This window comes from Zonotrichia leucophrys, chromosome 7, assembly GCF_028769735.1.
Source record: "Zonotrichia leucophrys gambelii isolate GWCS_2022_RI chromosome 7, RI_Zleu_2.0, whole genome shotgun sequence".
Taxonomy (NCBI): domain Eukaryota; kingdom Metazoa; phylum Chordata; class Aves; order Passeriformes; family Passerellidae; genus Zonotrichia; species Zonotrichia leucophrys.
Window position 1 is genome coordinate 14,289,074 of NC_088177.1, and position 144,179 is coordinate 14,433,252.

The 144,179-nt window shown below is 39.1% G+C and overlaps 2 protein-coding genes and 2 long non-coding RNA genes across 9 annotated transcripts in view; 1 reads left to right on the top strand and 3 right to left on the bottom strand.

The window, feature by feature from the left end:
* Positions 1–7,527: 7,527 nt before the first annotated feature.
* Positions 7,528–70,603, bottom strand: CALCRL (calcitonin receptor like receptor). Of its 2 annotated transcripts, none has more exons than XM_064718597.1 (13): positions 70,268–70,603; positions 37,396–37,495; positions 36,262–36,406; positions 34,668–34,778; positions 33,639–33,751; positions 31,495–31,586; positions 26,417–26,543; positions 24,883–25,036; positions 23,615–23,675; positions 23,437–23,503; positions 17,784–18,002; positions 17,386–17,427; positions 7,528–11,587 (listed from the first exon to the last, which is right to left on the bottom strand). In XM_064718597.1, exons 2-13 carry the CDS (start codon positions 37,444–37,446, stop codon positions 11,366–11,368), a joined length of 1,404 nt encoding a protein of 467 aa, XP_064574667.1. In that variant the 5' UTR covers positions 37,447–37,495; positions 70,268–70,603; the 3' UTR covers positions 7,528–11,365. The 2 variants fall into 2 exon arrangements, with proteins under 2 accessions (XP_064574667.1, XP_064574668.1); XM_064718598.1 differs by lacking the exon at positions 70,268–70,603 and adding an exon at positions 59,534–59,556.
* A 4,818-nt stretch (positions 70,604–75,421) lies between these two features.
* On the bottom strand, positions 75,422–132,083 carry TFPI (tissue factor pathway inhibitor). Of its 5 annotated transcripts, none has more exons than XM_064718780.1 (10): positions 131,853–132,083; positions 131,612–131,689; positions 100,101–100,220; positions 92,594–92,794; positions 87,468–87,506; positions 83,973–84,161; positions 82,737–82,895; positions 82,168–82,260; positions 76,416–76,636; positions 75,422–76,099 (listed from the first exon to the last, which is right to left on the bottom strand). In XM_064718780.1, the coding sequence occupies exons 3-10, from the start codon at positions 100,213–100,215 to the stop codon at positions 76,082–76,084; spliced, it is 1,035 nt and encodes a 344-aa protein (XP_064574850.1). In that variant the 5' UTR covers positions 100,216–100,220; positions 131,612–131,689; positions 131,853–132,083; the 3' UTR covers positions 75,422–76,081. The 5 variants fall into 5 exon arrangements, with proteins under 5 accessions (XP_064574850.1, XP_064574849.1, XP_064574848.1 ...); XM_064718779.1 differs by having other exon boundaries at positions 131,612–131,724; XM_064718775.1 differs by having other exon boundaries at positions 75,428–76,099; positions 76,454–76,636; positions 131,612–131,724; positions 131,853–131,898.
* Positions 132,084–133,342: 1,259 nt separating this feature from the next.
* LOC135450514 (uncharacterized) lies at positions 133,343–135,506 on the top strand. Its single transcript, XR_010441084.1, has 3 exons — positions 133,343–133,558; positions 133,909–134,045; positions 134,170–135,506. It is a non-coding gene; the product is annotated as an uncharacterized LOC135450514 (long non-coding RNA).
* Positions 135,507–140,007: 4,501 nt separating this feature from the next.
* LOC135450515 (uncharacterized) overlaps positions 140,008–144,179 on the bottom strand; it is a 106,949-nt gene continuing 102,777 nt past the window's right edge. The window contains exon 3 of the long non-coding RNA XR_010441086.1: positions 140,008–140,100. This is a non-coding gene — a long non-coding RNA (uncharacterized LOC135450515). The remainder of the gene's footprint in view (positions 140,101–144,179) is intronic.

The following is a 144,179-nucleotide window of genomic DNA, read 5'->3' on the forward strand; positions in this document are numbered from 1 at the left end:
GGAAATGGAGTTTAGTCTGTAGCATTTGTTTTATTGGCAATATCTGTGCTTTTGTGCATTTGCAAAATACACATTCACCCACTCAGATTTTGAGCAGCACAGTTATTATAAGCTTCCTGTAGCACCTTTTTTTTTTTTCATTCTTTCAAGATATCTTCAGTGTCTTTGCCTAGAAAAATTATATTTGTGACTCTTTGCTGAATGGTGGGCCATACCAGATATGAAGGCATGTTGCAAGTGGACAAGAACAGTAATTTTTAACAGAAAATTATTAAGCAAGGACCTAATACTAGAAGATGCTGATTCAAAATATGCCCTGGCCTGCTGGAGAGCTTTGTTTGACTTCCCCATTTGCTACTGATAGGACAACTGTGCTTGGACATCTGCCAAGATGTAGATATTCCAGAAAAAAATACATCATGGTTTAAAATATTTTCTTCCAACAGAAATAAAGCAATTTAAGTAAAAAACCCCACAAACCTATTTTTATTCGGGAGGAAGAGTTTAAGAGTTTTCAATGGGAGTAGCTAGTCTGGAATAGCTATTGTGCTAAACTGCCAGGGGATGAAGGGAGCACTTGCTGATGGGTACTGCTACAGATTTAAATAAACCAAAACATTAAAAATTATATTAGCTGTTGAAAAGGACATCTTGGCTCTTAGAACACAGCCAAGATAGACTCAAAGGAGGCAAGATAGCTAAATAAACTAAATATTTCAACAATAAAAGAGCAGAATATGTTTGGCCCTGTTCAGATTCACAGGAGAGGTGAAGGTCTCAAGGAGCTCTTCTCTTGCAGATGTTCCTGTGTTGCTTACAAGAAAGAAGAGGATAATCCAGTGTCAGCTAAAAAAGGACCCCTGAACAAGTTTATTTCCAGGATGGCTGGGTGCTCAGAGACCTGCACTGAGCTGACAGGTAAAAATGGCTCTTGCCATGAGAGCTCAGCTCCTGCTCTCTGAGCTCTGGTAGGGCACATGCAGCTCTGCAAGCTCTGACCTCACAGCTCCTGGGGAGTGAAGTCTTCAGAGGCACTCACATTCATCTGCAAGTGAATAAACTCTGAGCCCCAGAGTGCTGTGATTTTACTGACACATCCTTGGAGAGGCTAAAATATTGTCATTTCCTATTAAGAAAGGGAGCTTGCAAAAATATAGTGACAATATTAAAGCAAATGGGGAGAAGCAAAATTCTTTTTTGCTGAATTTTCTGTCATCACTAAAATGAGAACATGTTGTTCTCACCATGCATTTGTTAGTGAGGGGATCTTCCTGTTCTCAATTTTTAAACAGTTATTTACACTTCACACAAGGAAAAGTCTGTTGGGACTTTCTCTGCATTCAAAAGAACATATTAGGTGATATTTCATGTATCTTTACTATGTCCTTTGAGCTTTCTTGTTTGAAAAATGGAGTATGAAAATGGTGATACAGAAATACCTGCCAGCATCCTCCTTTAAATTTAAACGGCTCTCTTATGCAAGGATGTGTAATTTTGGACCTGCAATTATCACACAGTGCAGATAATGCACTGGTCAAAATCACACTAGGTCTAGAAAAGGAGATTCACTGCAGTACCCTGATGATGATGATGGCAATGAGGCAGCAGTGATAAAAACCCTTTAATCTTAGCAACAATGGAACCCATTTTTGCCAGGTACCCCTCTGTTCTCTCCTATTGTGCCCTGAAGCCAGATGCACATGTAATGATTTCAGTACATCACATCTTTCAGTTCATTGTGGGCCTCAGAACATAACACAAAAGGCCAGGAAAAGGTAATAATTTCAGTGTCAGTTTTCTGAAGGCACCATTAACTTGATTCTTTCATTGTGTATTTTAATGTACTTCAGGGCATATTTTCTCCCTTTGTTGTAATTCACATTCTCCTGTAGATGCCAATTATTTGAGACTTGAAGAAAATTTTGATTCTCTAAGTGTTCCTTGGTAAACACACAGCATGTGCATCAGAGTGCACAGCTACCTTGCCCTTGATTAGAGGACACACCCCTATCAGGAGTTTTAAAATCTGATGTTTTTCTGCCTGTAGGTGATAATGCACTTTCAGAGGCTGCTTCAAATAAGTGCTGTAAAAGAAATGTATAGGACTTCAGCAAAGATAGCACAGAGGCCATGCAGGAGAGTTAGAATGAACAGAGAGTCAGCTGGTCAAATGTAAAATGAGTTGGAAAAGCCACAGATTCCAACTCATTTTGCATTTGACCAGCTGACTTCACACGTGGTTGTTAAAAAGAACAGTAAATTTCTTCTTCCCTGTGGTTGTTAAGGAGTTGGTGAATGGAACATGCCAGAAAGGTGTTCCATGGGCAGACTGCATGGATGCTGCTGGTTTGTGAAAATGACAACAGTGCTAGTTCAAGGAGTGGGTGGAAGCAAGCAGGGAAAACTTGCTTAAGTTTTATTTATTTAATGGTGCACACCCACCTGTATTTAACCCAAACTCACACTAGTCCTCTATAAGTTAGTTAGTTGCAGTTCAGAGGGAACCACTACTAAGCTAATCATTCTATAGATTGTTGCTTTCAGATGCAACCAAGGGAGACTTTATTAAGAAAGAATTTTCAACATTTAAAAATGTCATGGTTAGTTCAGGACTGTCAGGATGGTCTGGATGTCTTACCCAAACTGCTTCACTTCAGTCTATGGGAATTTTCCTATCTAGCCTAGACAAGAGAGATAGTATTTAATTCTACACTAAATACCTCTGACAGTGAGTATTGCGTTAACAGAAATAAGAATGATTTCTTTGTCTTGGTGTTCATTGTTGGGAACTGGGATGGATGGCTAAGGAATTCATCATGTAGAATCACTGTAGATAGGGCCAGATGATATCATGTTGAGCATAAAAGAAGGGAAATTAAAAAAAGAGAAGGCAAAAGAAATGTGTGAGGTTGCTCCTCCTTCCTTTCTGCTAAGTGGGTTGTGTCCACTGCTGCTAATTGAGGAAGCCCCAGGCTCCCTCTTAATTTTTTTTTTTTTTTTCTCTCATCAGCATGTCTGTGTTTGGAAAACCAGTGGGGAGTGTGCAAATAGATGGGTGTGAAATTTTTCTTTATTCTAAATTGCAATTAGGACAGAAGAAAGACTGTTTTTGGAATTCTTCAATCAGAGACAGTCCCTTTCTGTACAAGCATCTCTTTTATTCACTTTCTCTTTGGTTTGTGCTCTTTTTGGTTGGTTTGTTTGTTTTTGTAACACTGCTCTATAAGCTCTGCATACTGATGTTGTCTCTGGTCAGATCACAGAATGTTCTGAGCTGGAAGGGACCCACAAGGACTGTTGGGTCCAACTCCAAAGGGAGTGGTCTGTCCAGGGATTGAGCCCATGACCTTGGTGTTATTTGCTCTCAGTGTGCTCTCTATTTCAGTAATTCTATGCTTTATTTATTTTATGCTTCTGCTGGATTTGGAATGGGATAAATTCCTAGATTTGTCTGGCTTTTATTTTGCAGCCATCACTGCATTAGGAACTGTTGGGGATTCCTGCTCCCATCATTGTGTCAACAGCACTAAAAGGCACAAACAAGGAGTGACTGAGGAGAAAGTCAGAGATTCCACAGCTCAGCAGAGAGAGTCCAGCCAGAAGCCAGCTCTGTGCATTCTTCCTTGCAGGAAGGAGCAATGCCAGTTATTCCCAGTGCCAGAACAACTGTGCTTGGGAAATGAGAGAGGTAAAGGCTCTCTGGGGCTGCACTGCCTTCATCCCTGTGCCATGAAACTCAGGGAGTGCTGGTGTCTGCCCCCCTGCACTGCTCCTGCACAGCTGGCAAAGGATGCTGGGCTGGAGCAGTTTCCACCTCCAGTTTCCATCTTTGGGGATGGCTGGTGGAAAGCAAAGCATCTTGCAGAGCACAGATTACTGCTGGGGCCTGGCCTTTGGTGAATACTAAGAAATAGGAGGAAGATTTTATTGGAAATAATAAAAATCATGCCAGTGCTGGAGAAATATTGAGACCTGAGGTGATGGGACAGACAGTAAGGTGTAAAACTCAAAATATTTTGCTGGACTTTAAATAGGAAGTATATTTTACCACTTTGAATGCTTGTACTTTAAAAAAAAAAACCCACTTTACGTGGCTTAAAAGATAAAAATCTTTTTCCATTATATAATGAAAACATAATTATATAATGAAAACATAATTATAAGTAGTGCTGTTGTTGTCTGCAACAAAAACACATTTAGAGAGTTTTGCTACTAGCTTGTTTCTATTTTTGCTTTCAATATTTTCATTATTTCTGTGAAAGCTTCCTGATTGAACCTTCTTCTCTCAGAATTTTTTACACATGAATTGCAGATCATTCTAATAAGCTATTTAATTACAGCTAGAGAAGCCTATTTAGAGCACTCCTGACTGTTAGAAACAAGTCCATGTGGGGAAAAATAAGAGGTAATTAGCTGTACATGAAAAATAGTTGCTGTCATTTTCCACTGACAGAGGGAAAGGAAAACAATTTCTGCACCTCATAGCAAATGCACACTTGGACTGGAAAGGAGTGTTTGGCTCAGAGTCCATACCTTGAATTTATCTGAAATTTAACTATAGTTTTACTACAGATATTTGCTATGAAAATTTTGAAGGCCTTGATATTCTAACTTTCTAAATTCTTGTAGCAAGTCCATTATCATCTGGATAAGGAGCATCCCAGTTATATTAAATGGAGATGCTTTTTGTAAGAGGGTTGGGAATATGAAAAACAAGACACTGTCACTGCAGCGTGCTATAATGCATGGAATAGTATGAATAAATAATAAACTAGTAAAAATAAATAGTGAAAATTAAAATAAAAACAGTAAAATAGTATAAATAAATAAATGAATGAATGATAAACTTGAGGAATCTTCAGGTCATCTCAGACTGAGAGCTCTTGGTGTGAATTTTCTTGTTGCAGATCCTGAAGTATCTCTGGTGGCTGAATGCCTGCAGGCTCTGGAAGCAAACCCTGGAGTAAGGAAATTCTTACTGCAATCATCTGCCCGAACTGTGCCAGAAGGAGCCAGTGCTCAAGGACAGCTGCTGGAGTGCAGTTGGCATCCCAGGATGGGAGCTCCTGGTGAGGAACAGGAGCAGGTCAGGTGTGGGCCCTGCTCTGTGGCTGCAGATGTCTCCAGGACACCCTGCCAAATGCACTTTGGGGATCTCTACTAAATGTGCAGTATCTGGCTCCTGTTCTAGGTTAGCTAAGGAAAACTGGGTTTGTGAATTTGTGTTCCCAGCTCTTCTCTGCTGTTTCAGGTCTACATCCAGGGGAGTGTAAGGGACAAAGTCATTATAATTTCTCTAAGTCTATAAATATGTGGTTTGAAAAGTAGCAATGCTCTGCTTTGAAAACTTTTTATACCACATTTAAAAAAATAGGCACAGAACAGTTTGCCTTTTGTCCCCTTTGCTCTAATTCCCTCATATCTAGCAATGTTTTTTTATCATCATCATGTTTATTGTGTTAACTCTGTGATAGCTATTACTGTTTACTGCAATTTATTTTTGTGTAGCATCTAAATATTTTTCCCTACTAATTCAGTATTTTCTTAAATATTTATATGCAAAGATACTGGAGATACAGTGGGCTGTGACAAAATGGAACAGCTGTCTGTGGACTTCACTGTGTCAGACACCACCATTTTACAGTGATCCCTGTCCAATGGAGAACCTTTGGGAGGAGTTTCTCTGCTACAGGCCAATGTTTGTCACCTTTCATTTGCAAATATCAAGGTAAGGAACCAAGCAAATGCATGAATATTTGTGTTCAAGCCTGTTTTCTCCTTTGATAATTTGTGCTTGGCTTATGATTATGTGTTTGCTGTACAGCTCTGGGATTCCCTGCTGGACTCTGCCCCAAGCACTGGCCAGGGGCCCACTGGCTCCAAACCAGTTCTCTGCATAGAAAGGTTTGCTCCTGGCTCCTTCACAGGGAGAACTCAGTTTAGATTGCCTGAATCCACCAATAAAACTTGGATTCACCAGACAGCACCAGCACCTCTGGGCACTTTTTCCCTTGTGGCAATTTTTCATCTTGATACTGATTGCGAAATCTGAATTTCCAGGAAAGAACATTCATCTTAAATCAGGAATTAACAATAGTGTGCAAGCACTTTTCAGAAAACTGGCTTTAATTTTTTTTGTATTTGTAGTTAAGCTTCAAAGGAATTAGCAATAATCATATGATTTTTTCTCTTTGTAAGAGTTTTTATTTAGAGTGGTGAATCTTGTTGAGGGGTAAGAAAACTTTGAAGTAGTCATTACAAGTAGGGGCTGAAAATGTATTTAATATTTAGGGGACAATGATAAAACTGAGTTTAATTTAAAAAGAATCTTATATTTGCCTCAAATGAAGCGTGAACTCCATGTGGATAAATTTGAGTTGTTAATTTAGGGAGTATGGTTTAAAAGATGTTAAAGAGCTCCAGCTGTAGGGTGATTGATAGATAATTGTAATTATAAACAGGGGTCTGTCACTGCTGCACTTGCAGTCAGACTCACTTTGGACTGGATTTCTAGTCCAAAATGAATTTCGTATTTTCTTGGCACATGGATGTTCAGAGTCAGATAATTTTCAAAAGCTAAAACTTTGGTTTAGAACTGTGACTTTAATGGTGACTGCCACGACAAGGATGTGCAAGGTACACTACTGGAGTAACTGGAATATTTTCAAAGGCAGTAATCTTTGTATCTTGCAGAGAGTGGAACTGGATTCTGTGCCAATATTGATGGAATACTGGTAAGCTTGTTTCAATTATTGTGAGGCTACTTGTGTATAAGGACACTTAGTGTTTAAAAATTAGATAGAAAGTGTAAGGATCACATTTTAGCCTGAGGGGGTTAGGATGCTGGGTTTCATTTTGCTTTTTAATTGCTATTGGGAACCTGCATATACTGCATTGGAATATGCTACTGTAACTGTCACTTATGTTCCTACATTTATGTTTCTACTGCCATGTGAGTTACAATAAAATGCTGTAAGGAGCAGCTTTTGGATTTGGGGACTTGGATTTACTTCTTCTCTACAGTTAATTGCACAACAGTACACAATAATTGTTAAATGGACCAGTTTTAACTCTGTACCTACAGAGAATCAGCAAGGGGAAATACTGGTAAAGAACTGAGGGAACAGACATAACTTAGAGTCTGTATCAATTTCCACTGCCTGACATTTCCTCCCAGGAACTGGAGATCAAAAAAACCTACCTGCAGTTACAGGTTGCTGTTTACAAGTCGTGAAGAGAGGCAGGATATTGTGCATTTTTTGGATGGGTATTGGCACACTTTAAATAGGGATAACAGGCAGACAGCAGTATTAACACCCAGTATTTAAGATCCCCATGTGTTGTTAAATACTCCTTGGGGTTTTTATTTGAGCTCAGGTTTGCTTATCTACCTTCTCCTCAGCTGAGGGGATGAAGAAGACAGATACACCCAATTTAGTCTCTGCTGTTAGTTCCTGATGAAACAGACATTTTGGCTTAAGGTAAGTAAGTATTAACAACTTTTTATTAAAAGGTGGATTCAGAAGACAAGAAATAGGGATATTAAACTTTCAGGTAAATAATTTTATGTCCAGTCATCTTATATTATCTGTACAAACTTCCTCCAGAAATTCAGCACTCTAGTATTAAATATAAGCATTGAAAAACACCTAAAACCAGAATTATTGTTAGTAACTCCATGTAATTACTTTCTCCCTGGGTTAATATTTAACCAGCACAGAGTTAAGACATCTGTGAAAGCCAATTTAGATCAGCTTTGTTATATTACAGCACAAGAGAGATGAATAAATTGAGTAATATTTTATTGATCAGAAACAATACTTTTCTCAGCAATTAAAATGCATGATTCATATGAACAAGGTGAAAATGAAACAACCAAAAAAATAACTTCACATTTTTTCCATTTTCTTCTTAGTGTAAGCAATAAATACAATGCCATAGCTTCTATTAATCTTATTTACATAGTACAATAAATGAATGTTGCCTGGTTGCCAGCCCAAATGTTTCTTGACATCAAAAGGAGTACATGTTGCAGCATTTCTACAGCCAAATACTCTTGTAGATCACCACCATGAAAAACTGAATAACATAAATGCCAACATTAAAAAACCAACTGAGGGACCCTGCAATGCAGCCATTTATTAATTGAAGACAGTAGCATTAAAAATAGACATTTCTCTCATTGAATCATAACATGCTGGTGTTACAGATAAAAAATGTAAGACAACTATTGCTGTAGCCCCTGTAGATTGATACAATAAATCCTCCGTAAAAAAAAAAAAAAAAAAGAAACAGCAAATAACAAGTAATAAACAAGTAATAATCTGCATGTTCAAAGGAATCTCACAGCCCCACCAAAAGAGATTTTACTTCCATCCCAGAGAAGACAGCTATGGACTACAACATTCTGTAAAGTAGAGAGAGACATGAGAAATCAGCATAAAAATCTGATTTTAACTTACAGTGACAGAAAAACATTTTAAGAATCAGACTCTTCTCTTAGCTATGTAGAAACTGAAAAAAGGTGAGGTAGGAAGACAAAATAAGGAATTGGCATTTTGCAATGTAAATGAGAAAACAGATTATCTAGCCTCAGCAGGAGAGGGGAAATACAGCTCTGCTATCCATGTGACCCTTCACAGCCAGAAAGATTTTCTTGCACATCCAGCTGGCTGTGTTTCTTTTCCAAAGTGAAGATGGAGAGGTGCATGCCTAGAAGGAAGCTGTGATTGTCCACCTAGAATTAGGGTAATTTCCAAATAAAATCAATTTTCCCTCCTAAATTATAATTACACATTTCTTTAATAGAAATATATATTAAATGACAAAATCTGTAGCCTGTTAAATTTGAACTGTCTCTCTGAGATTGAAGCTTAATTAAAGTCTAATACTGTATCACACTCTAAACCAACATCTATGAGTTAATTACAGCAACAATCCACCAGATACCATGAAATAATTGTCTAATAATGTGCCATAAATGGTTTACAGCACATTTAAAAGGACAGACACCTGTCTGGGCTTTGAGTCTCAGTGGTACCTTCAGATTGTGCAAAGGGAACTCAAGACAGATTTATACCAGCTGATGATCTGGTCCCACAAATGTAAAGCTGCTACACTGGAGCAGGGATTCTCTGCACCACTGACATTTTCAGAACATGGCACAAATGTTAAGTAACACTACAAAGATCAGCAAGCAGAGTTGTAAATAACCTCTAGTCGTGTTGTAGTCATGTTGTAGCAGACATTGTTACTGTCACTCTTAACATTTAAGAGATTGTGACATCTGATTGCCGTATCTCACACTACTCTACACAATCCAACAGATTCTTCAAATCATCCCCATCAACTGACCAGACAGCCTTGCAGTAAAGTAGAAACCTTCATTTGTGCATCCTAGCTGAAATTCTATATTGTGAAACGATATCATTAATAAAACACTTCCTATGTTCAATCTTCACACAAAAGGACTGTAAAAAAAAACCTAAAAAAAGGTGCAAGTGGTAGGACCTTGCCATGTCCTCCTAATGTTTTCTTTGTCAGTACAAAGCATTAAACACTTTATGAAGTCACAAAGTAATAAACACTGAAAATTACCTAGACACTACTGAAGCATAGAGAAAAGTTACTGACAAAAATGTATAAATGTCAAAGTCAAGGTGGCTTGTATACAATAATTTTGTATGCAAAATTATTTCAAACTGGTCTCAGAAAGAACTGTCTTCCAAATTTTTGACTGGACTACATGCATCAGAAATATGCTCACTAGCAAAACAGTCTGTTACAGTTCCAGCATCTACTTTTTCTTCTGCCTGATTTTGGTTTTTCAAGTAGACTTATCTGCAAATGAAATGTATAAAATTTTTTCTTACATTTTTAATTTTCAGTGAACTCACCTCGTTTCATGCCCTCATTCTTGAGCATTTTTGTCATTTCACTTAACAAAACTACTATTCTTTTAAAGCATAAAGATTTAAGAAAAATATAAGTTTCTATAAAGATACATTTTCTCAAGACCTTCCTGACAACCTCCTAGTTTTCAGTGAGACCTTTATGCACCAGCAGAACCAAAGAAACAACATATACTGTTCTTAGCTAATTAACTGAGACAGAGTTTCAGATTCAACCAATCCAAAATAAAATTGAAATTCTCAATCCATAAACTTTTGAACCTTTGTAATACAAAACTTATACTGGATTTTCCAGATAATGAGAATAACTAACATTAGTTTGCTTGGTTGGTCTGAGTCTTATACTGGCTTTAAAGGTAGTATATAACCTTTGTTATGTGCACTGTGCTCAGTCTTGCACGCTCACCTCAGGCAGCAGAAACAGCCACAAAATTAACCAAAACTTTGCCCCAAGAATGAAGGAATAAGTTATCAGGCATATGGCCAGGGAAATACATAAAAGAAAAATCAGAACAATGCCACAAGGAATTCTGTTCATGATCTTCTCCAGTTGAGTAAATTCCTTAAGCACACAGTGAAGTTCCACCAGCTGCAGTCACTACGAGTGTCTGGAGGGACTTACAGTGACTCAGGTTACTCCTTGCTCTGGCAGTGAGGCCTCATCAGTCTTGTCTTTGTTAAATTCAGAAGAAACTTCCATACAATGCAGGAGAAGGAGACACTTCTGAATATCCTGAAATAGCTTCAATAAAATTGCTCAAATCTTGGTGCAAGATAATACATTGCAGTACAGAAGTACATGAAGGCTCACACTGGAAGTGGTGTCTCTGTGCTTGGTGTAAAACAGTGGGAAGAAAACAAACTGGCCAAACCAAAGCAAAACATCAATCTCTTTAACCAAAACAGCAGTATCTATCTTTGAATCTGTTACCTCAGACTACCTGTCAGGATTTTTGACAGCCAAATGAGTACTGGACCAAAAAAGAACCTGGAAAACTTGTTATTGCACCTACTTAAACCATTTTGCTTTGCTCTATTTTAGGTTGAATTAAGACAACAGAGTACGGTATTTACACTCTAATATTCTATAGGCAAAAGAAGTGGCTTCAACACAGCACAGTCTTATACAAACTTCCAAGAAAATAAGAAATCCTTCATTGATTCCCTTTGTACAAAAATTTGCCAACTTTGTCTACACAGTAGAAACTGAAGAGGCAAAGTTTGTATCCTTGTATAAATGCACATACATACATAGATATATATGCACAGATGTCCATACTGTATAGATACACAAACACAAACAGCAGTATATATGCACGTGTGTATACACACACACACATACACACGAGAAACGTGTTGATTTAGGAGAAGAACATACCCCAAGGTAGCTGAGATCTTCTGGCCATGAAGTCACTGGATCAGCTGTGGATTGGCACAAGGCATGGGGCAGCCCCTCAGCCATAGAGCTTCTCAGTCTTGAGGGCCACGCTGTCCATGTCGTGGTAGCCCTTGCCGTTGAGGTGCTCGCCGGCGCAGTCGTGGCCATAGCCGTAGCCCTGCACGTCGCTGATGGTGGACACAGTGTAGGAGGCCGTGCGCATGGCGTCCGAGTGGCTGAAACTGTGCTCAAACTGGATCTTGTACTGGTTCCAGTGCCTCCTCAGCACTGCCTGCACCTGTGCCCCCAGAGAAGGCAAAATGCATGTAAACCACAGCTCAGGGACTTTGTCTTTGTCTCTTCATTCTGTGTCTCAGCAAATGGGGCAGCACGGCTCAGAAATCCTGGGCAAGGATACCTACCTACAGGTATTTAGCCCTTGAGGCTAAACGTTCTGAATTCTGAATTGTTCACCACTTAGCATCATTTTTCAGCAAATTTGGTGTGAAGTAATGGCACTTTACAATTGTAGTGCACTAGCTGCTCAGGAAAAGCACAGGTTACAGGAGGAACAGCAGCCACGCAATTTTCTGCATCCTCCCCTGTGAACTGCCGTCCAGTGTAGGACAGATCAGAAACAGAGGTGAAAAAGCTAATTTCTGTTCATCCTTATTTTCAAAAGGCTACATCCTCAGCATTTGTAAATCCATTTACTCTCAAAAAACCATAATTTATTGTAATCATTACATGATTTTAGCACAAGTCATTACATGACTTTAGCTCAAGTCAGTCTTTCCAATTTCTGGCCATACCTTAAGCAAATGACAAGAAGGACAAATTCCTGAACTCCACATTTCTAGCAGAGTTAAAAATAAAGCTGATAAAATAGCTGAAGGCCCCACTGGTTTACATGTCTGCACTGAAAGGATGTGATGTTTGTCATGGCCTTCCTCCCCTCCAATATGGTTAAACACCTGTGCAGAGTGGAGCCATGAAGTGTCACATTCATGAAATTCCCACAGAATTAGTCTTTCAGGGCAGATGCCAAGTGGGGAATGCTAACAATGGTAATAGCTCCTGTTGTTGCTTTTCCAAACATTTTTCTACTTTAACAAAAACTGCCTACAGGTCATGAATATTTAATTTCCTTTTCATCCAAACCTTGTACAGAAAGCAGTCCTATCTGCTAACCAGTGAACAGTGACTGCCCCAGTTAATTGTTTATATTATGAGTAAATATTTTTAGGATTTTCCATATGTCTTCAGGGTTTATGTTTGCTTTCCATTTCCCTCAAACAATGGCTCCTTTTGTCTAATTTTACTCTGGCTTTAATAATGAAAAATAAAAATAAATACAAGAAAAGGGATGTAGTTTTTAGACTTCCTGCAGTCTGGTATCAGAAACCTCTGTTTAAAGAGGAACTTCGTATTTCTCAAATCCTTCACAAGGAAATGTTAGAGTGAGGAAAGAAGTATCAACCAATTAACATAGATTAGCATTTTAGGGCAAAGGAAGTGCTTTGCCCTAAAAGAAGAAGGAAGACTGTTCACAAAAACTATCTAATCCACTCTAAGCATCTAAACACAAATCTTCAAACACTGAGAAATCAATTATCTTAATAATTTTGAGTTTCAGAACTTACTGATTTTCATATAAAAATTGTGCACTTCTTCAGAGCCTAAAGGGTGAGTTCTTGATTCAGCATAGGAAGTTTTTGATTAATCATTATATGCATTGCATGGAACCATAGATAGAGCAAATACAGAACCTTAAGTCTTTGCACAATTTGAATCCATCTCCTGTAATCTATCATAAAGCCAAGACAACAAGCATATTCAAAATTCCAGCTTTTCCAAGAGGGAAGCTTGAAATTTAGTTTGGAATCAATCAATCTGTGTTCATCACTAAGCTATGTGATATTTGTTCTCCTTTCACAGTCAGTTATTTTAATAAGCTCAGAGTTTGAACGTAGACACACATGCAAAAAATTACACATTGAGCAATTTTCACTTTAGACAAGACAGGCTGGAGGTGGGGAAAATGCCAGCAACTGGAACTAAATGGCTTAACAAGGTCAAAGAAGTCTCTTGGCTGAGCTAGGAGATTAACTAGGCTTGCCAAATTACACACTCCACTCCTCTCCTCTCCCACACTTCTCCTGGTTCCTTCAGTAACAATTGTCCATCTTATTTTTGCTTGTTAAGAGCATTTGTTAACCAATCCTAAAGGATTCCATAGCTCCTGAGAGCCACCAACATCCCTGCAAGACAAGTGTCTTGGGGCTAGTGCCAGGGAAAAGCAGTCCAGCTGCTCTATGCCAGGGACAGAGCTATAAAAGGGTTTCCTGCATGGGCAAAGAGCATTTCCTCCCTGCCTCCCCAGTGCCCATCACACTCTCTCCATGCATTTCTGACTGAGCCACTATTCCTGGCCTTCTTCCCAAAGCCTCTCCATAACTGCTGAATCAGGACTGCACCCCTGTCCTGCTGTGTGTCTCTTCTTGGAGGGTTTTATACCCTTTCATCTGTTGTGAGTGGCTTTCAGTCTTCTCTAACCTCCCAATCATTTATAGAAAATGATCGAAAAAATCAATTACGCTCTGTTTAACAATGTGTGTCTGCCCACAAAGTGAGAACAGAACTTTCACCACTTTCTCCTCAGCTTTGAGCAGTGACATGGAGCTGTAAATTCAGCTCAGGAGGGGCAGAACTTGGTAAATTTGTTACAAGAAAGTATACTAAGGAAAGCATTGAATGAAAAAATATTATGATAATATAATTGTGTTTCTCAGTCATTAACAGAGACGCTGGTCCCAGCTGGGAGAATCTTTCATTCTTTCTCACCTTATAACTTAATAATGGCTGGATTTGATGAGTTTGCAGGAAGGACTCCTTCCAGTCAGCCCTATAACACTGGTAGCTTGATGTTGGATATCAGACAAATTAAACAGCTCAGTAGCCAGCCAGGAGGAAAAAACCAAAACAAAACAAACCACAAAACAGCCTCATCTATCTCATCTATTGTACAACAGATTGTATAACCTTGCAAACCTGAGACTGTGTGAGCAGTGAAATGAAGGGAAAAAAGCAAACAAACTCCACAAGGCTTACACAGATCATGTAGGTCATTACAGCACCTGCTATTAAAATTTCAACAGGAATCTTCCTACTGGTTTATCAGAGATCTGGGACAAGCTTCTGCTCTGAGCACAGCCTGTATGAGCCCAAAAGCCACTCCAGGCCATCGGAAGCTGGCAAACCTGATGTGCTGAGAGCATCTCACTCTGTGAGCAGACTGGCTGTGAGTGTCCTTGGGGAAGCCCTGCCACAGAGCATCCAAGCTGAAGGGCTCGCACATCCACCCTGGCTGGAGGAGCTCTGTGGCCAGCAGCTGCAGTGCCTGCAAAAACTGGATTTGACAGGCCATCCCTGGCTGCTCTGCTCAGCAAACTGGAGATGTTCCTTGGCTGCAGTCAGCAGCACATACCAGCTATTTTTCTTACACTTCTTAATTCATCTTCACTGAACTTCTATCTTAGCAGAGCACTTTCTTTCACTTCTTAGCCAGAAGTGTCTTGCTTGAACAGGATTTGGCTCCTGATATCTGGTACACACTAAAATGTACAGTAACAGGCTAAGATTTAGAAAGAAACTAGTGCTTTTAGCATTTTTAATTGCTAATACCCCCAGCCTGCAGCCTCACTTGCTGGGGCTGGAACCTTTTAGGAGACAAAGGAAAGACATTTTTTCTGTGCTGGGCATTTTTCCCTACCTACATTCTTCCCCTTAGCATTTCCTTACTGATACAGTTTTTTATAAAGCACTAAATCCTTTCTTGAGCAAGGTGTACAGAAAATAATTTTTAAAAAGCAAATAGTGGTCACTGAAGCACTGAACCCAAAAGTGGTTTAAAAAGGATAAATTTCCACTCTAGAGAGCAAATACAGACATGTATGTTTAATTAAGTCAAGGTCTATGGTCTAAAAATTGAACTCCTAAATTAATAAATGTTAAAATACCTACATCCTCCTTTAAATATTATTCTGCCAGTAGATATTCAAGCAGTGATTCACTTATTAGCAGGAGTTGTGGAAGAGCTCATCTTCTACCACTGATGAGCCCATGGTGAATTAAGGGCATAACTCAGGTTTGGTTTTCTTACACAGCAGAAAAGGATATGCTAAAAAATATGAGTTTGTAACAATGAAATATTAACAGCTACAGGAATAGATTCCAAAATCAATCATAATTTAAAATTAAAAACAGCCTTGGAAGAGGCACAAGGATGAAGACAGAACTGAGCAGTGGATAATATTTTTTCATAAAAACTGCAGAAATTTCACGGTTTTCCACCCCTCCTCCTTAATTTTCTGCTGGAGCACAAAAATTTGATTTTTTTCAAAATATCTGTTTTTAGAAGGCATTCTGAGCTATCCTATGGCATTGTGAAGGCATCCTGAGCTTTCTGCTCTGTAGAAGGGAAAGAGTGTCAATGAGTGAGATGTCAATGCAGAGTGAGGGCAAGTGATCAGATCCAATCCAGAACACTTAATGATGTTCTTGTTTGGAAGTATGTATGAGTAGAGACTTGAACCTACATCAACTCTATGGTAAAATAAGATCAAGGCCCCTACCCCAGACAAAGCCTTTCTTCATTTTTTTTGGCTCCTTGGCAAAAAATAAAATCAGTGAGACTCATGCATTTGGGTGGGGGGACACACAACAAAGACACACAAATAAACCTTCAAAACCCATAGTAGTTTTTCATTGCAATTCTGTCAGCTTTGGACTTGGGAAGAGAAGGAAGGCCAATCTACACTAGTCAATTCTAGCATTAGTGAAATATTTACCTTTGAGTAAAAATTACTCCCCAATAACACTATAGAAACACACTGACACAATTTTAGATAAAAAAACCCTATTCAGTCTGAGGAAAACATATGGTTACTCCCAACTTTCTGTTTACAGCCTACACTGTAACCACACTAAATGTAGAACAAATGAGCAAACAGATGTGTAGGAATAACTATAGCATTGTAATTGTTCCTCTGCCAAAAGTGCTGGCAAATTACCAGTTAGTTTTTTGGTGGGGGTAGTTCTGTTCATTCGTTTTGGGGTTGCTGGGATTTTTTTTTTGCAAGCAAGAGCAACATTAACAATTTCAGATATATTTTTTTAGCCTTCCTACTACTTTGATCTCTGACACTAAGCCTCTGAAAGTGTACTCTCTACAGCCTGGGGCACGAGTTTCCACATGAAAGTCACCCTGTGCACTCCAGGGATCTTGAGCTAGCCAAGATCACAGCAAAGCTTGTTAGCTTCAACAGGATCAATACCATCTATTGCTGACACCTGGCACAATCCTCTAATGTCAGAATGAGGTCTGTCCTTGGAACTGGCTGATCGCGGTGCCTTAAACATACACTTGTGACCCACACAAATTCCTGCCCTAAGTGCACCAAGCTGTTAAGGTCTGACTGTTGGAATGCTGCTTTTCACTTGTGCTAAAAAACACTTTTCCCAACCTCAGCCTAAAATTCTCCCAGGGAGCCTCATAAAACAGTCCCAGACTCATAGAAGGAGTTTGGTTGGAAGAGACCTTAGTGACCATCCAATTCCAGCCCCCTGCCATGGGGTACAGCCATAGCCCAGCCCAGCAACACCTGTGCAGTGTGGTCCTGTTCCTGCTCCAGAGGGACCAAGCAGTGATTCTCCAGGATAACATCTTGTACAGCTTCCAACACAGACAAAAAAACCTTCTGGGTGTTGAACTGCTTTTCAGTGTTATGAAATTTATCTGGACTTTATAGCAAAGTGACAACTCTCTTCAATTTCTTAATCAAGACAAATGTGTATAGCTCAGCACCCAAGAATCAGTCCTAACACACCTAATGGTGCCATGAATGATCCCACAGTCCTTTCCAAGCTCTGCTTTTGGCATCCTGATACTTTGTTTTCTTCTTTTAATTTAGACAAATTTAGACATAAAATTTAAAAAGAAGAAATTACTACCTCCTTAATTTATATGCTTTTGCTGAAACAAAAGCAAATAAAAGAGAAAAATTATTAAAGATATAGTAAAAGTTGTTACTCTACCTCGCCATTGAAGAAGCAGAAAATTGTAGCCACCAGTAGACCCTGTAAAATAAAACCAAAGATTCTGCTTTAATTCATATGCATATGGGCTATTTCAGGTAATTAAAGGTTTCTGATAAAATTCAGATATAGATAGCAGAGAAAATGCAGGACAAATCTAAACATGAAGAACAATTTCTAAAAACAGATCACTAAAAACATGGGGCCGTCTTTCTGCCATGACGTTTCCTTCCTTTGAAAACTGCAAGGCAAATCGATGAAAATCCAGTGTACTGAGAAATCAAAGACTACTGGATGAAATCTTTTAAAAACTGCAAAAACATGACCATATCTATTTTATTAGATTGCCGTGCCAGCTGCTCTGAGCTGAGGGAGGCAGGGCTGCGTGCTGTCCCCACCTGGTAGTGCATGAGGATGTGCATGACGTAGTCGTACACCTCCTCGGCGATCCTGCCCTCGGGCCGCCACGGGAACAGCACAAACTCGATGCCAAGGAGGGGGACAAGAATCAGGGTGGCCCTCACTGCCTTCATGTACAGGTTGGACTCGGCCTTGTGGGTGTCTTTCAGCTTGGTTATGAGAACACGAACGATGTTCAGCAAGAAGAAAAGGTTCACCTGTCAGAAAAGGAAATGACACTGAGAAAGAGGTCTGGAAAATAATCCCACACACTGACTTGTGAGACTGGAAACCAGACAACACAAACACACTGCTTGTATAATCACCCTGGCATTACACAAGAGATATCAGAGAAACATCTTTGAAAATACCTTAAAGCAACTGAGATGTGGCACTAACTTCCAGTATCCACACCCATTCCTCAAACTCTCTAAGCAAAGTACCTGCCAGTGCTAATAGCCCACACACCTTTCTCTCTGATGCCAGTAACAGTGCATGGGTAAAGGAGTGATTCTTTTCTAGCTGGTCAAGAGAGAGGAAGATGCTTTTCCCTCCTTGCATTTAAATATGGTTCTTCAAAGCCCTACTTTTTATTTTTCAAACATGAATTTGGTAAACTTAAAGAGAAGGTAAAATCAGAATAATAATAAAAAAATCACCAAAATGCTGCTACAAGGAGCTGTATATTCCTCTAGACAAACAGTAGATTTGGCACTCTAACAGTAGTCAATGGTTGGATCTTTTATTCTTTCAGCAGAGCTGCCCATGGGACAAGCACTGAGATGATGCTCTATGTCACTCCCTTGCACTACTGAACTTATTTATTTCCATAGTTACTAACGCTTTCTTTTGTTAGAAATCGTCTATCTCTGGTTTTTTTCCAGGTTTGACCAGGAAAGAATCCCAAACTGCCATTGTAAGCAAGCACAAAACTGATACACAGGTATGTGTATGGATACACACACACCGGAATGTGTATGGACACACACAAACCCTCCAGGGATGAGGAACCAGAGCCCCAGCAGCCCTGGGGATGATCCCAGCCCACCCTCACCTCCTGCGCAGCCCCTGGTGGGAGCTGCAGGCAGATGAGACCCTGGGAGCTCAGCCAGTCCCTGCCCTTGTCCCAGGCACAGACAGGACAGAGGTGCTCTGGGGAGCTGCTATGGAAGGGACAGAGGCTCTGCTCCTCTCTGCCTCCACACGACTGTCTGCCCTTGCCAACAGCTACAGACAAAAGGGGGGTAGGGGAAGAAGCTGGCAGACAGACAGAGAAATCCCTTCTAAAATACATCAGAATTTCTGGTCTAGGAGGAATTCTCTGTCTTGCTGTAGCACAAGTGCAAGCAGGGAAGGCATTTCAGACTGTGGCTGTCACGCTCCACAGCCCTGGCAAAATTCTTTCTGTCAGTTCAGGCTTTCAGGATAAATAGCTGTGCGCTATTATAGCAACATGGTCCTTTACAGATATGGGATGTTATTTATATTCTACTTACATGCTATTTAAATAACTCAAACAGGAAGCTGTTTTACATAGGAAACTACTGGATGAAGTTCTCCTGGAAGCCTCCAGCTACCTTTAAGCTTTGTTTAAACAGCCAAGGTCTTCTGACTCTTTCTCAAGGGATTTATTTGGATTTTATGCAGCCCACGATCCCTATCCAACTTCCTATAGTACGTGCAGACAATGAGTCCTTCCTCCATTTCTAAATTTAATCATTCTCAAATCTACTTGTTCAACATTAACACATCTCAAACACTGAGTTTTCTGTCCCCTCATGTTTTGGTAACGTGGCCAATTCCTGTAACACTGTCCTTAAGTGCTAGCTGAAGATGAAAGCTGCAGCAGCCAGGCATAATTTGCAGTACCCAATGAGGGGGTTCTTTTACAATATGCACAGATTTTTTTCCATTTGTTTCACCCACCAAAACCAAAATGCACAAAATTAAGCATGCAAAGAGTTTGCAAATAGCAAAAAGGGAGGAGGCAAAGCAGAGGGCAGAGCTGAGCAGAACAGGATGAGTGTCAGTACAAGTATATAGCACCAGTTTTTGATGAATATCTCTTCTGTCAGAAAATAAGAGTGAGATCGGGATGAACTGAATTTTTAATTAAAGTGATGAAAGCAGGTCCTGGTTTAAGTAAGGCGCTGAGTAGATTTTACATTTAAGCAAAAGTAGGGCAGTGGAACTCCTCGCATGCACATTATCATCAAATTGACTGTGATGGTTTGGAAAAGCCCAAAGGAGCTCTGTTGTGCTATCTGCACAATGAACACAGAGTGAAACAGCCTCACAGTGACCTGAAAATTGAACAAGGCAAGTGAGCAAAAATAGAAACAAAGGCAGAGAAGGCAATCCTAGACACAAAAATATGTGTTGGTGCCTATACTGGAAATTCAGGAGCATTTAGAGTCTGGCTTGAGAGTGGCAATGAACTGAAGCTGAGTTCCCAAGTCAATAGGGGCTGCAGTTTTTGAATTAAACTCTCCTCATGTCCCTGATATTTCTACTTTTCTCCATGCTGAGTTTGCACTAAGTAGTATAGTAATCCTTTTAGTTTAAATTCTGTTCAATTCTTCCTCAGTATGATATAAACAGACCATTCTCACTCAAGGCACTCAGGTATTTTTAGTTATGAGTTGGTAGCCACTTCCTGGCTTTTAGTACAGTTCTTCAGCTCCATTTCTTTGCCTGCTTGGACACAACTGAGCATTCAACTTCTAAACTCCTAAGCCTGGCACCAAGTTGAGCTTAAAGTCATTAAACACAAGGACATAAAAGACAGGGGAGCACCTGAGCTTCATTCTAGCACACCTTCACTCATAACTTGCATCTGTAGAGGTCTGCAACACCAACAAATAACATTATTGCAGGGAGAAAGGAACATGACTGTGACAATATCTATATAAAAAATGGCATAGCTAAGTAATCCAGTGGCACCCAAACAAAGAAAACCACAAGAGCACTGATACATCTGAAGTCTACATGAAATCATTACTGCTTTCACTGAAGTGCAAACCAATTCCTTTTCCCTCCCCCTCAATTTTGATCAATATTTGTCTAGTATGCAAACTAACGTCACCCTCTGCTGTCTCATTCCCACTCTGTTTCTTTAATTGTGAGTGCTTAGGCAGACAGTTGTAATTTAATGGTCAGTTGAAGACAATTCCAATCAAAGTGCAACCTATGTCTGCTCCTGTTTCTTTGGCAGAAGAACTGACCACAGTTACGTAACAACAGGGGCCATAAAAGCAGCGTTGTTTTTAACTTTATGTAATTGTAGGATTTTCAGTGGCGTACAAGAGTTAAATTCCCACTGGTTTCTGCCAATTCTCCCTGGCACCCACTTGACAGTCCCCTTCACGTTCTTTGAGATCTGCTCCTGCAAATAGAAACAGTGTCTTCCCCCTCGTTATCTAATTTGCAGTTTAATGTTGTTGCTTAAACGTCTACTAAAGCAGGTCATGCTTAGTAAAGTGTGGAAATTGTATCTGGCAAGCAAGCTGCTTAAGCAAATGAGGGTTCTGTTCACAAAGCCTAAACACATGCATTTAATCTAACATCTTTAGCCCTGCCTTGTCTTTTCTGAATTGAAACAAAAAAAAAATCTTTTTTCTGCCTCCAGAAAGGAAAACAATTCCTTTAAAGTATTTTCACACTACAGGCAAGATGTACAGTTTAATCTGTTATTCCTAGATGATTTTCAAATAAATTTATTCATTGTACTGAGGCAAGAAAAATACAAGAGAAACACTTTTAGTTTGGTCATGAAACATATATGAATATCAGGTGAACAAAGTTGTAAATTGCAAAGAGGATGGACAAAGACTCTTCCCAGACCAACCCCACAGAGATGATTATTATGCCTCCAGTAAAATCAAAGAACATTCTGAATGTGGCCTTGAATAGAAACAAGACTTGGTCATTTCGGACGGATCCAGAGCATTTGAATCCCACAGGAGTCTGGCCACTTGCAGTGTGATTTTGTGGAGGCCACTGCTTAGAAAAAAATGGCCTTACATCCTAAAATGAGGCCCCTTCATGGAAGATAGTACAGTCTTATAGCTTTTACACAATTTTTTACATTGATATTTAAAGCAAATTCTAATACAAATTATTGTTCTGCTTGAAAGAGTCTTACTTAAGTGATACATCTGTGAAGAGACACCAGAACAATGAAAGCAACAACCCACAAAAAAACCCCAATACTTTTCTGTCAAAACAGGGTTTCATCTTAAAGGATTTAGAACTGGGTTTAAGTTTACAGATTAGAGCACAGCAGATCCTTACATGAACAGATACAGCAGACCTTTCTGACAGGGCAAGAGATTACCAGCAATAATTCACATCCCAAGGGTCACAGCTCTCCATGACTTCATGGGCATTGCTCTGGCTGCCCACACACAGGGGCTCAGGTCTGTCATGGTATCACAGTCTTAAAAATTTAAGTTCACTAGTTAATTTCACTGTGAATGAAAAAGGGATTCACAAGAATCCCAGGATTTATGCAATGGTCTTCTGAAAGAATCCTCTATGCCCTGAATGCCCTCCACAGGTATTAACTAACAAGTTAGCAGAAGGGCAAAGTGTAGATCAAAAAGTGGAATTATTTCCATAAAGTTAGAAAGGAATTTCCACAGATGTTTTTATTCTTAATCAACTTCTTTTTGTGAACTGAAAAGTGGGGAGGAAAGTCAGCAGCCATGGACCCAACAATTTGGCCAGATCAGCCTGAGGATTCTGCTACAATAAAACAAATGACCGTCATACACAGTCAGGGGCTAATGACATATGGAATGCTTCTATGCTAATTATGTTAATTATGATAGTTGTTTAAGGGCACACCTATTTCTATTAGCAACAAGCTACTGCCTGAATTCTATAGGCTAAATCCAGTCCTAGTGCAACTGACCTCCAAGACTGATTTTTATGCAGCAATGTCCTCAGTTACTCACCCAGAATTTCATTTAGCAGTGAACACTGAATAGAGTTGGCACTGACTTGGGGTGTCAGACAGAACACTGTGCTCTAAGATTTCCTGAGCACTACGGAAACAGAAGAGCTGCAATACCCCAGTGGCCAAAGCAGAGAGTGCTAAATTAGCGTCAGAACAGGGCCAGTCACAGGTACTGGCAGAACCATTTGCAATGGTTCTCTCAATCACCTGCTGTGATTTCTCTCCATCCCATATTCCCACCCACAGCCAGTCCTGGCACCCAAACCCCCTCTCCCTGAACCCCAGACAGTCTGGTGGCTGCTTGGCCACAGCACAGCGACACAGTGAGGCTCCTAGCAGGGTCCACTTGGCAATTAGTCCGGCCAGGAGAGGCATTCTCAGCTCAAGGAAGGATTTTAAATTCCCCTCCAGTACTCCAGGTAAGGTTTAGTCCTTCTTTGTCTCTAACATTTGAGTGGAATAATAATCAACACTGCAAACCCTGAGTTTCTCCAAGGACCAGAAGCACAGATCCTTAATAAGGCCAAGACTTCTTGTACCTTGTGTGTCTGAGGCACCTGCTGGGTGAAGCAGCAGACTCACAAGTGTCACTGACTCTAAATGTCAGCTTAAGGCTCTTACCTTTGTAAGCTCATTAAGAGCAGCCAGAAAAAAAACCCAAGAAAACAAAATATTATTTGAAAAATGCTTACCAAGAGAGCTGCACAAATAGGGCCATGGATGATGTAAAGCAGATGAGTGTCAGAGCTGATCCAACAACTACAGAAAACAAACAGGAAAAGAAAAAAAAAAAGGTATTTATTAGCTTTGTTGGGTTTTTGACCTTCAAGAAAATATAAAAGTTTTTCAAAGCAAGCTGAAGCTACTTACTTGTCATTATAATATAAGCTTCTTGCAACAGCATGTATGCAGGCAGGGATCAGTGGAAAACCTGTGGAGAAAAGAAACCAGTATTTTCTTCATTAGTAAAACCTAGTTAATAACTAAGCAAACTTGCATATTTTGTAGGAATCTTCTGTATTTTCACCTCACCCAAACTATATACCTGCAGAGAAAATAAACTAACATGGACCAATTTAAACTTTCTTTCCTCAGAAAGAAATCTGAGGGCTGTGTGAAACCTTATTCCCACTGACTTGCCAAGAAATCCACAGCAACACACAGGAAAGGCAAATCAACTTTTTAGAATACAACAAGTGATCTTCATTAACAGAGGCTTTTCAGGCTGCAATCTGCAGTTACACCAAATAGGAAGGTAATATTAAAATGGTGGTTGCATGCATGAGCACAGCTTTAACAGTGTGGCCAGTGGAGAGCATGTTCTCACTGGTATGAGGACAAAGTATCAACACCTTGCTGTATTTAAAAAAAACAACTTTGAAATTAGACTCAGGAAATTAGGCCAAATGACAAACAAAAAATTGAAAAGAATAAGCAAATTAGTCATCTGGGGCCCTTGACCCTCTGGTGGTGCCTGATCTTCAGGAGCTGCTGAGCACCTGTGAGCTCCCAGCTGTGCCTGCAGTGGGGCAGTGACCCAGGCACCCACCACACTGGAGCTGGGTGTGCCAGGGCAGGGAGGCTGCAGAGCCTTCACTTTCACTTTGTGAACAAGCCCTTGTGCATTATCTGAGGTGAGTGGGCTTGGCTTGTTGGTTTTGATACTGACACTACTCGAGATGTCCAGTTACAGCTATTCTGTGTTTGCTTAGTGAACAATACAGGTCAAATGGAAGTGCTGGAAAAATAAATCCTCAGCCATCTCCAACTCAGTCCTGACCCTCCACCCTCGGCACGGCGAGACTTCTCTGAAAACAAACATTCACTCCTGAATAAACATCTTTGAGGTGAGGAACAATGAATAATTACTTCTTAAGGTCTTTTTTATATAGGAGACTATTTTCTCTATACAAAGGAGGAGTCACTTCCTGACTCCAGAGATGCATAATTTCTCTCTCTCAGCAGAGGTACACACAACTTCCTACATTAATATTTCTAAGCTTGTTAAAACACTCCAGACAAAGAACTGGGGTGTGCCATGGTCACTCAAAGCTACAGCTCAGAGAGGCAAAGGTAGGGGCGTTTGAAGGAGGAAGAGGCTGCATTGACCTGAAAATGCACAAGGTGAAAGCACATACCCCAGCCAAGAAGGTAATACCACATCAAGTGCTGCTTCTCAGCAAAAACAGCCACCACAATCAGTGTGTGCAGGTAAATGCCTTCACACAGCATCCAAAAGTAGTTGCAACCCATCAGGTACAGGTAGATGAACTGTGACACTTTGCAACTAACCTGCAGAAAAAAGAGCAGAGTATAACATAAATTTTTGATTTGCAGAAATCTCAGAGCTTTATTTGCAAAGTGGAAAAAAATATCACTGGAAGTAATGTTTATTCAGCTTTCCACTACAATTACATATTTATTTACTTTTTAAAATAGAATTTTCTTCCCATTACAATCCCCTAATTTGTGGTGACATAAAACTAATAACTGAGTCTGGATTTTTATTATTCAAACACGAGGACCCTGAGATCCTCCAGCGTGACAGAATGCTGCTATGATATTTTGCCTTATTGCAAACCTTACCACACTTAACCATTCCAAATCTTTAAATTATCTGATAATAACCCCACAAGAAATGTACTTTGATGTGGGTAACCCCCTCTCAGTTTTACCCATCACAACATATAACTACCTCAGAGAACAATTCATGTTTTTAAAACGCTTACAATACTTCCAGTTTTAACCTACTCATAACTGCACATAGGGACTGAGAGCTCACAGCAGGTTCTGGAGGAGCCTGGCATTAATTATTTGTATTTAGCTTCATTCAAAATATATTCTACAGTTCAAATGCTATAAATATAATTTATTGAGAAGTATGTGAGATTGTGAACAAGGAGCAACAGCTAACTTGCAGATTTGGTCACAATAAAACATTTTTTCCCCTCCTTCCAATATTGCTGCCTTCCAATATTGTTTGATTGTTCTATTTCTGCCACTTGGCTTAAAACAAACCAAAACCCAATACTGTTTTACCATTTTCTGCTACCTAACTCACTTGATGATGTTTATTAGCAGCTATCTCAGGTATGTTTTCCAGCACATTGATGACTGCTTCTACAGAAGAAAAGGAAATAATCTTTTTACTCAATTCAACTTCTGCAGTGTTTAACCTAACTTCAGAATTAAGATTTATCTTCCATGTCTAAAAAACAATAAAGCCAGAGCTAGGGATTTGTTTGTTTATGTACTTTATCTTTAGAATATTGTGTTGCAAAAATATAAATTTTTCTTAATTTAACTGAAGATGGCCATGCTAAAGCCATAAGAAATTAGAAGACAGATCCAAAATGTCTTGCAAAACCTTTTTTCCTGCCCTTCCTTGGTGAATTCAGCTGTCAGCCTCCCTGAACCTTATACTCACAATAAAGCACAGCCATCTAGAATAGATGCAGCTGTTTCAGGGCAAAAACCACTCTGTGGAGCTGGGAAGAGGCATCCAGTGAGCTCAGTCCCACTTTTCCTATTTCACAGCCTGGAGAGTGCAGCGTGCCAGGCACTGAGAGACATCTGCAGAGAGCATTCCATCAGCTGTGCACTCCCACCTCTGCTGCTGCACTCTGAGCCACTCACCTACAAACACACACACTCTGCCAGACTTTCACTTACTGGGTTGGTTGCAACTAATTCCTGGTTGTTGGCAACGGCCGTCAGTGAAATTATTGTTACAACAGAGTTGCAAACAAAAGAGAAAAACAGATTTTTATGCAGGGTAATCCTTTGGCAGCTCAAGCTCCTGGAAAAGAGAAACAAGAACAAATGAGTACATGGGAGGACAGCTATGTGTACTTGGGGACAACTCTGACATTTGTAAATGCTAGAGCTCTTGATTTTACTAACAAGTCCTACACCAACACTTTCTTCATGTCCAGAGCAAATTTAATACAGCAAACGGAAGAAAGAGAGTACATTAAATCCAATATGCTCATAGTTTCCAGCTAAAAATTATTTAAATGTTGATAATAATTTTCAGAAGATTTACTTTTCTTTTGGTTAGTACCTGAAGAATTTCCCAATTACCTATCACACCTGTGTTTGATGAAGCTGTCTTACCCTGTTTCCATTTACCCAAATCAGACCTTTCATATCCTTTTCTTCTCTTTTCTTCAGCCCAAAGCTAGAGAATTATCTAAATAAGCAAAGTAATGCAAATCTCCCCCTGACTTTTGTGTATAACTAAGTTATAAACAATTTATAGGACATAATTATAAAATCCCTAGAGAACTGCATTTAATTGTCTTAATTTCTAAAATTTGCTTTTAATCTTACAATAAAATTAAAGAGACAATATCTTTGGAAGATAAAACAAACAAACAAAAAAATCAAACAGAAATTCAACTATATCAAAAAATTTTGAACTTAGGTGCAGCAACTTTCTGTTTTTCTGCCATTCTAGAGGAAGCAGGAATAACTTAGTGTAACCAAGGAGGAGGGACTGCTTCTCATTCAAGTTTTTCAGTGAACTCCTGGGTTGCTTCAGAGACAGCACTGAGTTGCTGCAGAGTCCCCACACTTGCCTGTCCCCAGGTAATGGTCAGAGAGATGGAGTGCAGCTGACTGACCCTTGGGAATGATAACTGGGGGAGAAAATCCACCACTTATGGATCCACCACACATGCCACTGAGAGAAATCAGAAATACATTCAAAAGGGCAGCAGGGGACATGTCTAAACTGTCACCCAAGGGTAAAAAAAACTAAATCAAGTTTTCTGGCCTCTTCAAATAGCATGCCTGGAAGAAGAGATAAAGGAGGGAGATCGATGATTTGTTTTTAATTTGAGGGGATAGAAGGGACACCTTTATGTTTTTTCAAAGAAATGCAGATATGGAGGAGTAAAATGAAAACTGCTGACAGATGAAACAACAACCAAGGTGACCAAAGAAAAAAGAGGATAGCCCCATAAGCCTGGCCATAGGGCAGACCTTGGCTGCATCCTTGCAGCTCTCACAAGGGCAGGGCACCAAGCACCCACAGATCCCTGCACTGAGCTCACAGTACTCACTGCCCTGAGACAGTCCAAGCCCGTGGCACTAAAAACAGGGCAAGGAAAATGAAACCCCTCTAGAAACCAGCGATGCCATTTAACAGGGACCTACAGGAAGCTTTGGTTGCCACGTGTCATTTGGCTGAACAAAACACAAAAGTTTCAAGATTTGGAAAACAGGGTTGCATATGAGTTTGAAGAAAAAAATATATTCCATTAGGCTCTTTTAGACTTTGAGTCTTGTTTTAATGCCCTAAAAGGATAAAATTTAATTATTATAACATGCAGGGTCTTACACTCGTTGCTACGTTTTTTTTTCCCCCTGTATGTTTTACATATGAAAAGAGAGACAATGCTAGATTGCAGCGAAGGGCTTTGTGTAAACAAGTCCTGAACAGCTCTGGAATTCTGTCTGCTTATTGTTAAGACTCAAGGCTCAGGCGAGGAAGAGCACGTACAGCTGATGGGGCCATCGCTCCGGGTCATCCCGCAGCTGTTCCTGTTGAATATTCAAACACACCCATCCACACCCACCTCCACCCATGCATGAAAGGACTGAGAGGATCACCGGACAAGAAACAGAAAGCAAGACTGATGACATTTAAAAACTAAGACTGTTTTTGGTAATAAAAAGATTTTTCCTAAGCTTCCCCACCCTCTCTCTTCTGTTATCCTTCCTATAGTCCTTTATTCTCACTGTTTATCTTAATGACATAATATCCTTTAATCACTTAATTCTCATGTTTATGATCTAAGTAAATCTGAACGACCAACCCCTCAATTAAACCTCAAATAAAAAGAGACTTCCTACTATATTATTTATTTCCCTTCTTTTTTTTTTCTTTTTTTTTTTTTTGACTCCTGTATATCTTGGGAATCAGGGAACAATTAAATTCTCCAAAAGGAAAAAGGGTGACATTCTCAAAAGCCCCAAAGTGGGTTTGAGATCTAAGTTTTTTAGGTATTTCAATACTGCAAAACTCAACCAGTGAGATCCACATAAGCAGCTAGGGAAATGATCTGTAAAGATGACATTAACTGAGTGATTTAGGTAGCTCTGTCTCCATAACAATCCAATAATCAGCGCTTTGCCCACTCTCTCTTTCTTTAACACACTGCTGCTCTCCTGCGTGAATGCTGTCATGGGATTTGATGTGACACTTGATAAAAACTCCATTGTTTCAGGTAGGTTTGTGTGTTGGTTTTCTTGTCCGCTTAGATTTTTAGGTGGGGACACCTCTGAAACTGCAGCTCCCCTTTATCCTAAATCACTGCTTTTTAAAGTATTCTCTTGCCTCATTTTTCATTCAATTATTTTTAACATTTGCATCACATGCATGATCTCGAGTATGTTACAGAATGACAAAGCAGAGACACTGCAGGAAGTTACTTTTATGTCTTTTATGTCTCATAGATGAGTTTTCAGAGATGTTCAGAGTTCCAAGCTTATGACCCATCTCATTCTGTTAAACTAAGAACTCCAATGCACTTGGGGAACACAAGTCACAAGCTGGACAAGTATTTCCAAGGAGAAAATTTTATGAAGAAACATCAAAACCTAAAATGCAGAAAAAATTTAGTCCTAAAAAATAATTTGAACCCCAAACAATTGATATTTCCTTTGAGGAAAAGTTCCAAATTCCTAGCCAGATCTAAAGATATCCTAATGATCAGAAATCCAGAAAATGTTGTCTGGAAACTGTCAGTTGACTTACAGATTAAATGTTTTGGAAATGACAAATTCAAAGACACCCCCCACAATAGGAAAAAAAAAAGTCCACCTGTTAAAGCTATGAATAATTATCCAAGCCTTAGCTGATACATAATACATCCTGGTATTAATCTAGATCCTTAAATACCCTTCTGCTACTAAAAATACTTTAGAGGAACTGTACATCCCAAGAGAACAGCTTGCAGAGGACTTTCTTCAGCTTCCTTTGAATTTTGTAATTTCCTTTTATATCCAAACATAACCACAGTCTAGAAAATGTGGTTTGTGGGTCTGGATTCATTCCCTGTGGTTCTCTGAGGAAGGATGATCCTGCTCCCAGAGAAGAAAATCCCTGGATGGTGAGACAAACACGACACAGGATGGCAGCACAGCAGATCACCTGCTTTTGCAGTAAATGCCACAAGCAAAGATGAAATTACTTTGGTTTTCATATTATGGTATAGAAAAATCATGCTTGACTCTCTGTGAACTTATAAAATCATCTCCTACTCCAATTTCTTTTCTTTTCCCATGTGTTAAAGCATTTTTCCTGTCACATTAGAGATTTAGTCTGCTAAACTTTGTGACATTTATTGCAACAGTACTGTCCATTTTTATGCAAAATCAAAGTTCTTATGATGACTCAGAGTCATTTCACACATTGAGTTTGTGGAAGGAAAGTGAATTTGGAAAGAAGTGTTGTTTTTATAAATCATACAAAAGAAATTGATTGAAAACCAATTATATGTGTTCTCCTCATGAAATGAGATCAGAAAAAACTGAAATGCCATCTTGAATAGTGGATTTTCAAAGGAAAGGCTACAAAGTTGAAACCCTCCTGTTTGTGGGGGATTTGCAGGAATGCTGTGGAAGCCTGGGGAAATAATGCACAGCTAAAGTGGGAGTGCTGCTTTCAGACAGACTAAAAAGAACTTTTTTTCTTTTTAATCAGCTATCAGCTGCCTCCACCTAATCAAAGCCCACAGCATGGGAAGAGCAGCATCCACGAGCACTGGCAGTACCTGCTATTGCTATTTAAATGTCAGGAGGAAATGGAGGGAGGCAGCAGGGGCAGGAGCAGGGGAGTGTGAGGAGCAGATGTGCAGTGCCAAGGAGAAGGTGTTTATGAAATGATTAAAGCAGGCTGACAAGGGCAGCCTGCTCTGGCCACAGCAGCAGCTGGCACAGGGAACAACTCGTCTTTCTCAGCTCTGCCCATGTGGCAACACTCCTGGGTTCACCTTTCCACCAGGCCTCAGCAGCTTCTTAAAGGAAAAACAAAAGAAAACAAGTCTTTCATAGGGAAGAAATGAAAGTTCACCAAATATGAAGTAATAAGACTAATTTTAAAAGGCCTGTGTATTGTATTACGAGCTGTTGGGACAATGGTGACACTGCTCAAACTTCCTTTCAAGAAGGTGACAAAACTGTTAGCCAGCAGATGACAAGCCTGTCATACACAACACTGTGAATCAAAAAATGGGATTATTCTTACTATTTCCATTTCTACTGTAGCTCTCAGCCTTTCTTCCCTTACAGTTGCCATATTTTGTGAGTACCACTTTGGAATGTTACTGTACCTATCAAATGTCATCACTATTTTGGTTTCCACTTGCTCTTTAGTCCAGTTGATGCTTGGCATAACACAGAATCATAGAACATCCGGACTTGGAAGAGACCCACAAGGATCACTGCGTCCAGTTCCCAGTATCATACTGTCATTTATCACTAAAAAAATCTAGACATCACAAACCCAAAATGAACAAACCTTTTCCCATTTCCTATTTTCAATATATTCTACAGCTTTTTGATTTTAGATTTCTCAGAAAAGAAACCTGCATTTTTGCTACAACATAAGGTGGAATGGCAAACCTATATCCTGGCTTTCTTCACCTTTCTGTTCCATCTAATTTTATTTGGATGGCTGGTGTTCCAAAGCACTGAAACCAGGATTGTGGCAACCAATGATGGAGGATTTTAAATGTACTTACTTAAAATAAAAGAATATGCCAAGAGAAATCAGAAGTGATACAATTGAAAGTCCATGTCCAATGATGGCCAAGTAATACAAGTTCAGAGCAGTCTGCAAGACAAAAACAAAGCCAAATGATTCAGACAGAGCTACTGCTGATAAAGCACATATTTATACATCTCTTCTTGCAGTGAAAGTGATTTTAGTACTAATAAGGACAAAAAAAAAAAACGAAACAAAACCGTTTCAGGTAATGATGGAACAAGTCTTTTCTCAGCATGTTCAAAGTGAGCTATGATTATGGTACTGGAAATTCAGTTTTTATTGAGCATTTCAGGAAGGGCATGAAAAAAATTGACAATAACTCAAAAACAGTGAAGACTATTATGTTAAATAGTCATAATTATGTTTCAATATTATGTTATGTTAAATAAGCCTGCTACCAATTATGGAATTATGAAACTCTGGATAGGTAAAAAAGGTTAAAAAAAAGGGACTAGTGATTTAATATTTGGAATATGTTCATGTTATCATTCATTCTTGTAGCTAATAAATTAATTTACTAATAAGATTTATCAGAAAGTAGCAAACCTTTACTTTTAGTCATGGAATCTGTCTTGCAAAAAACCCTTACTGCACTAAATGTAAGGGTATAATTTGGCACATAAGGAAAGGAAGATTTTCAGGTTGAACTTTATACTCACACAATAAAGCACAACTATTTGGGTTCCATAGGGAGAGTTAGAGCACATCTAAATGCTCACATACTGCAAACTCTGTGCATCCCGTGAACTTATTATTCCAAGTTAGAACAGAGTAATTGTAGCTTGCTATACATACTGACTTTTGAGATTAAAAAAAATGATAAAACAATTACAGGTAAAGCTTTAAGTAGCTTGTAAGATGACACAAGGGTAACAATGTGCACTAGAAATTTTATAATTACAATTATTTTTTTTTAAATGAGATAGCTTCCTTTAAAAAAAAAAAAAAACAAACATCAATGCAATAGGTATGAATGGAATTTATTGTGAAATTCAGAAAGTGAACAATTTGTGAGTGAGAAAAATTGAGCATTACCCCAAAATGCTAAAATTTGAGATGTATAAATGACAACAGCCATTCTAGGACAGGTCCATATCCTATATCACCTACTCACTCAGTGGCCAACCTAGGCAGAGGGGCATTTTAAGGATTTAGAACACTTTAGAACAGGCACAAGAGCAGGGAGCTCTGCTGAGGGCAGTAAAAATGAGAATTAACAAAGCACAAGAGCCCCAGTTACTGCGCAGTGTCCCACCCACCTTCCAGGCACAGTGAGGAGATCATGCTGCTGAGCAAAACAACTCACAACTGCAGCAAGGCTGTCCTTGGAGCTGTTATTCCATACAGTGCAATATTCAGATTTGTGACACAGTTGAAATATGCTGGCAAAACAGCCTGAGGGGAACCACCTCACTATTCATAAAGAGGGATTGTCATAGATCTGCTCCTTTCTGAATAATATCCTCCATTCCCAGCACAATATTAGCAAGAATCAATGAATTATGGCAATTCTGCTAATAAAATTAAACTGCCATTACCAAAATCAAAGTCTTACAATTTGAGAAAAAGCAATAATAAATCCTCTGTAACCATCTTCTGCCCAATATGGTTTTTAGGGAAGTACCCTAAGGCATTCAAGAGCAATGGTGCAGGCAGTTAGAAACTATTACAGGTCAGATTTCTTGACACAGTCTGCTACTACTGAGCCCTTTAACATGAGGTCCAAATTAACTTATAGCCTGTCCTGGTCTGTGGTTTGTATTCCTGGTTCTGGGGAATTTACAGTTTCAATCTACTGCTTTTTCCCATGACAGAATGTTTCATAAACATAAGGAGTATTAGTGGACACAGAGTTGGGGAGCAGGGCAAAATGTGAAGTTTTGCCCATTGTATTCTCACATTTCACAAAGTAACTCTAAGAGGTCATTTAGAAATTTTGTTTTTGTTTTTCTAAATCCTTTAATGGATGGGCATGTTCAAGACAAACTGAAGTCTATAAAAAGAGCATCCATACACAGACCCACATAATTACAGAGCCTACTTTTTATATATAGAAAGTTGTAAAGATTCTCAGGTCAGTTTCTTGACGAGGGTACCGCGCACTCATTCCTCTCCTACCTTCACTTTTTCATGAGTATAGCTATTGCACTGGGTGTAGTTTGTCCAGGTCCTGTTGCTTTCTGGGTGTCTGAACCAATTCCCGTTTGGATCACAGATCTTCGTAACTTTTTCTGCAATCAAAGTTGACGGAACGAAAAACAAAAGAAGAAAAGTGAAAGAAAAACACAACAGTCAGCACTGAAATTCTCTTTCCTGATGCCAAGCATTTAATAAAGATTGGCAAACACATGACAGCTTTATTAATATGACTAGAGAGACTTTGCTTGTTACTACAAATTCTGAGAAACTTGAGGCCGTTGCTTTTGCTTGGCAAGGGCGAGCGATGATGTGATTCTCCTTAAGAAAACAAATAGATTTTCCCTCTCCAATCCATTAAGTATCAAAATACATTGAACTAACTGTTAGAGAACTACCATATGAAGTGACAAGAATATTTAAACGGCTTGCTTAACATCCAAGATGGAAACTGAATTAACTGACATCCTACCACTATAAATTAGTATTAGACAGGCAGGAAAACATAAATAGCAAAACTGCTCAAAGAAGCAAACTGGAAAATTGCTGGAAACACAATGATTTCTATCATCAAACAGGCATGAAAAGACCCCGGGAAATACAAAGAAATCCATGACATTTTCCACATGCTCACAAAGCTTAGCCCATAGAAACAGGAAATTATTCAAAGTGGGAGAAACTCTTTGTTAACTTCAACTGTTAAACTGAGGTAAAGGAGTAAGTCATATTTCTTCTTGTCTGTCAGAAATGCTTATCTCTAAGAAGAAAAAAGTGTGATCTAACTTCAATTCCTACTGCTAATCTACAGAACCCCTCAGGGACACAGCTCAGGAAAGAAAATAACTAACTTGTCAGTTTTCGATGAGATAAAAGGAAAATGCAAATAACAAATTTAGAGTTTCTGAAATCTTGGAGCACTAACGACTTGAGCGAGGCAAACAAGAGACAGCAAGCCCCCAGACTCTGATTTCAGTGAGAAATACATTGATGTAGAAGCCCATGCACTCATACCTGATGGGTTGAAATCCTGAAAGTAGTCAGGACAGCGCTGCACCGACACGGTTCCGGCAGCAACGTCACTCCAGCACAACCAGCCATCCCAGGTCCTGTTGCAGTAAGGACCTGCAAACAGACAGAGACTGGCAATAAAATAACTCTTGATTCAGAATGGTCTTTCAAAGGTAAGGTGTAGGACTGGGTAAGCTAGGTTTGCAGCAATGGGGGAAAAAAGAGAAAAGATTTGGCAGTGGTTGATTAAAACTTCACTTAACAGAGATAGCAGTTCCTTATACATACATTTCTTTGAACACATTTCAAAATCTTCTCTCCTTCGCTTTGAAATGGCTTACATCTACATCTGGCAAACCTCAGATCTAGAACATGGTGGGCAAAACCCCCTAAACTGATTGATACTCAATAATGTACCAAGAGCCTCACTCTTTCAAAGACTGCTTTACTGGATTTATTTCTATTTTGGATGTGCACCAAGCCTGTACATGTGTTTGCTTGTTCATAGAAAGCACAGAAGCCAGGAGAAAGGCTGGCTGGGAGGCAGCCCCAGCTGCTCTGCCTCAGGCTGGGCTGAGCCTGCAGCAGCCACTGTGGACAAACACTTCCATTAGTGCCCCAGGAGCAGGGAATGCAGTGTCCCTCAAGAGCCTGTTCCAATGCCTCATTGCTCACACACATTTCAACATCTAAATAAACCTCCTTGAGAACGAGCTGGCATTTTACAAACAGCTTCCCTCCCAAAAGTCAATGACATAGTCATTCTGTGTGCCTCCCTACAAATTTCAAGATGTTATTATTTATGAAGAGCTTCAGTTTTCTTTTAAAGGCTGATTAACGTCCCCATCTCAAAGGCTGCAGCTCTCAAATGTCCTGTCATTCCTCCTCATGTGAAGATTTTCCAAATTGTGCAGATCATTCTGAAGCTGTGAGGCCCCTTATGCTGTGGGCATGAACTTACACTGCCATGTCTGTATCCAGTCCTGACCTCCAGGCACTCAGCTCCTCGAAAGAATCATTTCAGAGGTGAAAAACCTCTTTGTAGAAGAACACAATTTCACCTTGCCTTGCCTCAAAAGCCACTCAGCATTTCCAGAAGCTTCCAAATGAATACAGCAACAGGTGTGGTGGCTGAGGTCAGCTCTGAGTGACTTATCAGGAAAAGCAGTAATGAGACCAGCACAACCCTCAGAGCAGGGAAACGGTGTGGAGCAAGATACTTAAAATTTTTAAAGGCAGATGTGACCAGGCAGACAGAGATATAAAAAGAGCATGAAATGAAATGAAATAAGGTGGTAAGATTAATTAGTCATGATTTTTTTAATGTAGATATCTACTTAAATTAACATTTTCTTATTTCATCAGAAAGAAAAGCTTTGTATTGCATCTGAAGTGGTGCTATGGGTAGATAGCATAACATATTACTTCATGCATCCCAAAGTGATGTTTATAAAAAAATTGGGAAAATAATGTTACAACCTAAAAAAAAAGAATTGCTAACAAGATAAGAAATTAATATAACTACAGGATCCTGAATTACTGTAATAATATCTGTTGACAACTTATTAGTAAAACCTCATGAGAAAGCAATCTCTACCTTCTTTCTTGTGAATAGGGTCTTGCATGATCTTCTGGTAGCATTCATACTGTGCTGTCATGATTTTATTCCTTGTAACACTCAGCTGGGCAAAGTCCATTGAGGAGTTCTGCTGTCCCTCGGCTGGAGAAGCAGTGGCAAAGAACTAAGAGGAAAAACACTTATTTTACCAAATCACAAGTACAAGCTCCAACATACACTTTTTCAACATCTATCTTTTCAAATATTGTATATTAAATATTATTTTACTGAAAGAGAGTGATCTTTCAGTCTTATTACTAACAATATGATTTTATGTTTTTTCTGGTAATTCTTACTACTGAATCTTGATAAACATCTCCTGCATGAGCATAGGGTAGGAACAATTGGCAAGATTTGTGAATAGGAATGGCAACGTGCATAGAAAGCACTGAGACAGTCAGAAGCATATGAACAGCTTTAGTAAAACCCAGTGAAATATATCTAAATTTAATCTAAAAGACATTTCAGTCAAGCCCAAATGATCCTTTACAAAAAAAGACCTTCCATATATTTTTTGCACTGAAGCATTTAGCTTGTTCAGAGCTGTTTGATCTCTCTGTAGTCAGGTGAACCATAAAGTTAGCCCTCAGAATAGAGAATGTTATTCAAAAGACAAGACATCCACTTTGATAGTTATTAAAATTAAAATAAAAAAATCTTTAAAAAGTTAATCTTGATCATAACTTGACCTTTTAAGTGCATTTTTAATAGTAATTAAATATTTTATGGGAAGTTACTAAGCCTCATAGAAAAACAAAGCTGCAGACTGAAATACAGTACCACTGTTGTACAAGGGATGAAATTACAATTTCTGAATCTCAGTTTTCTCCTCCTCCTCTTCTTGGAGTCTGCAGGATACTGCCTCTGTGTAAGTTGTCCACTGCTACTGTTCTGAGCCAGCAGAGAATATGCTGGATTCAGCACAGGTAAAAACTACATCTGTTCCTTTGCCAAAGGAATTTAACAGATAACAGAAGATAAAGATCCTGTTGTGCAGGAGCTACATCTGAACACAGGATTAGCTCTTTCTGTGCTTCCATATTAATAATTTCTATGATACCCTCTACAGGGTTGTTAAAGCTGGAAGGGATTTTAAAAATTCATAAGACTTACCACAGTAACCAATGAGAAGAGCAGCAAAAATGTGATCCAGATTTTTGTCATTTTTAGATCTGGTGCAGTCAATCTTATGTTATAGCTGAATGAACTCAAACTGCAGTAGGAGAAAAAAAAAAAGGAAAGAAATTTAGGAATTAATGAAAGCCAACACTGATAAAAGAGTTTTACATTTTATTTCTGAACAAGAACAGATTGATGGAGGTGCTCTCCATTTCTATTCATGCACAGTGATGCCATGTGAAAAACACAGGGATGCACCAAAACAAGGCACTCAGTTCCTCAGTGCCTCAACCAACACTTTGGGGGTTTTGTGCCCTGCTACCAACCCCAGAGCAAACAGCCCCAGACACAAATTGCACTCTGGCCATCTCTGCCTTTGGGAGCCCACCGCAAACTGCAGGTCAGTTCCCTCAAATACACTCGGACTTTCAAGCACACACATTTGTTTCCCATTTTCTTCAGAGCTCCTGATATTTAATTTTGCCATTTCTGGAAAAACTGATCTAGTGAGAAGTCACTTCATCCTGAACTTTCAGCCTTGCAAGGATGATAGCAGCAATGCAAGAATTCATTGTGAGCTGTAAAATAGTTTCTGTATCTGCAGAAGATGTAGTTTATCTGTCATTGGAAGAAAACACAAATATCCAAGCCAGGTATGACCACCCTACACTGCAGACTCCTCTTGGAATTGATTCTTGAAGTGAAAATTTCACCCAAAGCATCAAATATACACAATTATTTATGAAGCACATAGACCATCTACTCAGTGTAACCCTGCCATGACTACTGCCTCAAGAGGAAGGGAAATGTCAAGGAGTTTTGCCTTTTAATATTTCAGTGTCCTTGTCTTTTAATATTTCAGTGTCCTGAAGTATCCTGAGAAGATCACAAAGCTGAGCCTTGAACTGAGAAAAGGCCTCTTCTGATTGCATTGTGGCAAAAGAGCTCTGCACACTCAGTTTAGTTATTATGACTACACCACATTTCAAAACTCCAAGTATCTCACTGCAGCAGCATTAATGAAGCTATTCTCAGCTGAAATAAAAGCAGTAGCTGAGAATAAGCATGTGCATGAGCTTAGCTCCCTGGTACAGATGAATTCACTCCAGCTCTCAGGATGTGATTTAAGACCCAATCCTTGCACACCCAAAGCCCTCACCCAGCCCAGAGAGCCCAGAGCATCCAGAGGGCAGAGGGTGCTGTGCCACACACAAACCTGCACCCTGGCCAAGCCACATCCCCCTCACAGCACCCCTGCTCTGGCTCTGCAAGTTTTCCCTTCCAGCAGTGATGTGCTGTGAGAGAATGGGGGAGGACAAACAATTGGCTGTGCACTGGCAGGCAGAGATTATGGCACAAAAAGCTCATTTCACCCCTGTCCCAGTCACAAAAAGCAAACATTCAACATCAAATTGTTCTGCTTTTATGCTGGCACTGGGTCCTCTTGATACAACTAGAGTACAATACACAGCTTCTTGCAGGACATACAAACTACTAAATATGAAATCACTGCTGTTTATTGCACAGCCTGCTGCAAAGACAAGAAATATCTTGAAATGTAAAATCAGCTATGCCTGTTTAACCCAGACTGAAGTTGTATCCATAATCTTCCTTCTATTTTTACCAGTGGCATGCAATCCTGGAACACTGCTGCAAATTGCACAGGTGAGGCTCTGAAATTCAAATCTGAAGGATCTTAAAACACTTAGAGGAAGACCAATTAGCATGTATGAAATATATCCTTGGTTTGAGCTACTAATTGCCTGGAAAATCCACATGATAAGAACTAAAGTGAATAGATAATTTTAAAGACCTTGATCTGCTAGCTAAAGAATAAATTTAAATATCTTTGTGCAATGACTGAGACTTCACTAAAACCAGGTATCTAAAATATATCTAAATTAACAGAAGGGCAATATGAGCTCAATTCTGCATGAAAACTGGGGGCAAGTGTGATTAATTCAAACTTATCACATGTTTTATTAATTTACAGCTGTGTCTGTTTTCCTAGGGGAAAAACCCTGACCTTCTAAGGAAACTGGAATTAATAACTTACTGTAAAGTAATTCACCAATATTTTCTCTCCCAAATATGACAAAGCACATCTGTGCAGGGTTAACCCACAAAATGATGCACACAGGACAAGCCAAGAGATGAACCACAAGTAGAAAATAGCAACAATAATTTAGTGTATGTTTGTCTATACATGTATAGAAAAACAAGAGTTCAAAATAATTTTCTGTACAATAGTTCCAAAAATCATTATGCTAAAACAAATGCTGGATGAAAAATTTAAGATGCATGTTTGTATATTGCTCTCACTTAGCCTTGCTTATTTTAATTTATCTAGAAGATACAACATCATATAAACAAAGGCAGAAATTATCTGCTTTGATTCAGAGTCCAAGTTTATTTCTGTTTCACAATATCAAAAGTCATCTCCTAGCTCAGTTCCTTTAATGGTCCCAGTCTTTTCATACCTAGTAGTTCTGTAGACACTTCCCATCAACTGCTCCAGTATCTGCTGCTAAATTATTAACTCTTCCCAGGAGATGTCAAGTCAAGCCTATAATGCACTCTGTGCTTTCCACTCATTTCTCTCCGTTGCTAACATATAGAGAGAAAAAAAATCTTCAACCACTGCCCTGTTCTAGACATCACTACTTATGGACTGAATTACAGAATGCAGGATGAAGGTCATTCAGATGCCTGTTTGAACTGCAGGAAAGCATTTCTTGCATCACTACGTGAATTCATTCACTCAACATTTATTCCAGTTAGTCTGAACAAGACCTTTCCAAGGAAAATTAAGAACTTTCTTAGGGATGGACAGCAATATATTCCATCGACTGAGGCAGCAAGCCAGTGCTGCTAAGAAAGTCAGGCTGATTTATTAATCATCTGCTCTGATGAGACACAAACCAAAACTAATTCTCTGGAAGTTCTTTCCCTCTCAGAGCTGGGAGGTATTAGGCACACCAGAAATTGATAGTGAAAAGAGACCATTCTTAGGTTTCCTCACATAATGGTGCTTCCCAAGTTGTTCTGCTGTTGTAAATCTGACAAGTCCATCATGGGGCAGAGAAAAGAACTGTATTGGACTGAGATTAACCTGAGTGTCTTGCATGAATCCCTTGACTCCACTCAGTGACAGTGGGAATCTGCACAAAAGCCAGTAGGGTTGGGATTTACAAGGCAGGCATTGACTGAAACTGAGTCTGGCAGACCTCTGGCTGAAGTATTTTCCCACTAAAAGGCACCATCAGAGAGAAAAGAATGGGGAATTGTAATGGTAAATCAGATCTTTCAGATCTTTGAAATATCATTTTTATTTCTGGTGCATGTTTGTGCATTTAGTGAAGACTGGGATAACTTAAAGCAAAACAACAACAAAAAAGGAGCTGCCTGTAATGATACTGCCAAGGCCTAGGCTGTGTTTGTCACTGATAGCAGTGACACCTACTGCAGAATGAGGAATTAAAAAGGAACTGCAAGCTGGACTTAGCCAAAATAGTCACTGGTATAGCTTTAACAGATGTTCCCATTTCTCTTCCTCCTGCTTTCTCTACAGAGCCATCCTGCCTCATCAGCTCTTTCTACTTTTAACTTTTCCCCGTCCTCCCAGGAATAAGTGGCACCCTTGCTGAGCTCCAGACATTTCCCCTTTCAACCATACAGTAAAAGGGTTAAAAAAAGCAGTCATTAAAAAGAAAAATAATCATTTTTTTGAACTTGAAAACCACATTTTGTAAAAAACAAAAAACACAGGCAGTTTCCACCCCAAGCAGTTCTCAAATCTGACTTCAAGGGAGAATGCAACTCAGTGAGAGTGGGACAGGAGGGAGAGGCTACTTATGGCACTGCAGGCCCATCCAAAAATGCCCAAACATTTTTCACTAATTGGTAATCTTTAATGTGCCCAGAAACCAACAATATAACCATTCCCAAAGACAACAAAGAGAAAACCACAAAACTTGTGCAGTGTAAATTATTTATTTTGCAGTGTGTTGCAACCCTGTAACACTGGACTTGAACATGTTTGCATACAGATATATAACCTTCATCTGAAAGTGGGGTCAGCATGGGTATTTTCTTGGCACTTTGCTACTTCTGGTTCCTTTTGGAGGGAGGCATACAACTTGAAGTATTTAAAACCTCAGGCAGTGTTTGGTTGTTTCAGCCCAACATAAAGGCAAAAACAAGTTGGAAAACACTTTTCAAAGTGTCCCTAATTTGAATTTCTGTTCAAACTGTACTGGCAATAAAAAACTCCCCCAAACCAACAAAATTAGTAGCCTCAAATGGAATTCCAGATAGATCCTCCACATTTTCCCTCACACAAACTTTCTGGGAAATACTTCTCTGACTAAAAGGGCTTCACAAGCGGGCAGCACCAGCCAAGCAGTAACACACACCAGATCCACTGAGTCCTCGACATGGGCTGCAAAATCTCCACGCTTACATTACACAACAATGCAAGGCAGATTGGAAATCTTCCTATTTGGGTAATCTGCCTTTTTTCTGAGGGAATCACATCTGCCAGGATTTGAACAAACTGCTGAATGGTATCCCATAATTGCTCACAGCTGTATGTGTGGGAAATACTCCATTCTCCTGATAATTATGGAGCTTTAAAGTAAAGGTAAATAAAATACAACATTCTCCCTCATAAAACACAAACATTCTCTCTCTACCTTTCTTTCCTGGAGCTTCCCCTAGGAAGAAGTTGTGGCACAACAGCATTTACTGTTTCTTGGGGATTAAAAGAAATAAAGAGACACAGAGGCATATCCCAATTTATCCCTGAGTTATTCTGCAGCACCTTCCCTGTGCAGGTGGCATTTTAGCTCAGCAGGAGAAAGTCCTCACCGTTTAACTCCTGGGCCATGTGCTGGGCTCATGGTACAGGTCTGTCAAGAAGGAAATTTTGGACTGGCACACTGAGATGTTCCACAGCTTGCATTCTCTTTATTAGCACACTTTTTGCTTTTGCATCACTCTGGCTGCGTGTCAGAGGCCTCACAGAGATTGCAGAACCATCTGCATATGAGATTACACAGATTAAATTACTCCTGGGTGCTTCTTCCCATGAATAGCTTTTGGCAGCCATTCAGATACGTTTTGTCACCTGCACCCAACAGAAATTACTAGCAGTAATTGGCAACACTCATGGCCAGTTCCAATAACACCTAAAGTGCAAGAACCTATGACAGTGATAGTGGTGCTAGTTTTCCTCTATCTTCTGGCACTTCTTTTGAGCAGTTCACAGGTGAGGATGACACTGCAAGTTATTCTGAGGAGGTCCAGTTAAAATCCAAACCAACCAAAAAAACCTGAGCAAAAAGTGCCACCACAACAAAGCTCTCCAAATAAGATTTTGGAGGGGGGAATGTCTACAAGGTTCTTTCCCGGGCATATTCTGCAACTTCTGCCCCTGGTCAACACTACTCCTCTCCACACAGCAGACTGAAGAGCAGATTTTTTGTGGTTTTATCCATCACACCAATTTTGGCTCTTTAAAACAGGATTTCCACTGATAAAAACAGTAAGAGTATTTCCTCCTCGATTTTACACTGAAAAGTCTTCTCTTGGCCCTTGTGCTTTCCATTCCACCCCTATAAATTATGAAGGCTCTGTCTCTCCTTGTCCAAAGTTATGAACTTCCTACTGACTTTAGGACACATGAATCCAGGAGTAGAGATGGTACACTTCCACATGGAAGAATGGCCAGGACTCACTGAGGGTCACAGTTACAAGCCAGCAGGGTATCTAATCCTGCCAAAGAGATGCAGCATAGGAATTTTAAAAATATTGATGCAAAGTAAATTTATTTGTGTCTCTTGAGAAACTAGTTGTTAAAGGAAGGCAAGAGAGGTTCTGGAAAAATAAAATCTTTACCAAGAGACTGCTGGGGCTTTCCTGTCAAGATATGTAACTGTGATTTCCAAGAGTTTATAGCTCTTAATGCCTCCAGTTTGCAGTGCTATTTGACTACTATTGTGTAAGCACACAGTTATCCTTATTTTACAAGCTTAACCCTTTCTACCCCATAGCCCTAACCCAGCTGTATCTTGTGCTTAAAATCCATCAGCACAGCCACACACATGCTGCCAGGCAGAACTCACCATGTTGACTTCAGAGCTCTGGGAGCCACAGCACTGAAATTCCAGAGCAATCACTCAAACACAAAGCAACTTTAAAGGGAGGCTGCTCTGCTGAATGAAGTTATCTGTAAAAATCCACTACCAAACATCCCAGAAACAGCTATTAACAGAAAGGAAGGTGCTGGCAGAATAGTGAATGATCAAATTATAATAGCTGATGGATCAAGGTGATTTAGTTTCGGCACATCTCTTTTAAAACTTTTTAAAACTGTATTATATTTCTGTTACAGTAATTTTAAAAATGGGTTTGAAATATATCCAAGTAAACTTCCCTGAAATTTTACTTCTTCCAAAACCACTGCTGTGATGTGGCATGGATCTTCCAATTGACATGCTATTTTAAATAAAAGGGAATAGCTCATTAGTTCTTTTCCATGGATTTCATGCCATTAACAAGCTGGAGAGCTCCCACATTGTTACTAGGTATATAAGTGTAGTTATCTAGATACATTTATATGTATGGTACTCTTAGCCATAGGATTTAATTTTAGGTAGTCCTGGCAGCAGCAGAGAGATGCACTCCATGAGCCTCATGGTCCACTTCAACACCAGAAATCCTACAATATGTGTGAAAAACACAGTATAGTCCTCCAAGGAAAATCTCTCCCCCTTCAAGCAAAATTACTTCTGTTTTGAATTAAAGCAAAGGCAGTATGAATTTATGAATTGATCAGACAGACCTTAGGGCTTGTGGAACAGCCCTGGTTGAGATGCTGCAGTGGGTTTTTCCCCAGCCACTGCTGTTTAAGAGCTGCAGAGCCTGCTGCTGCTCTGTGTGCCCCTTTCAGGCAGTGCCTTTTTTATCTGAATGACTCTGCTTGATGCTGTTTACCAAGTAATGACCCAAAAGGGATCCAAAGGTTCCTTTGTGAAAATGTTTACGACATGAAGGAATTTTCTCAACTGGCTGAGTTCTAAAAGTTTTTTTGTTATTTCTTCATTGACACATGCTAATTTTACAAGAACAGTATTGCCACAGTTCAAAGACTTTTCTCAAGGTCAGAACAAGGCAATGGGAAAATGGGCTAAGCAAAATGTACCAGGACTTTTGTTTTTTTCTGTTTGCCACTCAGGCTTTTTCTCATTGGCCCCAGCCCAGTTTGGCAGCTGAGCACATCCTATGAAACTCACAGGTTTTACACCAGTTTCCTTTGGATACGCATTTAGAATCTAAATGTGAATTCAGAAAATTTAGAATTTAGAAGTGTGAATATTTATGCACAAATATATTATCACTCAGTTCTAAGTAAAGCGATAAAGTTTCAAAATACAATTTTTAAATTAAATATTTAATTTTTAGGTGGACTGTGGCACAGCAGCAGCTCAGAGCAGGATGGGGAGGGAGCAGGTGGCCAGGAAAGGGAACTGCTTTTGCCAGGATAAACAAAGTGCTGGTGCAGCCAATGCATCAGAACCGGTGTCCAGCTTTGGGTTCACCTTTGGTCAATGACTTGACCAGAACTGAGGAACAAAATTTAGCAATAAACTCTTCATGGAAATGTCAGAAGCACTATAGTCTTCTAATTTTGTCTTGCGCTTCTTTCTTTTACTTAAAAATCCCAAACAACAACAACCAAATAAAACCCCAAAACGCAGGACAGAGAACTAAAATATCCCCAAGGCAGCTTTCCCTGGCAATGATTTTATTTTGGCTAAGGATGAAATTTCAGATGAAAAGTTCATGCCAAATATTTAAATTTTCTCTTGTTAGATATTTCTGATGCATTTACTAGTCCAAAAAACTTCAGGTAAATTTAAGGCAACTTTAGAAAAATTCAGTTTGGTGTACTTATTTAAAACTAAATAAACCACCAGTTACTTCAAAGCCTTTACCAGGTCAAGCTAAGTCACCACAGTTCAGAACATTTCCTCTTATATTTAAAATTTCACATGCCAGAAGTCAAAAGTGCAAGCTCTGGAATATTTCACCCTTTGAATATTAGACAATACATGTTACACTGTGCTAAATTATCAAAACTTCTAATCCACCCTGTAGAAAAGCCAAGAACAAGCAGCAGCCAAAACCAAACTTTGGAGTTCTAGTGGAGAGCAGCTTGCCTCCTTTGCTTTAATTAGATACAGATATTCCCCATCTTTCCTATGTCTTCGCATCACTAAAATGGCAATTTAAAAGCAAATGGTTTAAGCTGGGCTCACACAGGCTGTAAAGGAGGCTGTGAGACTCCAGAAAGTTAAACCAGAGGTAGTAAATCTGAGCAGTATGGAAGGAAATAAGGAAATTACCTTCTGTATCCTTTTCTATGCCCGCATATTGGTATATGCACCTGCTGAAGTCCACACAGAGGAGGGCAAAGGCTTGGAAATTACCTCTAAGGGCAGAAATGATGGATGCACATCCCCAAAGGGCAGGCTAAGAACACAACAACAATAACAAAGCTTTTCTCTTTACATTTAGAACCAGAGCCTTCTTTTTTATCATATATACAGGGAGATATTGCTCTTTCTCCTCACAGACTAACTGCAGAAAATCATGTTCAGGCAGCCATAAAGTAGGCAGTGAGGGAAGGTTTTCCCATCCTCTGCCCACATTTCCTTCTGAGATATTGCTAAAGCAAATGGCACTTTGGATTAACATTATTTTCTGTCAATCTGAGTTAACATTAGCTTTGCCAAACTGACAAAAGCATTACCCATGGTTGTTTCTAAGTATTCTAAATGGGAATAACCTTCAGCTCCATCCACACCCACAGGAATATCAACTTAAGCAAAACTCTGACATGGGCAAAGCATCTGGGAGAAAGAAACACTTTGCTAGAGATGTTGTCAGTTTAAAAGTCAATTACAGGATCAAGGCAATTAACTAACCAGCTTAACAAAATTAGATCCATAAAACAGATGCAAACTGCTACCCTGTGGCTGCAGTAACCCCTCTGAGTATTCCTCATCTTGATCTGGACACAGAGGGCAAAAAATAACTGGCACCAGTATAAATAAACTTGAGAGTCTCAGCTTGTTTTGCTACATACAATGCCCCAAAGGGCATTTATGACTGTTTGGACAGGCAATGCCATTTTCAACCACCTACAACATGTCTGAGTGTTGATCTTTATGAACTATCATTGTCAATGTGCACTTACTTTTAAAAGAGTAATTTCTTTTTTGCCTGAGCTCAGTCTTTTAGTCTAAGTAGAAATCTATAGAACTAAGTAGAAATCTTTAGCATTAACTGAAATAATATATTTCTATATCTTTTCTGAAATAGCACTTAGGCAAAATTTCTTCCACCTGAAATTGCGTATAATTCTTACCTGAAAATAGGAAGCTAAGCCTTTCCTAATTTTCAAATTTTTCCAGCAATTGCATCTTGAAGCCTTAATTCACATTTTGAAATACTAAAGGGCAGCCATGCTGAAAACTGGACAAGCACAAGTCTATCTACTTCAGTTGACACCCTGTTCCATTTTCATGCTGTGAACAGAGAAGGGATTCTGTGCCACTGAAACCTTCCTGCTTGCAGAGCTCCTGCTGCAGTGAAAAGTTTGAACTAGCAGTGGCTGGGGGAGCTGAAAATGTGTCTGGCACAGTCTGACAGCCAAAGAAACACATCTGGGGGTCAGCAGGGCCCTCCCTGCCATGCCTGGAGCCAGGGCAGTGCCACATCCCTCGCTTGTGCAGGCTCTGTGTGCCTGGCTCTCAGGCACATCCCGTCTGCATCCCACACCATCACAGAAATCCCTGCGCTCCCTGCCAGGCAGAGCTCCACTGACAGTGCCAGCTGCAATCTGTAGGAAGCAGTGTGAATGTTTCCATGAATTCAGTTGGAGATCATATGCTCAGGGTGTGGCCGTGGGAAAGACCAGTGTATCTTACACACGGTCCCTGAAGTGCAATTAGTGTTCCTTTAATTGCAAACAGACTTTTCCATATCCTTTTGCAGCATTCCGCCCTCTCTTACCTGAATGAAAACCAAAATAAAATGCTGTGGATGTTAAAAATGGTACATAAATCAGACACAAAAAAACTCTGCCTTGATAAACTGGAGTCTCACTTGGACAAGAATATCAAATGTAATAAAACATTACAAGTTTATAACAGTTTGTAATAAAACATTACTATTATAGCTACAGCAGAGGAATGTGCATCAAGCACAGTTATTCTGGTCATGAATTGCATACAAATTTTATTTGCACATAAATATTTACATTTAAGGACATTTTCTCCCCTCCAGATGTAATAATAACAATAATATAAAAGGCAGGAAATGTAATGGAAAAATCTCAGTTTTGAGCTTGTCAAAATTGCAAGCAAATGAAAATTTTCCCTGCAAGCATGGAAAATATTATATGGCTTTTAATAGGTGCCCATATTTTCTGCATAATCACATCCTGCATTTATTTTCCTTGAGAAAAATAAACCTCACAGAAGCCTCAGACTGATTTCACACTCCAGAAAAAAAAATCCTTGGCAGAAACAAAGTGCATGGAATTTGATGGGAAGCTTTTATAAGGATGTCTACCCAAATTAAGTTAAAAAAGAATCATTTGAGTCTGTACTTGAACAGAGCAGATCCTGCCATTTTTAAGTCAGTGTCTCAGATATCAGTGCTGAACTCTCAGGCATTAATTTGGCTTTGATGTACAGCTGGGACATCAAACTTGCAGGCATTACTTCCCTCAGACTGAGGTACCAAAATCACTGAGAAATGCACTTGGCATACATTTTTAATTTTTTTCCTGTATTCTTTAACATAATAAGACACCTCAAAGGCTCATCCATTTAATGCACCTGCAGAAACTCCAGACTTGCACCCCTCAAGTGCGACCCTCTCAAAGCTGTATTTGTGCATCCTGTCCCACAGAGCATGTGAAAATTCAAATTCATCTTGCTGAGAAATTCTGCTCACAGCTGCTTGCTTGGCAGAGATCTGACTGGGGAGGGCAGGGACAGAGGGAGGGAGGAGGCAGAGACAATTTTCCAAGCAATGGGGAAAAACAGTGCAGAACTTTCATCATCAATGGCCTTGACACTGCTGGAGCCAACGGAAACATCGCCCGAGCAAGGGAACCATTCACAAATAAAACATCTCCTGCATTTATTTCTATCATGGCAGCTTATGCCAAGCTTCCTTTGGTGAAATCCAGATTTCTCCTGCATTGGCTTCCTCCTGCTGTTGATAGAGCAGGATATTTGCTGAAACAGGCACGTGATGAATGAGATATTCTGAATTAATCAGCATTTATGCTGGAGAGAGAATGGTGTTCTCTTCTGAAGCTCTAAGAACAACTGGCTGTGTTTTTCCAAAGGAGATTACAGACATAGGATTTCTGTACTGAATTCTAAGTGTATTCGAAGTCTTGCTGGCAGGTGAATTCCATACCAGGTACATCTCTTACTGACCCTGTCAGTGATTTTATGGAAGCAAAAATGCCTGGCAATTGATACAGGCCTACACCACAAGAAGAATATTTCATATTAATGTTAACAAGGTTAACATTTCATGAGGTAACTTCTCATTGCCGTAGTTCTTCCAGGATTCCAAAAGAAATAGAAATTTGCAGGAATAAAGCCTGGTTGGTTTCCTCCACAACCAGTAAATACATTTCCCTTTCTCAAGAGGGAATTAGAAAACAAGTACTGCACAAGTCTATTTGGTTAACACTCAGTGATGAGTGTAGGGTACAGAAATCACGAAATCATTTTTATTCTTGCTGTTCCCTTGTGATATCCCAAGCCTTTACTGACTCTGCAGTGCCAAACACTCCCTGAATATCACTCCGAAACTAGTGGCATTTTACTGATGCCATTAGTTATTCCAGATATCATATAAATGTTTTATAGAGCAGGAAGAAAAGTACTTTTAGCCTTGTCTAAGCCAAGAATGGATTAGATAAAAACCCTGATCAAGAAGGACGCTGAAAACTTTATGTGTATTTGGGTTTTCTACTCTAAAAGACATAATTTCCCAAATATTAATTCAGTAAGAGGCTACCAAAATATTAATTCAGTAAGAGATATCAGAAAGCAGCATTTGCAACCACCAGAATAAGTAAAATCCACACTCATGGCCACCAGACAACTTCTATCTTTGTAATCATTGCTGATCCTCAGGCTGCTTCATTACTTCACAAAGCTTTGGAGAACAGAAGGAGATTTTTGATGAGTGTTTTTAAGGAACAGAAAAATTTAAATCTGGAGTGGCCATCACCCAGAGATCTGAACTCTGAACCCCACTTGGCTGGTGATCTCTGAGGGTCAGATATTACATGAAATATGAGATCTGTTGGGAATCAGACTACCAAACTGATAGGGAAGTTCAGGCTAATCCAAATGCAGGAGCCAAGTCAGCTACTGAAAATACATAATGCTACCAATGTAGAATCATTACCCTGTGAAGAAAATGGCTTCAATACTAGCAAGAAAATAATAAAAAATAGCCCTTCAATGCTGTTTCTCCTGTAAGGTCAAAGAGAAGCACCAAAAAAGAATATAAAAGAAAGACAAGAACAGGAGAATTAAAAAAAATTATCCTAAATCAAAGAGCTGAGAGTCAGTTGATATATTCAGTAAGGGCTCTGTGAAAGAACTCTTAAGGCATGTGTGGCACTTACAGACGTATCTGTTGTGGGTGGCATTTTAACCAGCTTCATGTCTGACAGTCTGTGGAATATAAATAAATTTCAGCTTCTAATACAGACATAATTTTCATTCTCTGTAGGAGTGAATACCAGTATGAAGTACAGTGTGTTTAGGATCAGTCCACTTGGATTTACAGTTTTTGAGAAGAACTGACAGTTGTGAAGGCCATAAGTAATAAAACTTTTAATGTGCTGGAGGGAAAAAAAAAGACAAAAAGAAAGGAATTTAAGCGATTTGCCCACCATCACTTTGCACATTGTGTCACAGCTGAGGTTTAAATATTCAGCAATTAGCAATGGATTTATCATTCATTTCTGTTGGGATAGTCATCAGAAGGACTGCAAATAGAGAATAAAATTCCTTGGGTTAAGAGACAACCCAGAGAAATGAAGAGTCAGGAAAATATAAAACAATTTTTCTGCTAATAAATTACCAGTCATTTATCATCTACACCAGTTTTTCACCTGGAGTTGTGAAGTACTGCCTCTGAGAACCAAACTGATACAGCTTCCCATCATGTTCCACCTGCAATTCCAACTCCCAGCTGGAAGCTGGGGATTGCCTACTTGGTGTAATGAAACTCCAGCACCACCTCCCACTGAGTAACAGTCCCCTGCAATAGACAGGATTTGATAAAGGTGGCTGGAATGTCTGATTCTGGTCATCTGTTATCAGCCACATCTGATTGTCCTGATTCCTTCATTACTCCCATAAAACCTAAGAGGGATTGGAAATCTCTTTACACATAACCACAAAGCAATCACAGCTCTGAAGCAGGCCATCCTGACAGGGGACAAGAATGTTAAGGAAGGACAGGAACCATGAGAAAATTGCTTGTCAGAGAATGTATTCCTAGACAAAATTGTGAAAAACACTACAATGTAAGATAGAATACAACTCACCTTAAAATAGCATGTGTAATGTTAGTGCTATTTATCCATTTAACACCACAGACATTCAAAATCCAGCACCTGATAATTACCATTATTGAGGATCAATTTAAAAATCTGCAGACATCAGAGTCAAGCCTTCACTTAGATTTCAAAACACTCAAACTAAAAGTGATTTTGAACAACTCTACATCCGTTTAGTTGGGGCAATTTATACACAGTGTTCAAAGTACACCAAGGAATTCTCAAATCCCTGCACTCCAAACAAAACAAAGGAACTGAATGGGTGTCAACTTCAGAAGCTAACTTGAGCTTTTTAAGTCCCAGCACCACCAACTATTTTGCTCTCCAAAAAATACCCCAGAGACACCTACAACACATGCTGCTGCAGTGGAAATGGACCTGCCCAGCTAATCAGGATCATCTTTTCATTTTTTAATTGACCTTTTACAATAGCAAAAGGTGATCCACACACGCAAATATTGCAGAGAGCACAAAACCATTAGAGATAAACCTCTGTCTCTCATTTTTCTTGCTCAAATCTGCAGGTGGGGTGTTTGAGACCAAAAGATTCTCTAGTACAGCTTCTATTTACACCATGGTTGCACTCAGTTGTGGCTGCACACATTTGCCAGTGCTGCTCCTCACCTGTGTGGGTCAGGAGACAGATCAAGACCAAAGGTTTAATTCCCTGCCTGTAACAGAGCTCCCTGTGCCCTCTGAGATGCCCTGAGGGTGTCAGAGACACTGGCTAAACCTGGCCCTGATGGATCTGCTGAGATCCTGATGGACTGAGCCAGGCCTGGTGGGCTTCCCAGGAAGCAGCAGGTGCCTGAGTGCTGGGTCATCCCATCCCACCCAAACATGCAACACTACAAACCCTTCCCCTACAAACAGCTGAGCTGAAGGAACAGGAATAATAATAATAATTTTTGAAAAAAGAGCCCCTCCTAACCAAACCCATTCCAAAAAAAAAAATCAAATTTAAGATTTGATAAAGAATTAAAACAATTCACTGCACACTGCATGTTTGCATTCTGTTCGGTTTCACTGAAGTCACTGAGTCATTCCATGCCCAGAGCAGAACCAAACAAGTCAGAACCAAAAGTCCTGAGGAAAGGGGGTCACACACACTGGGCCACCTCCAAGTGCTGCAAATAAAGGGCACCTTGCTAAGTACAACTCTTAGAGAAACCCCAGCAAGAGCCAGGAGAGCAGGAGGAATTTTTTTGCTGATCTCCCACCACAGAGCTGACAGCTCACCTCAGCAGGGCTGCCAGCATCTGGAACACAACTGGAGCAGTTTTGCAGTGACTGCAGAGCCCCAGCCCCAGGACAGATGAGCACTGGGGCCTGCCCTTGCTCTGTCCTGTTTACACAGCCCCTTTCTGCAGGAAACAGCTCCTCCCAGGTTGGAGGGACCAAAAGAGTCAAGTGATCTTGAGAGGAGGTGGAGGAAAGGGTGGTATTCCTTCCCACCAAAGATCATTTTTTACTTAAATATCATTCTCTGTTGAGCTCAGACTCTTGTTTCTGAGACCGTAATTGACACTGATGGGCTTTGCCAAGCAGCCCTAAAAACAGCAGCTCTGAAGGTATAACCTTACAAAAACAGTATCCTTCTCTGCTTCCCAAGGGAGCTCAAAGAAATGTATCTTTGTAGAGACAATATTTGGCAAAGAGATTGATATACTCAAGGGGAAATGCTATTCTGCACTGAAATAAGACCAAGCTGTAAATCCAAATAGTCCCTTGAAAAATTAGTAAGTGCTCTCAAGTGTTTCACCACATCTGGAAGAGCTGAAAAACTCAAACAGAACATGCACCAAAAATAAATAAATAGATAAATAAATAAAGTGGATCCAAATTGCTCTGTGAGGTCTAAGTTTTGCTCAAGGTCTCTTCCATGGTGAGTGTTCAGCTGGAAGTTAAGGGCCCAGGAGATTTTTGTGAAAGCAGAAAGGGATATCCTGAGTTACAGGCACCAGCCTAACAATGCAGCTTCCAACAGCCAGGACTGTGTGGATTGTGTCAGGAGCTTCCCTCATTACTGCCCTGTGTGCCCATGGAGTCTTCTTATAATTACACTTTTGCTATCAAAACTGTTCTATTTATGGAAGATTACTACACTTTAAGTAATAGGTTCCTACTCTATAAAAATCAAACGATGACTTTTAATTACTTCTTATTTCTCAATATACTCAGGTAGTGAGCTTTGAAAGGTACACTGTGTAATTCTAATATATTTAGTGGGAAAAACCATTTTCACAATTTGCACAATTTAGGCTGTGGAAAGTCTATTTCTAACTTCACTCTCATTTGTATTTGACCTCTGACTAGTGTAACTTGAAATTTTCTTTATGACAGTCTGTTCTAGGCTTCGAGGCAAAAAAAAAATAAAAATTCTAAACCCAAAACAAAACAAGACAAAAACCTCACCCAGTTTGTATTAAACTCAGACCTATGCATGTCCTGCTGTTTTCTACTATGAAACAGCTGAAATGCATTTCTCTCTGCAACATCCCCTGTCCTGCAGGACTGTGACAGAGTGGAGATGATCACCGTGGGACTGCACTGGTTTCCTGGCAGAGGAGGTTATGACGTACTTGCTGCTCCATCCTAAGGTTTGTCAGCATTCCTTGTCCCAGCTGGATCTGCACCCCAGAGGGACAACTGAGGAATTACTGCAGTGTCTGAGCTGTGGGTTTCAAAATTAGCTGCATTTATGTCCAAGGGATGAAATGCTTCAGTAACTTCTGCGTTATTGCACGTTACTTCCTATTTGTATTGAAGCTCATAAAAGTAAGAAAGCAGAACTGCCTAAATTATAAAGCTCTAAAATTTATGAAGGCAAATCTTTACACTCTTAAGACAAAGACACGTATGGAAGACATTTATGTCCCACACAACAGTTAAAGAGCTACTAACTCTTTAAAACTGTGAAATTCTCCAAGTTCTCTCATTTTTGGTACACCTGGCAGTTAATATGAATTAAAGTCTTTTAATGTCTTTTAATATAGCTGCAGAGACAGACTTGTTGAGACAACTACAAATGTGAGTCTTCACACAGATTTATCATTCTCCCTGGGCTATTCTCACAGCTTGATGGCACACTGGGAACTGACTGCCCCATGCCATTTCTGCAGGGTTACTCCCCTGAAGTGCCTTGTGGTTCGTCAGCCCTCCCTGCCCAGAAGAAACCTGGGTGTGATCCTGGCTCTTCCCTGATAACCTTCTTCATTGCAGAAACTGTGATTTTATTTAATTTATTCTTTCCATACTTCATTGGCCTTTGCACTATCATGAGGCAAAACACAGTCACTGAAATGTAACTAACTTATTGAAGGCATCAAAAATTATTAAAATGCACAATGCTTGATGCTGACATTATTATTCCAATTCCTTGTGGATGAAGGAAGAAGCAAAATTTGAGTAGGAGGAGTGTATTGATCCTGCCCTCAATAACCCAGATGTTCAGAGTGTCTTTGTGCACAGCTCCTCACCATTCCTGAAGAAGTGAAGCTGTACCCTTAGCCAATGCTTAGGGGGCAAATCAGAATTTTGTCACTCTGACAAAATTTTGTCACTTTGACAAAATCTGACTCTGTTTGAGCCACAAGTTTAGTAAAACAAGAAAGAAAGTTAGGGAGTTGTTGTTGATCAAAGCTCCAAACAAAACACAAGCATGCCTTCCTTTCTGTGCTAATTCTAGGAGAAGAAGGAAGTCAACACAATTAATGTTGGATAACTATAAAAATACTGTGTTACTTTATATAGTGCAGCATATAGCTTTCATAAACACTGAAGATGTTACATTCAACTCCTTTCAGTCAAGTCTGGATAATATTATATACTATCTTGTTAGCTAAATGTGTAGTTCGATTAAAGATATGTGAGTCTCAAAGTACTACATAGTTCCCAAGGCCATTAGGGAGAAATTGTTTTTTCTGTAAACAAGTAATTGAAAAATAAATTCAGTTTCTTAAGATGCCATATACATTTTTTTTTTCCATTTCAGGAAGCACCATGCACAGGGTATATACAGAAATCAAAAGGAGGATATGAAAGCTCACTGGTCTATATGTGATTCAAGATGGGAAATCCTATGTCCCGAGAAAAAAGGTTCCAGTTAAATTACACCTGTGAAACAACACTAAGTATTCTAAAATAAATGAAAAGCATGAATTGCATTATAAAATTATAATATCCTGACCTCTGAAATATTCTGATCCCTGAAAACAACATGTCACTGCTAACAAATCAAAAACATCTGTTTCCACAACATTAATTGGTCTTAAGAGCAATTTGTTGTGGAGACAAATTCTGAAAAACTTAAGAATAAAAAAAATCATCAGGATGGGACAGAAGGTAACAGCGGGGAAAAGATTCCAGTATCTGGAAACAAACTGGCACATTTTTTTCAGCTCATTGGAAACCTGGTGCATTTGTCAGTTTTACGACATTCTCCAGCTGCAAGGTACAAGTATTCACAGGACATGGTATGAACATAGAGTATGATCATATACAGACCCCTTGGAACCACTCAAGCCTGAAAATTTCTGGCTCTTATGTTATAAAAGTTACCTAATAACCACTTAAAATTTGTAAAAGCTAAACTAACTCAGTTATGTGCAATAGCCAGGAGCCAACTCACAAATTAGGAGCAAAGGAAAACAAAATCAAGTTCATCAGCAAATACAACCACCTTTGACTTGAGACCAGATTATTAGTAGCTAGTCCTCTCTGACCTGACTTATTTTGGAGACACGTGGTTTCCATGTGTTGTTTCTACTGTTGCAGATCTGCAGACTGGGACATAAAAATTCAGTACAGATTTATAGTAGGTGGGGTGAGATGGTGCTGAGGGCTGGTGCCCAAAGGCTGGGAATGGATGGACAAATTCAGCTCCTCAAAAAAGAAGCTGCTATCAAATAAATATCTGCATAAACCAAGTAGCCTTCTGTATATTTAATGTTTTTCCAAGCCCCATCATATTATGAACAGAGTGCACAGAGGCACAATAATTTATCTAATAAGAGCAATTTGAAACTAAGCTTATGAATGTTTGCTGAATTAAGGATGATAAGAAGATGCTAGTGCAGGTCTCAGTGCGAAAACACTTATCAGTTTACCAAGAGCTGGATTTTCTCCCTCAGAAGTGAATTTATGAATATATCGTATTGTTAACATTTTGTCATGAGCCATGCAACAGCATGCAGGAGCTAGAAAACTACATTTTTCCCCAGAAAAACACCTGTAAGTAAATAATGATGAATTCTAAAAGAGCACCCTAAACCATTCTGCAGCCACAAGTTATGCTGACCAATGCTTTCCCCTCCTCACATTCATCACATAGACAAAGGTTTCCTCCTAAAAGGCTAATTAATTTAAATTTATCAGATTATCAAACTTTATGTAAGGGTAATATGGATGCTAATAAATAAATACAATTTAAACCACACATATCTTATTAGTTTACCTATTACAGACCACAGGAACCATAAATAGGAGTCACTACTGGAAAACATCCATTTGTCCACACAGGTAATGTGTGGCAAATGTGTTTTTCTTTGACTGATTATGTTTACTGATTCCTATCAGTGAAAAATGACAAACATTTCCAGTGAGCTCAATCCCACTTCCCTGAGAAGAAAACAAAAACAAGGAGCAGCACCAGCTGCTTGGCAGGGCTGTGCTGGAATGATAACATGGTCTCAGGGCGCTCTTGCTCAGGCCATGGAATTAATTACTGGTGAGTAATTAACTCAGCCACAGCACTGACAGTTGCTTCACCTTGCCCAGCAAACAGCCTGCTTTGCTCATGCTGCTCTCTGCCTCCACACAGAGACTCCCAGAATTAGCTCTGCATGCACTGCACATCTCGAGCAGTATTAGAACTAAGGAGTGGATCCTGACAAACTATGAAATATGTACGTCTAGAAAGGATTGGTGGACCAGGAAAATCTGACTTACCACTAGCATAAATCTCTGTGCTATATCTACCTGAAACTAAGCAATAAACCCAATTTTATCTAATAATATCCACCCATTAATTCGAGTGAATCTTCATTAGCGATCCAGTTCTAATTAGAAAATTAGTATGAACCATTCTATAGTTCATTCTGCAAAACTTTCATCACCCTCCAATTTAACAGACTTTTGTTCATACGATTACACTTGTTTATAAGAGAATGGAAAATGATAAATCTAAATTTAAAAAAAAAACCAAAAACATTAACATCAGAAGGGGACAAAAAATTACACAAAAGTCCTTTTAGACAAAGTGACAAAGGAAGAATAGCAATCAAAAAAAAAAAAAAAAATTCAACCCAAAAGCCAAAAAAGAAAACCAACGAAACCACACACCCAACAAAGCCACACCACATCAAAGAAAGTCAACCACAAGCTCCGCTGTAACTGTGTGATTGTGTAGATTTCTACACTTCCTTGGATAATGTTCCAGATTTGTTGGAAATCTGGATAGGACTCTCATGAGAACAGGCTTTCTGATGATATTTTAGATACTCCCAGGTTATGAGGCTGCCAGAAGAAACCCAAGAGCAGCCTTTTTCCATAGTAGTTTTGTACTTGGATTCCAACTGCGGCAAAAGAGGAGGAACTGCAGAGATGTGTAAACTTAGACAGGGATCGGTCACAAAACTTTCCATTTTCCTGACCAGGGCACAATATGGTACAGCCTGGATTTTAGGGAAGATGCAAGAGAAGTCTGATTTAATTCAACTCACTTCAGCCATTTCCAGTTTTGGAAAAAGCTTTAATTGGAGCTACTTAAAACAAATGCCTGACAGGAGTCACAGCACTATTCAGTTTGTTACCAAATGGTTTTCTAATGAAGAGCAAGGATTCCTGTGCTGAGCACTGTGCTGTGAGCTGAACAGGAAGGATTCCTGCAGCTTACAGATATGGCTGGTAAATAAAACAGGATGTTGCAAAGGTTACCTTCCTCACACAAAACAAGGGAAATATTGAAGCAGTTGGAAGACTGAGAAAAGGGATCTTCCATCAGAACAACAATAACATGCTCACTACATTTTGGAGGGGGGGAAAAAGCCATGTAACAACTGATTTTCTGTTACTCCTTAATGCAGGCAACAAAACTAGAGGCAGTTTCATTCCTGAAAGCAATGACATAACCACAGCTTCCACACATGTATCTTGCACTTCTTTGCAAGAGACGCAGCTTAGAAAGAGGTGTTGTGAAAACCATGCTTTCATGCAGTCAAGGCAAAATAAGCTAAAAAGTCTTCTGGGAGAGGAGATTCCTAGCTCAAACACCTTTTGTGTTATTGACATAGGTTTGCCTTTATGCTTTGTTTTATTACAACATATACACTCTGGTTTTATGGGGAGAGAACAGGAAGTTCCTCCAGAGGGTTGCAGAAAAGTGGAAATCCTTTATCTAGACATTTGTGGAAACAGCTTTGGAAATGCAGCTTTGGAAAGCCCAAGACTTGGAGCATAGGGAAAGGCATGAAGACACATTTGGTTATTACACAGAGATTGTGGCAGATGAAGAGTCAATAGATCTGAGGAACACAAAGCAGAATGAAAATAATTACTTCCATCTCTTGGGGCATTTACCTTTTCAGCTGGGAATAAAGGTCTAGATAATCTAAATTCCCAGGAGCAGCACTGGTTTGTCTTTGAAAGCTCAGGTTCTGCAAAGTGGGGCAGCAAGGGCAGCTGAATCTCTTCAAACAGAGAAGTTGCCAGATAAGTTGGTGCCCTTCCTGTTGAGCCAAAAGGGCTCCAAACACACAGAATCCATATGACCCATGACATCATCAAACACTGGAAGCTGTTAACCAAATGCCCAGTGCCAGGAAACAACCATCTGTCTGTGACAAACTGAGTTCTTCCCTCTCTCTGGGACTGTAACTAATTTATTTTCTATCAAAGTTTGCTTACAACCTTTCTCTCTCTTCTCTCATCAAAAGAAGCATTTTCAGCAGGCACTTGCAGATTTCCCCTCTGGAAACCCCAAAGAAATTGGTTTTAACCTGCTTTGTGGTTACCTTACTGGAATGATATTTACCAAAAAAACTAGTGCTCTTTGAACTGGTCACTCTCTAGGAAAATTGATGTATAAAATCATCACCTGTAATCCTTTTGTCATGCTCAATGCTCTGAGTATTTGAAAGTTTGCTTAAAAAAGTTACCAGTGGATTCTGGAAATCCACATGTATTGTGGATTTGCAGCTTGGAGCTTTTGAAGTTCAATAAAACTGCTTGCCTTCATCCACATAAGATCATGTGGTGTTTTAGGAGGAACATCTTAACTATTTTTCTGCAGTTAATTGAGACAGAAATACTGTTGATTGGCATTAATTAGTTTCTTTAGTTTATTTTTACACTAAGCAGTGCACATGGCCCTTCCTATACCAAGTGATACATCTTTTTTTTTTTAAATAGATATAACTAACATTAGTAAATAACTACTGAGCATCCTCTGTATCTCACCTTTCAATAGTAGGAGTGCTGTGCACCCAATGTACAAGAAATTTTCAGCATCGCATACTTACTCTTCAATATTTCCTGCTCATCCCTAGTTTTTCCCTCTGCATTTTTAACTGCTCATAAAGGGTTTGCAAACCTTTGTGTGGCATTCACATGCTCTGAACACGACACCTTCGCCCAGGGCTTTTTCTCCTGGGAAGCTGAAACACAGTGAGAGGTCTCAGAGAAAAAGGAAAACAATTCTTATCTCATTTGCTTCTCCTGTGTTTTGCTCATGCCGAATGTGTTTGGAGATTGTTTACCCAAAGGTGATTGCCTGATTGGACTCTGGTGTGAGTTGTTTTGGCTCATTGGCCAATTGGGGCCAAGCTGTGTCGGGACTCTGGAAAAAGTCACCAGTTCTCAATTATTATCTTTTTAGCATTCAGTAAGTATCTTTTCTGTATTCTAGAGTATAATATAGTATAGTATAGAATAGCATAGTATAGAATTCTTTAATATAATATAGTATAATAAAGTAATAAATTAGCCTTCTGAGAACATCGAATCAGATGCATCATTCCCCCTGCCATCAGGGTTGCCTGCATTTACAATACCTTTGGCCTTGCTTTGTGCTTTGGGCATCATCCACACAGTCTCACTAAGATGTGGACTTTGTCAGCGTGCTCCTTGTAACCTGAAGGATTCTCCAGGATTGAAGACTCAAAAGGAGCCAGAGAGCTGAGGAAAAACGACTGGTCTCTAATGAGCCATTTGTCAAAGTGGACAAAAGCTGTAGAGCTTACAAAAGCTTTCAAGGAGCAGCTCTATTTCCAGTGTCCCCCGCTGTCACCTCGTGTCCGTGGACATGTCCCCTGTTCCCTGCAGGAAGGTGCCTGCCGTGGCCCGCTCGCGTGCAGAGGCGCAGCCACAGCCACGCCGAGGGATCCTCGGCTGCCAGACTTCCCCTCTCGGCCCTGCTAACCTCAGCCCTGACCTGCAGTACCCTCAGTTTTCCATTCCTCAGCCTCTCTTACGCAAATATAGCCCAGGATTCCAAATTGGGCTGTGTTTATTCCAGGAACACAAAGACAACCGTTTTCACAGCTAAGAAAGTGACACGTCTTGATAAAAAATTGAGACTTTTCATACAATGCTGAAAACAAATGCAGTTTTCATCAGCATCCCAAATCCCTGTGGACTGGTTTCTAGTCTATTTTTCTAATTCCTGGATCTCTATGCCAAATTCATGTCTTCCCAAGTTCGTCTGAATCCCCTCTTCCTTGAGCTCCTTATTTCACATTAGCTGGAAACCTTCTCCAATGTTTCCAACTGTGCCCATTAGCAGGTGTCTTTCAGGCAGAAAGTTAATTCAACTGCCCACAGAAACAGCCCACAATCATTGCTTCAACTAGGTGCTATTTTCCATCTTTGCCTTTTAAATAAAACTGAACTGATTTGGTTTCCAAGTGCTGCAAACCACGGAAAATATACCAGATGTCAAAAAGCACCGCTGCAAATAAGCTGCTTTCTTTACAAAATTCAAAAGCAACATGTTTTTCTTTTAAATGATCTACCTAAGTTTTCCAGTACAACAGCCCCCTCACAAGATTTTGTGATTTCATTTTGCTATATATCTAAGGCTAATTTTTCAGTTTGATGGTGAAAAACTTCCTTTTTTTCCTTCCTTTTTCACTGATGATAAATAAATACCCCATACTTTAAAAATCCATACATTTATCACAAATATTGAAAAGCAGCTTTCCACACAGCTATTAGAAAAAAACTTCATTTCATCAAATTGACCTTTGCTAGAAAATGAGCAGTTCATAGCTTTACCACACCAATTAATAACAGGGTGCTGACAAATAAAACAAGCTGGTAAATATGAATCTTGTTCATAACAAGATTGCACAAGAAAATATACTGCAATGACCCTGTCTGAACATCCTGTAATAGCCCATTGTTCCTCTCTATTACTGTCATTCAGCAGATTTTTTCAATAGCGGATGCGTGGCAGCGCAGGAACCAAGGCAACGTGGGACTGCACGTGCACCAATCCTGCCCATCCTGGAGGTGAGGAGGCAGCCCTGGCACTCCTGAGCTGCTCACTGCGTGTGGAGATCTGCACAACAACTCCACATCACTGCAGAACTCGAATGAGACAAATAAAAATATTCAGCTCGAAGTGCCTAAGTGGTTTGTGAACTGAGGAGAGAGCAGAATCCTTTTACCTGTCAAGGGTAAATGACAGGAACAACAGGAATGAATAGTGGAAAAATCATAAATTCTGAGAGATCGTGGACTCATTTAGACAATACATGGTGGAAGAAACAGGAGGTGTCCTGTTCCATAGATGAAGAGGAAAGGTAGTAATAAAGATCTTCCAAGTGTGACAGCTGGGTATCTCACCTGCTCTCTGTGTATCTCAGGAAAGATAACTGAGCACTGCAGTTACTGACACCTTAACTAGACCACGAACTGAAACCCAGCATCTGGTTCTGCAGTCTAATTAAAACACTGAATAGACAACTGATTTCATAACCATTCTGTGAATTCATGTCACAGACAAGCAGTGGTTTCTCACCAGTTACAGGAATTCTGCTGTTTATCAAATTCTGACTGGCCACAGGACACTTGAGTGAGCCCTGTCTCTGCAGTGAGAGTCATGCTAAAGGCAACATCATTCCATTTACTGATTTCTTCAGTTCACTTTTCTAAGGGAACAACATTTTAGGGTTCAGACTTTTTTTTTCCTTTGTACATTTTTTATTCCTTCCATCACTTTGTCTTCCTTGCTACCAGGCTTCATTGTTTTACTGTTAACTAGTACTCAAGGAAGGAGGAGTTGGACAATGTCCTGCTTAAAATCTGTGAATATTTAGAAATATAAAAGCTCAGAATTCTATGAAACACAAGGAATAAAGAAATTGTAAAAATAAAACAAAACAAACCAAACCTCTGGCTTAACAATTTCCACATTCCTGTGTGGTGTAAAGCTATTTTTGAACACTTTGGTTTGGCACACGTGCATTCCCCGAGGAAGCTGAGTTATCACCCATAACTCTGTCATGCCAGTTTGTCCTCATTGGACAATATAAACTTCTCTTTCCTTGCCTAAGCTGACTAAGAAAGGGTTTTGGTCCCTAAAATCTGCTTTGAACCAGAGCTCTTTTGGTGCTGTGCACCCTGGAGGTGGCAGCAGCCCCTGCCATGCTCCGGTGCCCCAGTGCCCCCACAAAGACAGCACAAGTACTCTGCCAGCCTTCCAACAAACCCTGAATTACTGCCATGTCCTTCACTGGTCTGTAATGTGACTCTAGGAAAAGCTTAGCATGTCAGCAGACTATTTTATATCCCTGCAGCCCTAAATAAAAAGTGTCCAGTTAAACTACATTGTCTGAATTCTCCCCCTGGATTGCACGCACAGTTTTCAGAAGACGGATCTTCTGTAAAGAAAGAGTTCTACTTGTGCAAGCTCTCCTGAAATAACTGAGGGAGAAAAGGGAGAAGAACACCCAGGCCCAGCAGCTATCCCAGCTGATCATGCTGAAAGGTTAAAAACATCTGAGTGATTTTCCTAGCTATTTTCTAAATGCTGACATAGCACATCCAGCACACAGGGTTGGGGGAACAAAAGGCTCTGAAAGGACCATGCTGGGACTTCCATCATCAACCCAATAATGACACTTTAAAGAGTTGAAGATGGACCAAGATCACCTCCTTTAGTCAGAAATTAAGAATTTCCAGAATGAGAAACTAAAAATACATTCAAATGAATACGACTGTACTCCAGACAGAACTGTTTGAGCTTCCAATTGTAACCACTACTCTTGTTTTAGATAAAACCTACACTGTGATAGCAAATAAATATGAAACAAAAATCTGTTTTCACTAGTGTATAATCTGTGGCAATGTTAACTGCACCTAAGACATAACACACAGAAAATTACATCTGATATAATCTTTCACACCTTCCTTAGGGAAAAACGATGGAAGGTGACATCCTTGGGCTCTCTAGGACAAGGAGAAGACTACAATAGAAGAGTTTAACTTGATGGGAATTTGCATATTGCTTTCTAAAGTTCTTCTTTTCTAGGACTATAATTTCCCATTTGTTTTCAGCAGAAAGGCTTTCATTTCCTGACACACACAGACAATTAACAGATTAAAACCATTTTTTTAAATCCCTCTTTACCCACTTCTTCTAAAACTGGAGAGGAAAAAGAAACAAAAATCCACCAAAAAACCAAACCAAAACAAAGGAAAAACACAAACCCTCCCCCGCAAGCCCCACACTGGGCTGGCACGAACATAACCACAAGAAAGGCAGCAGCTCAGCTCAGTGTTTAAGTGCCTCCTTAGCATGTGCTTTTTTCCCAGCTGCTGCCAGCCACACACAAACCCGGCGCAGCCCCGGTGGCCCTCCGTGCATTTTAATGCAATGAACAACACATTTAATAAAGAATGAAGAATGTGCAGTGGTAGCCACGCAGAGAGGGCTTGAACAGCGCTCAGGAAAGAGCCTTAATTTGGCGTTCCTGAGCTTGCTGGAGCTTTTTGCCCAGAACACAGTGAGTCAATGCTGAAGAGGTTCCCCATGGCGATGTTACGGTACAAGGAAGATGGCTCTGAAGTTCAACAGGGTCATTTATGGAAAGGGCTCCCACCCCCACCTTCCCCTTCCAAGAAACTGGACGTGTGAAGACAGACATTTCTTTGAGAGGAAGGATAAGGCAGAGGTTAATTTCATCTGCATGAGGCAGCATAGGATAAGCTGTTGGAAATACTGTCAAGCCACGCTCTTAATGCCTGGCAAAGTGACTCACTCAGAGTCATCACAGGAAAGGAAGTTGAATAGAATCAAAAACGGAACAGGATGGGGGCTTAAACAGGAGAAAGAAGTGAGAGAAAGGAAACTGGATTGTTTAAAGTAGGCTGAGGTTACAAGTTCTAGCATGAGATTATTTTTAAAATACACATATAAAAGACAGATCTGTAAAAATATATATGCCTATATAAAACTACATAAATGTATGCATGTATTGGTAAAAAAAGCTTCTTTCCACTTAAAGAGAGACCTGTATTTGTGGATTGCCTTCCAAAAATGCCTGCTGAGGTACTTGTTTCTGTTTAAGGTGAAATTAAAATGGTCTGGGAAATAAACAACAATCCCCTCTAGAAACCCACACATTTTTAAGGATCACATTCCTGTTCCACACAAGATGAAACTCTCAGAATATGGAGCTCCACACTCACATAAAAATCCACCACAATACGACATCACTACATCATTCCCTAAAGAAACACTAAGCAATAAATACAAGGCAATAAACTAATCTTTTTTCCCTACACCAAAAAATTCAACATTGACTTTTACTTGAAACTCTGTGACACAGGGCAAAGTTTCTCTTCTCCAAACTTTTTTACTGGGAGAGTTTGGATTATCAGCCACCTTACATATCAATTTCAGGTAAGTCAAACACAAACAGTGTGCAGACTGTCTCACAATGTAAATCACTTGCAGAAGCACCTCCTTGACTTCATCACAGCTGAAAACACATCACTAATGCAAGAGAATGTTCACCAACAAAAAGAGCAATTTTGGTCCCCAAAGAAGATGATAAAAACATTTTTTTAATATCATCAGGGCAATATTGAACTGAGTCACAGCTCTTTATGTTTCAGCCACATCACCTGTGGGTACAAGTTCTGTCTGTCCTTTTTCATGTTCACAGAAAGATGAATACACCCATTAAATCATATAACTCAAAAAAACCAAATTTCACACTTAAGGAGGCATGCCTAGTCAAAAAATTGTTCTGGAAAAACATATTAGAATAAATATTTCTAAATTCTTAAAAATATTATCTCTGTTTGTGTAATATTTCTTATTTAATCCCCAGAGTGACACCTGCTGGATTTCACTAACTGAAACTAAAGGGCAGATATTGCCATTATACAGAATATCTCAGGATAATAACAGCAAAAACGTGCCATTTTAGTAATAAAAGGCTGTGGAGTAGAATACTTTCCCTCCATTTAGGGTACTAAATAAACACATGGATGCAACCACAGAAAAAGGAAGTAGAGTGTCTAAAAGTCTTACTCATTTCTGAAAAGTAAGTCTTTAAACTTCTATCTAGGAAGGATTCTAGGACATAACACTTGGTGACAAATTATATTAACTTCTGAAAATACTGATATGGAAAAAATCCTTTTAAATACTAGCACAAATTATTTTGGGTATAACAAAAACATTCTCAGTACATCCTTTGTTTTACTTTAATGAAACTCTAAAACTCTACCAGAATTGCCAATATTGGGATAACATAAAATTTATGAAAATTAATTGGCAAGATTTTACCAGTGTAATGGGGGTGGAAAAAAGAAAGGAGAAAATCTAAATGGTAATTCAAACAGTGATGCTTTGAGCCCATCCACACATTCAAGACAGTGCAGTTTTCAAGCTGGGAATATCAAAGAATAGGTGGAAAAGATGATGCAGTTTTTAGGAACCTAAGATATTCAGGCTAAACATTCAGTAAACAGTGTGTGTGTTAGGTGTAGGTGCTTTCAACACAGTAATCAAAAGAAAAAAAAAATTACTAATTTCTTTGGTTGGCTCTCTGTTCATGGTATTACGGGGGAAGTCAGACTGGTATGAGCTTCATTAAACAAATTCATCACCAATTTTTGGGGGGATATTTTTCCAAATGTAGCCTGTATGTCCCAGACATAAAACCAAAAAAGCAACATTGTTTTATTTTCTAAAATCCAGTCAGAATGGTCAGCTACAACTTAAAAATGGCCAAAACTGCCAGAAGAGGCTTGAGTGTCACTTAGGATATACTAAAATGCAACAGCCTCAGACAAACATGCAAATTTACCACAAGAGTCTGATTTCTTTTCTTGAAGGAAGAACATGGCTTTTCTCAAGGAAAGTCTTTTCTGATGCATTAGAACGAGTTAAGTGCATTTTAAATGCATGTTTCCAAAGAAAAGCAACTTGAAATAGATGACTTTAGGACAGCATATACTGCAGAAATGATTGAAAGTGTTTGCACAGAGCTAGGGCAGAAAAAGGATGACTTTGCTGGGAAAATGTAAACAGTATAAACAAACTTGGGAGACTGAAGCATGAGAGACAACTGTTAAAACTTTAAAAATGTGAAAGTTTAGCCTTTCAGCTCTGCCCAGATTCTAAAATAGAACAAAAAGTGTAGCTAAAGAGAACTGGTCTCATGGAACCCAATTTCATAAGATCTTCTATTTTACCACACTGGCTTGTGGAATTCTCCATTAAGGCAACAGGTAAGAAAAAGGCTGTTTTCTGCTGCTCTTTGTGAAAGTTTTTTACACTGAAAACATCAGAACTGCCAACGTGAATACAAAAAGTAAAAACAACAGGTTGTGTCCACATACAGAAAGCGTTCTCTGTTTTGTTCCAAACATTAGATGTATGCAAGTCAGAATATTAGCACGTGTGATTCTCAGTTCTCCAAACAAAGGATAAGGTCCAGAGTTAATTTCCTTTGAAAGTTTCTTTGTAAATTTAGGTTCTCTCTTTTATTGCTACATTGCAATACTAGAAGTCAGCTTGAAATGGACCTGCATGCATTGTATGTACAAATAATATACCAAATATGTTATTATATGTCTAATACACATAAACACATATAAAACCACACTTATTTTACTGCCTAAAAGTTATTTGTTAGCCAGCTCACATCTGTTTTGATGGTAGCAGCGTTAATTCCTTCCTTGACACAGCAGCACCGAGGATATAGTTAATTCCAGAGCTCTGACAATTTGCTACACCAAACACTAAAAATACTTCCCAGGGCCAGAGCAGTTCCACGAGCAAGTGAAGGCTGTTTTCAATAAGTTCTCAATAAGCTTGGCTGAGGAAACTGCCGCACATGGACACAGTGACAGAGCTCTGCAGAGCAGAGGTGGCCGGGGCACCGAGGTGAGGTAAATGCTGTGTGTGTGTGCCACTGGGGTGCAGCTGGGCAGCAGCACTGAAGGGATTTTGGTACCAAGTCAAGAACATCGTAAACATGTTGGCAACAGATGGGAACAGCTTCTAAAGGAGAAATCCTGCTTTGTTTTCCTAACTGTGGACTTGGACTTTCCTCAATGGCTTTAATAGATAGCTTATGCCCAACATTTACTACAGAAGGGACTAGATACACTTCTTTTAAATGTCACTGAATACATGTTATTATTAAAAACATAGCAGTATAAAACATATAATTTCTTCCAAATGACCATGGTCCCATTTTAATTGAATGACTGCCTCGCTTCATGGACTTCTGTGGGTCCAACCCTATCCAGCTCCTGCACAAGCCAGCAATGTTACTGGAGAAAGATGACTGCCTCAAATGCACAGAATAGAGCAGCAAGTTAGAAATTAAATGGGTGTCAAAGGAAATCTTTTAGTGCGCTTTCTCCCCTCAGTTTTGTTCTTAATTCCATCCTGGTCTATAATCTGAACAGCAATTCTGAGATAGCCCATGGAACAAACCTGTATAAGTACCTTTACTGACCCAGGTAAGGCATTGGTCACCCAGTGAGACACAGGCAGATCTGTTTTTCAAATGATCACAGGCATCATCTGTTTTTCAGATCATATTTTTCAACAGAAGTACTCAAAAATTACACAAAGTACCAAAAAAACCCGCTGCCAACAGACAGCAGAATGTGCGTGCCTGGATGGATGACCATCTATGTATAATTCCTTCAAAAGAAAAATACCCACGTTTAGGAATGTCGTGCCCTTTGACAGTCGGTGGAAAAGTTCCCACTGGCTCTCAGTGGGCCAGGATTTCAACAGTTGCGCTCCAGCAAGAAAAGCCTATTCAAAGGGACAAGTGCTCCATCTCTTAGCACGGAGAAAGACCCCAACTGATCAGAAACTCAGGGTGCAGTAACATTTGAAGTTGAAAGAACACACATAATGCAATTATTGAACATGCAATCTATCTCAGATAGCCAGGTACTTCATTTTGTTCAGTGAAAAGTTCAGTCACACTGTTTTATATCAATGCCCTGCCTGTCTCTGCTTTAACCTGCAAACAATGTAGATTCTGCCATCCAGCCTGCAAACACGCACATGTCTGCCACATCCTCTGTGGGCACACACACCTCAACCTACACCAGCTGCTTGTGAAGAACAACAAATAAGAATCTAAATCATTTAGCGGGTGTACTTCTAAACACAGTTGTTCCCACTGCACTGATCATTAAAACAACATAAGCACCTTTTATGTGAAGTGCCATCTCCATTGACTTAGTGTCACCAAGTGCATTTTGCCAAAACTTTTGATTTGATTTCCAAAGTTGGATAAAGACTTTGGGATTGCTCCTATATGCAGTGAAATAGTGAGAGTTTAAGCAAACTAGAGAAAAAAACACCATGATAATACAAATTATTATTCTTAATTAAAAATTTCAGGCAGTACCACAGCGTGTGTACTTTAAAACACATCTGTTTTCAGATCTGGTCTTATATTGATCGAGAATGCCTCCCTCCAATGCAGTGAGCAAGAGGAGCTCAGATTCAGAGCACATCCCTGAACAGGTTTCAGCTGTTAGAAGCATTATTAGTGCAAGGGAATGACAAGATCCCCAGCAGGCACAGTTAGACTGGGAAAACTGCATTGGCACAGTTGTAAGAGCAGCAAAGTCCATCCCCAAGGTACCTGACATAAGTTCATTAAGGCAAAGAGAAAAAAAAAAAACAACTCAGTTATTTTTATAATTATTTCATTCTTTTCCCTTATGAACTGCATGGATAACTGAAGGACTCATTGTAGATCAAATCCAGGTGTGAATTATAGCCGAACAAGATTTATTTTCCTGGTTCTATGGCTCCACTGCTTACACACACGAGCAAATGACTAGAATTGGCAATCTCAGCACTGCAACCGCGTTTGTAAAACCAGAGGGTATCACATCTGTTTTGGAAAGCTTGAGGAGCGGCGAGGCTTTAAACTGCCTATCAAGTGAAGGCACGGAATCACACACTTGTCACCGTTCAGTGGTTTCTCGAGGAAAGGAAAAGTGGGCAATCAGCTGTCAATAAATCAGCTCGGTGCTCGCGGTTAAAAACCTCAAACAGCAACACACCGGCACGCGTACAGGCTTCAGAGCAGCCCAACTTTTCCTCAAGCAAGCAGAAAGCCCAAACAAAACGGTAGCTTTATCTTTTAAGTTGTGTAATTACAACACAAAACCTAATTATGAAACAACCGAAGTACGACCTCTTTCTGGTACTGTAAGTTTAGAGAAATACTCAGAGTAAGCAAATCTACACCACTTTATCACCTAATTCAGCTTCTATTGAAAGAGCTGCAGTTGTACTGAATTAGTCTTAAGGACCCTTTCCAAGCCAATGAGCCTCTAATTCTCTCCAGACGCAAAGACAGAAATTTGGTTAGTTAATATTAGAGGCTTCAGGCAGAATGCTTACAGCGCTGCTTTGGGCATTCTATCTATCTATCTATCTATCTATCTATCTATCTATCTATCTATCTATTCATAGAGGATAACAAAACCAGTCATAAAATCAACTCAACACCTCGCTCGCTAAAAATAAAGGAAGGTTTTCCCCGCAGCCCGTGTCGGCGCGGATTCCGCATCCCACGCCGAGGCTGAACCCAGATCACACAGACACACACACACAGAGACACGCGTGGCTCCCGCTGCGCTCGGGCGGCACCGAGGGTGAAGAAACAATGAAACTGCACTTACCAGCCGGGCTCCTGCTGCCAGAGCGCTTCCAGATACAGCTGTGTGGAGCTGTCTCAGATAAAGCTGAGCGGAGCTGTCTCAGTGTGCGGATCTGTCTCAGATAAAGCTGAGCGGAGCTCTCTCAGTGTGCGGAGCTGTCTCAGATAAAGCTGAGCGGAGCTCTCTCAGTGTGCGGAGCTGTCTCAGACAAAGCTCTCCCAGTGCCCTCCTATCCAGCGGAGAGCGAGCCCGGTGCGTGTATTCCCGAGCGGGGCTGGGTCCGTCCGTCCCGGCGGAGCTGCGGGAGCGCCGGGAGCGTGTCCGAGGGCAGCGCGGAGCGGCGGCGGCAGCAGCCCAACATCAGAGCTTCCTGTTACATCACCGACCCCGCCTGCGGCCGCCCCGAGTTGCTGTTCTCTCCGAATGGCATGTCCCGGGGAAGCCGGGCTCCCGTGGCATCCCGGCCCCGGCGCTGCCATCTGCTCCCGCCCGCTGCCCGCACCTGGCCCGGAGCGGCTCCGCTAGCAGAACGCTCACTGCTCTGCTGGTGAGGAGGAGACCACGGGACCTGTCCTTTCGCGTATCGAGCCACTGAGATTTGTCCTCCTCCTCCAGCTAGACCCGTAGAAACAGATTAGTTTGGACCTTTATTCAAAGGGCACTCGAGAGCTGCATTCCTCCTCAGTGAGACTGACCTGACCCAGCTCCTCTGCCAGCGGCTGCATGACACCCCATACCCTAAGGGCTGAACAACTCTGCACAGAAATACCTTTATTCCTCAGATGTAAAGCAGCTGCAAAGGTCAGATTCAAATTTTCACTTACAAGCAGGTCCATAATTTACAGTGCCATTATTTTTTTCTTGGGTACAAAACAATGTATTAAAGAAATAAGTCTTTGAAGTATCAAGAGTAGGGGAAAAAAGCAGCAGGAACATTGTTACTACTGATCTGGAAACTGCCATGAGAGAGGATAAAACAAAATGAATAGCAGTCTTTCTACAAGAAGGACTTTCTTTCTTGAAAGAATATTCAAAGAATATTGTACCAGATACTAAAAATGTTTTTATACAATCAATTCCCAGTACTATGGACCAAATCTGTGCCCTCTAAACCAATAACGAGTTACTGTATGCACAGGACAACACTATGCTGAACAAACGGGGGGTTCATGGAGCATCAAACTCAAATTATATGAACACCTGTAACACCAGTACTCCCTTAGGGCACCCCACAAGAGCCTCCCAAAAGTCACATTGTGACAAGGATCTATCAAAATGATACCACTGAATTTGCTCATAAAACAACAAAATATTCTGCTTGTTTCTTGCCACCTGTCACTTATCCACTTTCTTTTTTTTTCTTTCCAACAGAATCATTTGTGGAACATGCTATAAACTGAATGAAGGAATTTTCCTGGGCATTGAAAACCTTTTCCTCAGAAAGGAAAACAGCAAGAAACACAAAGTTAAGGGGGACATCTCCATAAAATAAACAAAAAACTTCAAACAAAACCCAGCCCCAATGCAGGGTCAGGAAAAATTGGAAGAGGGAAAAGAGGGCCAGAATTACTTTAAATCCAAATGGCCCCTAGACAATACAGTTTCTGACATCCCACTCCAGCGTTACCAAAAAAGCAGGCTTGGATACTCATTTAGTGCTTCTAGCATCTCTCATCAAAAGGAGAATGTTTGAGTTCTATAATCAGTGAAGAACTAAGGACTGGCACTCCAAACCTCTAGGCAATGTAAGCATCTATAAACTGGGGATTAGCTGTGATTATGAACAGTGATGGAAATTAACTTCTCTAAATGAGTGGTGTCATCTCAGGTACAGGAACTCCAGCAGGAGTGATCCTGGTACCATTGCTTTAGACAAATTTGGTCTAGGTTGTAGATTGCAACAAGGTACATTACACACTCTAGCTTAGAGAGTAATCCATGTATCCCAGCCAAGCTGACAGCTCCAAGACAGGCACCTGAATTAGCTAGACATACATTACACAGGCCATGTTTGATTTGGCTGGTCAGTCAGTGGAGTTTTGTGTGAGCATTTCTGTTTGTGGATTTTTTTTTCACTTGGTTGCTTGCTCAGGGAGGTTTTGGAGTTTATTTTTGCAACGTTGTACATTCTACTGATTTAGATAACATTAAAATTTACCTACTCATACTCTACAGATACCTGAGACCCCTCAGCTGGTGCAGTTTGCCCTTCTGAGTGCAGTGCCTCCCCTGCATCTCCCCGTCCCCTGGCTGCGAGGAACATAAATCATGCTCTACAGGCTACCCTGCTTGCTGACAGCGAAGGAGGGAGCAGTTCAAATATGCAAAACCACCTGCACTGGGACCAAAGGAAGGCTCAAAAGCGAGAAAATAGAGTAAATCCAGGGAATTCCCCCTTTTCCATCAGAGCCGGCCCGCCCGGCGCTCGCCGCGCCGCCAGCGCCCTCTCGCGGCCGCCCGCGGCATAAACGCAGGCGCGGTAGCGGCGCACGAGGATTTATCCCCTTAATTAATTCAGGAATTAATTAATGCAGGAATTAATTAATTCAGAAATTAATTACCCTGTGTGAACATCCCTAACCACACGCTTACAACTCTGCTTTTACCTGAACCTCGCTCTTTCTTTGGAGAAACATTGAAACAACTGGTTAGGAAACATAACCCTTAGGTCCCCTTTGCTAAGTTTCAGAAGGTAGAAGCTGGAAAGATGAAGACTTGCTCAAAATGTAAACAAAAAACTATCAGCTTTGAGATAATAAGTGGATTGGAGTTGCAGGGAGAAATGCTGGCTCAAGTGAGGCAGGAGGTAGAAAATAAAATGAAGCAGGAGGTAGAAAATAAAAAGGAGAGAAAGGAGGGCATACCAGTAAAAATGTGAGGAAAAAAAGAATGAAGAAAAGTACTCTAAATTATTTCTCAAAGATATTTTGTTTTACCATTTGTGTGGATTAAGGGCACACACTAAGTTATTGCAGGTCAGATTATGTATGGAAACTCAACAAAACCTCTGTGAAACTGCTTCAGCTTGTTGGCTGTTTTCAGACAGCTTGGGAGAAATTTCACAGCACTCTGCATTTCCCCTCCAAAGCAACTGGAGAAAATTCTGGCACCTGGTCCATACCTTTTCTTGTGTTGTGCCTCAGTTCTGCCCCTGCTCATCCTTTAGCTGTCTTTGGGAAATTTGTGGATCCTTTTCTCTTAGTCTTGGATTTGATAGTTCTGCAGCTATGGGAGGTACAGGAGCAAAAGGAAGTGAATGAAGCAAAAGGGCACAAAAGAAACTTCTTGTTATGTTGAAGATCATATCACACTGCAGTTTGGACTTTTTATGGGAAAAAATAGCTCTATGTCCTGTAGAGCTTAACAAAACCAGAAACAGCTGGATGGCTGGTGTGGTGGCCAAACTGAGTGCACACACAGCTGAGAGCAGCCTGCACTCTCTGATCAAATCCTGATTATAATCAGGTTTCTACAGTCTGTGACACTGCAGCCTTGATTCTCATTGCACTAAGCAACAAGCCTGACAGATGAATCACTGTAAAATGTTTTCTTAGTCAGTTGAAACAGAGCAACTCTTGAGATGCTAGCAGTACAAATTCCCTTCTGTCTCAACAGTGACACAACAGAGACCTCACTGGAGCCCTTAATTGCTGTTATTACAGAGTGTACTACAGCAGCACAAGAAGTTTCTTCAGTGCAGTGTGAGTGGGGTAGGAGAGGATGGGAGAGTACCTGTCAGTCCTGTCCTAGCTACAGCAGCCCTGGAGGAGCCTCACAGTCCTGGAGCAACTGATCCCTCTCAGGGAGGAGACCCTGTCAGTTGGCAGTAGAGCTCAGCAAGAAGGAAACATAAAATGGAGAGCAGCCACACAGCCAGGGTTCTGCTGGGACAGAAAGGATGATTTTTTCCCTAATCCTTTTTTACCATGTGGGTTTTGTAGGTGTTGAGTCCAGGCAGCCAGGGACAAGTTGCCGGAATGAGAGGGAACCTGGAGCAGAGACACTGTCATGAAATGACACAGGAATCACAAGACAATCTGCACACAAATCCATCTTTTCTCTCCTATCCCTCTATATGTATTGTCTCATTTCAAAACATTGTTTAAGAAAGTTCATCATTCTAGTTTGTAATCTCATCAACCTCACAAAGCTTACAAATCCTTATCAATGTTCTTGGTGGGATGGCTTAATGATTTCCATTGTCTTTTATGTGAAATCCCTAAATGTTTTAGTTTAATGCAGTCACTTCAGCTCTGCCTCCCTTTGAGGTACATCATGTAATCTAGAAATTATGTAAGTTGTAATACTGGCATCCCATGGGAAATGTTACAGCTAAAGATATTGTACTGGCTTGACCATGAGATGCAGACAAGGGGAGGTGCAGACATTTGTGCCCTCACCTGCATCCCTGGCCAGGCAGACACAAGCAGGGTAACCATGGCATGAGGGCAAATCCTGACCCAAATGTGCCTAAATCCACTGTCCCTGGGGAGGCCACACGACCTGCTGTGCTCAGGCAGGTGCCATGGGACGAGTGGAGAGGTCTGGGAGCAGTTTAATCCATGGGTTCTCCACTTATCTGCAGGGAGGGATTCCAGCTGCTCTGACCGCTTCCCCTACTGCTCTGCTCCTGTGCAGGGCACCCACACCTGCACACTCCACTCCTGGTGCAGGAAGGGCAGCGAAACCTGGAGAGAAAGGGCAGAGTCAGGAACCAGAACAGGAAGACAGCAAATTGAAACTGAAACCAGGGGACAAAATGTGCCAAATTAATTCTGTGGAGTTTATATGTTCCCTGGCAGAACTGCACTTTATTTATGGGGTTATTGTAGTGGTAGTCTGTGGTGCTCATACATTTTACATGACAAGGCTCTACAAATTGCTCTCTGCTGTGCACTCCTGTTCCTTGAGAATCTTTCAAATCAGAATTAATGCATCCTAGATTGAAAGAGCCATGAAAGGACTTAAGCACCAGGAAAGAGATTTGGAAAAAATTTCAGTAGAAAAAAATCTGATTTTACTTATCCCCTCCGGTCTAGTATTTAGAATGCAAAATTTTTTAACAATTTCAGCAGTAAAGCTTAGCCATGAGTCTGGATCAGTAACAAGGATTAAAAATCAATGATCACAACACATACAATTTTAAATCTTTCAAAAAATTTGCCACTCTGTTTTACACCTTTACAGCTTTAACACTCCCTTTATGGATTTTCATGGGTTTATTCTGATTTCATATCCATTTTACAGTACTGTAATTATATGGACTTCAATGGAGTTAAATCTAGGCCTGCACAACCTAAAATAAATCTGGTTAAAACAAAAATCCAGTACCTATTTCCTTTTTTATAGCAGTACACTTATCTTTTAATCAATGATTGAAACAATCATGCTTGACTAGTGATTATTCTTTCACAAATATTGTGCTTTCTTTAGTACAAAAATAGAATTCAAAAAGAGTAAGGTAAGAAATTAAATCTGAATTTTCTTTTCAGTTTAACCATTCAATGCCACCGTTTATTGTCCTGCTGCAGCTCTGACAATTATATACAAGCAAACAGCAATTTTAAAACCTTTAGCAAAGAAAGAGGTAATGTTTATTAACATAGTTGAGGAATACATAAAAAAATATAAGCAGCTTAGTAATATATAATCAAAATAATCAGTAAATATATTTTAATGGTGTACACTGAAGGTTTTCATTCACAGGTGAAGAGCAGTTTACATCACATTTCCATAAAAATCAAAGTTGCATTGCTTCAGGCATGATTTCCAGGTCCAGGGCCTTTACTGGCTGTTTCTTTCTTTTTTTCTTGATTCTTATTAATCTTCTTTCACCTATTTTCTTATTGAATCCTAAAGGTAAAATTAACAAAGTAACATTAGAAGACATCCAAGATTATCAGAAATAAGAGACAAGGCTTGTTTCAATTAATCTTAAAAAAACAAAAGAACATTGTCTTACCTAAAATCTTCATACGCCTGACCAATGCCAAGTTGTGCTATTGCTGTTCCTTTACACTGCACTTACTGTCCCTCCTTCTCTCTCTAGCTCTGTACCTCTCCTGATTTACATCCTCACTTTGCTGAGACTTCCAGCTGTTACATTTGATCAGTCCAATCCTCGCTACCAAAAGTGGCAAGAGAACGTTTTGACCCGCGCAGTATTTACCTCTGAGCCATTGCCGGGGGCAGTAGCACTTCCCATACCTTTCCTGCAGATCCTCAGACACGACTTCCTGGAGACGAAATTATTCTCATTCCCACCACAGCCGCTGTAGCTGAATGGGCGACACCTTCCAGTGGAGAAGTTGTAGAAAAATCTCAATTCTTTGGCTCTGCAAAGTCCTCTGTCCATGGGGGTCATGCACAAGGAAGGGATAGCAGGGGGTTCTGGAAGTACCAAGAAAAACAAGGTGAGACAACACTGCAGTGTTTCAGTTTTATGCCAATATTATTTGAAATTTTTGCTGGCAAATTTAATTCTGCTCTCCTGAAAATCCAAGATACTTGGCATAAGCATCTTTTATGGTCACAAAAAAAAAATAAAAAATAGCACAGTAAAATGCCATCCTGTCTTTGGATTACCAGCAGGAGCTTACCTGAAAGCTATACCTTTACTTGTGTTGTTAGTGATAAAATTGCCATTTCTGCTATAGGAGAGATTGAGGCATTTCAAGTGAAGCATTTGTAGAAAGTGACGTGAAATAAATTAAATGTGGACAGCTTTAAAAATGTGATAAATATTTCCAATAATGAATGGAGCAAATCACTGTTAGACATTCTGAAATCAAGGAGAAGGTAAAAGTACCCAGCATTTCCAATGTAAGACTTAATTCCTCAGTACTGAGTTTGTTGAATACTAAAGAAAACTTGACCTAAGTACCAGGGTCTGTCAGCAGCCATTGAGCAGCTACAAAACACTAGCTTGCAACTTGCAGAATAAAAAAAGCACTGAATGTGAAGAGCAAGTGCACAAATGAATGGAGATGCTGGTGTGTTAGTGCTGCTGGCAGGATTTTACCATTCCAAGGAGACGCTGCTGGTTTGCTCCTTCAGGGGGGCTGCAAGTGAGAACTGAAACACTGGAGGATGAACCTGAGGTAGCCAAAAGACCTGGGCACTGGAACAAGTTCAAGAAGCAAATCCATGCCAGAATTCCCAAACCTGGAAGAGCTCCATCATCTATCACCCCAGAGCAACTAGTAAACAAAATAGAAACTGGTAAAATTGCTGCACAGGCTGCAAGAAGCTGAATGGGAGCCATTATGGGAGCAGTTAGGTGGAACCCAAAAGAGCACCATTTTTCCTCAGGAAACAGCAGTACTGGGCGCATAAATTCAATAAATGAATGCATAAATGCAAATGTGAAGCTGCTCAGATGGAACTCTTGAAGATACCAAGCCACACAGAAGGAGTTCAGTGGAAAAACAAAGCTAAAATTTGAGGAAATCATTTGGGTTACTGCAAAGCTGAAGACATCCTGTGGTCACAAAAGTGAGAAGCAGATGAGCTGCTGAAAGCAAGAAGTTATGCATTAAAACCTGGACCAAGCAGGAGGCTGAAAAATATTCAAAAAGTCCATGCTGTGTCTTAGGTGTCTGACATATGGTACAGCTGCTAAAAAAAACGGTTTATCTGAAATGTAAAATAGCTGAACAGTTGTGGTGAAAAAGTATGAAAAATGGCTGGGAAATAGAATGGCGTGTTAGCAACCTCATACTATTTAAAAAAAAATTCTGAAAATTAGAAACTGAGTAATGAGTTGCTTTTTTGATATAGACTAAGTTAGTTTCAAGTTATAAAATGAGAACCTCAACTTCTTTTCATAATTGGAAGATCAAATTTCACTCTGGGTCCAGAGTACAAGTCCACAATGCGATAAAATCTATATTAAACCTACTGGTTTTTTTATAATGAAGATGGTAGTTAAATTAACTAAAGCAATGCTTTTGACACTGCTCTGAGAACTCTTGAGCCTGGAACTAACTTCATCTCTCTCTCTAGCTGAAGAGGAGGGTAGTTCCCAAAGCATATGTTCAGCATGGCTTGCCTATTTAAACCTGCTAATTTCTGAGCCTACAAAGAACAGAGCAGAAAGGCTTGCCAGTGAGCAAAGGGCCAGACAGCACAGGCTTGTTAATTACAACAGAGAATTCAAATACACACTTTGTAATGCAAATTACTTATCTGTTGTGTAGAATTCTCCAGGGAGTCCACAGTCCCCTCAGGAAGGAGTTCCCAACAATGACTGCAAGATTTGGGGGAACCATGGAGCCAGTGATGAGGTAAACAAGGACTGCCTGTGTATGCACAGTGCACCAGAGAGCCAGGTGCTATTCAGAATCCCTCTCGTATTATTCCCAAAAATTATGTTATTCCTTGCCCCTATCAGTCAGATAAATGCCTAAAATAACAAACACTGTTCCTTGTTTATCTTCAAAACACCTGCATGTTCTTCACTCACAGAAGCAACCAGCCCATGAAGAAAAACCTTAATTTTGCCACCTAGAGCCATTTTTTCCCCAAAAACCCAGTATTTTAAAATAAAAACTAAGTAACTTATCATAACTTCCTCTATCACGAAGATCATAAAATTTATCCTGAATTTTTTTGAATGTATTGATTACTAAAATACTTGACTTCAGGTAAGCAAAGAAGAAAACATTCCCTGTGTCATGCCCAGTGTGTCTATTGGCAGGACAATGTGAAAGCCTGTAAGGCAGTGTGTAAACAGTGTCACCAGGACATTACAGCAGGTGAGATGTCTCTGTTCACCTCCAGTTCCTCAAGCTGTATTTATGGATGTGATGGAACAGAAAATTGAGCTGTTATGTCTATTCTTGAGTTTCTCTCCCAAATGTTTCTAATTTACAACCTTTTTTTTCTGAGAGTTGCTGAAAAGTTTTCTCTCCTGCTTCTTTTATGAAGAAAAAAAGAAAATAAAAGAAGCAGAAGTCCCACAAGCCACAAAACCACATAAAAAAGAAGAGGTACACATTGTATGGTTTAAGATTCAGTTCCTATAATACAGCCCTTTCCTGAATGCCATCCCCCTGAGGTACAAACAGATGACATGATCATAATCTCTGAAAAATCAAATATTAATCAATCTCAGAATCTCTGAAAAATGCACATCTAGATAAAGACTCACAATTATCAGAAAGAACCCCAACCCCAGGCTTTGCAGGGCTTGTGTGACAATGGGCTGCTAATAATGATTGACACTAGAAAACAAGTTTGAAATTATCTTGGGAGGAAAGGAAATGCAGTGAGCACTATTCCTCCCCAGACACAAGTGTGTGACATTCATGAAGCTTCAGGTTTATTGCCAGATTTTCAATATGTGCAGACTTCAGCTCCTCATTTCTGGTTGCAGCAAAGCGAAAATAAAAGAATCTTCAAGTGGACAGGCTATTACAAAAATAATGAGTCAGCTGCACTTGAGTGCAGTAGTAATCCACAGGTATAAATTGGTGCAGATCCATTAAAGCAAATAGAACTGTGCCAATTTATATCAGCAGAAGATGACCCTGACTCTGTACTCACAGGACCTGCATCCTTGTGCTATTCCAAATTCACTGAGCTGAAAGTTGACTTTTGATCCTGTCTCCCACTCAAATCTCCCAAATCAAATGTAGGTATAGTGCTTGCAATTTTCTACCATAGATCACATAAAATGAGAGCTTTGATTCTTAGCCTCACTCTCTCTTAGTTTGCACAGAGTAAAAGTTATTATAGATGTTTCAGCAGAGGGAGACCAGAACTATTTTCAATCTCTGCAGAAAGTTCATTACTGAGAGTGCTAGAAACTTTATGTCTATATCCATGGTTTGCTTTATTTGGCCATTTATTTATAGAACAGTTTATTCTTCTGAAAATCAACAACTATATTGTAAATCTAAAAACCTGATATTGTTACAGAGTTACACATACCAGAAATTTTTTTTTCTTAAAATCAAGATATCAAGATGAAATAGCTTGTCAATTGTAAGGTGAGGTATTCTATAAGACACAACTCCTTTTAATTTTTTTAAGCGCAAATTAACTAAATTACATTTAATTTTTTAATGTTTTTTGAAAAAGATATTTAGCCAGGCCAATCTACATAGCAAATAGATATTGCAATGGCAGATCAATTTGCCTATGCTTGAGGAGATGGACATCATCCACTCCATCCCAAATAGTTCACCCAAATTCCTGTCCCTCACAGAACGCTACAGACAGTCACCCTACACGTTTGTGTGACCTGTCTCTGCCCTGGAGCTTCACTTTATAGCTGCACCTCCAGACAGAGCAGCAATGGAGACAATGTTCTCCGGGTCTCTGTGGAGAAATCAGCTGTCAGCTTTGGCCTTCCCCTCTAGTGGGATTGCCAAAATCACCTCATTTCAGCCCATTCCAGCAGCCTGAAGGGTACAAGCTGATAAACAGAGCAGGAGCAGGAGGCTGCATGAGGCAGATAAGAGCAAGACAAAGGTCACACAATTAGGAAGAACCTGTTGGATCTTTAGACTTTCCACTGAAATTCCCTGGTCCTTCCACAGCTGTGCTTCTCACCCAACCCATCTGCTACACTGACTCTGTTCCATCAATCTTCAGTTCTCTTTCTTTTACTCTCAAAGTCTGCTGTGCAGGAAAATTCCCTGTTGCTGACACAACCAAAACCCCTTCCATTTCCTCTGAGAAAACAGTGAAGCGTGCTCCTTTCCTGGTATAGGTTAGCTCTTTGGAGGATTATTCATACTATGACTAAAAACTTTCAGGGAATGTGTTTTCCCCTTAATGCCCCTAGACTTACTACCAGACCTGATGTAATTCACAATTTTCAGTAAAATAGGCTGCCAAAAGCTTTACTGTTTTATATTCATTCATTTAAATTACAGAGTTCATGGATGCTTGGCACGTGGCAAACAACACAACTGTACAGAAACTTTCATCAAACCAGCAGTGCTTATAGATTACAGTGCAGGCAAAAATCAGAGTACAGCACACACTCATGCTTTATTGGACACTCCATTCTAAGCAAAGAGCACAGGAATGCCACCTACACACCTGTTACCTTGCAGAACATATAAAATGCAAAAACCTTAGCGAGTCTCTATGTCATCACTCAGTCCTCAAAAGTGCAAGCAAGTGCAAAAGCAAAAAACCAACATAAATACTTGGTGAGAATGCTCAGGCTCTTTCCAACTGTTGGTTGCTTCCTCTTGCACAACTGTGGATCATAAAAATGACACACTTCAAATTCAATCACCCTGTACAGTGTGAGCAAGCAGCAGCCACCTACAGTGGACAGTGTCCAGCTGCTGATACTGTCAAAGCTTATCCCTCCTCAGTAAAAGGGAATCCAGAGTCCCATCTGCATTATAATACATAGTGCAAAAATACCTTGGAGAGACATTTTAAATTAATGAAATTAAAATTAATTACATTAATTAAAGCATTTTAAACTAATTCATACTCATTGTGGTTATACTCAATCCAAAAGTGAGGTTAATGTAGTCACAGTGGAAATAAAAACATTTTGGTATTAAATATATTATACTATGCTATGTTCTAAAATCCAAATGTCCTTCTTTAATGGATGAAAGGAATTTAAATCACTTGCCTATTAGATTCTCACAAAAATATTGATTTAGACTGAAAGAATAATGCATCAATGCTTTTGCTCTTTGTATTAATCAGGCCTTTAGGAAGTGCACACTTTTTAAAGAGAGTGGTCAGTCTTCCACTCATTGATCTTTCATAAATGTCACTAAGTTGCGACATATTCTTTTGCTTTGGCTTTCTCTGCTTATCAAATCCTTTGGCAAAGATCAAAACCCATTCTTTAGTCTCAGGAATGTTATAAAATGGGTTGAAATGGAAATGCAATCCATATAAAAGACTGAGAGCTAAGAACTGCAAAAGCTAATTCTTACCAAAAAAAATGGGGAACTGGTTGGGCTCCTCCTTTGGGGAACTGCTGTTCAGGGTGTTGGACTCCTCATTTGGAGCAGCTGGCAGTGAATTACCTAAAAGAAAAAAATAGAGACCGTGGGTGTGAAAGAGTCAAGGGTGGGATATGCAGACACATCCAAGCTCTGGCAATCAGCTGTGATTGGTACCTGCTGGCCCTGCTCAAACCCACTGCTGATGCCAGTTGCCAAGCAACATCTCTAAGGCCCAAAGGCTCAGGAAACTCAGGCTGCTGAAACAACTCTGCAACGAGTTCCTTTTTCTTCCTTAATTTTACTGACGTAAAATTTAGATTGCACACAGCTTGGTAAGGTTATTTTTATATTGCCAGCAGACAGTCTAACCTTTGCAATTGTAATCCTTTTGCAAAATAAGTACTGCTGGCAAGAAAGTGGCTCTGAACTACTTTTAATGTTAATGACTTCCCTGTGCTCAGATATTTCCAGTGACATACAAATAAATAGGGAAAAATCAGTGGACAAACCGAGGAGCATCAAAGGCTTGGTTATAAACAGCAAAAACAAATTCTTACCAAAAATCCCAGGAGACTGGCTGGGTGCTTCTGCTGGGGAACTGCTGTTCACAGTGCTGGGATGCTCTGATGCTGGGGAACTGCTGTTCACAGTGCTGGGATGCTCTGATGGTGGGGAACTGCTGTTCACAGGGCTGGGATGCTCTTCAGCTGTAACAGCTGGCAATGAATTTGTTAAATTAAAAAAAATAGCGAAAATTGCTAAGAAAAGACAAACAAAAATTGATAACGATTCAATAGATCAAAAAATAAAAAGCTTTAATCTGTTTAGACCATGGCAACCCTCTCTTCTTGGATGTTAATGCACATTTACATGAGGTTGTCATTTTAGACTAACATCATGAAAAAGAATATTCTGCAGCTTTTAGTCTATAAGGTAAAAGTGGAATCACAGCCCAGGAAGAAATGCTTCAGCAAAAGTAGGGAAAATCCACATGGCTCTATATTTATAATTAAAAAAAAAATCTTTAGAAAGAAGCATAGTGGGTCTTTTCTACTCTAAGTGTGAATAAGCTCGAGTTCCCCTTGCCAAAATGACAGCTTATGAAACAGTGCTGGAAGAAGGCCCACTAGAGACAAGCAAGATAAAAAGATCTGGAGGCTCTTGGTGGGAAAATGTATTCACATTATGAATAAAATGAGGCACTTGGTGAAGGGAGAGGAGCTCTGCAGGTCACTGTATGTCCTGATGTAGAACAATTCATTGGAATGAGCAGGACAAGGAAGCAAATGACTGATCTGTGGTCAGTCTGAGTGGCTTTGGTAGCCTAAGCTGCACAGCCAAGTCACTCCCAAGGGACACACAGGTGTTACAGGAATCTCTGGCGGGAAGCTAGCAATACACAGTGAGTTAAAAATTCCTCTGTGGGCACCTCTTGTCATTACAAGACTTGGTTTGAAAGTAGTATATGCAGACCTATGGGTTAAAAACATACACAAGTGTTTAATGGTATTATACAGCCCAAAAAATGGCAGATTTTAGGTTAGCCGTCATGAGAAAAGTAAAAATGTAGGAGTCATGTAACATTCCTTAAATAGTACCCATGAATCTTTTACTCCATACTTTACATTTTGGTACTTTCATTTAAAAATATGTATAATTACTGTAAATTTCATATACAAATTACTGCCACCTCAGGGCACCCTAAATTGCCTTTTTTCCATGCAAAATACCTTCAAACCACAGCATTTTTTATACAAGAGTAAAACGAAGAGTGATTAAAAACATCAACTCACAGTTGTCTTGGCAGGTATTCTGGCACTCCTCCAGACTCCTGAAGTTGTTCTGGTTTCCTAGACACCCACCATACTTGAATTTCTCACACAATTTTGTCTCTTTGTTGTAGAAGTACCTGGTAAAATACCCTCGGCAGACCCCGGGCTCTTGGGCGTGGAAGCAGAAGTCAGGCTGTCCTAGAAACAGTGCTAAATGATGAACAGGGGGAGAGAATAAAAGAACTAAAATGCATCCCCAGACAACAGCAGATCTGCAGGAAGTTTACAAAATAAACCTGTGACTTTGGGCTAAAGGCCAACTATAAAATAACTATTGTTTTTTTGTTTGTTTTGTTCTAGATTTAATTATAATAATATTTAGTTGAATAATTATATGAATAAACTGTTAAACGCACTAAATGTTATAATAATTAGCAAATACAATTATAAATATAATTATTAAATATAACTATTAAATATATTGTATCTTAATATATTATTTAATTATGGAAATTATTTAATTAATTTTATTCTATATTTATTTATATTTACATTGGAACCTTATAGGGGTATTTATTGCTCTGTTCAAGTAACCACTAAACTACATATTGAAAAATGTCAACTAATGAGTCCTTTAAAATTCGAAAACGTTGATGTTCTGAGTTGAAAATGAGTTTTTATTCTGATTTTAAAGAAGACCTGAACCTCAGGGATTGCTTGCACCTAAGTACACATCCTTGTTATTTATGTTTCCCTCAATGTTAGCACAAAGCAATGCTTAAATAGAAGAAAAAAGGAAGGAGTTCTAATATAGAACAGAAAAAATATCTAGCAGAGAGTGCAGTTTGTCTGGGGCAGTTTATCCTTGCAAAAGGATACTGGAAACAGGGAGACAGAGCAGCTATCCTACAATATTTCAGTCCCAGCTCGGAGTTTGCAATCAGTAACTACAATATCAACCAAGGAAAAGTTAACAAATAAACATTGCATAATTTGACTGAATATCACAGCATGATATCACATCCTTTGGCAGGGAAGAAAAACACACAGACATATGACAATCCCCAAAAGTCAACTCCTCACCATATTCAGTTTTTTCTTCAAATAGTATGCTTAAAATCATGGTAACAATACAGAAATATATGCAAAGGAATTCTCAGATTCTTGATAATAGTTTTTTTGAAATATGATTCTTGTCTGAGCTCACTTGCTGAGAAAAGTCTACTTAACCATCATATAAGAAAATCCTAGCAGGTGTAACATACAAAGGCCTTCCTTAGCTGTGAAAATGCACATATGCAAATATTGAGACTAAAATGGTGTGCAGCCAGCTGTCATTAAAAAATATATATATATATACATGTATATATATATACACGTATATATATATATATATAACAATAACTTTGAAATTCCTAGCATTTTAGAAGTATGTTATCAACTTGCAAAGAAGTTAATCCTATAACACCTATTTTAGGTAGGCACATATTCAAATTCATTGCTAGAACAAGATGATTATTAAAGGCTACTGATGCACATGTGCAATTTATACAAAATATTATAATAGCTCATAACGAGTGTTGTTCTAAGAATTAATTGGCAATGTATTGCACTTCCATTTTTTTAATACTTCACGAACAGCAAAAAATAATTTTCAGAGATCACATGCAAAATTAAATCACTAAAATATTCTTGAATAAAGCAACCAAATCAACTGTTTTTAGCATTCCTGAATGGCTTAATTTTGATTCTTCCTTACAAATGTCATGCTCTGCCAGTGACTGTAATCCACAGTTCAGGTGCTTCACCTCTCTCACTACACAGAGGCAGCACCTGTTGATGTGCACAGATTCAGAAAGCTAAGCCCACAGAGAAATAAATTTGAGAAATATGTGCAAAGCACATGCTGTGCTTTCAGCTGGAAACACAGGTGAGGCAGGAGCCCAGACAGGGAGCAGCACCAGGAGTATCTGTTCCATCTCCTAGGAGCTCACAGAAAACAGGAGCTGCAGAAAAAATTCTCTCATCCAAAATTGCACAATACTGTGAAATAACACAAAGGGATTATTAGATAGATATCAACTGAAAAAGGAAGGCAGGTAAAAATAAGGGTGTGCAAAGTAAGCTACAGGACTATGACAGCTTCTTAAAAACAGATGTATTTTATTTAGAATAGCCTTATATTATAATGGTTCTTGCAGGTTCTTGCAAATGAAATTAAGTCCAAATTAGATGAGCTCATAGCTAACTTTTATAGCCACTTTTGAAGAGAGAGTTCAGGAAGGCAATACAATCCTAACCACACAAACCAGTACTGTACTTCTAAATGCCACATCTTTCTCTAAAGGCTCAATATTCAAAACTTCATTAGTGGAAGCAATGGTACATGTGCAATAATGCTGATGATAGCCATGGGCTGAATTTTACAGGATGTGTTCTGGTTTGTCATTAAAAGCAGGGAATTAGGGTCAGCCCTTACAGGAAGTAGTGCCAAAGTCTGCAGCATGTGTGGAAAATCAACCTTAGTAGCTTCCACATATAATCATGACTTTTTGTAACACATTAAGAATAGAAAAGACAGGAAAACAGGAAAAGAAAAACATTATCTCATATGAAAATATTTCAAATACCATTCTGTAAAGATAGGTGATTTGATTATAGTCTATTTCAAAATGTAAATGCAAATGTTTGTGTTTCTGCAAGTTGATAAGTGCACACCCATTCAGGGATGAAGGAGAGAAAGCAGAAAAAGAGGAGCTGACTTGTGAAAAAGAGGAGAAAGCAGAAAAAGAGGAGCTGACTGTGTTTGTGGAGCTCTGGCTGCCCACAGTGGTGAGTCTCCAGTGGGCAAAGGGGAAGGGTATAGTAAGTTTTCACAAGCTCTACTCTGAGTGTTAAAGTGAATTATTCTTGTTAGGAACATCAGTTTTCTCAACAGACCAACGGTGTTCCAGTAAGGGACTCCCAATTCTTTAACACTGGCTATTTTGGAAGTCTGGAGTATCAGGAATTTAAAGTTCTGTCAAAAGTCTGTCCCTTCAGGAATGGATAACTTGCTCCCCTGTTTGATTTGCAATTAGGACATCTGCCCTAACCTCTGGTAGCTCCTCCACAGACAACGCTTAAAGAGTTCTGTTTCAGAGATTTTTTCCCTACTTTTAGAAAAGTAAAAAGGGATTAGTACAAAGCATTTGGCTTGTTCTCAAAATACATGATAAGAGCTCCCCATCGTGGCTAATTATACCATGCTTGAACCTCTGCTGAGTTCCTCTTTTTACAGAAAAAAAGAGAAATTATGTATTTATTTTGTGGAGAAGAGATTGCAGCTACCATCTTCAGTGACCACAACTGTCCTCAAATTCTTTGATAAAGACAGAAGATTTGGCTTAACTCATTTTAAACTGACATTGCTGTTTTTGTTAGAAGATAAATTATGTATTGTTCTGGGCTAACAAAAGAAGAAAATACACTCCTTATTGTGTAGATAACCTTAAATTATGATGTAAATATAATTACCTTTCTTATTTTTTGCTAATGCCATCTTCTGAGGAAATTCTGCAAGAAAAATAAAAATAAAAGTATTTAGCAAACGCAGACCTGTTAAGTCACACTTGTGATACCAGTGCGTTTAGAAGTGACAGTGAGCAGTGAGAAGCAAGAAAAGAGAATTTCTTCCTTTTCTTCTTTATTTGGGAAGTAGCACTAAAGCTCATTGTGGAGAACTGAAGTATTATTTCCCTTGTATAGGAAGATCTGCTGTTGTCAGCATAGCAAGTACTGAAATCAAATTATACCAATTTAGAATTGAATAGGGAAATTACCCTTCTTGCTACTGCACCCCGGATCCTGCATCATGCAATCTCACTCCTCAAAAGAGGAATAATTAGCAGACTAAGAACTTGACTGCTGTAGCTACTAATACTGCTCATACTGTGGAGCTGGCTGAGGGAGACAGCAGGACTTCCCTCATCCTACCCAATTCCCTTTGCTCTGCCATCTAGGGCCTGAGTGAAGATTTCCTCATGCAGTTAATGATATTAATTAACTGCAACTGGCCAAGTATTTCCAGGTATCCCAGGAGGCTGGAGAGGAAAACTTTGTGTGCGTGGTTCTCTCCATGCACAATCTGCAGCAAAGTTGTTATTGTCATTTTTAATGTAGGAGTCTGGGTTTTATTGTATCAGCTTGAGAAACTGGGTATCTTAATTCAACCCCAAATTCCTTTTTAGAGATGGAAAACAAACCTGTTCCTTGTAGGAGACTGTCTAATCATAAAACTGAGAAAGGCCGACAATATTTTGACAGCTGAGAGAAAGGTGGCCAGCAGCTTCTGGACTCTGCCTTAGTCACCTTATTTGCATTGCTTCATGATTCTTGTTTTGTACTTTACTGCCCTTTTGGATCATAATTCTACCCTAGTTTTCTCTGGAAACATGCTGATGTTATATTTTCAAAGCAGATCTATTGGGTAGAAATTCTGTCATGACACATTTTTCCTTCCACCTCTGGGACAATGCAGCTGTTACCCTTTAAAAAATATTAAAGGCATGGCACGCACTTCAGAGTGATGCAGCATTTCTTTGAACAGGTTTCCAGCTTTTCCTATTAGGAGGAGGCTTGGCCCTCAGCATTTAAACCCATGACCTAAACACGGACACGCACGTCAGGCTGTTCAACTAATCTCACTCAGCTGTCCCCTTCGGGGCAAAATCAGCAATCATACTTTGGCATGTGATCTCCACTCTTCTGGCAGAGAAAAGGAAAATTTCATTGTGAGTTTATACAGGCCTAGAATATCTTAATCCTGGTACCATGTCAACAGGGTTTTTGCTTCTGGTTTCAGTCAAAAATCCAAATCCACGTCTGAGTTGTTTCTTTTCTGTAAACAAAGTGTATTTCTTAGTAGATCCACTATAAATAATGGACATTAGAATTGCCATCATGACCAGAACCATTTATCAGAGCAGGTATTTTCATAGTAGCAAGCTTAAGTAGCCTAAAATTTATGTTCACTGCCTTGAAAATTAAGGTCTTTGTGCGAGTGATGACATTTGAGATTATACTCATATCCAGTAAACGATGACACCCAAAGGCAAATTCCCCTTAGAAAGTACTTTTTCATTCCCTGAAGTTATAAGCACTGGGCACAAGAAACAAAAAATACAGCTCATTTCTAGGAAGCCTGATTCAGAAGTACTCATCTTGAATCTGAGCATTGTCTTGGAGAGCCTTAGAGTGGCCAGCCTGCAGCTGGGCTCTCTCAACTCTGCTGTACTGACATCAATCAGTTCTGCCTGGTGGCTTATTGATTCCAAATACTTAATAAGTTATCCTGATCTGGTTTGTCCTTCATGTTGGCTCATTTACTCTTGCAGTTGTGCTCAATAGTGAAAAATCAAAAACTTTGACTGATCGCATTATTTATTGTGAATTTTTGCATATATTAGATAGCTGCCCTTGAGCTTATTTTTATCAATACTGTTCTCATTTCTACAGTCACTAAATAGTCATCTCCTACAGTAATAAATACTGGAAATGTAAGTAAGATGAATACAACTATATACTACAATACTGCGCAGACTGAGTTAGAGTTAATAAAAATTCACAGAATTATACAGAGTTTTGCTGTATTATGTTAGCAAAAGGGAATAATTTAAGGGTTTACTTTGCTTTATGCCTGATGGTCTGCAGCACACTGTATGTAACACTAAATCATTTTATCTGCTCTTATCCACTCAAAGAATACAGAGATCATGAGCCTTTGTTTTTCTTTTTCCTCCACGCAGATCCAGCTCTTGGAGAGTCTTGGCTCACTGTTAGTCTTACACAGAAAAATGTATGGGCTGAGTACCAAGATGCAGACACTAAGCCAGTTCTCATTTTAAATAACTTTCAGTTTTATACTATAGAGTTATGCCAAAATATGCCAGTACAGGATTTGGTCTACAAGATCTTTTCCAGATCCAACATGTGTGTCAGAATCAAAGTAACACTAGGTCCCTTCCAACTCAACTTATTCTCTGAAAACAGCAGCATCAGATGGAAGAAATAATGTGATAAATCTTCACTCATGACACCTGATTATGGCTTTTGGACACTTAATTCCAAATTCTGCATCTATCAGCCCAGCCTTTTCCCTTTTATTCCTCTGTCCTAGCCTTTAAGCTGAAATTGAGGACAAACACTCCAAATTTTCTGTGACAGGAAGTGCCAAGTTTTGGAAGAGATTCTGGCAGGTGCAAATAACCCCACTGCAAGCATGGTAAAGATGCTGTGGGTCCTGCTGAAAGCCCAAACCAAACCCTAGCTGGAAACCACCAAGAGCCAGCCTGGTGTCAGAAAAAGAGGAGCTAATTCACATCCTAGACTCCAGGCCCTCCTGAAACTGAGTGCTATTCAAGGAAATAATAATTTTCAATTTTTTATCATGAAAGACTTTACTCTTTTAACTTGGTGGAGTCATAACTAGAAACAGATTCATGATCTGTAATGAATTCCTTCTTTCTTCGATTTTCTGCCCAGAAACGAGATCTGCTCCCATACAATAGTCTGTAAGGAAGATGTTAAAACCTATGATTTGAATTCTATCTTACTCTGGTATTTTTTTAAACTAAGGTATGATGAATCAAAGGCACAAATAGTATAGCTTGGGGAAGGAACAGTGTTGTAAACAGCTTTTATTCTTGCCAATTGCTAAAATACCAAATACAGATAACTGAGCACCAAAATAGTAATCTACACTTCTGGAAGTATCTGAGACTTCAACATGAAAAGAAATTCATTAGGTTCTTTCCCTTTCCAGCCACTTCAGGAAGATTTTGCTTAAGATCTGTTTCAGATCAAAGTAGGACAGAGGTTCTTGAATTTTGTATGTGCTTGCATGTAGGGCAAAATGTTTTTCATGTCAACCCTTTTTCTTCTTTTTTTTTTTTTTTTTTGCATTTGAAATGCTAGGTTATGTTATTTAGTATTTAAAGAATTGTGATTTCTACATACCTCTTTCTTGATGGGATGCCATTCTAATAATTAATATTATTTTAATATCATCACCACTGTGTTTACCCAGGTATTGCACCTGAAAACAGAGCAAGGCTATGACTGATCCTTGCCACTTCTTCCCTGGAGCACCTCTGGTCTCTGAGGCTTATTAGTAGGATCTGTCCAGAAACCATCAAAAGGTAAGTTTCAAATTAATCCTTAGAGTAAAATGCACTGGAAAATTGTCATCCCCTTAAAAAATGGAGTAAAATTTTTGACTTTGACCTGTTCTTAGTGAAACTCTGTAGTGTTTTGGGTTTTTTTTCCCATTCTGATAGAGAGAGCTTTATAAGCATACGGTTATTTAAAAGCAAACTTAACTAAACAGAAATTATGGTGGCACCAGCAGATCAGGAAAATAGATCTGAAAGGTAAATAATATCTTGAGCTAATACGTGGTGAGTAAATAAAATGTGTGAAGTCTCCTCTTGGGAAAGACCAAAGGCATCGAGGCCAGGGATGCTTTCAAGGTATATGGAAATGGCTTACTAACATTTGTAGATTGATAAAATTAGAGGCATTAAAACTAACAAACACTCTTGAAATACTACTTTGGGTAACGTGCAACCAGCTCCAGCCATTATTGTAACATTGCAGTGGGAGACAGATACTTTGAGATTTCTAGATAAATTTAGCAACAAGATGCAGAGTAATCTTGATCAGGAAATACAGATGTGTTAAAAACAATTTAAAGCCTGACCTAAACACTATGTAGACATAAATTTTGGAAGGGATGGAAAAAATAGGTAAGAGACATTTACATTTGTTGCCAGACAAAACCTGAAGCTATAAATTACTTTGTCATATATGCAGTCAGCTTTGGTCAGAAAACCCAAATAGGAGCTTCTGAAATAAATTTTTTAATCCAAAATTTCTCAGAAGTATTTTTTGTAACCCATAAGAACTTGCTGTGCTTGCAAGTGGCCCTATGCTAATCCTAGAACATACAAGTCTTCTAATTTTTATCCACTTGTGTGAGGAATGTGTCCAGTGCTGAAAACCTTAATTACAAGGATGAATTTTAATAGCAAAACCAGCATTCACAATACCCTTGGTGCACATTGTGCTGTGTATAATATGTTAGATCTCATTTTCTTTTTTCCAATGACTAAATGAGGAAGTTTCAATAAAACAAAGCTGAAAAATAGCCATAACAGGCATTTTTAATGAGAATTATCTTCTACTGTAGCAGTAATTATTCTGAAGCAGAGAAGATGGCCAAAATTTTGGACAACTTCTATCAGCTTCTCAAGGACAAACCTGGATTAGATATTCCAAAAGCTATAAAGAACATCTTTGTTACCCACCAGCTTAGCCCTGCTTCAGAATCAATTTCACTTAAGAACTCATCCAAAACAGGCCTCTAGCTAGAAAATAAGATTCCTTGCCTTGGTGCCTCAATTCCACAGGTACACTGCAAAACCTACCTGTCTTTCCACACCACATAAAATAATTCAGATGATTACAACCTACTTGGGAACATAATTAGAGGAATCGTATTTCTGTCATAATAGGAACTGAATAGGGTTTCTACTCCCCAAATTCAAGAGAAATAACAGCTGGAAATGAAGGCTTGGTAGGAGGGTGAGAGAATGGGTACTGGCCTTTTGGCACACACTTCTCCTGGCACTCCTCCAGCGTCAGGAAGTTGTTCTCATTGCCATGGCATCCACCATACTCAAACACCTCGCACTTGCGGCTCCTGATGCTGAAGAAATAGCGGATGTGGATGGCTTTGCACGGGCCCTCGTCTGCTTTCATGGCACAGAAGGAGTGCACCAGCTTCAGTGGAGGCAAACCAGCACCTGGAGCATGGGGGAGAAGCAGAATATCTGAGTTAGTTTGCTGCACACTGCAGGGTGTAACTCCCAGATGAGGCTGCTTATGTGTTCTGCTAGAGAGGCACTGCACAACATCTGCCTGCAGAGCTCCCAGCACACTGAACAGATGTCAAAAGAAAAACATCATCTGCATTGGAACACAGATTCCTTTTGATCAATTCAAACGTGTGGCTTCAGTTTTCCACCAAAACAGCTCACAGTATAAACTTCAACTCCTCATCACAAACCTTTAAACAGTCATGGAGCGTGGCTGAGTCACAGGAGCTGGGGTGCAGTGCTGAATAACAAAAAGACACAAAGACCACCAGGGCAGAAAGGTTTCGTTGGGCTCTCTTCCATGCACTGCTCCCAGAAAAGTTGGCTTGTAAGGTTTGCCAGGGAGCAGTGTGGGATGGCCAGAGGCCTGCAGAGGGCATCCCTCTCCTGTCAGATGGCACTTCTCTGGGACACAAACCCTGCTGGCGCCACTGACAGGCACCAGACTTCTTTTCCTTTCATCCCACCGTTCTTGCATCACAGCTTTCAACAGCAAACTAGAAAGTCAAGGCAAAACAAAGCTGAACGTTTTCAAATTGTGCCATTTCTGTCTTTCAATATCTACTAGGTCAGGGAGTCTTCCATATAAATTTTCATAGGCATTGTGAAGAACACTACCAAAGTTTCACCCTGTCAATGTCTATAAGGAAATTCTGACCAACAATCCAGTTCCTGATACCATTCCCTTACAAATATATGGTTTACTACATTTTTCTGTTTTGCTTTTCCAAGACAGTATTATATCCTAGAGGGTTTTGAAAGCTCTACAGAGCTTTGTGGGCTTGCCATAGGAGCCAGAAGAACAGACCTAAGGTTCTTCATTCATTTTCCTCCAGCTGATGTCTCAGAACATATATGCAAACATATCTATCTGTGCTCTTTGCAGTGACCCAGGAAGGAGACAAAAAAAAGGAAGAGGAGAAGAGTTTACATGATCATGTAAGAAGAGTTTACATGTTTACATGTAATCATTACAGATTCCTACTTTTACTATTTTAGCTTTCCAGTTTTAACTAACGGAATCCACAAAAATCAGTCTTCATGACATGGTTAAAAGGGAACTTGTGTACTTACCACCCACCTGCTCTGTGGATAACTAATTTTAGCCAATTAGACAAACTTTGAATTAAAATCAAAGAACTGAGATAAATCCTCATAAGTACTGAGGTCCACAGAAGTTTACTAGTTTTATTCCATTTGAGCCACTTATGACTATTAAACCTCAGAAAAGAAACAAATTTCCACACTAAAATCTTTTAAACAAAAGTATATATGTCCTTGAAACACAAAGAACCTCTATTACACAATAACTACCAACAGAACAATCAGAGCACACAATCAGGTCTTCCAAAAGTGGACCATTTGATGTTAAAATACATATAAAAAAGACTAATTAAAAATTCTATTTAAATATTCAGTCCCCAAAATAGTTTGTGATTTATGCCATATTGGTGAAAACACATTTTCGGAATTTGAAGCTGGGTATATATATTTGAAAATATTATTGAAGACCATACAATAGGAAATATTGATGAAATAAAATTAATAATTATAAGAGATGTTAGATTTGGTAAACTTGCTGTCAAGCTCAGCTTGCCAAACAAGATTTCAGAATTCATTAGCTGAGTCTTCCTGAGCTCACAAAGATTTGGTATTTAGAAGTCACGATAAATGCCAAATTGGACTTCAAAGGTTCTAAAGTTCTCCAAAAGGCATGGGAATCCTTTGGAAGGGGCTTAAAAAGGCTCAACTTAAAAAGCTGAGAGAATACTGCATTGCAAAATGAAATTTTGGATTTCCCCTGCTCAGTACCAGGGAAAAAATGCCTTCAAAACACCAAAGTTTTCAGTAAGTTATGAACTCACTTCTGAAATGTTAAATCAAACACTCAGAGCTCCACAGAAACCAATCCAGCTCAGATGTGGTGGGGGTGAGGGCTGGCAGCTGGTTTATGAACACATCATTTTCTTGGCACCCAGAAATGAGATCCCCTCTGTGACCTCTGCCAGTGACCCAGTTCAGTCTACAAGAGGTTGTGAAAACTGTCCAGGTTTCCTAACCGCCGAAATTTCAGACACACAGTTATGTCAGCTCGTTTTCTTGCTGCATTGCACCACCCCAGTGTGGTGGGCTGTCCAAACAAAAACAGCATGCAGGCATTGTTGCAAAACTACACCAAGAGGATGAACAAATGGCTTAGCAGAGTTCATCCTGGGAACTTCCTGCTCTCCACTCCTAGCCTGCTTCCCACCAGACCCACGGAACAAAATCATTGTTTTGGTTACCTCCTAAGGCCTTTCCCCTGCAGTCACAGGGATGCTGCTAACCACTGTCAGATGTCCTGACATCTGCTGAGAACATAATGACTAACTGTGTCACACTTCTTGGCAATCACTCAGGTTCCTAGGAATGCTAGAAAGCTGCCATAGTTTGAGTAAAATCTGTACCCTGTCAAAGCCCCAGGGGCCAAACCCTCCAAGTCCAAACAGTAACCAAGTGACTCTGAAGAAAGAGCTCTCCAAGGGATTGGTCGGAACTGAATCATTCTTCTGTCTGGAAACAGTGAAAGAATTCTTCCCCATTATTTTACACCTGGGAGCACTTAACTCACACAGATGATATAAAATTAGCTTTCCTTCTCAGATTAGAGCAGCAGATGAGAAGGCAAGCGGGAGTATTTGCCCACAGACACATATCTGCCTGTACTTGTTTCATTTGTGGAATATACCTTGACAAAATTAATTCTTAGTATAAGGACTCATCCTCTGCTCTTGAACACTGGGAAAAACTGTTATTACATTTTAGGTGTTAAAGGCATAGGATATGACATTTAGTGAAGATGTCTGTCAGGAAAGTCAGTGAAAATTCCTCAGCAGAAACAGAGGAAGATAACACTTGAATGAATGTTAATGGAATTTCTCATCCAAGTAAAGTAAAATTCTGAGCAATCTGAAGCAGTCAGCTCCAGGATTTCACTACTCTCCTTGTATGACAGCCCTTTTTTTGGTAATATACTGCCTGAATTTTCTTTATTATATACTAAATATTCTTTACTTCATGAATAGGCAAAATAATTTAAAATCACATATACACACATGGTGAATCAGTTTTGATTTTCCAAGTCACCATTTTTGTCTTGCAATTCAAGTGTGCTGCAGGAGAGAAGGTTGTTTCCTATACTCTCAACCTTGATTTTGGGCTCTCCGAGTTCAGTTGCTTCCCTGGCTGCTTGAAGCCTTGGTGGTGCAGCAGCTGCCCTGCACTCCCAGCACCAGCTCAGTAGCCCAAACCTCTGCCTATTCTCTTTTTATTGGAAGATTTTATCTCCTCTTAATTATCTCCATGCTAAATAAACTCCTTTCTTCTCATCTTTTTGTTGGCCTTGCTTTCTAATCCTCTCATAACTCTTATTTGGATGATTCCTATTGGTCTGGATTCCTGGTAAAATGTGCTGCTGAGAGTTGAATATAATCCCCTACCTGACACATTACTAGTGGCAAATAGAGTGGAATAATTATCCTTTGGTTTTTTCCTTAATCCAACACAAAATCCCTTGCCTTTTGACATTGACTTTAATACTAATCACTTTAACATTGATTTCATAATGCCATGTAACTTCCATTCACTTTCCAGCAAATAGAGCTTCAACATTAATATTCCATCTTGTATTTATGACTGCATGAATTCTCCTTCTTAAGTATAGCACATTGCATGTGTCATTTTACAAAATTAATTTAAGCCCCCATGTTAGATCTAGTTCTGTTGGATATTTATTAGTCATCTAATTTAGGCACCTGGTCCAGATACATTAAGAATTCCTGTATAATTGTAGGACTGTACTAGCTAGAGCAAGACATTTTGTTAGAAATACACTAAATAATGATTACAGCTGATATTCACTGTCACACAAGTTATTATTTCCCATACTAAAACTGGAAAAAACCCAGCAAAATCTCCTCTCCCTTTTCTTGAACCTTTTAATGTAATGGCGCCCTTACATGAGCTGCGTGAGCCCTAAACACCCATTGCTCTGTGTAACAGTCCCTGCACTCCCCAGTCTGTGTTAAGACCCAAAGTAATGCCCATGAAATGGCTGACAATGAGAATGAGCTCCTTGCAGGTATTTTTGGTCACTCCTTTCTTCCTCCAGTCCTTCATCCTTCCTGCTTTTTGCAGCTGTCAAACAAGATGGGGCCAGGACTGTTCCTGTACAGCACAGCCGTTCTCACCTTTGTTGTCGCTCTCATGACAATTTTTGCCACTCAAGGGGACACCACTCTCATTTCAGTGCAGTTTGGACTCCACTCTCATTTCAGTGCAGCCATTTCACTGAGAGAGCTCCAAAAAGCTGCAGGCAGTCCTGATGCTCACCTGAGCACAGGTGATCCAGGCAAGGCTCTGTTATCACTTCACTAGAAAGCAGGGCAGTGCTACAAGAGCAGTAGTGAATGATGCCTCTAATCCTCTTACATTAGTACAGTGAAAACAATACCTTTCCTCTGGATGTAGGCATAACAAAAGGCTCTAATTTGGCTTTCAGACTCTTGTGGATGATCTGCATGGCTGCTTGATAAAAATACTTCCCTGTAATTAGGAAAATGAACTGATTTCCATACTGCACCTGAAGCACAATAAATATGAAAGGTAAGCATTATGGAGGAGCTGCTTTTCAGAACAGAGAGATATGAATTGGGAGAATAAAGATCACAAGTATTTATGAATTTTTACGTAAAAATACTTTGTTTTAGTTTGCTTAGGTTATGTGTTCTTAACTTTGTAAGAATTTCCATGGTTATCCTTAATTATAAAGATATGCTGTCATCTTTCCAGCCTTCCTTGGCAATGTCTCCCTTTGATAAGTGGTATCAATACCAAGCACCTTGTCACTAATGAATAGCTGTTTCTTTTCTCTCCATCTTTGTCAGTTGACAGCTTCCCACCCACACACTGTTCAGTGCTCTTCCTACCCTGTGTTTCCTACATTTTTTTATAGGCAGGCACATTTATTCTTGTCATGCCTTCACGTATGAATAAAAAGCACATTCAATTTGTGAGTCATTTTCTTCAGGCTTTGGAACATCCACTACAGTGCTGCCTACCACATAAGGGATTGATGAACAATATGCATAACCTGGTTATTTTTATACCTTTCATTTTTGTTATTACACTTATCTATTGATGGAAAAAATGACAGATTTTGCTGGAAGAGAACAAATTAAAAATATTTTCATTACATTGGGCTTGACCCTGCAATCTTGATTATTACTGCAATTAAAATAGACAAAAGCCCACTTCTTAAATTCACAAAGCACATATAGTCAATGTGATCCAAAAGTATGACATTAAAAATAATGGATGCACAGAATTAATTTTATCCTTTAATAGCTGAAATTTATGGAATGCTGGGATAAAATGTCATTGCTTTATAATCATCTAACATCAAAAACAAATGTTATCAATGATATTGCAGCCCACAAAATTTCGACATGTAACATCCGAGTCCAGAAGTTAATCTTGAGAAACCACAAATAAAATTTTAATTAACAACAATCTAAATATTTAGTGAAAACAGTACAGCAAAAGCTTTTTTATTATAAACACTACAACTGAGTCCTCAGTAGTCACAAAAACAGGATCCTAGTTTAATATCTAAGCCTCACATCTGATGGGTTTTTACTTCAGAATTAAAGCCAGAAGTCCAGAATTGTTTCTCTTGCTAAATCAGTTAGTGGTCACATAATCCTAAGTAACCAGTTGCAAAATAACCATTGAAAAAATAATCCCCAGTAAAATGACTATTTAATTTCCTTGAGATTATTTACTTATTTTCTTTTATAAACAAAGAAAATAGAGAAAAAAAATTAAACCATCAGATTTCTTGTTATGGTGACAAAATGTGCAAGCTGGTTTGGCCTTCACGACCTGCAAGCTTGGCTAAGAATTTATACATCACTAAGAGTTGTGGAGCAAAGATAAATGTGGCTTTGCCCTCAAACAAAAAGGGCATTTTTGTGCTTCAGAGTTTAAAAGAAACAAGTTTGTTCTGCATGAACCAGTCTTTACTACTCAGCCATTCTAGTCATACACTTCACCTGGAACAGCAAATACATTAAATTGTAGTGACTAATTGTGACACGGTCCTATCTTAAGTATAGCCATGACTGTGCACAACTACTATTTCTGGCTCAAAGAACACTGCTGCAAAAGTCTGATAGAGAGAAATAATCTGGATGGAAATAGGACAAAAAATAGAAAAAAAGGTTCCCCTTAGCTTCGCTTTCATTTGCGCTTCAAAATCAGACTTATCAAACAAAAGCATCCACTCCAGAGTCTTCTGCAGCTTAGGGAAGTGATCACAGTTTCAAGTCACTTCCTCAAAGGAAAAAGGAATATTTTAGTGTGGCCCCAGCAGAGTATGTTTCCCTCATCTTTCTCAGAATTGTTTGGGAACAAATTGAAATACCCTTCGCAATGATATCCAGTCTAGAATTCTGAGAGATCTTAATTTCAGTGAAGTAAACAATGATCTTACCATGGTGAAAAATCAAGAACCTCCCCATTTCTAACAGTCACACTGGTTTTCTAACAAAAATTTTTGACTGGTGAGTTTTCAGTCATTGAATTGTAGAATATCCAGAGCTGGAAGAGATTAACAACGATCAAGTCCAACTCCTTTATTTATTCAGTGATATCAAATCCCTTGGGCAATACAAAGACCTTCAGTTAAGGCCCCAAAAAACTACCAGGACAGTAATTGTATAATCTTTCAATCCAACTTTGCAAATTAACTGTGACTCAAGAATCTGTGCATGGAACAGAGCAACATCAATCTACAGTGGTATTAATCATATTTTTGCTTTTTCTATGTGAGGAAATAAAGCCTGAGTAACCAGCTCTGTTTCCTTGCCTGAACGTTGAACTTTTCCATGCTGCTAAAGCAGAGCTTTAAAGGAATCATCTTGACATCTAACCCAGTGTTTGATTAGGATTAGATGTTGCAAATAGCTTGGTAAACAGAAGCCCCAGCAGAAGGCAATTTTGCTAAAGCTTAATAGATAATTATAAGCATCCCTCCTAGTTATACACCATTTTTAGCTGAGTCCCAATTTCTAAAGTTTCCCACAAAAGTTCTAAAGTACAGAATTACATCTGTAGTGCACTTTAACATAGTGGGCATTGTTTGAGTGTTTGGGTTTTGTTGGTTGAGTTTTAGGTGTTTTCTAGGATCTCTTACCCACAACATGCTCTTCTTTGCTGCCACCCAGCTCAGCAGTTGTGTGCCCGGCGATACAGAAGAGCAGCAAGATCAAGGGTGAAGGTGAGGAACGTCCCTTCTTTCTCCCCTTCATTTCTCCTGTGTAACATAAAAGTGAGAATTGACAAATTCAGTCAGATTCCTTGAGCATTCTGCAAAAGTTAGTAGCAGGGCAGTGCAGAGCCCTGTGGGCAGACACACAAACTGGGAGCTTTGGAGACAATGTGAGCTCTTTTAGGATAAGCTTCTTGTAAGCACAATGAAACGCAAGACAAGGATTGCAAGTCTCCTGTCCCAGCTCCAGTCCAGGTTAGAGGCACTGCTACTGCTTTCAATCTAAGCCCCAGCTGAAATCACCTCCTGGAGCACATCATGACAGAAAATGTAACACTTGGTACTTTTAATGTCCTGGCCATTAATTACACAATGTAGTATTGCTTGCCAACTCAAATCATTCCAAGTTTTACTCCATCTGCAGAACCTAGATTTATTACCACAACATTTTCAAACAAATGTTTAATCATTTTATAATTAGCAAGCTCCCAAATTACTACATACCATTTCAGAGGAATCAGTGAACTTTTTGCAGTACAGGCTTCAGCGCCTTCAGCAGGATTTTCTATCTTGTGCATCTCTTTAATACTGAGAACCTCACCTCTGAACTCAAGTTCAGAGCTATTATTTTTCACTTTCGAGTAGTGCAATCATTGACAGATGAAAAACACTTTTATTCCATGGCAGCTGGCATGTTCAGGTTGCTAAAGATGAGGCTATGCACGCACACATGAAATTAACTTCAGAAAACTTTTGCTTTAACTTTTTTAGAAATTTTTATTTTCCAACTAATTAAAAGTTCCTTAAGGATCTCTGGATTTTATCAGAGAATAGACCCAATATCTTTGTTACCAACAGATTAATTCCCTATTCATAACCCCTAGTTCCCTACCCTCTTCTCCTAAAGTAAAATACATTTTTTTGTTATGTTAATTAATATTAAGTAAATAAAACTTAAAATCTAAGGGCTAGGAAGTTCCCAACCTTCAGACACTCTTTGGTCTTGAGTGTTTTTGTTTACATGCCTGTGAAGACAGCATGCTCTTCACCAAATCAGGGCCACAATTCTCATTTCTCTCTAGAAAACTTACCAATTTTTCCCTCTTGCACACTCAGTGTTTTCCCAGCTTGCAGCATATCATAAAAAGGAAATTAATTCTTAAAAACAACTCTTGGTGAAATCATGAGCAGCACTATTTAGGTAATTTTTAAATTTGACAATGCCCTTTAGAAGGCTTCAGTATATAATGTAGGGAAAACTACTGAGGGTTCTTCCTTTTTTTTAATGGAACAAAAGTTTTGGTTTTAAAGGAATTTCTTTTTTAGCCAGAAAATATGACCATGGTAAATTCATCATAAATTCATCATCATTTGTTTGGCATTCCTGCCAAAACAAACAAAAAATTGCATGTCTTTGATTCCTTCTAGACCCAATTATTAAGCCTAACTTCTACTGGAACAAATAAAAGGCTTTATCCACATACAGTTTGGCAAAACATTTTGCAAACTAATACAGATCTCATTTTGTGGTTTTAATCATGATTTTAAAATCTTTCCTCAAATACTATTCTTTAACTCTGCAAACAGAATTGGAAATTATTGCTTTCTAGCAGAGATGGAACAACTTCTCTTGGATTAGAAACCAATTCACAAGTTTTGAAATATCCCTAAATGGAAAAAATGAGCAAGAGCTAGCGTATTTTTCAAAGAAATAGAAATAGCATCCTTTATCATAATTCTAACTGGAACTCCAGTTTTACAATCCCTTATATACAGTTTTTAAATACAAAATAGACAATAACTCTGTACATGGTAACCTGAAGTAGTCCAAGACAGTCTTTGTGATTTAAGAGACGTCTGATTTGTGATGTTAGTTTGACATCAGCTGAAATTAAAATAAACCCACAACTAATGAAGATGATATGGAGAGAAACATTAAGTAAAAAAACTCAAAGAACTGCACAGACAATTATCATTACAATATAAAATATTTGGTGATCATTTGACATTGTCTAGGCTCACTAAAAGCGAAAATACCATCAAATATTCAGATTGGATACTTAGATATAAAGCAATAACTTTCCAACTGCCTGGTTCCAGTGAAGTCACTGGAATAAAAAATTACAAAATACATTTGTAGTTTTTGAATTACATGGGAAAGAGAAATTTCTAGCAAATTGTTTTCCTTAGAAGTAATCATTGGCCCACTTGTGGCTCTTCATAAAGGAAGTTGCTAATTATCCACATGGATTAATTCCATGTTTGTCCCTGAGCCCTCATTTTCCATGTTTGAGTTTTTCCAAACATGCCATCAAAACTCTCACTAGTTCAGCAAAAATCTGTTTGAATTTGGGTTTTTATCACTTAAGCTGAAGCTTTGGTTCCTTCTTCCAGGAATCCACAGAGTACAGATTTAGATTGCAAAATGTAGTAATTGGTTTTTAGTGAGTTATCCCATATTCTCAAAAGCTTTTCCCCAAGCAGAACACAGGCAATCAGGCAGAAATGGAAATCCTTAATAAGTTCCTATTTTCTTTTCCATTTGGAAATAGAATTGTGTGTATTGTGAGCTACCAAACAGCACTGTCACTGTGTTTATGAGGACAAATTAATGCATTTTTACAGAGAACAAAACCCTTCCCAGGGTACAGTATTTCTATTCTTCCACTCAACTCCTACATTTCCCTTAAAAGGAAGGGTCAAAAGTGTGTCAGAAGTGGGGCATCCCCGTGCTTGGGCCAGTTCCCAACAGGAACCATGCAGGCTGTGCAGCAGCATATCTGCCTTGCTGCACGGCCTCCTGAGCAAACACAACCTCCTCCATCTTCCTGCTGCCCTTCCCAGGAGGTCACACAGTCCCACAACATTGGGTCAGCTTTGGGGGGAGGTGGGATGAGTGGGGCGAAGGTTTTGGTCATAAAATCCTTAAATCCTTCCGTAGTCTAATTATTTCTTATTATTCCTGAAGGAAGAATAAAATCCCAGATCAAAGCGTACTTGGCACTGGATTTTCAATTAAAACCCAAACCCTCTAGAAAAAGTCCAGGTTTTCTGACTGGATGTTCAGCTGCCCAGTAACAGAACTTTAAAGCTGTAAGCCTCTTATGATACTGGTATAATTTTTTTTTCTTTTTGCACTCTGATTTTTTTGTTGTATTTGTATGGAGTGAAAAATTCAAAATACTTAAACTATGATATTTGGCTCAGTAAAATGTCAAATGCACACAATGGTGAAAAACTGTGTGTAATGAGAAAAATAGGAAATGTTTCAATTTTAAACAGGTCATGTTTAACTGTCTGATTATTTCAGCCACATTCTGAAAACTTCTGAGAGTAAATAAAGCCTTTTCCTTCAGAAAGATTCTAGCTTAGGACAGCCAGGTATCAGTCCAGCATTAATATTCTACATCATCATGTCATTAGTGTATATTTCATACAGACAATTCCTTAGGAACTGGCATTCTACTGCTCCAAAACTCCCCTATTTTTTAATGAGCCATTTTATAACAGACGACAAGAATTTTACTTGACAAAGGAGATCAAAGGTCTGTGGATAATAATTGGCACTGATTTATATACTGATTTAATTAAATGCTTTCATTTAGTGCCATTAGCTTCCTTCAGGCTGAAATACAGGTACCCAAGGCAGACCACAACCAATCAAGGAAGCTCCCACTAACAGATCCTCACTGCCTGGCCTTTTAGCCAAGAGCTTTTCCTCCTGACACCGAAAATAAAAATAGAAGGAAGACCTCAAGATGTTTTTTGCCAAAACCAGAAAAGTATAAACTCAGTGTCTTCAGTGTCTTGTCCATTGCAGCGACAGGACTTTTTCTCTTTTTTTTTTTAACCTAGCAGTCTCTTCAACACCAATGTTTCTAGTTCCCTGAATGTTTAGTCACAAACTTTTTTTTTTTTTTTTTTCCCCGTATGGCATTTATCTCTAACACGCTAACTGGAAAAAGAAAAATAAAACTAGCATTTCCCACAGTAGCCGAAAAAAGACATCCTTAGAAAAAGGCCTAAAGTGACATTGCAGTGATGGTAAAAGTGACTCATTCACACTGACAGCCCAGGAAACAAAAACACACACTCACATAAAAAGGCAGAGGTTGTAATTAAGTAGAGGAATTAATAGCAGAAGGTAGGATGTGCATGGCCAGAGGTCCATTTTAGCACAGCCTAAAATGAAGGATTAAAAGGCCTAACTAGACAGGATTATAGCACTTCTGATATAAAAGCAGACCTTTTCAGTTCACTGCAGTTCAGAGGGATTGTCTTTGCCCTGTGATTTCTTGCTCTGCCTCCTAGGACCCGTGTGACACAGCTTTCATTAGTCTTATCTGCAGCATTGTCTCCCAGCTGGCAGAGTCAGTGTTCCCTTTAAAATTATTTAATTACACATGCTGGTCTGGAGCTGTTTTCTCATTCCCTCAGCTGTAAATATGAAGAGTGGAGTGAGCAGGAATTCCGTCACCTCTGTTCTGATGGTGGTACCTGAGTCAGTGATGAGCTGTCAGTTTAACTGACTGCCACCAGAGCCTTGTGCTGGCACAGCAGCTTTATAAATTCAGGCAGTGCACTGTGAATCATGAGAATGCAAACATTACTGACTGAAGCAAAAGCTATGGGAATCCCACTCCCATCTCAAATTATTTCCTTTTTTCTGTGCCCTGCTGTTGCAGCCTTCAGCCTGTGTCAGTCCTGGGACCAGGGACTCCATCTGCTTCCTCCAAGAACTTCAAATTCCTTCTTATCAGGAAAGAGAATTATGGTTGGTTACCTACCTTTCACCATTCAGCATAAATGCTGTGCTGCTGCACCATTCCAGTCTCTGAAATTACCTAGTGAGAACTGGAAAGTGAAGTGAAAACTGGCAACTATGGAGACAATTTGGAAAAAGCTAATGTTTTTATTAGCTTTTATGCTAAAAAGATGTATAACCTGATGTCACTGATTCAGATTTAAATTCCCACCTTCCTTCTGGTTTTATGAAGGTTATAAATGCTGCTTTTCAAGAACACGTGATAAAATAATTGAAAGTAAAAACCTTGTCATATTTTAAAATGGAAATATAAAAAAATAAGTTAATTAATAAACCCAGCACAAGAAGTCCCTTCTTTCTTATATGCCTGTGGATGTCTTGCTTTTTCATTTTCCTTGTTAGCTTCTTTCACTCTTGCTTTAAAACTGTTTTCCATTTTCCCAGCTTAGGTCCAGGGCCTATTTTTCCCTTCTGCTGGTCTGTTCACATCTGGCACTAAGTACCTCTATCATCCTGTCTCCGCTCAACTTATGGTGACACAGCTGCAGACCCAAAACTCCTCCTCCCCTGAGTTCTCCTTCTTGCCTGGCTCACCCAGGTGTCCCATCCATGGTGCCCATGACCCAAGAGCAGGGAACTGGATATAATCAGCTAGAGCTGCAGTGACAGTAAGCCATGGCTGCAGAAGGCTCCAAACAATTTTCCTAACTCCTTCACCAAGCACCTGATGCAAGAGTCAAAGCAAATTACAACTTCTGAAATTAAGACTGATTTATTAAAATAACTGCACTTTTCACAGGACCACTGGGTCTGTCTGCAGCAAATCACATAACTATCTCATTTTCATTTTGATATAGCTTTCAACAGGGGAAAGAAATCTTTTGCTCCTATCAAAATATTTTTACATGTGGAATAAAGTGAATAACTTGTTTATATAATTTCATAAATCTTAATAAACAAAAAAACCCCACTACACTCAGGCCTGGACTGCTCAGACATAAACTACCCGTGGGTAGCAAAAATATTGGCCATCTGATCTTACTGTCAAACAGGGAATGCTTTCAGTATCCTAATAAAAACCACTCCAGAGCACAGGATCCACTAGCAAAACAAACAAGCAGCAATATTAGTTATAAAGATTTTTTCCTAGCAGTTTGGACTGGAAAAGTCCAGCCCATGTGTTCAAGCCTCAGCTGTCCTTATGGATAAACAGAAGTGAATTTAGACGTCAATTAACTTAGCACAACGTGCTTTTCTAGTGGGGAGAGGAATTTCAGCACTATATTATACATAGGTAATCCAGTGGTGTGTAATTTCCCATTTGCACACGCTCAGGTGCTGAAAATGCCACAGGCAGGCACAGGAGGAAACTGCTGCCCCAGTGATGCCTCATGTGACTGGTTTTGGTCATACCCATTCACCTCTTGTAACCTCACCATCACACCCATCACATTTTCACACATACAGAGGTTCAGAACACAAATTTCCCTGCTCTGTCAGGCAAGCTGAGCTCACCTGGTCTGGCTTCCCAGCTGGAGTCACCACAGACACTTTTCCTGCAGTGGATTTGTGATGGTCACGCAGGTTAGAAATGCTGAAATTGCCTTTAGTGGGAATCACCCAGGACTCAGACTGCCTCAGATTATCATCCTACAGCCACTTGAAACCAACATGAAATAATAATGCCATAGAAAAAAAGGATTGTATTCCCTTCATCTCCCACAGTGCCAGCTCCTCTGGACACAAAGCAAATGCCAATATTTTCTTGAAGTTCATAAAAACAACACCAATTGAGCACTTCCTTTACATAAAATCTGTATTTCTAACTTACCTGCTGCAACTACTATTTTCAATGTAGCTACATTAAAATTAGTTCTCTTGGAATGCTTTGTTTTCTGAAAGAAAATTGAACTTTCTTGTGATACAACTCATACCCTACAGCAAGCCTAGTTTTAATTTCTTACTAAACTGTAAATCTAATTACCTGATACAGAGCTTGACTCAGTTATTCATCAGGGAAGGTGGCAGCAATACTAAAGATGGGAAATAAATATCTGTATTAACAGCACAGGAAGTAATTAAGAAACTGAACAGAGTTGTAAGAGAAAATGAAAAGGATTAAAATAAATCTATTTTGCTGTGAAGTAACTATGAGGGGAAAGGAATTATACAATTCTCCATATGGTTTTGCTTCATTCTGTCCCCATTGTAAAGTTAAACTGGTTTCATAAGACAAACAGAGAAGTGAGTAATTTGTCCCTGTTCTTAAAGACAGTTTTCTCTGGTTTCAGTGTGAAGAACAACTACAGACAGGTAAGAGCCCATCAGCCTCTCCTGATTCTATAGAGGGAAAATGTCTGTTCAGAATGCAACCCAAACAAACAACACCAGTAACTAATGGAATTTGACAGATTTTAAACACTTTGCTCAACAGTTGAGATATGACAGTCATGTAAAACTCAATGCTACTAAGTTCTACTAATATTCCTTTTTTTAATTTTAAATTTATTTTCTTTTTCCTATGCAAATGCTTTGAGTCCTTCTGGCAGACATTCTCAGAATAAACTGAATGACAACAAAATCATGAAAGTAAAAAAGCCCTTAAAGCAGATACCACCTTATTTTACAATGCAAGCTAAAATTACTGCCAGAATCACCTTTTTAAAGTAAATGTAGATATTAAAGCAACTTTCCAGAATGTGAAAGATTGTGTAACGGTATTTTTTTTCCCCAGAGGAGATTGGCTTTTTTTCACAAACAATCCTAATCCCACTGATATATCAGTGGGAAAAGTCTATGTTCTGTGCCCTAAAAGTGATCGAAGATGCACAGAATCAGAATAGCATAAAGAATATCAGTGTCCCCATGCAGGTGAACACCTGGGTACCAGTGTCTGCTTCTGTTTATGCACTTGGAAGAGTTATTTGAGAAACAAACAGTCCTTGCAGACAGAACTGGAGCTGAGGAATTCTCCTTCTCTAACTGTGGATCTGGACACGTTCTGAGTCTGCTAGGATGCTCCTTTTACACCCTTTGCTTTGTTTCTAAGATCACTTTTCGTCCTATTTATTGACATTTCCTCTTCCCAGAAAACTTCCTCCTGTTTGAATGCTGTCCTCACTTCCCTTTAGATCTAAAATAGACACCAAACAGCCAAAGTTTTACCACTGGGCTTTCAAAGTTACTCTCCAATGAGACTAGGGATAGACAAACTCAATGTCACTAAATTATTATCTGTCCTTAGTCAGAAACAAAAAACTCTAATTCAGCATTTAGAATATTACTAGATGAATAACAATTAAGTTTTCATGAGCAACATTAGTAAATGTGGGCACTGCACTAAAAAAGTTAATGCTCCTTAAACGTCACATAGCTACACCAGAGAGCTGAAATGCTTTAAAACTCAAAAATTACAAACTTGGTAATGTACAATGGGAGGACAAACACACAGATTACTGAAAGGCAATTTAAAGGGCACTCTGTGACTCTCTGGCATAAAAGTCATAAAATTTTCAAATAAATGGATTCATCAAGCAATTGGCTCCATGACTGCTTTTTAATGAACCATTTCACTTGGGGCATTATCTGACAGGAGAAAAGGCCAGAGCAGGATGTGCTTTAATCACCTTTACCTCCTCAGCACTGTTCTGTGTACACTACTCCCAAAGTAAACTTGATCATAATTCTCAAATTCAGCTTAAAGAATAATTCAGAGGAATCTGATGTGGATACAGATACTTGCTGCCTTCACAGACAGTAATAAATGTCGCCCAGTGGAATTAAATCATGGGCAGAAGGTTCCAAAGGGCAAAGGCTGACAGCTCTGCCCAAGTAGGTGCCTGGCAATTCCTGCAGCACGCCCTTGCTGTCCCTATCTGCACTGACAGCTGCGTTTCCTGTGTCTGCCCATAAGACACTCAGGAAGGAAGGTTTATATCTTTACATGTTTCCCATGACACTTTCATGGCTGATTCCTTGAGCGCTGAGTCAGACTGACCATCCACATACTCCTCCCCCAAAACAAATTGCTGTTTTTCTCCCTACCTCTAATTTCCCATTGTTATAGGCTTTTTCTTCATTAAAATTGCAATTTTTTTCACATATTAGCCAATTCTAGCAATATTTTAAAATACAGGCTAGAATCACTTCTTTGTTTTACAAAGTTACTAAAAATGAAGTTTACATCAATTGTTCTAAGTAAAATATTACAGAAGTCACCGAAAACATTCTGGTTTTGTGGAGTGCAGAATGTGTTTGTTATACTGAAACAACTGGACGCCTCATTCACTAGTTTCTGGTACATTTCAAATATACAGTGAGTGAAATTGGCTTCTGTTTTAACAGCTTAATCTGATTCTCCTAAAATCTTCCTGTACTTCTCAAAATTTGAATTGCTTCAGAAGTTAGTTGCCTCAGGCTGATTTGAAACAGCCTGGCAGATCACTCTGCTTGAATCGAGCCTCTCTTGCATCCACTGTAAAAAAAGCAAGAGCTTTTCGTCAAACTCCAGCTATTGATCAGAATCAGCTTATTCAGCTTTAGGACGGCTTCCTTTCCAAGAACTGACTTAGAGCTTAAAATACCTGAGACTGAGATTATGGCAACCAAATGTTAGTTGTATTAATCGTGCAATCGTTCATTGTTCTGCTGTTTAAAATCTGGAGAGGAAAAGTCTCTCCCTTTTTGCAGCACTCTGCTGGACTTTGAATCTAAACATCTGACTACTGCATGTAAAGAAAAGCCACCAGCCGAGCCTGCTTTCGGCAGCTAAAGGGAAAAGAATTACTCCGTTAGAACCGAAAGTCTGTTGCAAAGTACTCACCCAACTCCCAGCAACAGCTCTTGAAGAAAGAGGGAATTCCTGAATCAGAGCTGAGTGTGATCCTCCCCTAGCGATCCGCGTCGGAGGGGTGTGGTGTGGAGCTGCACAGGGAGGGCTGCGAGCTGATATCTGCCCGCTGGGGATGGATTGCAGAGCTGCCGCAGCTCTGACACGGGCTGGCTCCGGCAGCAGGCAGGGATCCCCGGGCAGGAGCGGCGGGAATGCTCCCTCTTGGGAACTCCCTCTGCCCGGGGCTGCGAGAGCCGCTGCCAAACACCACGGCCTGGATTGAGATGCACCTTCACAGAGTGAGGGGCTGTGGGACGGTTCAGTCGCTGTCCCTGGCAGGCTCTGGCATGGCCCTGAGGATGCCCTGTTATTCCCTGTGAGTTTAAGGGATGCGGTGTGATGCTGTGTTTTCTCTTTTTAAACAAAGTCACGCTGCTCACCTGGCTGTCTGGAGCTGTTCACAAAAGTTATTCTGCCTGCAGCTACAACATCCCATCTATTTAAACATCACACCAGTACGTGCTAAAACTCGAGTTTTAGGATCATTAGAGTACCATGGCTGATGATAGGGATGGGGAGACCCCCAGAGACCTTGTAACTCATGGGTGTAGAGACACATTTCCAGAATCTCAGTCTTGGACACACATGGGATGGCAATTTCCCAGGTAAGGAATTAAACAGTAACAGAGACAGAAATAGCAGCTGAAGCACAATAACCTACACAGTCAGTAGCTGTAACTCATTGTAATTATTTCTGGGCAAAGACAAACAGGTAGTTAAATCACTTTCATTGAAGGTTACATTCAGCTGCTCATCACCATCCTGAAACAGACTGGCAGTTTGTCCTGGCCAGTTAATGGATTAACTATCTGTGACACAAACCGAAGGGCTCCTGGCAGCTCCTTAGATCTCCTGGCTGTTGTTCCTGACTGTAAAAATGTCTGTAATACTTTTCAGAGCAAAGCCAGTAGTCAGCTGAGTCTACTTACTATTAACTGGGTCAATAATCAGATGGATTAACTGTCCTGTAATGGACTAGAAACACTCCCAAAGCAAAGGGACAGTTCAAATGCTGGGGCCAGGTTCTACCCTGCAGTTACTAATTACCAGCTCAGATAAAGCAAGAGGCAAGGCAGCTGCAGAGGTCAGTGAAAAGGAAATGGGCACGCTGTCATTTGTGTCACAGCACAGCAATTGAAAATCACTGTGGTAAGAATTAGTGTCTATCAGTGCTATGCCTAAATCTATTTGAGGGTCACAAGAAAGTCCAAAGCAGATGCACTAAAATCACACCATGACTTAAAGAAATGTCTGTACATTTACAACAGAAACAAAACAGAAACTCAATAGATTTCAGAAAGGGTACATACTTCTCCACTTTGATAATGCACCTGGATGGATGAACAAGAATCTGTGAGGATAGCTTCAAAGCTGCTCCACTCTACAAGAAATTGACAAAGAAAGTTGCTTTGGTTTTAGTTGTACTGGATGCTGAATGGTCTGAAATTACAAGTTCATGCAAATTTATTTTGAATCTAAGGACTGGGCCCGGCCATAACTTCAAGTGGATTTTTTTGTTGCAGTTTTTATGAGGGTTTTTTTTAGTGAACACACACAAAAAAGAATTTTCATAGTTTGTGTCAATGTGTTCACATCAGTCTTTTTCTCACAAGACCTTACTCAGGTAACTCAAAGGAATTCTGAAAGATGTAGTCCACACAGACATGAAAAAATAAAAGGGAAAAGCTACCACTTAAAACACATTTGACATCTTATTTTCAAATAAGGGGAGAAAAACATATAAAGAAAATTACTTTAAAGAATATATAAGAAAATGAAACCCTTATCTTGAATGAAAGTAAACTAATAAATCTTTGGTAAGTTATAAAATGGGATGAGAGTAAAAACACCACCATGTGCTTGAGGAACACACACTCAAAAGAAAAATTCAAAAAAAGCTATTTCATTTTCAGATAAGCAGTTTTGCTTTCTATTCTGTTGCTGCCTCTCCAGCTCCCACACACAGTCCTCCTAATTTAGTTGCCAGGAATTAATTTAGTTGTCCTCCTAATTTAGTTTGTATTATAACTACAACATAAAAGGCTTCAGTTGAAACTGGAATCAGACACTGAAGATGAAAACAAAACTGATTTGGACCTTTAGCGTGATCAGAGAATTCCATTCAGCTCTGACCTGGCCTAGACAATCACACTAATCCCTGAAGCCTGCTGATAACTCTTGTCTGTCCACAGTGGAAAACATCCCTACCTGAGGAGGTACCAATTAGCAGATATACATTAGTACAGCTAGAGTAAACTAAAACAGAGGTGCCATGAAAAATATTGTTTGTCTATACTTACAGTACTCAGCACTTGGCTCTGAAGAGTTCAAAGCTGAGGTGATTAGAAGTTAGTCTTCTGTAAGTGCATAGAATTATTCCAAACCAGCTGGAAGATCAGGGAATTAGACAAGCAAGGTCTGTGTAAGAGGTCAGCATCATTACAAGCCTGATGAGCAAACAGACACTGCTTAAAAAGGCACACTGCCAGCTACCCTCTGACCACAGAAAAATCCCTTTACTCCATGTTGTCAGCTGGGAGCTCTCACAGTGAAGCTGCATCTGGTGACAGCCTCACTCTTTCCAAGAGCCAGAACAGGAGGCAATGTGCAATGCCAGGAAACCCCTGGCCTGGAGCTCTGTCTTGATTGCTGGCCTGCACGAGGTAGGCAAGGATGACACTACTAATGGTGAAAGTCTTTGCATCTGCAAAACGCTTCCAACACATGGGCTAGAAACACCTGACTCTTCCTTGAGACCCAGCAGTGGCTTCAGGCCAGGTTCTCCACCACTGTCACTACCATGTCCCTCTATTACACAGCCTACATTTCCACCGCAGAGTGGCAAACTGGTTTTACACTGACAGCACTGTTAGTGCCAGCAGGACAGCAGGAAATGCAAGGTAAGAGTTAATAACTACCCTAAAAGCTGCAGAGGAGTGGGACAGGGTCACTGTCCCCTGCAACATCTGTTACTCATGCTGACTGAAAGTGATGGAGGGAAAGACAATGATCCACAAATTCAGATTTTCCTAACCTGTACATTTTTATTTGTATATAGTGCATGGGTTTTAGGAGAATATGTTACACTCCACCATAGCCCTAGGTATATGCTGTTCAGAAATTAAAATTATGCACAAATATCCAATTTTGTAATTGTTTTACTGTACCAGAACAGAGACAAAGCAACACAAAATTATAAGTTTTGTTTGTGAATTTATAATAAAATTAATATTTAAAGCTCTTTCATTTCTGAAACCAGATTCAGTATGTCACAGAGTTGGGAAAACACAAAGGTTTACATAAGCTGTTCCTCGGTGAGGGTGTGACATTGCTCCAGCTTAAACAACACAAAGTCTGTGATGTCTTGTTGCCCTCTAGCGATGCCATTTGATTTTCCCGCTGCTTAGTCTCAGAGCTGAGAGCTGACTGCCTCCTGCAAACTGAGTCATAACTTCATACTCCTACTGGTGCTAGGAGATGGGATAGCACGGGCATTTCTGAATCCTCATAAGGATCAGGAACCCGAGATCAATTCAGCATTTCTGAATCCTCATTAGGATAAAGAATCCTTATCAATCTGGCAGGAGATCCACCACCAGCACAGCTGGCTCAGCCCAGTGAGCCTAAAAGTGAGAGCTAAGATGTGGCAGTCACTGTCACCACAGCCACACAAAATCCTAGCTAGGTTCTAAAAGAGGAAGCATAGAGAAAGAGAGGAAAATAGTTTAATTTCCTTTCAGTAGGAGTTTTACAAATACCACTATTACTGGTTTATACTTTTTCCATTATAGTGGTCTCTGTAGTATTTAATATTTCAATGCTGACTAAAAACACATGAATGGAAGTGAAAGACCTTCCTTAGTGAAAGCAAGATCAGAATGCAGCAGCTGTCACTTGAAGAGCTGTCTCTCTGATGCACTCCTCTCTCCACTCTTATTGTTTCTTTCCTGTAACACACTGATCTTATTTAAAAACCATAGCTATCCCAAGGGTTTTCTAATGACTGAAACGGAAATGAACATAAAAGGCCACTATTTTTCCTGAAAGCAGAACACTGAGATAGCACAATGTGGCAACTCCAAAAATGTAGGCTTTGTTTCTGTCCTCACTCCAAACAAGTGATAACTCAGTAGCACATACCATTACTAATGGAAATGTAGTATTTAAACATCTTTAAAAATATTTTAAACATCTAAATATTTAAACATTTTTAAAAGGGAGAATCTTCAACACTTGACGTCCAAATTTATTTTTGCTGGGGTTTTTTCTTGGGCTTTTCTGCTTTGAAAGTCAAATCTTTAATCATCTTTAAAGATAAGTTGGGTAAGTGGACTATCCTAATGTGCTTTTTAACTGAGTGATGGAGGAGAGGAAAGTGATTATCAGATCAAATTCTTACTAGTTGAAAATCTTCCCAAGCTGAGCAACCCAGCCTGTTTGAGCAGCATCAAGGAATACATTCAGCATCTGCCTTTCTGATTTCTATGCCCAGCTGTTTTATGGTGAGCAGTCAGTTCTCTTGAAATTAAACTGCTTTGACCAGCAGGAGTACAGAGGTTCTACTGTCAGCTGGTGCTGTTGTTCTTTTTCCTGAAAGAAGTTGAGTTTATAAAATTTTCCCTCCAAGCCCAGGGCTTAAAAAACCCAAAAGGGCTCTCCTCCTATTAGGCAGAACACTTTGTCATCTTGTACCCTACAGAAACCCAGTATTAGCTTACCACCAGAATATAACATTCTCAACGTTGCTACCAGATGAAGCAAGGGTTAAATACCCAGCATACTTAATAATCTGAGTATTGTTTAGAACAAGCAGGGAAAGCAATGCAGCCCTAAGGATTTAATTTCTCTTCTTTTTCCTTCTTGCCAGAGGACAGATGTGAGAAACTTTCCCATTTCTTGTTTCCATCTGGGCAGTTGTTTCCCTTGTAATTCTTTTATTTCATTTTTATGTGCATTTCATTTTGCTTATGACCTTATATAACTCATATACTTTTTTTATAACTTATCAGTTTCTTAAGAGTAAAATGTGGGCAGCTTGGAGCATGCTTTGAAGTGGAAATCCTAAAAAATTAGTTCCCATTACTACCTTTTTTAAATGCCCAGAGATAAGCTACTCCTGTAGTTAATTACAGGAATCAAAGTACAGCAGATATCATGAGACATTTGGAATAATGTGGAGATTGCAAGACTCATACCCAATAAAAAAAAATTGTATAACTAAGGAAGCAGGGGGTCAGGTCAGAATCAAATGCCACTCATTTTTAGAGCCAGCAGCTTTATGAAGTGTGAATTTCATTAAACCTTAAAATATCTTCAACCAAAACAGAGAAAGGGATGTCTTATGTAAAAGGACAGTGAGCATTTTATTACCTTCCCTACAAAAGGCAGGTTTCTTTTTTCTTTTTGGTCTTTTTGTTTCATTAATTTGAAAAATTGAAAGAACTTTTCATCATACAGCTGCATTTAGATCTGAGGTAGATCATATCTGCAGCAAAATAGAGTAGAAGTATTACCTACTGAATTCTGTTAAATAATAAAAAGGGTGTGTGTAGGCTCATGGAACAAATTGCCTCACTGGATAAAGCACTTGTTGTAAAATAATATATTCCTTGTTTGGCTCAGCAAATGCCTATTTCTGAAACAGATATGGATTAACTCAACACATCATTTTTCTTGATTACCTTTTTATCATCCTGTTCATTCTCCCATGGCATTTCCAATTATCCCCTTAATGAGCCCAGTGTTGCACTAAAGATCTTAGCAAACAAACACCCCTTTCCATCCATGTCCTTTAGTGCTCGTTCCAAACTCAGCCTGAGCCCAGGACTGGTGCCTCAGTCACTGGATGTCGCTGTTGCAGCACTGAGAGCTTTGGTGCCCTATGTGGAAACAGCCAGCGACTGCACTTGTATTTATTCCTTCTTTATTATTATTATTATTATTATTATTATGGGTTTGCATTCCTGCTCAGGCTGCAGTCAGTGTGAGTTTTATCATAAGTTAAATATTTATAAATATTCAGGCCTGAGGATAATTTCTGCGTTCAGGGGAAAATATTCCATTAAACTTTTAAAACTCTTTCCTTTTTCATTTGTGTGCCCATTTTTATTTCCACTGCTGTGATGAGAGATTTATTTCTGAATATCTTTTTATGTATGCACAGTATACATATTTCTGCCATTACTTATATACATACACACACCCTACTAGAATAATATACTTATTTATGAATACAAATGCACATATTAAATTGATATAATATTTCCTTAATCATTCAAAAATAGTTTCTGGTAGGTTCATATAAGCTGCAGATTTAAATGACTGACTATTGCAATATCTAAAATACCTATCTCTTGCTTTAACAAAACTGAGACAAGGCTAAACAGGGCAAGAAACACAACTCAACATGCTCAGAATATTGAAAATTGACTAATTTAAGCATGCACATAAGTGTCTTACATTGTCAGACTCCTTACATGGGTTTTTCCAACCCCCCTTGAAACATATTCTAGCAGCACCAAAATCATCAATTAGAAGTATATTCTAATTTATTAGTAGTAGTATTACAGTATTATTTAGCTATTTCTAACTTTTGGTTAAATTAAACAAATTGAAATTAAATGGAGTGCACTTTTAGATAGAAGACTACAAAAAAAGCAGAACTTCCCATTCATTGGACTTTCTGCTGATTTCTCAGAAAGCTGTGAGCACGCCTGTGTTTCATCTTGGCATAGGATGAATAGAAATGAAGGTTATTTGCTTTTCAGAGGAGGTGACTGGGAGGCACTAGTCACAGTTGCTCCTCCAGGCTGCACCCAGGCCACCTTGTGTCATTTTGGGTTTTGCACCATGCCAGTTTCCCCAGGCTGAGCCTTTCCCTGTGGTGTGGCTGGTGAATAAATCAGGTGCAGGAGATGCACAAGCCGTGCCATAAGGAGCAGCCGCAGGAGTCCCACAGAACATTTTCAGGGAAGTATTTTAAGGGTTTGGTTAAGTGAAGGAGGTGGCAAATGAGGACACCACCACGTGCTGCCAGCTCTGGGGAGCCCGAGCAGCATTTCCTGGCAGACAGAGCTGGACCCAGCCCCAGCTGCCCCAGGGCCAGACCTGCTGCCTTCTGCTCCCCCAGCCCACTGTGGGTACCCTGGAGCCTCCCAGCCCCCCTGCCCCCCTTGTCACTTCTGCTCCATCACCTCCTGCCTGCTCGTGCTCCACACACAGGAAGGCAACCCAGGCACACAAGCAGGAAACCTGTTTTCCAATCTGCTAAAATCCAAAATAAAGCATTATTATCAACTACTGCGATAAAGATCTACACTTCCTGAGGCTGGCTTGCCAAGACCACTGACTTGCAGTCTTCAATTTGGAGAGGAAAAGGCTTCTCTAGGAATTACAGACAGCAAAGTCCTTTGGGTGGTGAAAACACCACCCAAACATTGCCTCTTATCAGTTGCTATCCAGCATCTAAGGCAGCATCTCTAAGTAAAACAAACATTTCAAGTGTGCTCAGAAGAAGTCATTAGACAGCTAAACCCAGCCACTTGTTCCTGTGAGAGTGACTGCAGTGCACGTGCTCACCAGGGAACAGATATTTACACAGTGCTTGCTGATGGTTTGCTTAGTTTTTATAGATGGGGCAACTGAGAGGTGTTTTAAAAGATTTTATTCCATTATCAGTCTCAATGAAGAGTGAGACACAAGTGATGTACAACTCAATGCCATTCTATCAGAAGCTAACTTATTTCTTTGGTTACCATATTTTATAAAATGTTTTTAGCCTATTAGCTTTTGCCACACAATGCTGCTATTAGTAAATAATAGCATAAATAATTTACTTCCTAAATCAACACACCTTATCTCAATATTTACACAGAAATACTCAAAACTGCATAAACTTTCTATCAAGTTCCAAAAATTCTTTACAAATCCATTTCTCACAGCTTACAACTCTCAGAACAATTGTCTGCCCTTTATCAAGTTCCTGCCTTCCAAGAAACTGGAAACAATTTTTGTTTCACAGATGACAGAGCACTAATCCATCTTCAGCAAAGCTTATGTTGCCTAGCAGTGAGAAAAAGATTTCTATTCTTTTAGTATTACTTTTTGGGTAATAGCAGATAAGTAATAAATAATGAGATTAGACACGTGGGAGAAGACTAAACACCAGATTGCACTTGAAAAAAAGGGAGAAGTGCTGGATTAGAAATTAATTTTAAAAAATCTTGTTTGAAGTCCAAAACTCATCAATCAAGAGAAGACTGTGGCAAACATGCAATACTGTGTACATTGTGGTACTGAAACTCATGACATGATCAAAGTTGTGTGTCACAGGTCCTGTCAGACTGCTCCAGGTGGGAAAGCCCTTTCCAGCTCGTTAGGCAAGAGCGACCTTAGATGGCTGATATCCATCAAATTAGTCAGTGGTAAAATAATTTCCTCCTTTCTTCAGAAGCAAAATTACTGCAAGGAAGATGCTGGATTCAAAACATCTCTTCCATGCAACTGTTTCACGGCAAACACACCAAACAACAACAAACCAAAACAGATCCCTGGCAAGATCACCTCCCCCAAGAGACAGAAAATGGAACATAATGCCTTCCACAGGAGTTTTCATTTTGGTTTCAAAACAAAGAGTAAACATCCGGAATGCTGAGCAGCCAAAGTCTCCCAAGTGTGTGCCTAACTCTGAACATAACTCTGGAATAAGGCAGTGCTTTTGAAAGGAGGAGAGCACAACAGTTGCTGCAGAGGAATTTCCTGATGCTGCATTCTCGTCTCATACAGCAACCTCAGACGTGCTGCTCTGCTCAGTGAGTGGATGAATGAAGCAATTTAAACTGTACCCACAGCAGTGCTCTCACAGAAATGAGCTAATGATGGCTCTCATGCTGGGGTTACTCAGAGTGTTACCAGAGAATAAGTCAGAAAGAACCTGAGAAGTCTGGAGGACTGAGAACAATGCAATGATCCTGGTTGGGTCACTACAAAGAAACCCAGTATTTAAGGTGTTTCCTGGGTGCTAAGTACATCCTTAGTAAAGCAGAGTTTAACAGGACTGTTCAGAATGCTTACAAAAGTTATATTCACAACATATGGAAAACTGTGTGGCTCCTGTGGGAAAATCCAAACAGTTCTAGTAAAATCCTGGCTTGCTGAGTGGCAAATTTTGAACTGGCAAGAATCTCTCACTGCAATATTCTCATCATCTCTCCTGAATTAGCCTGTTTTAATAAGAAAACAGGCAGCGAAGGAGGACTTTCCATAAATCTTGTGTGCTATTGGTAAAAGAAGATTAAGAATTACTCAGTATTTTTCTTTGATCCTCTGCAATCCATTTCTAGCACTATACAAATCTCCACTAGATTCTGGCAGAAGCCTGTCAGCTTATTTGATTACTTTCCAGCCTGGGAGATAGCTGGGGTGATATTTTTTTGCTTACTTACACCACAGGGTAAGAAAATTTGCCCAGAGCTAAGACACTAATACACACACCCTGCTCTAATGCACAGATAACTCTTCTAAAAGACAGATATAAATTTCTTTGACAGATAACCCTCACAAAAACAAGTTACAATTGCTGGCACTTATGTTTCAAAGAAGCTTTTAGTACAAGCTACTTGCAGTAAATCAAACACAGAAACAGTTTCTTCTCAATAGCTAAATACAAGCTGAACACAGATTTTTTTACAATCAGAGTGCTGTGTTGGAACACATTCAATTAAAGATGCTTAAATATTCCCCACAACAGATTTTATTCCTCCAATTCTATTTTAAAAATTTGTTGCTTTTTGGAGAAATAGCTGTTATATAGATACAAGGTGTTCATGGGGGCTTTTCATCCTGTCAAGATATTCACATATAATGTGACCAAATTAATTTTTTCCTTTAAATGTTTTGTAATAATAACAACAACAACAAAAGTAATAAATAGAAACACCTTACTTTGATGCTAGATGCAAAAGAAAGCATGCAATTAATAGATGGATTGAAATATTTCCAATTTTAAATATTTTGAGGAACATCTACAGTAGATAGGTCCATCCTTCCCCTGCCACCCTGCAGTTCTGGAATGCACTGGCAGAGATTCCAGCCAGGAATGGAAACTAAGACAAGAACTACAGATGCAGAAAGACAGATTGTGATTACCAGCTTCCTTTAAAAGGGCTCTGTTCATTCAGTTGTTCCTTCCAGGTATATTTTACAATGAGCTGGAATAGCACACAGAGTATTTCCTATTTGGCCAGGCCAGAGGATGCCAAGTTTTGAGGTGAAATCATTTCACAAGTGTGACAAATGGCAAACTTCTCTCTTATTTTTGTGTCATTACTACTGAACTGACAAAAATAGGAGTATGAAAGCTTTGTAAGCAAGAGAGGCTTGAAGAGATTACAGACCCAGACTAGGGTTGGAATTGTTTATACCCCAAAATGCAAGGAGAAAATGAAGTTTATCAGGACTTGTTCCACAGAATATGAAGTCATACATAAACAGGCAAAAATATTTTCAAATTTCAGGGTTTTTATCAGTTTTTATTACTGTACTGCAGGGAACAGAGGATAGGGTAAAAAATAACAAGAGAGCAAAGCTGAGTGTTTTTCAGAGTTATAAGTTCCTCATGAGAAAAAAAAAATAAAAGAAATTAATCATGAAAACATATACTATCATAATTAACCATTTTCAACACAGGCATCTTGGAATTTACTATACAATTTTCTTTCTTACACAATGACCATTGATTAAATTAGTGCTATCAATCAGGATACAAATTTGGGCTTTTTTGGTTGGATTTGTATGCTTTAGTTCGGTTTTTTTCATATTATGTCTACATTTTAGAAATAAATTAAGAACACAGGCATTATCACTGTTTTGCTCCATTTAAAACAGAAAGATCTTATGGGTTTCTGAACTTTGCTTTTTGGATACAAACTGTAAGCAGGTGGACAGGCCAGCTGGAAAACAGAAGGAAAAGAAAAAATAGAAAGTTTTAATTGCTCCAAACAAGAGACACTTATTTAAAGATGAATCCCTGTGGTGGTTTTGTAAGTATTTCTGGGGGAAAAAAAAATCATGCTAAAATATGTCTTCCCTCAGTAAAAAAAAAAAAATAATTCTGAAACTAATGTTCTTTTTGCAAAACACAGATGATGCACATAATTGAAAGAAGGTTCTTTAATTTTAAAAGAGATTACTCATTTTTCTGACCAAAATATCATTGCCAGCTATCAATGCTTTTCTCACAAGAGACAGCAGAAAACTTTTAACCCAAATATTTGTGTGAATCTTGAACTACCAGCTCTTTCAGCTTATGAAATTAAGTAGTGCTGATTAATCAATTAATATCTATTGTCAAGAGCTGGCATGACTCTAGGGCATATCAAGGCTCAGGTTCTTAAAACACCAAACACGAGAAGAGTTTCTTGGTGACTTGATACTGCTCTGGCAGATTATGGAAGCCCACAGCTCAGAAAAGCAGTTTAACTCCCAAGGGTTCAGCTGTGTCACTGCATGGCCACCATGTGATGCATTACACTTCTGTAGCACGTGCTCATTAATTTCCATTTCTTCACTTGCTTTTTCTATACCTTCTTGGAATAACACATTAATTGAATTACAGAGGTGTTTCAGTAAGCTGGACCATACAGAAACCTGTGAGGTTCAACTTCTCTGTGCACAAGGGGTTCCTATTAATGTCAAAGCCTAAAGTATGCAGAAGCTCTAGTCAGGATTTAAAACACTTTTTTTTTTTTTGTGGGATGACACAAATAACACAAAACCTGATAAGAAACGATGCTTTACTTACTGCTGTTGGTATAAGCTTTAAGGCCTTGAAAACAAACCCAGAATCTAAAAAATGGGTATCTTAGCAGATGTCAGTAGTAAAGAACTCAGATTTCCTCTGCTTGGAGTTCTGGAGCACTCAAAAATACATTTACTGCTTTAAAAAGCTTCCCAGGGGAACTTCTGTATCTCTTTGGAAATACAACAGTTACTGCTTTGGTCAATGCCACCACAAAATTACATAAACATTTATCGCACAGTCCTAAATTTGTCTCTGCATTAGTTATTTGTTATTAAAGTCATTGCAATACAGTCAATGCTTTTTACACAGAGCAGTTTCCTATCTGAACAAATGCTTCTGATTATAAAGACTTCATCTTTGGAATCTGCCCCAAGAAAACATGAAGCACACGTCATGACTAATTACAAAAGGATGCCAGATTATAATTCATGGCTCTTTAAAGCACACACAAACACACAAAGCCCCCACAAATGTAACATCCACTAGGTCAATCACTTAAACCACTTCAAAAGAAGAAAATAATTTCTTAGTCTAACAATAGTGAATCCTACTGTACAGAATAAAAGATGGGATTTTTCAGCATATTTTTAGTTAAATTCATCTTCCAAATGATTATTTCAATCCAAGACAACAGAAGGAAAACTGTAAATGAATGGTGCAGCTAATGGAGGTACAAGCCCTTTTTGTCTTGCAGGATCAATCCACAGGTCACCTCTCAATTTGCCTGCACATCTGGTAGCTGACAAAGGCTTTATTGTTCCAATTGAAGAGAGAAACCTCCTGATAGAATGACCTTTTTCTAACTGTTCATACCCACGGTTTTGGATCTACAGGAGATGAAGAAATAAATACCTGAATGAAGGAATCTTTTTTATTTTGTATGAGGTGCTCTGCTCATCCACAGCTGCTGGATTGAAAGCAGAAAACCGGCCCCAAAATGTGTATGCATGTGTATGGCATAATTTATTTTCTTAGGATACAAAAGAGCTAAAAGATTTCAACCTATTTGCTACAAAAAAAGGTCAATGATGGCTTGAATTCATGCTACTTCCAACTCACTACTGAAACATAAAAAGAGGGGATCAAGGAACAAGTTTTCCTAGTTGCTAAGTGCTCAACCTCTTCCTGCCCAGTCACTGTAATTTTTGACTAGTTTTTCTTTTGTTTATTTGTTCAGGTTTCTAAGTCTGAGTTATAGCCATAAAGATTGTCTGATACACAGAGTAAACTTCCGCAAAAGATACATCTCTGTGGAAAACCTAAGCAAAAAGAAATACTGTAATTGAAAAAAAAAAAAAAAAAAAACCAAAAAAAAAAAGGGTCTGCAGCAGTCTATTTTAAGAAGCAACAAATTAAGTGAATCATTTAGTTAGAATCCATTTTCATTTCTTGATATTTCTTTTAAATGAGCTGTTTAAGCATTCCATGCTTCCAGGGATAGTGCAGGGGCTTTCAGAAACTGTGTATCAATTTAGGGCTTTTGAATTCCAGACCTAATTAAGATTAACTTCTGCAAGACAGAGTTATTTAACAAGCTATAGAACAAGTTATCCAATATAAAGTTTTATAAGACAAAATAAATCAGAGAGAGAAAATAAGAAAAGAAAATAACCATTGATAAGAGGGTAAGCAGAAATTATAGCCTCTGAGGAATTAAGAAGTTAACCCTTCAAGAGTTATCTGCTGCTGGGAAAGTACAGAACAGACCTATATTGCATGAACAGGATTTGAAAGTAAGAATTGTATCACAGGCTCTCAATCAGTGTGAAATATGCAAATTGAAGTCATTATTAAGCAATTTTAGGACATGATGTAGATGGAGCTGAGCCCAAAGCAAGGCAACTCAACTGTGCTGCTGGGCAGAGGGTGAGCCCTTGCACTGCATTCAGCACCCTTGATTAGAAACACCCATTTGATGGCCAAGGAGTGAAGTCACTTGGAGCCCCACAGCTCTCAAGCCAAGAAAGGAGGCTCACAGTGATGTAGTTCTGGAGAACTGCAGCACAGCTTCAGGAAACTTGCTTTTTCATTGGACCAGTATGTTATTCCTTTCCACAAGCTCCCCAAGGTTATAAAACACACATTCCATTCCAGAAACACAGAGCAGAAAAGCAGGGCCATTTCCCCAACTGGCTTTTCTTACAAAGCATGTTTGCAACAATGTGCTCACATTGCTGGCTGGATGTCAAGAACCACATTCTTCACACACAACCACACTATAATTACTTTTGCTGGATCTTTCACATAATGTAAATAAAAACACTGGAAACTTCAGTACACATTACATTTATGTAGCAAAGTCTGTGGTTCTTGTCACCATTAATGAGAGCAAACTCCTCTAATCACAGCAGCTTTGCTGGCCAAAAACCAGCTTACTTCTCTCTGACCTTACAATTGTGTAGGTTTTAATTGTTAGGCATTTCATTATAGATAACGAGCCCCAGTGACCCTCACAGAGTGATTAGACAAGCACCATTGCTTGCCATGATCTGAGGGAAGGGCAGACACTGACAAACCCTGCAGAAATAGAGCTAAAGCTCACCAAGAGGGAGTGTGGAATCCATGGCAGTTGATGGCTCCTGAAGGCCCAAAGCCATGAGGAGCTCCACAACAGAAATATCATCTTTCACGCCTTGCTCATGCCAAGGCATTAAAGCAGGAGCAGAACAGAAGACTTCCTGCCCAAGGCTCCAACATTGCTCTTCCTCAGTGTTGGACTGCAGCCCAAGGTTTATAACCTAGGTCTGATCCTGCCCAGGCTCCCCACTGGGACCCTCCCCACTCCACCCACAGCAACATCTGCTCCTAACCAGGCACTAGAGAGCTTGAGCAAAAGGACTGCTTCTGGTTTGGGCTGCAGGAGCGTCACAGACTCTTTCTGGAGAATGACATCTTTTTAAACTGTTCTTGCAGAGATCACTTAACTTCTCATTGTCACTGTATCCATTAAAAATAAACAAAACCACAACAAGCAAGGGCTGCCAATCCCTCTTTTAGATTTTTCATGGTTTTATGTTTCTTCCTTTCTCCCTTGTCTCTTCAATACTTTACCAACTGAAAAGATCATGTAGCAATATTTACAGTGTTTTTTTTTTTGTCCAAAAGCAAATATAAAGCACAACACAAGAACAGTGTCTGTACAATTGTAAAGATATCTGCAAAAACAAATGGCATCTCTTACAGAAAGCTGCAGGAGCAGCTATTATAACTAAATATCACTTGCTGCAAAACACAAAGATCTGCCAGTGATGTTTCCTCATATCATCTGCCACCAGTCCTGTTCACTGTCATAAAAGGGACAATTCCTTCTATGGTCCTGACAAATTCCCTTTCTACTGCCTATAGTGCTTGACTAGGCAGAACAAACACTTCTGTCCTCTTCTTTGCAACCATTAGGGACAGAGAATTTAAAAAAAACACACAGAAAAAGACACACAAAACCTAACACAAGGCCTTTGTTTAAGCTACATGTAAATTTAAGGTTCTGCATAAAATATTAAAATGAAATTCAGTGGGCATTGGCATAATGGGACAATTTTCCTTCAGAGATCTCATGCGTTTATGCCTTCTGGGATATTTTCTCTGAGAAAACCAGGCAACCTAAGATCTCATATCTTCTCTTTTTCAAAAGGCCAGTAATTTTGCCACTCTTGCCCAATTCAAAAGCATGAATCATTCCATGTAAAGAGACACTGGATCCAAAAATGTACCAGGCACTTATAAATCTTAGCCATGTTTAAGTAAGTTAAACAACGAAGGCAGATTCTTTAGTTTTAATCAATAAAAACACTTCCTAAAGTACAGAAAACCCTCCTATTTTGAGCAAAAATTTGACATTATTAAAAACTTTTAATTTTTCTCCCAGTCCTTTGTTACAGGAAGAGGCAAAGCCTGCAAAAGTTCCACTGCTTGTGAAGCCTGCATCTCATGAAGCTTCCTCTCGTGTTCTCTGATCACGCAGTTTCATACTAAATATTTATCCAATAAAACAAATTTATTGTTATATCTCATAGATATTACATAGAATGCTACTACATTTTTGAACCAAGGCGAAAAATGAAAAATGTTTGTAAGAGCAGTTATGCAATTGTCACAAACAACCTCACTTTCAATTAATGCAGAATCCATTTGTGAATCCTGTCATGGACCTAAATAGATTTCCTTTAAATACCTATAGGTGGTGCTGAAATACAACTGTTCCTTAAAAAAGCAGCAATCACAAAGTCACTGTAGCACAGCTACCCACTAAAATGGGATTTACTACTGGCTGTGCAGATTTACCTCAGGGAAACCCAGCTGAATCACAGTTTGAGTGCATTACTGGTGTTCTCCTCAGGTACTTATCAGAACAGATTTCCCTCACATGGCCATGATGCCTTATAACCAAGACTAGTGGCAAAAAATGAGGCTATTTTTTTTAATTGATGGAAATACCCAATAAAAACAACAGGACCTGTGAACACATAGCTATCCTGACCATGGCATAACTAGAAAGGAAAAGAAACATAAACATGTTTGGCCAAGAATTTCCCTTTCAGGTTGCACAGTTCACCCTGATAATCACAAATTTTGCCACTCAGTATAAATAATGACAATGAAGCTGCTAATAGTTGTCTGGGCATCAGCCCAGTTTGCTGAAATGAAGCAGAACTAACTGGCTTCTCCACAAACATATAATGGAAAAGAACAAAATTTTTGCCAGGCATAATTAACATGTGGTAACGTGATAATCAGCACCAGATGAATCCATACTTTCTGATCTCAAGAAATGCATAGTAATTCCACACTGGTGCTTATTAATAGAGAAACTGAAGTGCTAATGATTACAAACATAGTTTATGGTAAAAGTCATAGCTTGAGCCATTTCATGTAATGCTAAAACTGAACAATTTCCAAATTCTATTCAGCCTTGTAAAAGATGAACCAAGTTACAGTAATAAAATAAATTTAATATTTCTATATTTTTAAAAATATAAATAATGCACAGTGAAAAAATGTGGCATCAAAAAATTGCATATATAGTTAAATGCTTGACCAAAAGTTCATGTACATCACATAAAACAACTGAATGACATAAAACATGAATGTTAAGAGAGTACTTATTACCTGAATACATCTCTGTCCATATTAAAAGTCAAAACATGCAGAACACCAAACTTCCTCTCCATCTTGCACCATAAGCTGCAAGTCACAGAAGTGTTTTTCCTCTGTTCATTATAAAACCCACAGAACACAAGAAGCTATGCTCACCCCTCCAGTCTATCCCCTCAATTTTTCTCTCAACAGGAGAAAAAAAACTAAGACTGATACTTTAAGTTCCTAAAAGAATGGAAAAAAATCTGAAATCAGTATGAAATTTGATATTTATTTATTCTTGCATTCCTTCAGTTGCCAATTTAAGCTACTTTCAGAAAACAAAAAAAAAAATAGCTTGCATGGGAATTAGAGGTATACATCACTACAAGATGAACATCACCCTTTCACTCAGCATGTTCTTTTGGTTAAGATGTAATCCATGTTTTCTTCCCCCCCCCCCATCTTCCAGGCATTCCAGCTTCCTTGTGGCTAATTTGGGAGTTTAAACCCAGTGTAAGATGATTTGGATGCAGTAAAGCAGTGCAGCACACACAGGTTGAAAATAGGATTTGAAACCCACAGAGACCATGCTGCTGCTTCACAGCTAAGGCAGACTCTTGCTCTACACATACAAGGATATTCAGGCCTAGTTTTCAAATGAAAATATAAACAAATATTAATTTTTTTCCGGGCCATCTCACTGAAAAAAGTTGCAAGCCTGCATAGGATGAACAACTCAATTATTTCCTTTGGAAAATCCTTCCCTATATTCATCCACCTCTCCTCAGAATTCTTTTTGATTTGGAGGGCATTGTTAGTCTTAAATTTTGCTTCCTAATGTCTTCCCAGCCTTGGGTCACATATCTTAGTAGGAAAAATTAGACTACAAATTGGTTGTAGTAGAGAAAAATAATTCTTGAGAAAAACAAGAGAAGCAATGTTTGCCATCTATTTTCTTATCTTTGGAAAACTTCTATAAACATAGAAAACTGATTTAAGTTGCTTAAAGAAGCTGAAAAATGTGGAATTCCTTGGAATATGAGTAGTTTTAATCTCCCCCAGCAAAAGGTAGACAGCATAAATCATACATTGTGGTTAGTGTTTAAAGTTATACTTAATTATATCTCTGTTAAGTAGTTTGATTACACAGGGAGTATTTAAGTAAACATGAGCAAGTCATTAGATTAGATAAGGGAGCATTATTTGGCAACATTTTGATTAATTCAAGTTTTTAGGGAAAGGACTTCAAAATGTCCAAGTATAGTGCTACAGAATGCTCTGACACAGATCAACCATTCCAAAGCCAGACAGCAACACATCCAAATGCAGGCATTTGTAATGATGTATTTATATTGGGATTGCAGCTCAATATTGTCTCTAGAACCAGAAAATCTAAGACAAATAGATTAAAAAAAAATAAAATTCAAAACCTTATTGACTCAGAGTTGCAGCTGTACTTGACAGGTTCATTTTACAACAGGCATGTTTCAAGGTTGCTCTGCTTGAAGGTTTAGTAAAGTAATCACAATGACCTGGTGGGTGGTGTGGTCATACCCACACACACAGGGTGAAAGATCAGGGGAGTGGCCACTGGGTGATCTTTCTCTTCCAACCCAAACCATCCCATGCCAGGCTGGAAACCTGGCTCAAAAATGTGTTTTATCAGTTTAGCAACAAGCCAACTCTGAGCTGGCAGCTACATTCCAAGTCCACCCTAAAAAGTGAAATGCCAAAACCCCTCATTTGGCCCATTCTGTGTACACCGTCTCTGACAGGGGACTACATTTTGTACCTCCAGATACATTTAGGGTGGAAAAAGAAAACATCTGGCACATACGTAGCAATTAATCTGAGAAGCTGAGGGAGAAAGAGACAGTAACTGCAAGCAGATTTGAGCCATCAGCACTCAAGATGAAGCTTTATCAAAACCATTGTTGTTTTTCATGTTATAAAAGATACAGTGATCTCATTTGTGAAACTCTCACTGCCGACAGCTCAGACAGGATATTTCAGTGACTCCTTGCTTGCTTTTTCAATGTCCTCTGAACCTGCCTGCAAGTGGCAGCAATGTGGGACTGTCACTTCCCTTGCCTGCCTTACTGTGCCTGGTTTCTCTTCCCTTGGGGAACAACCTGCCTCTTCCTTCTCCTAACAACGCAATACATATTTTCTTGAGGTCATGCTGCATTTCACAGCTCAAATGCTCATCAGGCTAAAAACTCCCTGCCTCCCAAAGCTGGACATCCTCCTCCATCTCCCAGCCTCCCACATGCTGCTTTTTCCCGTGGTGTCCAACAATCAAATGCACTCTGCTGTCCTCACGCAACTCACTCATCTCAGCAAAAAAAAGAACAATCTTCTTCAAACAAAAGGGTGAGAATCACAGTGAGGCTCCAGCAGCATCACTTTCAGTTTTCTTATTTCACATCACATCTAAATTCTCCGTTTACTTTTAGTTAATTCTCAAATTTGCAAGCCCTCTTCTGACACTACAAATACCTTTAAAAACAAATAACTGTGTTTTAAATACAATTGCAGCTGAAAATGACCAGCAAACTTGCCTTTCTCACCCTCTTGTTCCCTCTTGCATAGTAAATACCCCAGTGGTTTTTGGAGGCTTTTTCTCCCTTATTGCTTTCAGAAATATCATGTAACTCTTCACTACCTTTTCTGCACACCCCCACACTCCAGAGTCACTACATGATTACGATCAGCAATAAAAACCTAAAACCTACTCCTCCCATCAGCCCTCCTGCTACCCTGCCTACACATGGGCTGTTTATAGAAATCAGCTGCTCAATCAAGGAATCTCTATCAACTGGTACAAAAGCTCTCTAAGCGTGACACAACCACCATGTATTTATTTTTAAAAAATGCATATTAACTAAGAGATATAAATGTTGTCCCATTTTTTCCCAAGTTCACACTATCTCACAATTTTATTCATGGCATGGGAGGTAAACTCTCATTATTTAGGCAGGGGAACACCAAACTGACTGTAAGGAAAAACAGAAAAAAATTTCTAGAGGAGGCTGCTTGACAATGAATCCTCTTAAACCATTCTACTAAGTCATTACAGAACAAAATAAGTGCTCTTCACTACAGGACAATTTTACCAAATTTAAAAATGGAATTTATTCATTAAGTTACAAGCTGGACAGTTTTCACTCCTATCCAATATGTTAATCTCAGATTGAAGTTTGAACTCATTCAAACCAACTTACTGGGCACAATCCTGCCTGTTAATGGCAGGGCAGCACAGAAGTAGAAGAAAAGCCAAATATTGAAATATTCATATTAATTATCATGGCATTATCTTAAAATGCACATAAAATTCTGCTGTCCAACTGTAACATACCTATTTTTCTTGAATAATGTAATTGCTGGTGAACAAATAACTCTTTCCAATGCTCATGTGCCCTTTCTCTGAAAAGCCTTGAAAAGGTTATTATCACAAAAAGAGCAGCAAATCTAAGCAAGACAAAAAATGTAGCCAGATAAAACTTGATGAAAAGCCTTTTTTTTTTTTCTTTCTACTCTATAAATCCATGTTTTAATCAGTCTGGCCAACTTTGGTGACTAATTCTGCAAAGCCCTAGCATCCTAACTAAATAAGATTACATCAAGGGAGAGCAAAAGAAAGGGTCAGTCCATATACTCAGGCCTTGGGGTTGGTCAGAAATTATTAAGTTCATGTTTAGCAATTTTTGTGTATTTTTATAGGGGGAGAAAAATAGGTAAAGACAAAGGAGCAACCGCGATGCAACACCTGCCCTTTAACAACTTTGTCCAGCACAGTTTGAGAACTCTGCCAAAATAATCTGTCATTATCTAATCATTTGATCATCAGTAACCACAAGAAACAAGAGAAAGTTTGAGTAGCAGTGACTTTCACAGGCCAGACTGAAGGGAATGGGATTTTCATGGACTGCCTTGGAAACTGTGCAGGAAAGAAAATCCTGAAAAATACATTGTCTCATCAATATTCTATGAATAGTTTTACTTCCACTCTTGGAAAATAATAAATGCTTTGCTCTATTCTAATGATTAACTGGAATGCAATGCGCAATTCTGCGAAACACACTCAGTATTCACATCTAGTCTCTCAGGACTAGGTAGATAATAAAACCACTCCTTATATTGCATCTGATGTTATAACTGAGATTTTCATTCATTCTATCATTTCCCATTAACCCAGGCTGAGGTCAGACTGTTGTAGCACTGTGCTTATGAACACAAAAGTTACTCTATTTACTAGAAATGCTCCCCAAAGCCTACTTAAAGCGATTAAACTGTTCAAATATTCATGTGGGTTACTGTTCATTTTTCTTTTTTTTAATATATTAACACCTAGACAAAAAAGTGTTCTCATACTCAAAACAGAAGCTTTTTTTTCCTTACCTTCAAGGAGTTTACTTAGCAATTTCGATACATGGCAAACAGTATCCTAATTTACTCATAACACACTGTGATAGTATCTAGAGAAGCACAGAGCAGACTTTCGTGGCTTCAACCATCCCTTATCTCTGCTGCAATTCACACTGCTCTGCTTTGCAACACCCGAGGAGCACTTTGGGATGCTGGCAGCTACTAATGAAAACATCTCTTCCCTCCTCCTCCTGCCTCAGAGAAGCTAACAGCTTTCATGAGGTACAAAGCAGAACAAACCCATTGTTTCTGTAATCACTTCATTAATAACTCATTCCCAGCCACACACAGTTCTGCTTCCTCTCCTATCAGGATGCAGCAGATGCTACAATTCCAAATTATTCAAGAATTTGATTAGTTGCTACCCTCATCAGCTGAGCCACTGAGCACAGTTAGCCAAGTCTGTCAGGGTGAAAAAAGGGCAGTAAAAGTAAGTTGCAGCATTTCACAAAATCTTATTTCCGTGCACACCTGACCTGAAAATGCGCCCGGCCCATCCCGTTCCTGCAGTTTCCATGGGCTTTTCCCATCGGCTGTGGCTGTTCCGGCAGCTCCTCCACAAGCACGTGTTGAGTGTTGAGTGATAACACAGAGGAAAGACAACAAATAAAGTCTTGTGAGTAAATATTTAGTTTTTTCAGGTGCTTAGTAAAAAGCTGGTGGTGATATTGGAGAATCACTCTTCGGCCCTGATCCTTCCCACAGGACCGCGCTCACCTGGAGATTGCTGAGCTTCAAGCTGCCCTCGTTCTTAACATAAACTAAGAAAAAAAAAAAAAAAAGACAAAAAACCCCGACAAAATACCCAAACGCACACAAAGAACACAACCCGAGCCTTTCCACGGGGAGATAAGGACAGCAGCTCCCGCAGAACCCCGTTTGGAGCCGGCGGTGGGACTGATGGGGAGCGCCCCGGCCCCTCCTGCCTCACAAACCGCCCACGCCGCTCACCTGTAGTTAATTACCGCAATTAGCCCGCGCGCGGCTCACCTGCAATTAATTACCGCAATTAGCCCAGGGCCGGCCCGGCACTGCCTTCTTCGGGGAAGAACGATGGGACAGACCCCGTCCCTGAGGGAGCCAGGACTCCACAGCCCCCATCCCCGGACACACCGGCACCGCCTCGCCTGGAGGGTGTGATGGTCCTCAAATCGCAGAGAATAGGGAAAAAAAGAAAAAGAAACCAGACCAGACACCTCTTTCTCACGGGATTAATAATCACTTTCCAAAGAATCAAGGTTTCAAATACTAGCATAAAATTGTTTTTGAAACACGTAGTAAAGAGATTCTACACAGAATAAGAGAGCAGACTACAGTCGCAGTCACCCTGCTCTGGATATGGCTCAGTGTGACTTATCATTGTGTTAGTGCTTTCACCTGAGTGCCTGAGCCATAACGGGCTCGCCTGACAAGACATGGACACCCCAATCAGCACAAGCTGCTCCTCCAAACACACCCCAGGTGACAGCACTGAGCACAGTGGGCTGCGGCCCTGCACTGCCTGATAAACACTGCTGCTAATGATACAGGTGCTCTGATGATTGGATTTTGTGTGTTTTTTTGGGCTCTAGTAACACCTCATTATGTTCACCTTTGCAGTCAGTTTGGCTCCACTGTGTAGGTGGAATTCCCACAACGTGCTCTGGTTGTTCATAGTGTTCAAGCACATTCTGATGCAGGCCAGCTGTGATTAGAAGCAGATTGGTGGAGGATTATTCCAGAGGTAGTTAAACACCACTCAGTAGAATTAATTTCATCCAGTGCCTGAACTACATGTTTAAAATCCCTTCAGCACTTACTGCTTCCCCCATTGCCTATGCTTGATTATTTCTTCTGCCTATGCAGGATGATCCCCAAAATATTGGAAATGATGTGAAGAAGACAATTGCCTTGCTCACTCCCTTCTCTGTTTTTACCCTACATCCTCTTGTCCAGTCTACAAAAAAGATAACACAGGTTCCCTGATCTTGAACAAAGGCTTGATTTCCATATTCGCAAACAGAAATATTTTCATATTGTTGTGAAGATTTTGGTGGTTTACCTCCAGAAGCAGAGTTTGGCTAAGGCACTGAGGTACGTCAATGAGAAGAGCTGAAGGATTTGGATTTCCCCAGCAGAGTCCAGAAGAGTTTGCAGTGAGCAGAATGGTTTGAGCAGGAGGAGCTGAGGTGGTACTACTGTGTTTGGGCAGGAAACAGTGAGTAATTCACAAGAGCATTTGGGGGACAGCTGGTACAAATAGACATAAAGAGTGTGACAGCTGATTCACTGGGCAAAAAGGGCTGGAGAAGCAGGTGAGAAATCCAGCTGAACCCTTTGGGTGAAGGAGTAGCATGAAACAGAGAGCCCTTGAAGGAAGAGCAATGTGTGGAGAAGCAAAAAGCTGAGGAAAATCTTCACTGAAAAGCTGATAAAAGATGAAGGTTAGTGTGTGAGGGGCTAGGTCTAAGCTGGTAAGTGTGTGAAGCAGGAGACAGGATGAAGATCCCAGTAGGAAATGCCAAAGCAGCTTTCTTGACCACCGCTGACAGTTCCTCTGGGTGCTAAGTAAATTTCACTAGAGCTGAGTCAAGGGCTCTATCTCATGGTTTGAGACAGGTTAGAAAAATATAGCATTGCATCAAGGAAAGAAAACAATCTTCAAAGACTTTACAAGACCACCTGGGAACAAGAGTTTTGAATTACACTTAGAAAAGCAGTAATTCCTAAAAAATTGAGAAAGCAAGTCTTAAGCTCCCAGCTTAAACCTTTTTATTATTTTGTATCCTCACAGCACAAGAACAAATATGGGACTGAGACTGAGAGAAAATGCTCAAGAAAACAGAGCAAAAAAGTAGAAAGAAGGTCGATACTCAGGGCTTGAGGAGCCCTTTGAAGGACAGAGCAGTGTGGACAGCTTTGTTATACAGGGTGAGAGATGCCTCCTTTTTGTACCTTGGTTTTGGCTGCTTTAATGAGCAGCACAGAAGGAAGACTCTGGAAGGATGGAAGAAATTAATTAGTATTTTTCCTTCTGTTACCACCACTTCTCCAGTCCTAGAAAAATTGCTCAGAGTCATGGACCTCTGTTCTCTGCGTTATCCCTGGTCAGAAGATGAACTCCTGCCCTGGGGACTCTGCAGCTGCTCCCAAGGGTGAAGGAGTGGAAAACACTGTATAAGCAACAAGAAAAATATCTTGATGGTAATAATCATATGTTCAAAAAAACAACAAAAAACAATTCCAGCAAATGTTTCTGGCAGTAATGCACCTGTATAATGGATTCCTGATTTATTTACCATACCTGCTACTCACTTTCAACTCTGGCAGGAATCAATAATCCTTCACGCACAGACTCCATATAAATTCTCCTCACAGGGACCACATTCATAACTAGTATTTGTTTACAGTCATATTATAGAAATGTGAGTAAAATATATTATGGCACTCTGCATAAAGCCTGTAGGCCACATAAAACAAGCATAACTCTCAGTCGTGTCACTTCCCATAACTCAGGCTCTGAAAAGCATGACAAGATTCATCAATTCTTGTTAGTCCTAGTATTAAATAATGTATGAACATATGAATAAACAAAACAAAGAAAAAAATCCAGGTTGGTTTTGTACATGCAAAGTACACAGAGTTCTAAGAGCTTTATTAATTTATTTTCTTTATAAAATCTCACTCAATGTAGGCTCACTCTGTTTCTCTGATGGAACCAGTGGCATAATGTAATTATTTTCAGTCTGGCCAGCAGTTTAATGAAAATTATGCTACCAACCTGAGTTTACACCCAGTATAATCCTCTTGTTTAACATGAGGGTGGTTTTCCTGTGTTTTTTAAACATCTACAAAGAAATTCAGGCAAGAGTATTAATGATATCTGCAGTAGCAAGGGAGTTGCCAACACTATCCTTTCTTCAAATCCAATTGCAAGTTTGAGTCAATAGTCTTAACATTCTGCTTCTTAAAAACTGGTGGGTATCTTGAGAAGTATCCAAGGAATCCCTAAATGGTATTACAACCAGGAAAGATTATCAGCCTCCAGCATTTTGAGCTGGAGCATAACAATAATTTTGCTTCCATTAGACAGAAGACATATCACAAAACCAAATTGTTTAAAAGCCACTAAACTCAATCAGCCCACACATTATTCCAAATCTGAAAAGCTGATGAAATGTGCCTTAATGCTGATATCTTTGTGGAAACACTGCTGTGAATATAAAGGTAAAAGAATGTTGCAATGGGACCCAGACTAGTACTAAAATGTAAGGGCTATTTACTAGTAAAATAATAATGGCACATGGAAGAGAGTGAAGAAAAACCACATTTTTAATTTACTTATCCTCTTCTATATGCACGGAGCTCACCATCAGAACAGTTTGATCAGAGTATAATGGAAATAAATGTACTTTATTCATTCACCAAGCATTTCCTAATTATGTGATGCTGTCACTAAGCTAGCTGCTTTTGCTGTGTTTGCTGGTTTTATTTCACACAAAGAATAATAAATACAAATGGTCTCTTTCATATTCCTTCTCAGCATTGTTTGGATATTACTGCTTTTACTCTGAGAATGTCATCTCTTTGAGGAGAATGCTTGTGCCATTCATATATTTCACTGGGAGAAAGATGAGTTAATGTTGTTATAAAATTACTTGGCATGTGCTGTAAAAACAAGATCATCTAATTTTGTGATAAATACAATCTACAAGAGGGAAGAGATAGAACTGTCTATTTTCATATCATGCATTGAAACAGCAATGGAAACAATACTCAAAGATGCTAGATTTGCAGTTTTAAGGAATAGAACTCCTCTGTCTGTGAAGATGATGGAGGGGGAGAACCACCTTTTTTCACAGCACACCTTATTTTTGTCCAATTGATTTCATAGGAACTAATGATAACCCTTTAATTGTTATTGCTCTCCTGTATAATTAACTATGTATATGAAGGATGAAATTACAGCTGTTGCAGAATTGTTCCCCAAGTCATCTCCTCAGAAATTATTTTTTGGATAGCGTGAGTTCTTGCAATACACAATTGCTTCATTAATTGATCAATTTTTTTTTTTACCCTTCCATTTTCCTTGACTTTATTAGGTGATGCTCAGATTGGAGGAAGCCACTTCCTCAGGGCTCATCCCACCAGCTGACCAGTTCTCTTCCTCATTGGCTTTTTCTGAAACACCTCCCCAGAGGAGGCCCTGTGACTGCTGATTTTGAGGGGTTTCTTGGTTCCATACAAAACTCTTTGAGATTGTGTGGAACTAAGAGCAGCTTATGGTGGCAGAGCTTAAGAAAATTTGCATTAAAAGTTTGTTGTGCATTGGTAAGCTCTTGAAAAAAAAATCTTCTGTAGAGTTTTAATCAAAGTTTGAATGACATTCCATTAGGGTACATATTTTGAATAACTTTTTAAATACCATAATGCTGGTATAAATTGAAATGCTTAAGTAACTTTCTGACAGTTGCAGAGAAATGCAGTATAATGAGTACAAATTGATATGGCTTTGAGTTTATTTGGTGGAAAAAAACACTGTGTAAAAATTTCATTTTCTAAAGTGATTATCAGCTACTAAATAACTAGTTGAAGTGAATAGTTTAAATTAAGAAAACCGGATAGGTCAAATTTGTGCAAAATTGTTTATCTGGTATAACGTGAATTCTGTCTAGACTGAAGTAAACCTGTATTTATGCTGCATGAAAACAGCAGTAGCCATCTCACTTTGCTCAATTAGAGATAAGAATGATCTTTTAAGGCCCCCTCCAATGACCATAACTCATGATCAATGGAAAGTTCCTCTTTTGTTATAATGGAAAACTGTTTACTTCAAAACAAAAGCCAAGAAAATGAATTATTTTATTGTATTTCAAGATGATAGATAATGCAGTGAGAAAATCATTATTGTGGTACTCAGGATGACATCACAGACTTATTAACTGAGACCATAACTATTTTGTGTAGGTTAAGACACATTTTCTACATTTAGGGGTTTTTTTGACACAATGAAGATAATTTAAACTTCCTAATTTTTTACTGTATCATTTGGATAACTAAATTAAATGTTCTATTAAGGAAAATGATAGTATTACTCTATACTCTTATATCTGCATTAAATTTATAGAGGATATGGTGAATTCAGATACTGTGGCTACCCTAAGAGAGAGGCTTTTCCTAATCTTCCATGAAATCATATTGTAAATTCTCAAGAGCACTTACTGCTCCTAGCCCAGTGAGTAGCATAAATACTCTTTGCTCAACTGCTCCTAACCTTGAAAATTTCAATTGATTGTGTATTGGTTGAAATACTTTTAATAAACACAAACTGTTTTGTTGTGTATTAAATTCTGTGCTGTTTATATATGACTAGAGGTGAGCACAGGGACATGGAGCAAAAAGTGTGTGGAGTAAAAAGACTGGACTTAGTGATTAAGAAGCATTTAATGAGAACCAGGTTACATAAGAAAGGAAATATAACCATGCATCAATTTTGTCTATTTATTAGAGCATGCATCTGTGTTCTGTAACAGAACTAAAATTGGAGGTGAGGGAAGAGAAGTAAAGCATGCTATTAGATTAAGTTTAGTGGAAATAAGCTGCAGAAACAGACTAAGTCATAAAATGTCTCCAGTTCTACTAAGGATAATTTTAGGGTTTTCAGTAGCTTATTCATTGCTTAAAGTTCACCTTTAATTTTTTCTCACTACTAACCTCTTCCCAGAGCAAATATTTTTATGGGCTTCTTAATAGTACCAGCAATTGTTGATCCTGGCACAGGGACAAAGGAACAATAGATATTTTAGTGGTTTCCATTGCCATAACTACCTGCTCCCTATCTTTGTTGGCAATGACTAATTAAAAACAAAAAAAAGGAAAACACTGACTCAAACTAGAGAGTTTCAGGTTCTTAAGTAATTTGCCTTCAATACAGCAGTAACAGACCTTCTCCCTGTGTGGAGATCAATGCTTTAATAGAAAGAGAAGAAAAAAGAGCAGGAAAAAGATCAATAATTCGTAGTTCTTGCTACCACTTTGTTGCCCCAGCTTGTACTATATACAAACAGGTCAAGCACTGCTTGTTATTACTTCTTGTATTAAAGCACAGCAAGTTCTATTCAATAGACCTTGCAATTTCTGGGACTCTTCACTTACAATTGAACCATTTTGATAATAAGACAAAGAATATAACCAAATTAAGGGCAGGAAACAAACACAGTAGAATTATGTCTTACATGAGAAAACCCTGGTACAAAAATCATATTTATTGTAATTATAAGGCATATGTAGTTACTTGTTTCTTAATTTGCTGTCCATAATGAACAGAAGAAAATAACTTCAGAATTTTTTTCTTATGGGATAGGCAGCCAAAGCAGATTCACCACTTGTTAACAGATTCAAAAGTCAAGTCATCCTCTACTTCTTAAACAGAAGAATTAGCCAGTCAGAATAAAAATTACAGACTTTTTTAGATCCATGTGAAGAAAAAACTATAATTTACCTAATACTTTTTCCATTCAGAGTCCATTTCAACAAGACATGACTGATACTATTAGATGAGAATACAATAAGAAACAACCTTTTTCCTTTTTAAAAGAGTTTCTTCTCAAGTATCCACATATTTGCAAAATTCAACCCAAATGAATTCTTCTAAAGTATCTTCTAAAGCATTTAATGACCATCTGTAGCACAACCATTTTAATATCTTGATGAAAACCACATAGTTGAAAACTCTGATCATGCACCAACAGCTTCTCCCTCAAGCCACTCAGTCTTTTACCTTTATTATGTTGAATCTGTCTGGAAAAATAATTTGTTTATAGACCACCATTTGCCCTGTGAGTGCTTATATCCAGTACAAGATGATTCCCCAGATAGGCAAATGCCAGGCTTTTTTTGGCAACAGACCTAAAAGCCTCACCTCTCTGCTTCACCAAAGATTTAATATTCTTCATTGTTATGCAAAAACCTTAATCAAACATGAACGTGATCAAAGCATCTTTGCTGGTTTTGAAGTGGATGCAGGGAATGGTTATGTGATGATTAGTATGATTTATCTTTGAGAAACTATTTCAGATTAGGAAAGGAAAAGGCAGTTGCTGCTGAGGCAGTCACTTGGAAGTCCCAAAGAAAACAAAATGTACCAGGGTTTGGGTTTGTTCATGCTTTAATCTTTTATGGCTCAATTACTAAACCTGTGCTCCCAAGGAGCTCTCATTACCTGAGAGCAATAAATTTCTCTAGGCAGAGGTAACACATACTGTAACAAATCCAAACAGCCTTTGTCACAGACATATGCTGAGCCTCCAGCACTACTTTCCATGTGAGTTTCCCTTGCTTTGTTTCAGCATTTTCCTGAAACTGGTTCATTCATCTCTTGAGAGCTGAAAGCTTGTATGCATTTTAATAATGGCAGTTCTGATAATGCTTTGTTGCAGTTTAAGCCCAAACACAAGATACCACAGAAAGAAAATATACAGAACATCATAGAAATACAAAGTGTTCTTACTGCTATCATGGTACTGTTTGTTTCCTCACTAAAATATGCAAATCTTAGCAGTACAGAAACAGTTACTTAGAAGGCAAAGTAGCTAACCAGTAGATAATAAGGAATTTTACTCTTTAGCATCCTAGTTACTACAGAAATTTTTTTTTTGTCTAAAGAAATCATTCTTTAGCATTTAGATTTTAACTGATCTCTTTCATAAATGGGATTGTTTCCAGAAAGATTTAAGCAACTGGGGAATCATTTCAAATCAAAGACCTTATACATGATATACTTCTCCCCTCCCATTCCTTTGTCTACCAGCACCAGCAGTTCAAGGAATGTGTATTTTCATTTCTTTCAGTATCTCTGTTTGTGAAGAATAGCATTTATTTCAGAAAATACTTACAGATAAAGCTGAGGCAGCTCAACCAAAATAATGCCGGAAATGAACAGAGGCACAGGTTTGACAGCAACAAATAACTCCAGTCCGAGTTTCAACTAAAAATAAAAATTGAAATATAGTTCAGTTTAGTGAATGACTCATTAGTGATTGTGAGATCTGTACTTCCAATTTTGCCACTAATTTATTGAATTACTGTAGCTGAATTGTTTTCAATTTTACTGCTGCTGTTTACCCATCTTTTTCTCCTCTTTCTCATTCTCATTTATTTGAGACTACAAAGGCTTTTAATGTGGTGTAGCCTGAATTCTCAAAACTATAAAGCTTCCAGTTACACTTTAGTACTGTAATAATTTTTTAGAGGGAAAAAATAATTTAAATGGATTTCAATTTTCCCTCTCATTTGTCTCAGTGATCTTTTTGGCTCTTGACTGGTTTATTCTTGGGCCAAAATATTTGGTTTGTATCTGTGACGTAAACTGAATTTGGTTACTAATAAAACAAATTTAAAGAAACACTTCAAAAACCAAATCAGTTCACTGACACAGCATAAAATACCACATTCCAGTCTCAACAACAATTTTGCATTTCTAGATGCATTTTCTACTTGTATTAGAATATTGTAGTCCTCATTTTCTATCTCAAACTTTTAAATAACCTTCTCAAGAAGTGCTAAATTTTGATAGTTTCACCATGAATTTCATCTGAGATGCAGATAGGGTATAAAAAAGTGATCAAGACATCTGAGAAATTGCCACCATTATATTTCTAAATAAGTTATATGTGATAATCAGACAGATATTCTTATTTTTCAGGGATTCTGACTAGAAAATTCCCCTGGATGCTGGGAGGTGATAGAAGGTTATGTCACTCATAAGGTCATATAAGATCCATATGATTATATTATTTTTTTTTATTATCCTTGGGTAATTTTTTCCCTAGTTCTCTTCTCCCCTCCCTCCATTAATTTAATATTTATTCTTCTAATGGACAGCCCTGCTGGGCATCATGGCATGAGGAAAGATGGGTAACCTTGTTACTCTTAATCTGTAATTATAAAGTAAGAAGCAGAATGAGACATTCTGCTGACATTTCTCCCTAATTCTGAAAACCACTGATTTAGAACTACTTAAGATAATGATGCTAATGGACATTCTTGGCATAATTCATATTTCTGTTAGAAGGTTGGTGGTTTTTTTTTTTCATTTTTTAGTTTCAGTGTTTCCATGATAACCTTCATTTAGGATTGGAAGGAGAAAATCTGTGATAATCAGAGCCACTGGAACTAAACCTCTTGCTCACAAGCAAAAGTAGTATATTAAATTCAAATTACCTTGGACAACATACAGGGCAAAGCATTCTGGTTTTTATTACACTGCTCCTTTCAAGCTATTGTTTTTTTTGTAAACTTATGTAGCATCTTTGTACAATACACATTGGACCTTATAAAATATTAATCACAGAACTTAGCTTTTGCACAGTGATACTGATGAATGCAAACTAAGGCCAAATGTGACCATTCATCAGCTGTGTAAAATTCTGTTAACTGATTTACCTGAATAAAAAGCTAAAATTCTGAAGACCAATTGGTTCGGTTTCAACAGAAGAACACAAAAAATCGTAACATAATGTCTCAAGGTACTATTTCCTGTTCTTGGCACACATTTATTTTGGAAGGACAGAATGATTTCTGTCTGTGCATCAGAACATGATTCACTGCTAAACTTCCTGACAACTCCTGCTAATCCATTTTATTGCAAAAAAATAACTCCCTGTCATTTAAAAACTTTTTTAGATTTCACTTGCACCCTAATGGAGATCTAAAAAGTTAATTGCTTTAGTAATTGCAATCTTGATCAATAGGAAAAAAATTAAATCTGTCATTTACAAATGTTTTTCTTTATTCTACTGCAAATTAAGTCATCTTGATGTTCTGAAAAGTGTCAGTCTTTTATTGCAAAGAAGAATTTGCAATGTGGTAGGTTTGCTTGTGGCTTTCAGATAGCAATTATACTGAAGTAATTAATGTATCACAGCAGTTATTTTCAGTTCTTCAAAGTTACCTATCATTTTTTCTGTGAAATACTGCATTACAACATGAAAGTGGGGAGAATCTGAAATTAGAATAATGGTCTTTATTATTATATTCAATCATAAGAGAAAAGTATCATCTTTTATGACTTAAAAAAAACCAAAAAGTTGGGATTTTTTCCAGAGATTTCTGGACATCACTGACAAGGTCTAAGAAGACAATTTTGAGGCAGTAGTGTGAGAGAGAACAAATGAAACATTTAAGATGATCATTGGGAATGTTTTACTAATGCTGAGATCTACTAAACTCTAGAGAGTCTCCCAGAAGAAAAGGCTGCAGCCCGTTCAGCAGGAACTGATAGAGTATCAACACTTGAGAGCACATCACAACAAACATGTCAATATTGAATGCAATGATGAAAATGCATCAGTGCTGTGTTTTTAAATATCTGAGAAAATTGAGAAATAAGCAGCCACTTGGGGCACACATCAGAGTTTCAAGGATGGATGCAGCAGATTGATCTGCATATCCAGAAACATTCACTGCTCCAAAACACTCCTGTGCTGGAAGAAAAGAAAGTCTCAGTATAATTGATCCCAGCATAGCTTCCATAATTTTGTTTTGAAGAATCATTTCAGCTAAATGATTTCAACAATCATTGCATTGGGTATTTTGCAATACAATCTATACTGCAAAATTTTATCTTTTAGTGAGTCTACAAAATCATTAACTTCCCAGCTATTATACTATCCTCTTTAATGTTCTATTTTCTGTAACAGAATTTTTCATTGAAAAGTTTAATAAAAAACTTGAATTATCAAACTGTGACATTGTGACATTGGAAAATCAACTTTCTAAAGAAGTTTGCCAATCTGTGGCAGTTAACCTCTACTTACAAGAAAAGACAGAGGCCAGCTTCAAATGACCCTTTCAAGAAGGTGAGTGTTATTTCATGTAGGGCCATAAGAAGTGCATGAATAATACACACCAATACAATATTATTGTGCTTAAGGGAAGACAGCCCTCTAACATGAACAGTTATTTCTCTGCTAGTGATTTTCATTGGCCCTGAGGGATGGTTTTCTTTTAATTGCACCTAATGAGCTGGCTAGACTATCAGTTCTCTCATTTCCACACAAATTAGCTCTTGCATAACTAGAATAATGAGGGGATGAGAGAGAGCAGAAAACAGCACCAATTTCACATCACCAGAGCTATCAGAAAAACGCCACCACTTCCATTTAGGAAAGCTTTTTTAAAAAGTGGAATTCTGCCATCAAATAGTACAAGGCCTCTTTAATGGATAGTATCTCATGAGCACATTCCCAGATCTGTATGAAAAGAAAAAAAAAATAGAAAAGGAAAGATGAATGCACTTAGAATCCTTTTAGATGCATTTCTAAGTTGCTGGGTGATATCTTACTGCCACTTCAAAGTAAGGCATTTCAATCATTGTCCCAGCACAGGGTTAATAACACAAAACCATATCCTCACGTGATGAAGACTGTTCTTACTTCAGTGAAACTACTTTAAAAACAAGCAGAAGATCTGATTCTGCTTGAAAATCCCTCAGAAGTCAGTGAGCCAGCAGTATGACTATTATTTGAGATAGAGAGTTAAAAGTTTCCCTAGAATCACACAGAAAATGTGAGTAGCCATAGTTTGAATCCAAGTAATTTGAAATCTTACATCACCATCAGTGGCATCAAATTTAAAAGCTATCACTTTGCATAAAGATCAAGCAAAATCCTAACGACTGAAGAACAAGCCAAAAGTTCACACTGATCTCTCTTTGTTTTTCTGGAGAGTAAAATTAAACCATAATGAGCACATGAAAATTCTGTAAGCACTTGAATTCACACACCAAAAACTTCCTGAAAGACAATATTCCCAGAGACAGACATCTCCAGATCCCTTCTCATGAAGGATTTCAGCTATGCTCAGCAGATCTTTTTTTGTCTGCTGCAACAGTGGCTTTGATGGGACAGTGCCTGTGCAAGACACTGATCCTGTGGGATGACAAGTGTCTTGTTTTAGTCAAGGGCTTGAGTGTGGTGTGTTGGGTGACTCTTGGAAAGAGTCTGATGTCCTACTGCAGGCAAACCTCTGCTCCTGTACATTTTAACTTCTGTTCTTGTGCCTAAA

Excerpts from the sequence above, each read along its gene's own strand:
- TFPI (XM_064718778.1), bottom strand. The coding sequence starts at position 100,215 with ATGAAGGGGAGAAAGAAGGGACGTTCCTCACCTTCACCCTTGATCTTG. Across the intron at positions 92,795-100,100 it reads CAAAGAAGAGCATGTTGTGG|GTGCTGGTTTGCCTCCACTG; the intron begins GTAAGAGATCCT and ends CCCATGCTCCAG. Across the intron at positions 76,100-76,453 it reads TCTGAGGATCTGCAGGAAAG|GATTCAATAAGAAAATAGGT; the intron begins GTATGGGAAGTG and ends TTTTACCTTTAG.
- CALCRL (XM_064718597.1), bottom strand. The coding sequence starts at position 37,446 with ATGACAAAAATCTGGATCACATTTTTGCTGCTCTTCTCATTGGTTACT. Across the intron at positions 23,504-23,614 it reads AGCTTATATTATAATGACAA|TTGTTGGATCAGCTCTGACA; the intron begins GTAAGTAGCTTC and ends TGTTTTCTGTAG. Across the intron at positions 18,003-23,436 it reads CTATTTGTGCAGCTCTCTTG|GTGAACCTTTTCTTCTTGCT; the intron begins GTAAGCATTTTT and ends CTTTTCTGACAG.